At 38.8% G+C, this 144,179-nt stretch overlaps 4 protein-coding genes across 14 annotated transcripts in view; 3 read left to right on the top strand and 1 right to left on the bottom strand.

The window, feature by feature from the left end:
• Window positions 1-3,498, bottom strand: part of LOC140538222 (uncharacterized) — a 13,569-nt gene extending 10,071 nt beyond the window's left edge. For both annotated transcript variants that reach the window (XM_072660676.1, XM_072660675.1), the window contains exon 1: window positions 2,538-3,498. In XM_072660676.1, the coding sequence (XP_072516777.1) occupies window positions 2,538-3,334 (797 nt within the window). In that variant the 5' untranslated portion in view covers window positions 3,335-3,498. The remainder of the gene's footprint in view (window positions 1-2,537) is intronic.
• Window positions 3,499-17,676: 14,178 nt separating this feature from the next.
• Window positions 17,677-29,409, top strand: tmem208 (transmembrane protein 208). 6 transcript variants are annotated; one of them, XM_072660303.1, is made up of 6 exons: window positions 17,677-17,856; window positions 25,324-25,419; window positions 25,505-25,558; window positions 27,341-27,477; window positions 28,566-28,650; window positions 28,746-29,409. In XM_072660303.1, exons 1-6 carry the CDS (start codon window positions 17,851-17,853, stop codon window positions 28,881-28,883), a joined length of 516 nt encoding a protein of 171 aa, XP_072516404.1. In that variant the 5' UTR covers window positions 17,677-17,850; the 3' UTR covers window positions 28,884-29,409. The 6 variants fall into 6 exon arrangements, with proteins under 6 accessions (XP_072516404.1, XP_072516405.1, XP_072516409.1 ...); XM_072660304.1 differs by lacking the exon at window positions 25,505-25,558 and having other exon boundaries at window positions 17,678-17,856; XM_072660308.1 differs by lacking the exons at window positions 17,677-17,856; window positions 25,505-25,558 and adding an exon at window positions 18,798-18,835 and having other exon boundaries at window positions 27,366-27,477.
• Window positions 29,410-49,285: 19,876 nt separating this feature from the next.
• On the top strand, window positions 49,286-93,020 carry katnb1 (katanin p80 (WD repeat containing) subunit B 1). Of its 4 annotated transcripts, none has more exons than XM_072659991.1 (20): window positions 49,286-49,304; window positions 50,038-50,095; window positions 50,577-50,707; window positions 50,794-50,911; window positions 61,290-61,390; window positions 61,512-61,553; window positions 63,064-63,147; window positions 65,730-65,845; window positions 70,466-70,537; window positions 71,406-71,556; window positions 76,326-76,510; window positions 85,070-85,221; window positions 85,331-85,381; window positions 85,490-85,548; window positions 85,647-85,859; window positions 85,993-86,142; window positions 87,886-87,962; window positions 88,093-88,167; window positions 88,335-88,451; window positions 88,594-93,020. In XM_072659991.1, exons 2-20 carry the CDS (start codon window positions 50,056-50,058, stop codon window positions 88,727-88,729), a joined length of 2,070 nt encoding a protein of 689 aa, XP_072516092.1. In that variant the 5' UTR covers window positions 49,286-49,304; window positions 50,038-50,055; the 3' UTR covers window positions 88,730-93,020. The 4 variants fall into 4 exon arrangements, with proteins under 4 accessions (XP_072516092.1, XP_072516093.1, XP_072516090.1 ...); XM_072659992.1 differs by lacking the exon at window positions 49,286-49,304 and adding an exon at window positions 49,316-49,503 and having other exon boundaries at window positions 85,647-85,733; XM_072659989.1 differs by lacking the exon at window positions 49,286-49,304 and adding an exon at window positions 49,316-49,503.
• A 17,606-nt stretch (window positions 93,021-110,626) lies between these two features.
• egln1b (egl-9 family hypoxia-inducible factor 1b) lies at window positions 110,627-135,606 on the top strand. 2 transcript variants are annotated; one of them, XM_072659869.1, is made up of 6 exons: window positions 110,627-111,718; window positions 121,237-121,356; window positions 124,155-124,291; window positions 124,445-124,512; window positions 131,022-131,066; window positions 134,925-135,606. In XM_072659869.1, exons 1-6 carry the CDS (start codon window positions 110,927-110,929, stop codon window positions 134,981-134,983), a joined length of 1,221 nt encoding a protein of 406 aa, XP_072515970.1. In that variant the 5' UTR covers window positions 110,627-110,926; the 3' UTR covers window positions 134,984-135,606. The 2 variants fall into 2 exon arrangements, with proteins under 2 accessions (XP_072515970.1, XP_072515971.1); XM_072659870.1 differs by lacking the exon at window positions 131,022-131,066 and having other exon boundaries at window positions 110,628-111,718.
• Window positions 135,607-144,179: the final 8,573 nt, after the last annotated feature.

Below are 144,179 nucleotides of genomic sequence, written 5' to 3'. Positions count from 1 at the left end.
TAACAGTTTAAGGGCATGGGGCACGGGTAGTGTTTGGTAATCGCCTTTAGCGCACAATAGTCAATACAAGGATGTAGCCCCCTCCCTTCTTTTGAATAAAAAAGAACCCAGAGGTTCAATTCCTGGTCTGGGTGGCTATGCTGCGTTACACCAGTAAGAGTCCTTGGGCAAGACCTCTAACACTACATTGGCCCACCTCTGTAATGCGAGTAACCTTGTAAGTCGCTCTGGATAAGAGCTTCAGCTAAATGCCGTAAATGTAAATGTAAATAACCCTTAGCTAGGGCTTCTGTTATGTACTCCTCAATCGCCCGCTCCTCTTCCCCCATAAGGGGGTAGATCCGAGCCTTGTGTATACTTCACAATAATAGACAATTTGTTCTATATGAACAATTAGATTACATTCTGTTCAAAACCTTCAATTATCATTAAGTATACTGTCGTATTTTTTAGCTTTTGGAGTCAAAATGAAGAGAGGAGAACAGGTTGTGTGGAGCATTGTTTAGTTCTCCTTTACAAAACACATGTTTAAATATACTTCTTTTACCCCAGAATTTTACTGTAAACAAGGACAATTTAGGCAGTTCTCGCTGAAAATACAGGAAAGGTCTGCCGTAAAAGCACCACCGTAAACCTAGACGTACTCATCTGAATTACTTTTCATACATTTTTTCATATTAGGTCATTGCTGTCAGTCGCACAGTTCTGTTCTAAATTTTCTACAGGATTCTACTACAAAATACATCTATATATAGGGATGCTTGTAAGAACAGTTTAATCATCTTTACAAGGTTTACATTATGTGTAGAATAGTTCCCCTGGAGGGTAAATGTGTTTTCCAGAGACAATGATCCTGTCATTAAAGGAAGGTCACAGATCTCTTATCCTGACACACACACACATACAATCAAACCCTGCTACACCGCGATGTCATAAGTCAGCGACTGCGACCAAGGTGTTTGGGTTTTTTTCCGGTATAAAGCAGACAGATTCAGTCATTCAGAGTACAGCGGCCTGGAGACCCAGAAATCTTTCTATCTTCATCTTTCTACAGCAAGACGGATTTTGGTGAGAGAAATGTTTTTGTCATGTAGTAATATGAATTGATTACAATAGTAACTTTTAATCAAATAGTTGTTAAATCTTTGTGTTTCTTTATGTTTGAATAGGAAAAAGTCATCTTTCAGCTTTAATATTTACAAACATATTGTTTTATTTTATTTAAAGGATAAGAATCGAACAATGTTGAAAATGATATGGTTTTGATGGGAAACAGTGTGATACCAACTTTCATCATCCAGTTAGTGATTTAGGATATATAATATTATAGTTAAGGTAAAATTAAGGTAATGAATATAAATGTATTAGTAATTACATGTTTCACGTTCTAACTGAAATGTTTTCATTAAATAGGAAATGGATGCAGAATGAATGATCTGATCAACCTATCCATCCACACTGTCATGACTGGCTAGGTCTGACAATGAGGGTGAACACTCGCATGGGATGGCTCGATGCGAGAGTGTCTTATTAAACAAATAAAACAGGGGTAAACACAAGAAAAAGCAGCAATGTTACAGGGACAAAGGATAAACCGAAATACAACTGTGACAAAGAAACTGGGGCATAGAAAAGACGCACACCTGAGGCTAGCGAGTATCTGGGAGCTAGGCTAGCATGCCGGGAATGAGTAGGGAGAGAAACGCTAACCAATACCTACAAGCAAACCAAAGCTGCGCTAGTCTGGCACTAGGGAACCTACGGGAATTGAGAGCTGAGAGATCAACTGCAGAATCCAAAAGGCAAGGCAAAACCGACTCTCTGGAGCCTCTCTGACGACCTTGTGGACTATAGGTCTGTGAACTCGACTTTGACGCCCTGGGTTAGTTCAGCTTTGTCTATGCAAACCGCATCATGAATACATTCACCTTGACTATGTTCAGAACGTTCAATCATTGCCATGAATACCTTCAATTCTCAGCCCTGGGCAGCTTGTGCTAGCCCCTTAAATACCACAGCCTCAGGTGAAACATATTAACAGAACAATGAACATAGATAACAAACATGTGACAACAACCAAACCATGAAACATGACATAAACGTGAACTTCAACATAAGAGTCTGTGGAGCATGACATGAACGTGAATGTCAACATAACAACTCATGAGTCCTCATGAGAGCCTGTGGGCTGCGGCCAGCAACCTGTGGAGCATGAACAGCCACAGAGGAACCCCGCCGGCCGGGTATGCCGGGACGTGACCGTCGAAGACGCGAGGGCGCAGCACCAGTGGGGGGGCGGCCCTCCCGGGGGCGACCACGGGGACCGGCCTACTCGGGCTACGCCCGTGAAGTCCCCACCTCCGTGCGGGGCCAACACCATGATCAGCCGGTACCCAGGAGCGCACCCCGAGACCATACCCCTCCCGGACCATGAAGTTAACATGAACTTGACCATGAAAACACAACCAAACAAGGACGAAAACAACTTAGACAACCAAGAGTCTAGAAGTCCGCGGCTTGAGTCCACTGCAACCTACCTGGGGGCAAGTCGCCTTGGGGCAGTCGCAGGCACTAGTGCCTGACCAGACCTTGATACAGGGGCAGCGGGGCCGTCGGGACAGGAACAGAGGCAGGCGGGGCCGTCGTGACTGGAACAGAGGTGGGCGGGGCCGCCGTGACTGGAGCCCAGGTGCTGGGTGCCGCTGTGACTGGAGCCAGGGCCGCGGGCACCGCCGTGACTGGAGCTGAGGCATGGGGCGCAGCCACCGGGGTAGGGACCATGGGCGTAGACCAGGGGGCGTTGACCCTCATGCGTGGATGTTGATGTGAGGTGGCACACACCCACCTCCATCGGTTCGCTGTCCAGTGGTCCCATAACGGAGGTGGCTGCAGGCTGGATGAAATGGCTCTGAAACGTGGCATGGCTAGGATACGGGGCATGGCTTGGAAACATGGCATGGCTTGGAAACGTGACATGGCTAGGAGTTACAGCTCTGGTCGGCCCTTCTCCACCAGCTACAGGCCCCCCAGCACCCCGGGGCCTGGTGGGGGTAAGGCGACCTGAGAGCTGGTCGAGCCTGATGGCGAGCTCATCCAGCTCAAGCGACGCCAACTCTTGCTGCAAACAGGGGGTCAGCCCGTTGCGGAACCAGGCGACCAGTGCGGCGTGACTCCACCCACTATGCACGGCTAAGGTGCGGAACTCCAGCGCATAGTGAGCTGTTGACCTGCTGCCCTGCTCCAGCTGCAGCAGCAGGTCGCCCTTAGTGAGCGCCCCTCGGGGACGCTGAAACACCGCCTTGAAGTGCTTCAGGTACTCTGAAAAGGGCTTCATGCTAAGCTCCTCCAAAGTGGCAGTGGCCCAATCCAGAGCCTCGCCAGCGAGACGGGATACAAGAAAGGAGAAATTTACACGAAATTTTCACCTTGTCAGTGCCGGCTGCTTGACTACTTAAATAAACTGAGCACCTAAACAAGAACCCCTCGCAAAGCTCAGGATCGCCAGAATACGTATCCGGCGTGAAGCATGACATGAACGTGAATGTCAACATAAGAGTCCTCATGAGAGCCTGCGGGACCGCCTCTGGGGCGGGCGCGGCGGACGTGACACACGCACACACACACACACACGCATATAACAGTATTTATTCTAATTTTTGTTTGTTGTAATTATTTTTAGTTTCCCAAAAGGAATAAGAAATTGAAGAGTTTTCTAATACAGAAAACAACAATGAACCTGAATTAGTTTCTAATCAAGACATTGCAACAGAGAACCCAGAATTTGTTCTGGAAGTTAAACGAATGTTTACGAATGGTTAACCAACATACAAAATGCTTTATTAGAACACAACACATGCACAGCTCTAAACCCTTTTTTGTCAAAAATGATAAATGAGATTAATGAGGTGATAATAAAGGGTGATAGAACCTCAACCTTGTACCACCACTGTATCATCGCCTCAAAATGATTCGATTGAATCCTCTCAGGATTTCTTTCATCAGCTAAACCAGAGTCCTGTTAGGTTAAATTAAATTATTGCAAATTTAGGTCAGGGTTCACATATTTTACCAAATAGTCCTGTTCCCGATAACACTTCAAGAATGCCTTCTTCATCTAATGATGAAACGGAGGATAGTCCAAGTATCCATACACCTGACAGTTGTGATGTACAAATGGAAAACCTGCATATTACTAATGATGAACAGGAGGGGGAGCAAATAGGCTCTGGATGATTTTCCAGGAAATGTTGCAGAACCGGATATAGTTATAAATCGCATGGACAATTTCAATACCACAGAAATTAGATGACAGATGAACTCTTCCTCATTAGGAAATGTTGAATCTTTTAGGGAATTTTGTGCTGGAGGTTTTAAACCAAATGTTACAAGTTGCAAATGGCAAAATGGGTATGTGTTCATATCAAAATACATGACGAAACTTTCAATGTTTCATCGTGTGTTGAGATAATCAATGGTGAAATAGATTTGGATTTGATTTTGATTATGATAGAAAAATCTAAATAAATAAATTTGAAATACTTTCTAAAGAAACTATACAACTAGTGATTCGAATAGTACACACACCACACGGTGGTACAGGTAATAATCTGTCCAAGATCTTCAGTTCGGATGTTGTATGTAAAATGTAGACATCTTTACATTTTCATGAATCGTGTTTTGCTTTATGCGTGTCCAAATTGAAAAACTGCCCAACATATTGAGCAAATCGCAAATCAACTACAATCTGATGTAGAATTATCTGTAAATCATATGGTTAGCTTTGCAGACATTACACGGCTTGAACAACGGCTGAATTGCAAAACTGTAGTGTTTCGAAACACTAAAAACAAGAAAGGGTACTCTTTTTTTCAGAACATCAAAAATGCCCCACAACTGAACCTTGTTCTTGAAAATCATTATTACAGAGTGAAAAAAAAACCTCATAGCTGTATCAGGCACATCCTACACCTGCTCTTACTGCTCCGCAGGATTAAACAATATGAAACATCATAAATATGATTTCCATTGCAATGTGTGTCTTGACAGTGAATGCCCCTGACATCCTAAAAAATCTGTACAATGCAAAGGCTGTCTAAGGATTTGTAGATCACAATATTGTTATGAAATACATAAAGCTCAGAACAGTATGGATGATCCTTTGCACAAAACTAGGTTCTACTGTACCAGTTGTAACACCCTAAAGGATTGAGGTTGAAAACAAACGAGTGCCGTAAACCCCTCTGTAGACACTGTGGTGCTAAACTTGATTCTGACATTGGTCATCAATGTTTCATGAGTCCTTTAAAACGAGAACCGTCAGATGAAAGGTACATCTTTTATGATTTTAAGGCAAACGAAGAGACAGGGTACCATAAACTATGTATGTTGCATTGATTTTAAAGACAATGTGTGGTCTACAGAAGGTACAGATTGTGTTTCTGCATTTTTAAAACAGTTATGGAGGAACAAATACAAAGGATATACTTTCACAGCCCACAATGCTAGAGGGTACGATTCCTACATATTGTTGTACCGTTTAGTGCATCATGCTGGTGTGTCAAATATAACAACAAATATTTATAAATGCAACAAGTGTTTCCAGGATGCTACATCTAGACCTTATGGGTATTCATTTGTAGACTTCAAAGCATCAACGCCAGAAGAACTTTAATTCAGGTCAGGATTGTTTTCCTGGGAGAATCCTGCTGTTTATGCACCTAAGAAAAAAACTTTTGAAATAATGTCCACTCTTCTAAAAAGAAATTCCCGGGTGTTGCTATCACTACATCAGGCTTCGCCTTGTCATGAAAAATATTGTAATCATGCTGATTCATAATGTACTCATTTAATCTTGTATCCACTTAATATTTTGAATGCGTAAATCATGTTCTGTTCTGTATAAGCTGCTGCACAGTTGTATGGTACATTCTGATACTATGTCTGGCGCCACCCGAGGCCAGATAAAAACCATATGGATAAGCATTAGCTGAAACATAGCAGTTACTCATGTTGTTTCCCGACTCACCCTCACACTCAGGGTCACAATGTCTTAAATCTATCAACAATAGACCTCCTAAGAAGGAGTGTATGTGATTAATACTGGTGGTGTGTGACCTCTGGCACACTTTTCTGCCTATTGTTGATAGATTTAAGACATTGTGACCCTGAGTGTGAGGGTGAGTCGGGAAACAACATGAGTTGTCATGAGTCATGAGTTCAGGATGCATATGCAACATGTGAGGGTGGGAGGGGGATATTCCTATAAGTATGTATGTTGAATACCACTGAGGCAATCTGTATCGTGGTCACGAGCTGCGTGCAGATTCATTAAACTTGCAACTTAATGCATATTCCCTTGTCTGCTTCATCACTCCTTGACAAATTTCCACCACAGAATTTGGCGTCACGAACAGGATGAGCAACGGAGTGCAGCGGAGGGGATATATATATATACACAATATATAATATAATCAAAAGAAGCACCAGGCTCACTTGTTTTTTTCAAATGCGAAAAGATTATGAGGAGGATGTCACACAGTATGTGCCCTTCTGGATTAAATATTTTGTTTTTCCCTCATAATGTTAAATATCAGAAGAAATATTTGCAGAAACTCAAAACTAGACTGGGCAGTAAGCCAAATACAACAGATAAAAAAGCTTTAGAATATTGGTCAAATCACAGTGTGGGAATGCTGAGCTTGCTGAATTTCTGGCTGGGAGAAGCAGAGAAGCATCAAGGCCAGATACAGGCTAGGGAGGGAAAATTAACGGTGTCTCTCACAGCCGATCCCGACCTCGACGCCGCACCCCCAGTGCCCCGCCACCCCCCAGCAGCGATCCACCACCAGGACTGGTGCTAGCAATGCCAGCAATTCCACAGGGCTAATACTGACCTCCTCCACCTCCACCCCCACCAGCTGGACAGTTCCCTATGGTGAAGGTGGCTGGAGCAGAAGGAGTGATTATGGTACACAGACACTGGACTGAAGCTGATATTGCAGAGGCAGTCTCCCCCACCCAGCTACAGTGGGGGAACACTGTGTCAGCCAAGAGTTACAGAACTTTGTGAGATCCTGCCGACCCACCGCTATGGAGTTAAGACGACTGCTGTTGCGTAAGCTTGGATACCTGTACCAGCACCAGCTGACACTGGAAGAAGCGGGCAGCAACTGACGGGTGGCGGAGGGGCGGGACAGCGAGGACACAGACAGAAACACACCAGACAGGGAAGTACTAAATCCATATTACTCTTACTCTTTACCCCTGTCAACCTCATGGCACGAGAGTTGATGTGCAAATTGAATTGCACACTCCAGAGCACCCCAAAGGGGCTCTCCATTTCTTTCGGGGGAACCACAGATGGTTCAGTATGACTCAGGTATGCTTATGAGTGGCAGTGTCTGGACAGTGCAGGAGAAACAATGAAGCACTTCCTCAGAGAAGTGAGCAGCACAGTCCCGACCCATTTACTTTGGAAGAAAGTGGATGATTTACATTGTACGGCTCATGTGTCAAATGGGCCTGATTTTGATTATGAGGCTGAATTTTTTCAAGGTAGACAGAGAAATGTTTAGCACTTCCACACTCATATGGAGTGATCAGTGGGAGAAAGTGGGGCCATGGGCTGCATGGCTTAGCTGTCTGCGCAACTGGCAACCTACCAAAAACCCCAGAGTTTTCTTTAGCCCCACTGCTAATGCATGGAAAACACAGTATGCATACAGGCTGTTAGCGACCCGAACAGTGGAGCTGTTCACACAGAATGAGTCGTTCATGGGTGCTGCGCTCACCCCAACTGAGGAGGAGGAGCTATTAGCACTGCCTTCCACCCTCTGGGCTCAGGGAAAACATGTTGTGGGACTGATTCAGAATTGTGAACCAAATCGTATTGTGCCAAAATCAGACTACAGACCTAAACAGCATCAGTATCCATTGAGAAAGTAGCGTATGCTGTGGTCTCAGCAACAGAGGTGCTCCAAACACAGCCTTTACCCTCATCATACTCAGCACAAGCAGCAGAGCTTGTAACCTTAACAGAAGCATGCAAAATAGCTGAAGGCAAAACAGTAAATATCTGGACTGACTCCAGATACGCTTGGGGGTGTCACATGATTTTGGAAGCATATGGAAACACAGAAACTTCCACCAGGGGGAGGTCCCGAGTCACCCCAGCCAGTAATTGAGCCCAATTCACTACACCTGGGCAGTAGGCTGTATAGGCACACAGATCCATTGCCCCACTGCTGGATCTATTGACTCTGGTCATGTGTGTGTCTGTGTCAGTCAGTAGTCTTGAGTTGAAGGCTGAGTGAGTGTCACTCCCCTTATGTGTTTCTCCTGAGTCTGTTTCCCTGTGTCTGTGCAGTGTGTGTGTCTGTCTGTGTGTGCGTGTTAGCACACATACACTTGTGTAGCAGAGGAAGGCAGGAGTGTCTGCCTTCCCTGGTGTGTGTGCGTGTGTGTGAGTGTGTGCGTGCGCGCGCGCGTTTGCACACATACACTTGTTTTGCAGAGGAAGGCAGGAGTGTCTGCCTTCCCTGTAACTTCCCAGTTTTCTCATTTCTTTTGGGAGATCCTTTTTGCCATTAGTTACATTTCCCTCGAGTTTTAAAGAAGCAGCCAGCGTTCTCCCCTGGCGTCCTTTGTTTGTTTGTTTCCCGCCTTTATTTCGCGTTAAACGCGACATCATCTTTGTTTATTAAATTTATGTTTCTTTTGTTAGCTGCTTTTATAACTGCTGCTTTGGGGAAGCGGCAGAGCATCGGTTTTGCGATAATAAAATGCGCTGCTCATTCAGCAGCCCAGGATCCTGTCAGTAGAGGCCACATGAGCAAAGGGGGAATAGTCCACAGCATAACAGCAGCAATGCTGATGAAACTTAATGGATTGGCTTATGAACTTATGGTAACAGTAAATGACACTGCTGGGGCAATAGGGGCATTGAAGCAAGAACAGCAGGCCATACGAGCAGCAGTGTTACAGCACCGCATGGTGTTAGACCTCCTCACAGCACAACAAGGGGGTGTGTGTAAGATGGCAAATTCTTCGTGCTGCTTCCACCTGCCAGACTTCAGTGCCAACATCCCTGTTTACATGAATCACATGCGTAAAGCAGTCACTCCCACGGATACTATGTAAGGGGGATGGTGGGACTGGTTGTCAGCCTTATTAGGTCATGAAATGCTTTGATTATGGTCATTAATAGCTCCAATTGTAATGATACTGACTATTTTGATCCTAGTTCCATGTTTTTTCTCCTTACTGGGACGATGCGTCTCCAGAGCCATATAGGTGCAAGCTGCAGCCTTGTCAGGTTTCCCAGCCACACTAGGATCTGAAGATGATGGACAATTTGAGGGCCTTAGGGAAATGTTTATTAACCAAGTTTAAATGATTATTAAGAATCAAAGGGGGAAATGTCATGAAAAATATTGTAATCATGCTGTATTCATTTAATCTTGCATCCACTTAATATTTTGTATGCGTAAATCATGTTCTGTTCTATATAATCTACTGCACAGTTGTACGGTACATTCTGATACCATGTCTGGCGCCACCCGAGGCCAGATAAAAACCATATGGATAAGCATTAGCTGAAACAGAGCAGTTACCCACATTGTTCCCCGACTCACCCTCACACTCAGGGTCACAGTGTCTTAAATTGATCAACAATAGGCAGAAAAGTGTGCCAGAGGTCACACACCACCAGTATTAATCACATACACTCCTTCTTAGGAGGTGCCAGGTGTCGTGAGTCATGAGTTCAGGATGCATATGCAACATGTGAGGGTGGGAGGGGGATATTCCTATAAGTATGTATGTTGAATACCAGGTAAGGCAATCTGTATCGTGGTCACAAGCTGCGTGCAGATTCATTAAACTTGCTACTCAATGCATTGTCTGCTTCATCACTCCTTGACAAATTTCCACCACAGCCTCAAGAAAGGAAGCTTATATTGCGTAATGCTCCCTCAGACCTCATAGTAGCCATCTGTGAATTTGCTCTAAATTTACTGAGAGGACAAATTCCATTAATGACTCTGCAGTATCGTCAATTGAAAAGACAGAAAAAAATGAATAAACCTTTTGCTAATAAAAGAAACACAGTTCTAACAGCATCATAAAGTTCGCCGATGACACAACTGTGCTGGGTCTCATCAGCAAAGGCGACGAGTCAGCATACAGAGAGGAGGTGCAGCAGCTGACAGACTGGTGTGCAGTCAACAACCTTCACTGGAATGTAGAGAAAACCAAGGAAATGGTTGTTGACTTCAGGAAAACAAGACAAGACCACTCTCCGCTCAACATCAACAGCTCCTCTGTGGAGATTGTTAAGAGCACCAAGTTCCTTGGTGTCCACCTAGCATAGAACCTCACCTGGTCCCTGAACACCAGCTCTACAGCCAAGAAAGCCCAGCAGCGTCTCTACTTCCTCCGGAAGCTAAGAAAGGCCCGTCTCCCTCCACCCATCCTCACCCTCTTCTATAGGGGGACCATAGAGAGCATCCTAAGCAGCTGCATCACTGCCTGGTTTGGGACCTGCACAGCCTCTGACCGCAAGACCCTCCAACGCATTGTGAGGACAGCTGAGAGGATCATCGGAGTCTCTCTCCCCTCCGTTATGGACATTTACACTGCCCGCTGCATCCGCAAAGCAACCAGCATTGTGGATGACTCCACCCACCCTTCACACAGACTGTTCTCCCTCCTGCCATCAGGAAGAAGGTACCGCAGCATCCGGTCCAACACGACCAGACTCTGCAATAGCTTCTTCCCCCAAGCCATCAGACTTCTCAACTCAACTCAACTCAACTTCTGAACTGATGTCTTTTCTGCTACATGCACACTCTCTCTCTCTCTCTCTCCAACCATTTACCCCAGATAAAATGGGAAGCATTTTTGCACAAAGCATTTGCACTAATAACCTTACTACCTCACTGGACTCAATATTTATACACACTGCAGAATTTGCACACTACCGGCAATTATTTATTATTATCTGTCTGTACTGTCTTGTGTTGTCTGTCTGCACTTGTTTGTGTTGCACTTGTGTTTTGTATGCACTGTCTATGTTGCACCATGGTCCTGGAGGAACGTTGTTTCGTTTCACTGTGTACTCTGTATGTAGTTGAAATGACAATAAAACCCACTTGACTTGACTTGACTTGAACATCTGTAAAAGCTAAAAGAAAGTCTATTAACCAATCTGGGGGATTTCTTCTGCCTTTGCTAAGTGTCGCGGAAACTGTGTACCTTGGTACCTTAACATCAAATGGATAGACTTAAAACCATAAGAAGTGGTAAAGAAAACATTAGAAAGACTGCTTAAAATGAATTAAAGACAAGGAAATAAGGAAACTGCTCAGCTAACCTTGTCCCTACCCGTTGAAACTGAAAATAAACTGATGACGGATGCAGTTAAACCGGTGACCTTAGCATCGTTAGCTATGTTGGTACCATCAGCGTTTGTGATTTTATACCTCAGGTGTAAAAAAGTGTTGTTCAAGTCCAGGTAGTCTTCACCGTTACCAGCCACGTAAAACTCCAAAGGTCCATTGTCCATCACAGCTGAAAGAGGAGGGATTTCAACGTAAGTATACTTTTCAATGCTTGTTTAGATGTACGGCAGCATAAAAATATCCAATTCCGACTTTGTGCAATCTGTAGAAAGGTTATGCAGGAAATTCATTGCGTTAGAATATGTTGAGTTTTCTTTGCTTGACTGAGGAAGAGCGCTTGTTGTTGTCCCGTTTGGACTTTTTCAGTCTGACCTTTTTCTCATTGGTCTTGCGTTGTTTATTGTAATTACAATTACAATCCGCCTCCCTGGAGGTCGCCTAGTGTTTTTATAGGCAATTGGTGCTAGTCCTGACCCCTCCTGCTTTTGTGAACTACCTGCTTTGTGCTACAATGTTGCTAACATCACTTGCGATACCTTTTGCAGCTGCCTTTTTAATTTGCAGTATCGCCATTCTAAAAAGTGCTTTGAAGATTCCACTGAACCCTGACCCATACATGGTCGGAGATCCATAAAGAAATATGATGATTATGGTTGGATTTTACCTCAATAGCTAAGTACACTTATAAGACTCTTACTCACAGGTACGTAGCGTAGCTTGTCATAGGTTAATGTGATAATTTAATTGTTTTCCCGCTTATATGTATGCATTTCAAAAACGATACAAACTATCCCCAACCCTTTGATATTGAATAATATCTGTATACACAAACATGGTGTAAAATCCTGCATGAATGTCTGCCGGATAAGGAGTCTCAGGGTTTTTGCGTGTGAGTTTTTTGTTTTGTTTCATTTCCAGGAGCGGTCCCCAGTGAATAATGTTTTTTTGGTTTCCATACAGATTTTATTGGTCTGAGCATTATAAATCAAGTCTGTGTCAATGGTTAAACTTTTCAAAACTCTATTCATCTCCTGAACCAATGTTCTATGTTGCTGTAATGTTCTTGACTCATTTGACAGGTATAAAATTCTTTATTTTTTCCACCCTTGAAGCAAACAAAAAACAGGCTTTCCCAATCCTTCCCCCCAAATACCAGAAATAAGGATATTGCACCTCCCAGTCGCCAGTCAGTTTGATGAATTTAGCTAATTTTGTGGTGTAACGCGAAATCTTATTGGGATAAATGTCTGTGAAGGAGTTGCTAGGGAGAATCACAAAGCTTCCATGGTCGGGTGTTTATAATGATCAATTTGATACCATTGATTCAATTTATTATTTGACAATATCCACAACATCCTTAGCAGAGGATCCAAGAGGGATCCCAATTTTGCATATTTTCATGTAATATTTTTTCTATTGTAAAGGATTTGTCTTTTCCGAGTATAAGTTTTCAGCCTAGATTTAAAGATTGAGACTGTGACTCAGTCCCAAACATTATCTGGAAGGTTATTCCAGAGTTGGGGGGCTTTATAAGAAAAGGCTCTTCCCCCTGCTGAGGTTTTTTGAATTTTGGGAACTACTAAGAAGCCAGCACCCAAAACTATTTTAACCTAAAAGTATTGTTGATGGTTCATAATATGAAATAAGATCTCACAGGTACTCAGGAGCAAGGCCATGTAGCTCTGAATGTTAATAGAAGAATTTTGTAGTTAATACGGAATTTAACTGGGAGCCAATGAAGTGCTGATAGAACTAATAGACTGATCAAATTTTCTAGTTTTAGTAAGCATTTTGAACTAATTGAAGTTTATTAAGGTTCCTGCTGGAACAACCTGACAAAAGTGCATTACAGTAATCATGTCTTGAGGTAATAAAAGTGTGTACTAGCTTTTCTGCAACCTGTAGAGATAAGGAGTTTCTTAGTTTGGCAATGTTCCTAAGATGCATAAAGGTTGTCCTACTATTAGCTATACAATGCTCAAATGATAGATCTGAATAGAATATGACGCCAAGATTTTTAGCTGCTGGACCAGGAATAATGGAATCATCAGCCAAGTCTAACATTAAGTCTGATAGTTTATTTCTAGTGTCTTTTGGACCTAAAAGGAGAACCTTGGTTTTGTTACTGTTAATAAGAAGCAAGTTATGTGACATCCAGAGTTTTATATCCTTTACACAGTCCTCAATTTTCTTTAATCTAAATTTATCATCAGGTTTGGCTGATATATAGAGCTGTGTGTCATCTGCATAACAATGGAAATTAACGTCATGTCTGCTTATGACTGAGCCCAGTGGCAACATGTATAACGTAAATAATAGTGGTCCTAGAACAGAGCTCCGTATCTTACTTTACAATCTTTACAAACTAATAGCATTCAGTTAAATATGATTTGAACCACAATAGGGCTGTTCCTGTGATTCCAACCATTTTCTCCAATCTTTATAGTAGAATAGTATGATCTAGAGTATCAAAAGCTGCACTGAGGTCGAGTAGGGCTAATAAATATATGTAGCCTTGATCAGGGCAAGAAGGAGATCATTTGTAATCTTTACTAAGGCTGTCTCCGTGCTATGATTGAGACTGAATCCAGATTGGAATTTCTCATACATGTAATTTTTACTCAGGTATAAGCAGAATTATTGGGCCACAGCTTTTTCTAATATCTTGGATATGATTGTTAAGTTGGAGATGGGTCTGTAAATAGACAATACACTAGGATCAAGATTTGGTTTCTTGATTAAAGGTTTTATGACTGCTAAGTCAAGTATGTATGACTGCTAAGTTGTGATTGTACGCGTGAACCAAATTCTGAACTACATCTATATATTTTCTTGTATTAACGGCTGTGAAATATTTCCACATTTTATTCCTGAGTGTCTTGTTAAACCTTTAACAGACTGATGCTTTCTGACCAATACCGGTAGCAAAGTGAACAATGTTGTGTTTTTTCATTAAGCCTTGAAAGTTTTTGTTGAAAAATTATTTTCCTTGATCTGTTTGCACTTTTAAGGAACTCACTCTTCCTTTAGAATGGAACCAAAAGCTTTGGTCACCTCAGCACTGGTCTTGTTATGCAAAATATACATACCCATGCAAATTTCACAGAAATAGGCTTATGAAGAGTATACACATCCTGTGCAGCCAGCCGGTTTCTCACTTTGCTCTTGTACCTATTTTTTCAATTATGGCTCTTTGTAAGCTCTCAACCCCTCTGTAAGACCCTGGGTTTGAGGGTTTGTAGTATATCTTTTTCAGCAGCTGCTCAGTCATTCTGCTGTGTCTCCGCAATTATGAACATAAAATGAGTGTGTAATTAACATTTATTCTTACAAAGTCGTTGTAGACGTTGAAAATATTTAAATTTTTTCCCATTAAAAAAGATACCATACAGTCTATTGTTTTTCTAACATCTAAAAACACACACATATCGGTAACATAGGTAAAAATACAAAGTAAATGACTACAACTATAATCAGAACTATAAGGTGTATTTTAGCCATGGCTTAAACAGTTTGGTCAACAGTCTTTTAGCGTTGAAGTGTAGATAGTAATCTTCAGGGTTGTATAAACACATATGCTGTGTTTGACTGGGGTGATCTATTAAGCAGCCGTTGCAATGTTGTTTCATATCCTTTTCAATGATCTAGTCCAGCAGATTACAGGTCACAGCACAAATGATGGAAAGCACAGCCGTGCTTATACACCCGCCAATTTTATCTGATGTTTCCTGCTGAGTCGATCCTGTAGCAACGTCAACTGTGTTAGGAACATAGGAGTACGGGTTTAGGAGTTAATGAGCTTTTTTTTCAGGGATTGCTGATGCCACCGCAACGAGGAAAAAAAAATAAGCTTGTGACTCGTTAGCCACAGGCTTAAGGTAAGTATGTTTATACGTTGTGTGATGTTGTGCGGACCGTTGTGGGCAGGTCAAAACTCCTCCCTCAGCTTCTTTCACATACACAAGATCGATTTCCACATCTGCAACCTTGCCAGTAAAAGGATGGCTAATGTCAGAATTAAAATAATCATTAAACCTGGTTTTTAAACTCTCCAGACCTTTAATTCTTTTCTACTCATCAAACAATGATTCTTACACAATCATCATACATCTATTTCTAGTCCTGATATCTTACTTTCACATGGGAATTACTATGAAATCACGTTTCTACCATGGGAAAAAAATGTGGAAAAATATTTGCACACACCTACCTATGGGATGATATCACACAGGGAAAATTCCCGAGTGACGTCACATTCCCACTGACATTTCCCACGATTTTAAATCTTTTTGCATAAAATGGTACTTTACAGTTCACTGAAAACCTCCCAGACCTATCGATTTTAGCTTACACTCCGTCAGACCAAACGGAGCTAGATAGATTAACAAATGATCTAGAAAATACCCTTTGATTACCTTAGACAAAGTGGCACTGCTTAAATGTAAAATGACATGGCAAAAAAAGCTTGTTCCGTGGTACAGTGATCAAACCCGTACTTTAAAACAAACAGTGTGAAAACTAGAGTGGAAATGGCGGACAACCAAACTAGAGGTGTTTCACTCTGCAAATTATAAAATATAGCAAATATTAGGAGGACAACCTTTCTACATCTTAGAAACATTGCCTAACTAAGAAACTAAGAATGCAGATTTATTACCTGGAGGCTAGATTACTGTAATGTAATATTGCCAGGTTGCTCCAGCAGGAACTTTAATGATCTTCAACTAGTTTAAAATGCTGCAGCCAATTTGACCATATCAGTCCAGTTGTATCATCACTGCACTGGCTCCCAGTTAAATTCTGTATTGACTATAAAATTATTTTATTAACATACTAAGCCTAAATGGACTCGCTCCTGGGTATCTGCGAGATCTTATTACATATTATGAGCTATCAAAAATATTTAGATCTCAGGGTGCTAGCTTCTTAGTAGTTCCCAAAATTCAGAAAACCTCAGCAGGAGGAAGAGCCTTTTCTTATGAAGCCCAGGGTGCCGTTCTGCTCAACATTCTCTGCTCTCTATAAATCCATTCAGAACTAACTCTCTAACTACTAACTAACTAACACTAACTACTACCTTCTCAGAGTAAATAGTCACCCACTCATCCAGCCTGACCTGCTGGAAAACTACCTGCTGGGGTCCCCTCTACCTGTGTCAGACCAGCCCCACCTACCAGTCCAACCAGCAGGCCCGCCCCCCCACCACCACCCATGCCAGACCAGCGGCACACCCTCCTACCACTGCTACCTGCCTGGACTTAACTATCTGCCACAATTAATATTACCACTATTAACTATCATTACACTCATTACTCTTACCATAACTGCCATGACTAGATTAAGTTATACTACACCGTGATTATTATATTATGATTATGAATATGTTGCACACCTGAGCAGTACAACAGTATAGGTGGTTTGGTGACTTCTTGCCAAAAATTTATAAATAGTTCTGACCAGAGGAGGATGGGTCCCCCTTGTGAGTCTTGATTTCTCCCAAGATTTATTACTACAGCTCTGAGGGAGCTTTTCATTGCCACGTTTGCCATTGGCCTGCTCACTGGTGGTCTTAGATTCTTAATGTTTTTTCATGTTATTGATTTTTTTCTGTCTTTTACTAATTACTGATTGTGTAAAGCTGCTTTGTGACAACAACAGTTGTAAAATTATATACTATACAAAAACGCTATACATTTTGTTTTTAATTTGATTTGATTTGATTTAATGAATTTGCATTACAGCATCCATGATTTCCTGTGTGGTATGAGTGTTTATTTAAATTTAATTCCTTGTATGCACTTTCATTCCATTTATTTCCATTTCAGCTGGGATATCGTAGCATCTGTCTAGCAACCACATAGGATGCCAAAGCAACAACCAAACAACCATAGCAATATCATCTAGGACTAGGATATCAAAGCAATCCCCTGGCACGACCATGGCAACCCCAGTGCAAGCACAATTGTCACAAACGTTTGTTCATTAACTTTCCCTTTCTAGTGAAGATTTTTGCTTTTTTATTTATATATATTTTTTTAAAACTTTGCAAGCACTGGTATTTCTTTCAGACAATGCATATTTAGCAGTTTTAATATACTCTATTCTAACCATAGCCTGATTCTGCTCTCCTTAAAAAGAACCCGTAGAGCATTATTGTGATAATAAATAAATAAAGTACTTGTGTCGTGGTAATTTTACAGATACATTTTTTTATTTTACAGAATTTAATCTTTTATTTTGAAAAATAAATTACTTCCGGTGGTCATCAGGTTAGACTGCTACTGTTGCTTTCTTCACATACTGGCAAACGTGTTACTTTTGCTTGGCATGTCTCACCAAGACTTTTTTTTCAAGTCGCATATCGGTTTAAAACTATAGTTAAAAAAGTGAAGATAACTACGCGAAGCGAAAGGATTGCATCACGTGGAAAGAATAAGAGGAAGTGGGAACTATGGCGGTACGTACCCTGTAACTAAACAGTTACAACTCTTAAGATAACAAGCTAAGATACTGCCTTAAAAGCAGGTAGCTACGATATATGTATTCAGTGTGCTTCAGGATACGATATAGTCTTTTGTTGTAGCTCGGCAGGTTAGAACGGTGAAATTCAACCATTGTATTGAATAACTTAAACATAAAACAACTAGCTAGCTAGCTAGCTAATTAATTCAGTTGATGAACGTTTGCGGTTTAATTCGTTCTAACACTCCACAACTGATTACCACATTAAGCAAATAAATATAGGGCCGGTGTTTTTACCACTGCTGCAGTGCTTTTCTTACATATTTTGTTGATTCACTTGTGAATCTTACGGGTGAGTTAGCTTGTAGCTAGCTAGTAACTTAAGTCATGCCATATTTTTGTAACAACCGTTGCTATTCTCCATTTCTATTTAAGTTCAATTAGTGGGCCTGTTTATATAGTTCAATAAATGTATATAATTCAGTTATAGTTAGTTAAAAGATGTACTTTGGGGATACTCAGCTTGATAGAATGAGAGGTTTCCTACCCACAGTTTTACAAATTTTATACAGTTTTTAAAAATATTTAAGTTTTCTTTGCAGATCATATGCTGAATGATATTTAGGTTCACATTTTGTTAAGGAATACAACCATTTTACATGCAGAGACAGGGACTGAAATTCCATTTCAAATATTACTAGCTAAATAAAATATATTTGCTCTTAGATCATAGCATAATAAAACATTAAGTGATGTGATGAAAATTATGTAACATCAAATAAGTAATGGGAGCATGCACCTACTGATCCAAAACACCCATGGTTAGGCAGTGACGGACTAGCTAGGAAGCTCACTCTTCCTCAGTCCTTAGCTAATCTGTGTTCTTGTCTGTACTTGTGTTCTTATAGACTGACATTAAATGGCATTAGTTGCAGCCCAAGTACTGTTCCATTCCAAAATCTGCATCTATCCAGGTACAGTCCAAATGCTCGGTGTGTTCTTGCTCTGTCAGTGTTCTACAGGAGGCATTAGGATGTGACCGGATGCAGAAGGTTTGGACTTGGGATAGCCATATAGCCCAGAATGCATTTCCCACTTAGCTTATCTCATGAATGGCAGAAGGGAAAACTCACAGCTGTTAAGGTTTATGAAATACTACTGTTGTTGTATTTTGGAATAAAGTAAAAAATATTTATGTGAGAATATGAATTGTATACTTTGTATTCAGAACCGCCCTTAAGAAGGCCGCCATTGCCAGAATGTGTTTGATCAGTAAACTCTGTTGTGGCAGCAGTAGGAAACAACCTCAGTATTCAGATTCACTTGTCATTCAGAGCAGTATTATATTAATATAGTGGCAGGTATTTTTACTTTTTTCCATGGACAGCAGCAGGTAAGTGGTGCTCATTCCCCGACAAGATGTTTTATAAACTAATTGTTTATTAAACTTTTCAAAATATTCTGTAATGTACATTTTGCAATTTACTTCTGCATTATTGTTGTTATTGATGGACAGTAGATTGTACCCCAATATTGAAGTATACTTGATTTGCTTGGCTAGGAAATTCATGTGCAGTCAGAAGTGTAATACATTAAGATGAGACAATAATTTATAAAGAGTTATGACCAGAGGAGAATGGGTCCCCCTTGTGAGTCTACGTTCCTTTCAAGGTTTTTTCCTCTAGCTCTCAGGGAGTTTTTCCTTGCCACTGTCGCTGTTGGCTTGCTCACTAGGTGTCTTAGATCTTTCATGTCTTTGTGTTGTTGATTTCTTGTCTTTTACTAATTACTAATTGTGTAAAGCTTCTTTATGATAACAGCAGTTATAAAAAGCACTATACAAATTAATTTGATTTGAAATATCAATATTTTCAGCAGGTGCAAATTTTAAATTAAATAACGTCCTCATTACCACTACATAATTGCTTCATTAGGTTAGTCCTATATTGGCTTCTGGCTAAGATTTCATCCCCTTAATTACAAATGTCCAGTATAAACTGGGAAATGTGGTAAAAACACTATATCATGATATTTAAAGACATTTTTCCTCAATACACAATATTTATCATAAAACATGTACTGACTGACTAAATACATCAGTAGCAATCCTACACTGTACAGTAGTCTCCTGTACTGAGTACTGTGATTCTTTATTCAACATCTGCTGCACTTCATCTAATGAAACCAGTCTAATTACACTGTTCGTAATGAAACCTGCAGTTGATTAGTATTTATTAACCACAAACAATATCCTCAATATGCTTAAAAAAGCATTGTGCATCACGGTAACAAAATTGATCAAAATATTGTTATACTTCCCAGTCCTACCTTTAAGCACACCCCTCTCCCAGATAAGTGAACAATATTATTTTAGTTAATTTAATATTTTATATATATGTATTAATTATTTATTATAACTAAATTCTTTACCCAATTTTCCTCCCCAATTTTAGATGACCCAACCCACTCTTTAGTACTCCATTTCCCCATCACAAGTAATGCTCCCAAAAGGACTGACACGTGCATCTTTCAACACATGCGCAACCAGCCACCACCTCTTATCAAACTGCCACTGATGCAATGATACTGGACAACTTCCCCTAAGGATTCACATCAGCAATTATCTGGTCATAGTGCCAGCTGCACTTATTTAGCAATTATTTTATATATATTATTCTTTAAAGGTTATTTAAAGAATACCAAAACAGTGGCAGAGAACAACTCGAAGCTGGAGGAACTTGTGGAGTTGGTGGAGCTTGAGATTAACCAATGCATTTATGGAGAGGACCCATCCTCTGGTCAAGCTTATAATTTATTGCTAAAAAAATTATTTCTCAAGTTATTTAGAATGTTTTGTGATGTGTAACGCAGTGCCAATCAAGCTCATCTGGTCAAAGTAGCTTTAGTTTCAACTTCAAAGAAAGTTTGCTGTATTACATTCTCATACTGCAGTAGGATGAAACCAGTCTAATTACACTGTTCGTAATGAAACCTGCAGTTGATTAGTATTTATTAACCACAAACAATATCCTCAATATGCTTAAAAAAGCATTGTGCATCACGGTAACAAAATTGATCAAAATATTGTTATACTTCCCAGTCCTACCTTTAAGCACACCCCTCTCCCAGATAAGTGAACAATATTATTTTAGTTAATTTAATATTTTATATATATGTATTAATTATTTATTATAACTAAATTCTTTACCCAATTTTCCTCCCCAATTTTAGATGACCCAACCCACTCTTTAGTACTCCATTTTATATATATTATTCTTTAAAGGTTATTTAAAGAATACCAAAACAGTGGCAGAGAACAACTCGAAGCTGGAGGAACTTGTGGAGTTGGTGGAGCTTGAGATTAACCAATGCATTTATGGAGAGGACCCATCCTCTGGTCAAGCTTATAATTTATTGCTAAAAAAATTATTTCTCAAGTTATTTAGAATGTTTTGTGATGTGTAACGCAGTGCCAATCAAGCTCATCTGGTCAAAGTAGCTTTAGTTTCAACTTCAAAGAAAGTTTGCTGTATTACATTCTCATACTGCAGTAGGATGTCAGGGTTAAAGCTCAGTCTATAAGGTCCTCTCTGTCATCTGAACATTTAATCCAACCTAAAAGGTACTGGGGGGGGGAACAGGAACACTGTATATGTGATTGCACCTTGAAAATGCAGAAACAATTTGTTAGCAGCTTTACAATGTGTTTTGTATTTAAGCAGGGTTTGCTTAAGGAGGTATTTCAAAATCTAAATAAAATCCAAAACCTTATCAAAAGTATCCAGACTGTCATCAGGGCCTGTTATAGGGGACATTCTCTAGGGCACTGCGTCATTGAAATTCATTGAAAGGATACTTCATCTTTTTCAATTTTTTTAATCAGAAAGGCACCTGTTGGGAATGTTAAGTTTATCCTATAGTGAAAGCACCTATAGAGCACCACATCAAATTTTTCCACTGAGGGGCTTCAATTAGGAAAATTCCCCTCATTGTCACACATGTAAAGACACCCGTTACAGCACTGGATCACATTTTGTCCACTGCAGGGGCACTTCTCTGGCAACTAACTGGTAGGGCTGTCGCGGGGAAAGAATTAACTCCGCAGTGATTTAGGGTGGCTCAACATCGCGTTATGCGGTTTTACCGTCAGTCGTTGTATATATTTACTCAATATCCCAGACTGCTCTGCTAGCTCAGGTAACCACTTCGGCCAATCAGGACAAAGCCTGATCACCAGAGTTTTTGAATGCGCCCCTGAAGCTCATCAGCTCTGCTGCTTCAGCTCTCTCCACACAATGACACTCTACACCGTATTGCCGGCCTTCCCCTGTTTATCTCCTGTGTGTCCCGTTTTGCTTTTTTGGCTTGTCTTTTTATACCTGTCCTATGCTTGTCTCTTGTTTTTTGATTTTGCCTCAGCCCTTTTTGTTATGGTTACCACAGCTCTGGTCTTTTGACCCTCGCCTGTTTACTGGTTTGATTTTGGATCGCAACCTTTTCAATAAACATTCATAATTTGCACAGTACAGGTATATCACTAATCCTGATTACATTAATTACATTAAAAATCTATCCTATTATTCTATTGAAAATAAGCACAAAATGTATGGAAAGGAAACTAAACTCATACTTTCTTAAGAATTATCATTCTTAAGAAAGTATGAGTTTAGTTTCCTTTCCATACATTTTGTGCTTATTGTGTATATATTACTGAAAATTCTTAATTTCTACAGACAGAAAAGTCTGTATAGTAAGAGTGCAAAACTGTATTCCATGTGCAAGAAGAGTCCAATGTGCATACACTGAAAAGGGGGTTGATTGCCTTTTAATGTCAAACTAATGGAGCCGGGGGGGTGGGCGGGCTGTGAAATGTATCCCTTAAATTGGCTTGGAAAGCCAACTTGCTGTTCTTCACTTTCTTCTTCTTTTTATTAAATGCTCAAATTCCTTAATGCTGCTTCTACAGTTTTTGAGCGAGAAACACATTATATATCCTATACTTGATTAGCGTGCTTGTGTTTTTTGGAAAGAGCTGACTTAGGGATTCAGCAATCCACATCTGTCCACATACCTCATGGTACACCGCAAACTCAATCACTTGCTTAAAGTCACACTACTCATGGCAACCGATTTGTTTTTTTCTGTCTTTTCCCCACATCATAACAGGTCGACAAAGATGACAAGATGACACCTGGTTATGCCCAGGGACATGCAATTTTAATGCATTTGCAACTTTTGAAAGTTTTGGGATAAACGTTCCAACATTTTATATCAAGCAGATCTGAAACTTTCTCTACAGCTTCATATTATTTAGACTATCTTAAATGTTAGGATGGAAAAAGTTAACTAAGATTGGAGCAGGTGGTGCTAATGACATAAAACCTTTTAATTTCCTTGACTAGTTTTAATAAATGGATGTTCCCCATTCACATTAAAAGTGTATAAAGCAGTTGAAATACAATTTCAGTAAAAAAAAAAATAATAATTAAGTGGTGTGTGGGGTGTGAATTTATATGGCTAAGGTGCCCAATATTTAGCAAAACCTTGTTCATATTCCCTTTTAACATTTGATATTTCTATTTACATTTAAAGATTCATAAGTAGGACCAAGGTACAGTTGACAAGACTGCAGTAATAACCTTACTGACATTCTGAAAAAAATCCCTAGTGCAAGACCTAAAGTCACACAGCTGGATTTCACTTTCTGTACGGTTGCCCAGCTAAGCAACAGACTGTGTCTGTTTTTGTAATAGAGACATGGATTCTTTACAGTTTACAAGAATCACCGGACTTGCTTTACACAATCTTCTCTCAGTTTGCTGCAGTTCTGTCATACTATGAGTTTGCTTCATTGTATGAATATGTCGGGGACCATTTATGCACACACAAATCTTTTATCTCAGTTTAAGATTTTAAGTTGAAAGGTGTGATTGCATTAAGATAATTATGTATTGATTCTTCAATACATCAAAAGCATCATAGGTGTCCACAATCTTGTAATCAGTCAGTGGGCCTATATATTGGGCTACAGGTAGTCACTGTGCTGTTTGGTGACATGGTGTGTACCACACTCAACATAGACCAGAGGAAGTGAAGGAAAGAGTTGTCTCAGGGGATTAGAAAGACAATTATAAACAAGCATGTTAAAGGTAAAGACTATAAGACCATCTCCAAACAGCTTGATGTTCCTGTGACTACAGTTGCCCATATTATTCAGAAATTTAAGATCCATAGGACTGTAGCCAACCTCCCTTGACGTGGCCGCAGGAGGAAAATTGATGACAAATCAAAGAGACGGATAATATGAATGGTAACAAAAGAGCCCAGAAAAACTTCTAAAAAGATTAAAGGTGAACTTCAAGCTCAAGGAACATCAGTCTCAGATCGCACCATCTGTGTTGTTTGAACCAAAGTGGACTTCATAGAAGACGACCAAGACGACACCATTGTTGAAAACGAATCATAAAAAAGCCAGGCTGGATTTTGCCAAATTACAAGCCCCAAATCTTCTGGGAGAATGTCCTATGGACAGATGAGACAAAAATGGAACTTTTTGCCAAGGCACATCAGCGCTATGTTCACAGACGGAAAAATTAAGCATATCAAGAAAAGAACACTGTCCCTACTGTGAAACATGGAGGAGGATCTGTTATGTTCTGGGGCTGCTTTGCTGCACCTGGCATAGGGTGTCTTGAATCTGTGCAGGGTACAATGAAATCTCAAGACTCTCAAGGAATTCTAGAGAGAAATGTGCTGCCCAGTGTCAGAAAGCTTGGTCTCAGTCGCAGGTCATTGGTCTTGCAAGAGGATAATGACCCAAAACACACCGCTAAAAACACCCAAAAATGGCTAAGAGGAAAACATTGGACTATTTTGAAGTGGCCTTATATAAGCCCTGACCTAAGTTCTATTGAGCATCTTTGGATGAGCTGAAACATGCTGTCTGGAAAAGGCACCCTTCAAACCTGAGACAACTGGAGCAGTTTGCTCATGAGGAGTGGGCCAAAATACCTGCTGAGAGGTGCAGAAGTCTCATTGACAGTTACAGGAATCGTTTGATTACAGTGTTTTAATCAAAAGGTTGTGCAACAAAATATTACATTAAGGGGACCATCATTTTTGTCCAGACCTGTTTCACGAGTTTATTTTTTAAAAATAATTCTGTTGAACAAAAGTTTGTCCATGTGTGTATGTATATGTATGTATGTATGTATGCATGCGTGTGTGTGTGTGTGTGTGTGTGTATATACATGTGTATATGTGTGTGTATGTGTACTCGAGTAGCTTCTTCTGCTTGCTAGGCTGCCATTGTAAATATGAACTTGTTATTAATGACGTGCCTGGTTAAATTAACGGTTAAAATATACAGTGAAAATGGGCTTTCTTGGTTGTTAAAAAAAAAGAAACATCCTAACTTAATGCTTTAGCAACATCAGTTAATTTTGCAATTTTAAATTCTCAGCCTAAAGGGAAGATTGGAACCAAAGGAAAGAAGCAGATCCATGAAGAAAATGAAGCCACTCTCAAGTTCTACACAAGAGTCATTCTCGGAGCCAATGTAAGATGTTTTCTGATGTTCTTCTCACTTTGTTACTTGATATTTTTCTTCTCAGTTTGCTTTTGTTTAATTTCTCATATTACAGACTATATATGCAGCAGTAAATCTTCTTTTCTGTGATACTTCCTTTGGGACATGGGTAAGTACAGCATGGTTAAATTAAGAGCCTGTTTCTGTTAGTAATAGTATTATGAAAATTACATTTATTATTAGGCATGTAAGTACATTAACTTGCACTTATCTTGGCGCTCAAAGCTGCGGTGTGATTGACAATCCATACATCAATTCATATTGTGGATATTTTAGTAGTAGTAGTAGTAGTAGTAGTAGTGTAGTAGTAATAATAATAATAATAATAATAATAATAATAAGCTTTTTTGGGGCTTCAAGTGGTCCAGTGAAAAAAGGGCACTGCTACAATGACCTGAGGATCACTGGTTCAAATCCTGGGTTATGCTGCCTGCCATCAGCACCCAGAGTCTGAGAGCACAGTTGGCCTTGTTCTCTATGGGTGGATAGATGGATCTCTCTACCTACATCACCTCAGTGGATGCTGGCTGGCATGGGTGAGCGTCTGCTAGCCGATGAAACAAAGCTGGGTACCTGTTGTTTTTCACTGAGCCCATTGCTTGCCCAATGACTTCAGCGGCAGTTCGAAAAGAGGCTGCGGCTTGTCACACATGTCTGAGGAGGCATGTCTTTCCTCACCCTTCCAGTGTCGTGTGCATTACATGTGATAGGGGGAGAGCACTAATGAGTGAATTTTAGTGATTGTGAAAATTGGGCTACTTATATTTATATAGTAACTTTTTTTAAAACATATTTGACATTGTGCTTTACAGCATTAAACAGAGTTAAACCATATATACAGAACATTTGTAGAAGATAAATGAAAGAAAAAAAAAACTGAATAGAAAATTAATATAACATGGAACATTTTTGAAAACTAAATGCACCTGAAAAATCTGCAGGTATTGAGTCATATATGAAAACCTCAAAGTAATGTAGCATGAAGAAATGCTCATTAGTTCATTACTTGTTTTTATTTAGACAGATCAAGCAATTAATTGAACATTACCGTGGTTTGGTGGAGAAGGAGTTTTTTTATATAGTGGCAAGAAAACACTTCACTACACTTCCAATTATTGTGTCAGGAAAAAAAAACTTCCATGATGAAGGGTCAATGTTTTTTTCTGCCTATTGTATAAAGATTATTGTTTTTTGAAAAGCATCATTTTATTCTGACAGGAAATTATCTGCATATACAGTTAGGTCCATTAGCATTAGGGCAGTGCTTAATTTCAAATCCACTGACATGACGCACAGGTAAAACACAAACTGTTAGTTGTGTGATTGAACTAAAGACTTGCAGCTTTAATTCAAGGGGTTTAAATATTGCATTAACTGTTTAAGAATTGCAGACATTTATTCCATTTTCACAAGTTCAAATGTATTTGGAGAATTGTCTGCCGAGTAGTCAGGTGTGGCCTGGTTCCCTTTTTTCATGACAGATTAAGGACACACAAGATCTGGAGTTGATTCCAAGTGTTGAATTTAACTATGTAATTCCTAAAGCTTGCCTTTTAAATCTTGCCTTTCAAGAACAGACTACATTAGAAACTAGGTAGACACCATTCTAAAAAGCCTGCCCACTTCTGGAACAAGATTCTTTAAGCAGATGAAAGCAAGATGAATGTGCATGGAAAAGGAAAGTTAGGGTTCAAGGTCTAAAATAATATTGTCACCAACAGGATTGCTTGATTAAAAAAAAAAAGTGTCTGTGTGTGTGTGTGTGTGTGTGTGTGTGTGTGTGTGTGTGTGTGTGTGTGTGTGTGTGTGTATAAAATCTTAAATTGACTGACTCTTTGTATTCTGCAGTTCAACTCTGCCACCTGAACTTGCTGGTGTGTTTTTATTTCAGTTCCTCTTTTTGTTTGCACTGGTAGTCTACATTGGCAGCTACAGGTCCATGGCTGCCATGGCTAAACCAGCATTTGCTGGTGATGGTAGCTTATTAGATGGAGGAATAGACCTCAACATGGAGCAGGGTATGGCAGAGTAAGTACCATTATGATGTTCTTTTTTTCCAAGGTTATTTAAAGATCCAGTAAGTTTGATATGATATTCTGTACTAACTCGTACTAAAATGATCAGGATATTAAAATTATCAGATATTAAAAGCACTAACATTTCCTCTTTGAATTGGCTGGTACGGCGCAAAAATCTGGTTGTGTTTTAGTTTCCTATTGCCCATTCCCCAGTCCTATTCCCACACCCCGGGTTGCCCGGTACGAAACACAATAGCAAGGAAACACAGCTTGCTGCAGCCATGGAAGCGTCAGATGCTACACAACCCTAAAAAAAGCCTCGGCATTTGTCTAAAAAATTCATTGAGTAACAATAACTACATCAAATGGAGGATCTAGGTGAGCTTTCTAATAATTGGATACTGAAGAGTTTGAAGCCCTGATGATGTACCTGCGTCCAGAAGGTTTGTGTGGTAATAAACCGGTGGGGGCAGATGGCTACTGTTATCTGTTAAACTACGCAATATGTTGTTGAGATATTGTAAAGTATTAACTCCAGAGTGTATTTTAGGAGCAGTTGGCTTTTGTTTTCAGGATAACGAGCTTGGCTCTGGCTAACGCAGGCAGTGGTGCATCTTGCTAGGTAACAGTTGATAGAGATATATAAAATCCACACAAGATGTGCAAACAATAAAAAAAATTAAACATGTATTACAAAGTGTATACATTTTTCTAATCATCAGTATGACTCGTCGTTTGCCATTGTAAGTTATTGAACTCCTCTTGCACTTGTTCCTGCAGGTACAGTGTCCTCAAGCTGCAGGTCTGGGGAGGAGTACCCCATAAGCCTTATAAAAAAAATGCCCAGACTTGGTCACCTAACAATTTGGCTCTTTTCTTAGGTGATCAGGTCTTTAAAGCCTGCTCTTTTCTTTTACCTTCAACATGTTGATTACAAGAATTGTTTACTAACCATGTAATGTATCCCACACATTGATGTGCTGTTGTTTTGAGATAATGTTATTCACTTCATACGAGTAGTCATTTGTTTCAACTCATTGGTTTGTTTAACAAATAAATAATAATGTCTTTGTAATTATTTTTTTTTTTGGTATGCAGGCACCTCAAGGATGCCATCTTGCTAACAGCTATAGTTCAAGTTCTCAGCACCCTCTCACCCTACTTCTGGTACTTTTGGCTTTTGGTAAGACCCAAATATAGTGTTTTGTTTTCGGTAGAATTAGAATTATTCCTACTAGATTATTTTTTCATTATCATTGTCCCTTCTCTCTTGATCAGGCTCCTGCACGGGCTTTGCAGCTGTTGTGGATGAACTTCCTTGGGCCCTGGTTTTCTGCTGAATCATCAGTGTCTCAAGAGGAGATAAATGAAAAGAAGCAGAGACGACAAGAAAGACGGCAGATGAAGCGATTCTAGTTATTATTTTTTTTCCCCTTTTATTTTTATGTTCCCTATGTGTTTCACCCTTCTTTCACCTGTCTATTACTCAGGGGTCAACCCACATATGTGGAGTATTAGTAAAAATATTTCACTCGTTTTGTATTAGGACTTCTAGAACTCATGCATATGCTCACACAAACCCAACAATTGATTAGCTCATATTCCTATATCATATGGCCTGCTAGATAATATGGTATGGCATCATCAACAAAATAGTGTTCGTAAGGCTTCAGATACTTGCCATAAGCTCGAAATACCACCATCAGCAAGACTTGTGGAATGGCTTAAAATGTGGTGTTTTTAAGGGAAACATTAAAACATGAACATGCATACTGTCTTGGTACACAGTATGCAAGGCAAAATACTGTTATTACCAAATAAATATATTCTGCAAATACAGCATTATATTTGTCAGACATTTCACAGGTGTCAGTTTGGAAGAATATGTAAGGTACTTCATCTTCTGTTGACAATAAATTGGCATACAGTTTGCCCAATTACACCACTGTTTATTTCTTTACATTGCTTGAATGAAAGTGCAATTTGCAGTTGGCTGTGTGGTATTTTAGGGATACATTTTTTTCTGATTTAGACTAATCAGAAATTCTTTAGAACTCTGGTTAGATTAAACAATAATTAAGCTTGGAGAAAAATGGTTGATCAAGAGTAATTTAATCTCATTGACCAAAAAACAATCTTGGAAGACAACAACCCCAAACATACAGCTAAAATAACAAGTTGCTTGCATGACCTAGCAAATCGCCTTGAAAATTTTTAAATGTAAACAACAGCTTGCAACAACTTTTAACTTTATTGATCGATACTAGCTTTCCTGGGCATGGCATGGGCCTGGGCCTGGGCCTGAGCACCTTAGCTTGTGGCCCACCTCACCCTAACCCACATTGTGTCCTCCTCCAAAATGTTACAACATTTGCCCACATCCCTTGATTCATTTTATGATCATCTATTGCTACTCATCAGGTTCATCAATCTATTCTTACAATACCTTTAACTGAGTAAGTTGCTGATTAAGAAAACTTGCCTTTAAAATGAGTTTTTCTATATTTCCTTGAGCCAAATACAACAGTGGGATGATCTAATATTAGTTGGAGCCTGTTTTTTTTTTTTTTTTTTTTTTTTTTTTACAGAACATGGATTGATCTGATCTTTACATTGGTGAAAGTACATAATGGCATGAACAAAGGAGATTTTTGGGGACCTCAGAGGAATAGTTGTTGACGTTTTCCAGGCTACAAAAGGTTACAAAGCCATCTCTAAAGAGTCTGGACTACAGTCTGCAGATTTTGTGCAAATTGAGGGAATTTAAGACCATTATTACCCTCACCAGGAGTGGTTGTCCAAAAAAAGGTTCATGCAAGGAACAGTGAATGTAATAGTTCACAAGGTCACAAAGGAACCCAAGGTAACAAAAAAATGTAACGCATTTGAAAAATTGTACGCATGGCAGGGTTGCCAGGAGAAGGCTGCTGCTCTTCAAAAAGAACTGTCTGTCTGTAGTTTGCTGGTGTGCTCTGGTGAGGTGTCTTGGCTTGGTTATGAATAGCTGCCACAGGTACCGGGGCACTTACCTTCTTTGGTGAACTGCTGAATTCTGAGGTGCATATAGGTACATTTTATCTGCTGAAGTTCCAATATATGCCCCCAAACTCATTGGGTGGCGTGTCATCCTACAGCAAGATAATAATCAAATATGAACACCCAAATTTAATTTAATTGACCATATGTTTCATATGCTACAGAGAAAACAAGGCCCCAAAACAAGCAAGTCATTGCATGCAAGAGTTATGCTACAAAGTAGCTTTAATGTACTTATCATTGCTATGACCCAAACATTATGTTGGCCTGAAAGGGGGGGGGGGGCACTGTGGAAAAAAAGTATATGTAATACCCTTAAATTTAGGTCTGGAATGTGTACTGTCTGATTGGTTTGTCGTTGTGTCTTTGTTACACACATGGAGTGCATTGTATTTGGTTTGTGATAATTAGATTCTCTAATTAGTGATTGTGGCCTAAAGGTTTAAACCAGGCAGTTGTCCATTATATTACGTCACTTTCATTCAATTTTCCCTTTTTAAAAGGGAAAGTGACTATGTTGTGTTTGAACATTGGCATGCTGGGCACCAGCAAGAACAACTGATATGAAAACCAATGTAAGAAATTAGATTTTACAATGCAATCATAAAATAGGGGGTTATTTAGGTGTTGATACCCAGCCTCAGAATTCTCAAATAATTAAATAAACCAGTCTCACATATTCATATTAATTCATTAATATTAACACTAATTAGAGAAAATTATATTAATAACCTGGGGAAAATAAATAAAATGTATTAACCTTTATTAACACATTTATTAACAAAACTAGTATGGTAAAATATTTTATTACAATATTATAGTTGTATTTTTAGGCCATGGTGGTTTGTTTTACTGTTATTGAAATGCTGAATGCAGTTTTTTTATGTGTTCTTTTGGGTGGTTTTCATGCATTTTGAAACATGTTTTGGCTGGAAAACAATGTCGCAATCTGGCAACCCGCTATGCAACGCACTCTGCTGTTGCACAGCAATAAGATCACACACGATGACGTGTCCGTAATCGTTCACGTTGTCAAATTGTTGTTTTCTATAATAGTGATCTATATAGTGATATACTGCATACTGTTCCAAAGTAAAGGATCCTTTGTGTAAATTAAGCCTACTTTCGGAGCAATTCAGAGTATGCAACTGATGTATCCTTTTCGTTACCCGTAGTTCTTTGCGCACATACAGGAAACACGAGGGGAAAGGAAAAACGACATCATGCATGGGCGGAGAGAGAGAGAAACAAGACAACAACAACAACAGAACCAAAATAAAATAAACAAGAATATTTTTATATTTTTATATTTATATTTATATTTTTATATTTAAAATTTTATTTAAAACGGGGAAAAAAATAAATGATACAAAGGGATACAAATCTGTCTTATATTTTCGGTTTGTTTGTGTGCGCGTGTATGTGCGTATAGGAACATTAAGGTACAGGTGAGATAAGCAGAATGGTTGTAGATGTATGCTGGGTGTGTTAGTGATGTAGTGATTCTTCTCATGGGAAGAGTAAAAGATTATTTTGCCTCTTAGTACTGCTTTGCCAGTTTCTCACAGTAGAGTCAGGTGTGTTACTGTGGAATCATGCCGTAGTAAAGATTACAAACGATCTCCTTCTTGCCTCTGACCAAGGCTACGTATCTTTATTAGCCCTACTTACTCACGTTATTTTGTACTAGAAAGATTAGAGAACATGGTTGGAATCACAGGAACAGCCCTATCGTGGTTCAAATCATATTTAACTGAACACTATCAGTTCGTAAAGGTAAAAGATTAATCTTTAAATTACACAAAAGTGAGATATGGATTTCCGCTTTATTTTAGGACCGCTATTAGTTACATTATACATGTTACCACTGGGCACAGTTATAAGCAGACATGATGTTAATTTCCATTGTTATGCAGATGACACACAGCTCTATACATCAGCCAAACCTGACAATAAATCTAGATTAAATAAAATTGAGAACTGCGTAAAGGATACACAACTCTTCTTCTTAATAGTAACAATACTGAGGTTCTCCTTTTAGGTCCAAAAGACACTAGAAATAAACTTAATGTTAATGTTAGACTTGGCTGATTTTTCCATTATTCCTGGTCCAGCAGCTAAAAATCTTGGCGTCATATTCGATTCAGATCTACACAGCACATTTCTGGAGTTAGAAAATCTGGAGTTAGATTGTATAAGTTAATTCTCTAATTTAGACTACAACTTGAGTTCAGGGGAACGGTACTGAACTCTCTTGGAATTGTTTCACCTTTACTGCTTGGTGCCACGCCCAGTCACTCTTCACTTGAACTTCATTGTTAGCAGGAGAGAGAGACATTTTACTTTTGCACACTTCATGCATTCATTTAATACATTATCTGCATTACTTGTGTTTATTAACAAATATTTAGTTAGCTAGTGTCATATGGATTAAGCATTTGCACGTTTACGCAGGAAAAATGATTTGTGCATTGAATTAATGTCGATAAGGTAGCTTCTCATATAGTTTCCACCAGTCTGGGTTACAGCGACAGCCTACAGAGTCAGTAACGCGACTTGTCTCTCATGGTGGATAGAATTATTTTTCAAATACATGCTGGAGATACATCGTCTGAGTTGCTAAAGCTAATGTTACCTTAAGTAACAAGCAAACAGCTGAGTTGGATAATGTAGCTAGGCAGGCTAACACTTGACAATTTTATAAAAATGTTGAATAAAAATAGTAAAAAGCACTAATGGTAGTCATTTTTTTAAATGTTGTAGTCATTTTCTCCTAAATGTTCCAGTGTTTTGAAATATTAGTTTAATAAGTAAAACTTTTGCATTCATTTTTAACTCCTCCTGAACAGAGTAATTTGAGCAATATATAGCTAATATCAGTTAATATTACATCTTAGGACATCTTTCTACATCTTAGAAACATTGCCAAACTAAGAAATCTCTAAAGGATGCAGAAAAGCTAGTACACTTTTATTACCTTAAGGCTAGATTACTCTAATGCATTATTGTCAGGTTGTTCTAGCAACCTCAATAAACCCTAACTAGTTCAAAATGCTGCAGCCATGGTCCTTACTTAGCTAGAAAATGTGACAATATCAACACTGCACTGGCTCCCAGTTAAATTCCATATTGACTATAAATTTCTTCTATTAACATTCAAAGCCCTACATGGCCTCACTCCTCAGTACCTGTGAGATCTTATTACATATTATGAACCATCAAGAATACTCAGATCTCAGGGTGCTGGCTTATTAGTAGTTCCCAAAATTCAGAAAACCTCAGCAGGGGGAAGAGACTTTTCTTATAAAGCCCCTTACTCTGGAATAACCTTCCAGATAATGTTTGGGACTCAGACACAGTCTCAATCTTTAAATCTAGGTTAAAAACTCATCTGTTTAGTTTAGCTTTTTGTAATTAATGTTTCCCCTTAGATAAAGGTTGTAGGTCCAGGGGTTCACGGACACATGGTATTGTAATATACTGAGATGCTGGATCTGTTGTCTCGCTGCTTGCACGCAATCACTCAGGTTTGTGTACAGTGGAGAAGATGGACACTAGCGTTTCAAGGTGCTCCGTGTCTGTGTTACCATCTGGATCTCTCCTCCAATAACAAAAACAACCCCAGATCCCTTTTAATACTGTGACCAAACTCACAGTCACAAACAAAATAACTCCATTCCTGCCATTCACACACTGGCTTACTTTATAGCCAGTTCCTAACCACTGCAATTAAAGTTGATGCTTTAATGCACACTTGGAGTATTTCCATCCGGTAACTGAAAAGGACTTGGTTAGCATTATTAGCTCATCAAAGTCATCCTCATGTGTAATAGGTCATGTTCCAACACAGTGGTTTAAACAGTTTCTGCCTAGGGTAATGGAACCAGTACCGGCCATAGTTAACTATTCCCTCAGCATTGGCTACATACTGTACATCATAATCACTTAAATCAGCAATTATGCAGCTTATTTTCAAAATGTCTGTTTCCAATTCCACAGACATAAAGACATAAAGAACTGGATGACACAACTTTCTTATTGCCATCAATGCACTGTACTGCTATCTGCTGATGTAGCTTGAATGAATACTAACACGTTTGGATTGTACTGCTTTCTGTTCACAGGTTCCTTCACAGGCCATACATCAGTCTATGCACACTCCTAAGCACATCTTAAATTTTCTTCTTATTTTTCTCTCCCCTATGTGCCCCCTGCACCTGCTTGCTGCTGATACAAGTCCATTTGTGGTCGGCTGCCCTTTGCCTACCCATTGGATCCTGTCACACTATGTTACACATCCTTCCCCATAAAATTTTCATATGCTCCTCCTAACCCCTTGTGTTTCACCCTCATTTTTGTTCTCTTTCTGTCTCTTTCTTATGTATATCTCATGGAGATGCCTGGTTCCAACTGTTTCATCTTGGTTCTGCCTGACCTGGCTCTCCACTACCCTGCTGCCTGCTGTCCTGCTCTGGGGCCTCGCATTGATTCATCCTCAGCTCACTGAATGACTATGCTTCTGACTGATTGGACGTTATTATCTCACTCACGTTTTCATCTTGTATGGCTTAATGACAAATGTATTATTTTTTTCTTAATTCAGTTTTATTTATTGTTGTTTATATTTCTGTTTTGCTGTTTATTGTTATTAATCGGTGTCGACCAGAGGAGGATGGGTTCCCCTTTTAAATCTTAGTTCATCTTAAGGTTTCTTCTTCTTGACTCAAGGGAGTTGAATTGTTACTTTCCTATGGGTCTTATTGAATGGATTTTTACTATCCTCCCTGTAGTTTCTGTGTGTTCCTTGTTTCTACAGAGTTGGGAAAAAACATTATTTGCAATAATGTTGGCTTTAAAAAGGGACAGGGAATGGAGAAAGAGCTGGTGTACTTTGGTTTCAACATGGTGTTCTTGTATTCTTTAAAAGTCTGTTCCTGATTTATGTAGACACTAAGGTTGATGTAAAAGCTCTGACAGTGATAGACTGGGTTGTTGTGTAAAACTGGCAAGAAAGTCAACTGCTTTGTGTCTAGAAGCTCCTGTATCCAGCCCCAGTGAGGATTTATTTTGTTTAGTTTCTTTCTCATGGTTTTGTTAGATAGGGAGTTAGACTTATCTTTTTGTTCATTATTTCCTCCTTCTCTCCCTTGTTATTCATAATTGTATTCTTGTTCGTATCAGGCTGGCTAAGAAAAATAAAACTTGCTAATTTGTTGCAACTTTGGTCGTATGTGTGTTCCAGGATCCAGGAGGACAGAGAGATTTTTCCCCAAGGGTATTAAATCAAGAAGAAATTCAAAAGAATTCTGCTTTTGTTGGAGCAACTGTCCTACTGTCCAGGAAATGCTTTCCAGAGTTAAGGTGACCTATTATCTTTCAACATGCCGGAGAAGATAGAACCAGTGTTGGATGGTAAAAAGTTTTTTAACAATGCAGCTGCTGTTAATGGTTGTTCATTCTTTTAAATCTGTTATCTCTGTGCATCTGCTGACATTTTTCATGTCACTTTAACAATAAAGCAATAAGAACAATCATGAGATTATCTTTTTAGATAAGAGAGATGATGCAGATACAAATTAGTTTTTTAAGTTCATTAAAAGTTAATTAGTTCAACAAATCTGAGGGTTATTTATTCAGAAGCAAAGTTTCAGAATCACAAGAGAACGGCCTCTCACTCTGATTTTGAATAGAACTAACTATGTCTAGAAGTGTCATATTAAAAGGAGATCTAATTTAGAATATTGTTGTTGTTTTTTTTGGCTAAATAAAAGAAAAGTAGCATAACAACACCACTCATTGCAGTGCTTTGTTCAAATCAGCTGGGGAAATTAACCTTAACATAGCCACGAGAGGACAACATGTATAGTGCATTTATTTCCTTTTCTCTGTGTATTTTTGTGTGTGAAATACATTTTGGGATTAAAAGTATATGATTTTGATGCCCTTTTTTGTTCTTACAACTATGCTGGCTTACTGTATGATCATGCAGTATACTACAATACGGTAAAATGCACCCGCCAAGTAAAAGCTGGATCCTTTCAGTCTAATTACAATTCAAGTGCCATAAAAATAGGCTGCCATTTAGATTTTAGCACATTCTTCAAAAGCTGATAAATGATGTCAATCTACACTATGATTAGACACTACGATTTCATATTGAAGCTGCTCGTCTTTTTTTAGCTTGAATGCACTGACGCTGATGCAAAATTGAAATGGATAAAGAAGACTAGTAGTATCCATAATACACTACCTGTGAAATTATTGATGTATGTCCCCTAAATAACAAGTCATTGTGATTGACAGATCAGTTTAATTTATGACCCACCCATATACCCAAAGATTTATGTTTTATGATCACTCCACCTGTGACATGGCGATCAAAATGCCATGTCACAGGTGGAGTGATCATAAAACATAAATCTTTGGGTATACAGCTGTGCTTTTACAACAGTGTGTGTGGCTTGCATATATAGTGTTTCACTCTTCTCACTGGTGGTTTGACATGGCTATTGCACCAAAATGTCTACTGCAAGTGTAAATCAGACTCTACTTTGGTTACACCAGCTGGTAGTTCTAATGATACCAATTTGGGTCAAAAAAGAAATGATATGGCCATGCAATTGGTTGTAGGTCTCGAGAGCAGTTTAGGTAGGTTAAAATTAACCTCTTTGATTCTCTACCTTATGACGTTTGTGGGGATGGTCAAACAGAATCACTGCTGTTCCGCAATGTATGTTTTGAGTCCCCATTTACATCCAGGGTATTTAAGACAGTTCCCAGCAGGGGCAGAGCCAGACACTCTTCTGTGTAATAAAGTAAACCCTCAAGAACACACACACATTCACTGGGCACTAAATGTTATTAGTTACACTAGTTTCTAAATCTATTATCCATTTTCAGCTCCATTGGTCATATAGGACACTTTATGGAATAAAGTATGCAGAGAAACTACACTACTACTACAATTGGTAATTATGGAGCTACAAAGTTCACCTATATAAAATGATAAAATGCTGATCAGCAGATAAAATGAATGATGAGCTGATAAAATGGACAAGGAGGTGTACCCAGAGTTTGCTTACAAAAATATCTGACAAATGGTATATTCATATTAAAGTATATTTATGGCAGCCTTCCCAATTGTTTTTAAATACATATATAATGTAACATTCACATTTACACAAAAATTATATTTTCAGGGTTTTGCAGAGGTTCTACATTTAGTGTAATGTTTAACCAGGTTATTAGGACAGAATGATTATTGACACATCATGATTTTTGTCATTTTAATATTACATAAAGTTCAAATGATCAAATCAAATCATCATCAAAAAAGATCAAATGGTAATATCATGTTACGTTTGTTAAGTTTGCTTAAGTTTCAACATTGTAACTACAGTACTTCAACGTTAACCAGAGCTGTAGCCCAGGGGTTCTGAAGTTAGCCACTGCCCCAGTGAGCGGTCTAATTATGCTAAACAGGTCACTCACTGGAGTATTGCAAAAGTGTAAACTACAATTTAAATAAAAATACACAAAAATACAAAAAAAAATACACAAGGGTATTTAAATAAAAATTGAAATAAAAGTACACAAAAACACACAAAAAAAAAAAAACAATACACACAAAAAAATACTTATCCCCATCAGTGTATATTTATGGGTAAAGCCCCAGCAGTATAGGAAACTTATTTGTGTAGCGTGGTAAATTGCAGTTTTGAAACATTCGGTGATGGACTGAATGCCTGACAACACAACCCTCTCGACCAAGCTAGATGGCGATAATTCCCAAAATGTTATTTTGCCAGCCCATTTAGAGACAGGAGAAATTATGATGTAATTTGTAAAGTTAAAAAAAAACAAAAAAAAACTTTTGACCAATCATCCGGGGCTTGAACACCATAAACCACCTCTCGCTCCGCCACTGGTTCCCAGCACTTCTGATATGTTCTGCGCCGCTGATGTAGATATGTGTGTGAAATATATAATATTCGCTTTCACTAATGCATTGTGGCATTGTGTGCTGGATCCATGACCGGACGGTACACAGGAGCGCTCCCCGGGACCGTACCCCTCCCAGACCATGAGGTACTGCATCCGGCCCCCACGCCTCTGGGAATTCAGCACCCGCCTGTCCACGAGTGGGGGTCCCTTCAACCTCCACAGGTTCCGGTGGCGTGTCCGCTGGGGTGGCCTCATCCGGGGGCCAAGGCACCACAGGCTTACGCAGGAAGAAATGAAAACAACCATGAGTGGGATGGAACTTGACAACAATGACCTTGAAAATCAGAAACCAAAAAAGCACCAAGACAACTTAACTGTTCTGTAGTTCTGTAGTGCGAACAGATGCGGCGGGTACCGCTGGCCTTTTGCACTGGAACAAATGTGGCGGGCGCCCCTGGCATTGGCACTGGAACAGATGCGGCGGGCATTGCCATCACAGGAGCGGACGAAGTGGGCGTCGGCATCACAGGAACGGATGCAATGGGCATTGCCATCACAGTAATGGGCGCAGTGGGCATCCCATCACAGGAACCGGGGTGGCTGGCACTGCTCGCTTTGGGGCATTTGCAGGCACCACCTTCGAAAGAACAGGGGCAGCTGGCCCTGGAGGCACTGGAACACTGGAGCAGACACGGCGGGCCCCGCAGGCACTGGAGCAGACACGACGGGCACCACTGGCATTGGCACTGATACAGATGCGGCGGGCGTCACCATCACAGAAACAGACGCAGTGGGTGTCGCCATCACAGGAACGGACGCGGTGGACGACGCCATCACAGGAAACGGGGCGGCTGGCACTGCTTGCTTTGGGGCAGTCGTAGGCACCACCTTCGCAGGAACAGGTGCGGCAGGCACCGCCTTCACAGGAACAGGGGCAGCGGGCACTGCCTTCGCAGGAACAGGGGCAGCTGGCACTGCTTGCCTGGTAGTAGGCGCAGATGCCACTGCCAGGACACAAACAGAGCCGGGTGGGGGCGCCGAGACAGGAACAGAGGTGGGCAGGGCCGCCGAGACAGGAACAGAGGCGGGCGGGACTGCAGAGACAAGAAAATGGATCCAGAGTAGGAACCTTGGGCGAAGACACCGGAGCCGGGACCTTGGGTGCAGACCGGGTGGCGTGGACCTTGGGCATAATCGCTGGCGTGAGGTGACAAGCGCCTACTTTCATCAGTTCGCTGTCTGGTGGTACCATCGCGGCGGTGGCTGCATGTGACTGGGCTAGGATACGTGACTGGTCGATGGGGAATGTGAGCCCTTTGTGGGCCCTTTGTGAGCCCCTCTCGGGGATGCTGAAACACCGCTTTGAAGTGCTTCAGGTACTCCAAAAAGGGCTTCTCTATATGCTCCTTCCAAGTGGCAGTGTCCTAATCCAAAGCTGTACCCGCGTGACGGGAGACTAGGAAGGCAATCTGGTGCTGTTGGTCAGCCTGTTGCTAGTCAGGTGACCAACAGTCTCAGACACAGTGGTGCTGCTGCCATAAGACTTTCCTTGGGCGCAAACAGCCTGATCCAAGGCGATCCAGGTATTCGGCTGAGAATTCTGTCATGGCATGTATGGCCAGACCAAGAGGAATAAACACTTGCAGAGGTGGAGATCAAAGCAAGAGCGTTTATTAACCAAAACGAGCATAAACACAAGGGGTATGAAAACGTGAGGAGCAACAAGGGGTTAAACAATAAACAGAACCAGAACGTGACTAACAAAATGGCGAACATGACAAACCTGGGATTGGGGGGAGTTAAGTTGGGGGCTGAGCAGGTGTTAAGGGAATACTAAGGGGGAAAACCAAAAGGGAACCTGAACTTAAACCTACAGGCAGAGCCTGGGCAAAGGGGCGTTAATGTAAACAGAGGCTTAACAGAGGCTAATAAACAAAAGAGGGGAGCTAGGGTACCAGCCGCTAGACCAAACGGCAAGGCCGACCTAACCTGAATATGCACCGTGCAAGGGTTTGAAGCTCCTTAATTCCCCTCAGTCCCAGGTGTAACACATTAACAAAACCAATGAACACTGAATCGTGTCTGTGTAAAAAGGGAGGGTGTGGCCTAAAGAGATCAATCGAGGTGTGCACAATTATTAGGCAGCTTTTTTCTTTAGGCAAAATGGGCCAAAATCAGATATATTTGGGGCATTATTACAGAACCATCAAACATTTTGTTGCAAATAGTCAAAAGGGTCGCAAGAAACATGTTGAGAAAAAAAGATGCAAATTTACTGCCAAGAATTTGAAAAGAATCAAGCGTGAAGCTACCAGGAACCCATTATCTTCTAGTACTGTCATATTCCAGAACTACACCCTACCTGGAGTACCAAGAAGTACAAGATGTTCAGTGCTCAGAGACATGGCCAAGGTAAGGAAGGCTGAAACTCGACCACTACTGAAGAAGACACACAAGCTTAGGCGTCTAGACTGGTCCAGGAAATATCTGAAGACCGATTTTTCAATGGTTTTATGAACTGATGAAATTAGAGTGACTCTTGAAGGACCAGATGGATGGGCTTGTGGCTGGATCAGTAACAGGCACAGAGCTCCACCCTGAGTCAGACGCCAGCAAGGTAGAGGTTGGGTACTGGTATGGGTTGATATTATTAAAGATGAAGGTTGAAGATGGGCTCAAAATCAACTCCCAAGCCTACTGCCAGTTTTTAGAAGACACTTTCTTTAAGCAGTGGTACAGGAAGAAGTCTGCATCTTTCAAAAAGACAATGATTTTTATCAAGTACTCCTCTGCATGGCTAGCCAGTAAAGGCATTAAAGATGAAAAACTTAGGACAAGGCCCCCTTCCTCACCTGACTTAAACCCAATTGAGGACTTGTGGGCAATTCTTAAATGGGAGATTTACAGTGAAGGAAAACAGTACACCTCTTTGAACAGTATCTGGGAGGCTGTGGTTGATCAACTGATCAAGGAACTGACAGACTTCATTAATGGAAGGCTTATCACTGTTATTGAAAAGAAGGGTGGCTATATCGGTCACTGATTGTTTTTTTATATGTCAGAAATGTTTATTGGAAAGTTTTGAGTTGTTTGTTTATAATTCTCACTTGAACAGATGAAAATTAAAAAGTGAGATGGGAAAATGTGTTTTTCATTTAGATGTGTAAAGTTTCTGCACAATAAGTTGGCCAATACATGTGCACATATAGATATTCTCCTAAGAAAGCCAAAACCTCACTTTTACTTTCTTAAACATTCACGTTTGTAGTTTATTAACATTTTGGATTAACTGAGAGCACTATAGTTGGTGATTAATAAAAATAATCCTCAAAAATAAGACTTGTCTAATAATTGTGCACACAGTGTATAGACGCACACACTTAATATGTTTACACACTATTTAAAAAGTATTTTATGTTTTAGTGTACTCTGGCCATAATTACACCTGACACCTCATTACCTCATAAGCATGAATAGCTGTGCCAAGTCAACCTCTAGCATACACCAAGACTAGGTACACAATCAGCCATTTTCGTGAAAATTGTGAAGAGAAACTTTAAGGAGAAACTTGGATTTTGTTAACTGGTAGTATTTAATATTATAATTAACATATACTGTCATCAGTGGACTCGAAATAATACAATTGTACACGATTTATGGATGTAAATGTAAAAGAAATTATTAAAAAATGCTCTACATAGAGCCTGTTCTACATAGCTAAAGGTGGTGACATGCAGTTTTTCAATGGGAGGTCCTGAACTAGCTCTCTCAAGCTTACCTGTAGGACGAATAGAACATGTTAATAATGTAATGTTATTTTTTGTTAGTTTAGTCAAGAATAGACAAAATAATAACAAATTAAGTCCAGACAATCTCTGTTGATCTCTGAATATTTTAGCCCAGGGGCTTTCTAGCTTGTTTTGGGCTATGAGTCAATCAGTTGAACGTCAAGTGAGCCAAAGTGAAAGCATTAGTGTTGATCTTGTGAAAATAAGATCAATAAATGTAATCTCGCAGTGACGTCATCCCCCTATGTCCCAAGTGTTCCATCACACGTCTTCTGTTTCCTTGCTCCACTGTCTTCTCTGCCTCACTTCCATCTCGGCCCCTGCTCCATTCCATTCTACCCCTTACTCTATTAACCTCAGTTCACGTCAGCACTGCTCCATCTCTACCCTTACTCGAAATACTTATCTCTACTCATCTCTACATTGTTCACTCACTTCCTTTATACTCTGTTCTGGGGTGCTCCCATCCCATTTTCCACATTTTTACAGTTTTTCCATATTGTATAGACACAAAATGTGGAATTATGCACACAAATCCAAAAACTCATGTGTCAACATTGTGACTCCAAACTAATAAACTCTAAGCACAATTTCACATGTTCTCACTCAAATATTGTTCTAAATCACAGGTTTGCAAATTGATAAACACAAACAGCATAGCACACTTTGGTCACCTGGTTTTGTGTTAAGTGTGTGAAGTACAATGTGTATGGAGTGTGTGGTGGTGTGTAAAATGTGTTGAGTGTTTTGAGTCTGTGGTGTACAATATGGTATGTATAGTGTGTGTGGTGTTCTAAATGTGCAGTGTACAGTGTGGAGTGTTGGGTTTGTTGTGTACAGTGAGTGGTTTGAATAGTGTATGGTATGGTGCATACTGTGTAGGTTGAGTGCCTGTGTTGTGTGGAGTGTCAGTGGTGTATTGAGTGTGAGTACATTTGTATGTGTGCATTTGGTGTGCAAAGAGTGTGTGATTGCAAGGTGATTGCTATGGTGTTGATAGCAACATTGTGAACAAACTGTACATTGACTACAAATGTTGAAAGGTTACAATAGTTGAATAAAAATAGTGTGTGGAGTGTGTGAAGTTTAGAGTGTGGTGTGTAGAGGTTGTGGTATCTTCAGTGATTGTTGAGTGTAGTGTGTGGTGTGTAGTTTGTACAGTGTGCAAAGTGTCTGGAATGTGTGTGTGTGGTTTGTTGAGCCTGGGTTGTGTTTAGTGTGTTTACTATACGTATGTGAGTGGTATGTACAGTGTGTGCTGTGTTGATTATGTGGAATGTGTGGTGTACTGTATGTGTGGTTGGTTGAGTGTGTGTGGTACAGTGTGTGTAGTGTGTTGATTGTGTGGTGTACACTGCGGTATGTGTAGTGTACACCAACTCTGGACAGCTTGGACTTTGGCAACTACAGACCCATTTCTCTTCTCTCCTTCCTCTCAAAGATTCTCGAACGTTCTGTCTACAACCAACTGCCTCTCTTTCTCATTCTAAACAATCTACAGGACCCTAACCAGTCTGGCTTCAAAGCAGCACACTCTACTGAAACTGCTCTCACTGCAGTTACAGAGAAGCTCCATGCTCTTTCCCATCGTCTGACACACAGGTTTCTGCCCGCATCTCAGCATGCCTCGCTGACATCTCTTCTTGGATGGCGGCTCACCACCTCAAACTTGCTGCTGTACATCCTGGGAACTGCTGGACCTAAAAACGATCTTGCCATCTCCTTTGAGAACTCACTGGTCACTCCTTCTACAGAAGCTCAAAGCCTTGGTGTAGTCATGGGTGATCAGTTATCGTTCTCAAGTCACGACTCGGCTCAACCCGCCATCTCTCAAAATCCACAGAAGACAAGCGTCCAGGCTTTTTTTTTCGTCCTGGCACCAAAGTGGTGGAACAAGCTTCCACTGGGTGTCTGAACAGCAGAGTCGCTCGCTGTCTTCAAACGCAGACTGAAGACCCACCTCTTTAGAGAATACTTGGGCGAATAGCAGAAGGGTCTCCTTATTGACTTGTGTTTAGTAATGTCTAAACTTATGCTATGGGATCCTTATAGGTTGTCAAGGTGTTGCTAGGTGGTTGGTTGCTATGGTGCCCATGGTGGTTGCTGAAGTGTTGCTAGGTGGTTGTTATGGTATACTAGGTAGTGTGGGGTGTCCAGTGTGTGTAGTGTGGAATGTGCTGTGTGGAATGTGGTTGGTGTGTGTGTGTGGTGTGGAGTGTGTGCTGTGTAAAGTGTGCTGTGTATGGTGTTGGGTGTACACTCTGCATAGTGTGAAGTGGTGTGAAATTTTGGCCAAAATGTCTTATCCAGTACTTTTGGCTAGAAGAGCAGTGTCCACAAATCTTTGGCCGAAACGTTGGTTTATCCAAAAGCTATCCAGCACTAATCTTCCATCAAACTTGACTAAAATGTGGGGCGCATAAATGCACCTGTGGTGAGAAGTCTGCACTGCATGTGGTGTCCTATGGAGTATGCTGTGTGTGGGGGGTGTGCACTGTGCATTTTCAGAGATTTAACTTGCTCATCAGTTAAAAGTATTTTCTGGAGTACTTACTGATTAGAATTACAAATTTTTAAATGGTGTGTTTGTATATGCTAGCATCCAAAAAATAGTTACATTTTTTTTTTTTTAAACATTTTTTACATCTTTCCTTCCAGTTTTTTTCCTTCCAGAGTTGCACATCTATAATCACACAGACGCTTGAGAAGAGTCTCCTGAAAAGAAGTGAGAAATGGTGACTTCTTTAGTGTAGAGAGTTACAAATTTAATATTCATAATAATTGCTTTAGCTCTTTAATCTATTTAATTAATTGGACACTACAACTACCTAAAAATATTTAGACAAGTTGAGTATTTTTATTTAATTCATTACAACCTCAAGGAGAATCAAACCATCCTCCCCTGACTGCAACCCTATTGAATATCCTCAACCAAAAGATCTATGAGGGTTGACAACAAAACAGCAGCTCTGGGAGGCTATTCTGACATCCTGCAAAGAAATTCAAGAAGAAGCTATCCAAAAACTCACATATACTGTTAACATGTAACTTGGCCTGTTAAGATGTTTTTGATTGAAATTGCTTTTGATATCGGTAAATGTGACCTCTGAATGCTGATTCTACAAATGACCATTTTCAGTTCTTCACAACCTAAATAATGTTTTGGAACTCTGTTGTGCATAATTTGGAACAGTGCATTTCAAGTTTTTTGTAAATACTGTTACCAATGTAATAAAACAAACAATCAGAGAAACATATCATTTGCATAATAATTTGGAATACTGTGTATATTACCAGGTTACCTATACTATATTACCTTCACCTTCATTTCCAACGCTCTCCTCAATTAAGCCCTGTATTTACAGTTATCATACAATACCTAGTTTCACTAATCAATCTGTCAATAAACTAAATCAGGTGTCCAAAGTTTTCTGAAAAAGTTACTTACATGTTGATTAAAGGAATACACTCACATTTGCAACAGCCTTGTGTAAAGGATTAAGAACAGAAGAGTGCCAGTTTGAAGAGAAAAACCTAAGGCAAAGGCTCTACAGAGCTTTGGTACTGAAAAGGGAACCACTCTTTCCTTGCAAAAAAAAAAAGGCAAAGCCTGAGATGGGCACAGTGCAAGTTGAGGTTTACTGTGTCTGCAGAACCTCACACAATAATGAGCTGATGGTACAATGCATCAACTGCAACTCGTGATACCACCCAAACTGTGTACCTGTCCCCAGCAGTGCCTTGGACACCACAACAGAGGAGTGTCAGTGTCAAAACAGCAAAACTTTTTTATTATTATTAATTATTAATTAATAATATAATAATTATTACCTGCAAAAATATGAATAATTGCAAATTACATTGCAGACAAGCTTAAGATTGTGTTGAAAAAAATGTTCTGAAGAGTGCATTAAAGTGCTGATTGTAGTGGTGAAATCAAGTTGATTTTCATGTTGAGCATAAGCAAAATCTGAATATGTGTGTGTGTGTGTACATCAAACAGTACACAAATTTGCTGTACCATTACTCAAAATTCCTAAAGTAATAATGTCTGATCCATCAGGCTTCAAGGATTTATGGGTGTGAATTCATAACAGTTTGATTTTCTTGTTTTACAGGACTTCAAAGTCAACCCAATACCGAATTGACACTATGCATAAGTTTGCTATCCCATTTCTCAAAATTCCTACAGTAATTATGTCTGAATCTCATACATCACACACTGTTCTTCTTCATTTTGTGAAGTGATTTTATTTGTTCATTTTATTGAAATGTAAAATTATCCATTCATATAAGTTTGCTATTTAATTCCTAAGTGCACAAGTAAGTCTTATTATGAGTAGAAGGAAAGTGATGTTAAAAAGTGGATTTAACTGAAAGAAGATTATTTTATGTTTAATAACAGAAGAGGTCTGAATTTCCACCGTTCTGGAACATTTTATGCATTAGACGTCTGTATGCTATGTTTGTTAAGCTGTCTCTACTTTAAGTCTGAACTAAAAGCGCGATCCCCCCTGGCGAACCGTAAAACATGGTTTAGACGCGCAACAGAACTCGTAGTGCAGATAGCGCGACCGAGCATTGTTAAAGTCAGAATCTCTCACAAAAGCTCTCTTACTTATGAAAAGTAAATCCCCTCCGCATTGCCTGCACTTCATTTTGTAGTAAAAACCAATGAACGACATCATTCTGTGGTATTTTAAAATCAAACGTCGGCGCTGCAATCTGCGCAATTTTTTTTAAATGACCGTTCTAAAATGGCGACGCCGTTGCCGTACGTGGTTGCAGAAGGCTGGGCAATCTCTATTATGAGACGGCTCCACGCTTAGGCAGGACGTCACGTGCAACTATCCACTTGGCCACTGTCATTTTTATTTTGGAATGTATAATGATGTATTTTGTAAAAGAAGTAAATGCCCTAGCATTATTGCGACTGTGCACTGACGGGTGCGTTAGATGCTGGAGTTACAGCCAGAGCATATTTAAAATGTTTATAACTTAAGTTTAAAAGCTTTAAAATTATGTATGTAGTACCGAAACATTTGAAAATGTTCTGTGTTGAGAAACAAATACATTTCAGTATGAAAATGATAGAACTAACAACTATAATAGATTGTATATACTAATTGGCAGGGGGGGACAAATCACTATAACATCGTGTGTGTGTGCGTGTGTATATATATGTATATGTAAATGTAGCATGCTGTTCTGCCTTTAGACTAAATTAGGACACATTAGGAGGAAAACTGCAAGTGCATCTTCACAGGTTTTTTCTCACCCATTTTTATAACCATAAGCATTTTTTTCAGCAGTATATTATATAGGCCAGTATATTCACAAAACTGCTACCAACCAACCCCCCAATCAATATGATCAAGGTTCTTATGTCCATTTTAAGTTCATTAATTTATTACAATAATAAATACACTATATATATAAATAATATATATCAATCACAAGATTATAAGAGTGGGAGAGAGAGAACAACACAATCCATAAATTTGTAATGAGTGTGCTGGTGGCCTTTCATTTCAATCAGAAAACACAGCATTTACACGGAAGCCCTGTCTGTCAACACAGGCTTGCAAGAAACATCCCATGTCTTCTTGGTGTTCAAATACAAACAGGAATAGTTCCTTGGTCTCTAGGTCAACTCCCTTCAGGACCTCACTCAGGGAATTCTTGCAGTCTTCTTCAGTCTGATACAAGAACTACTGCTAACGTGGAGGTACGGGAACAGCAAACTCTTTTTAGTTTTTCCTTTTAGCATGCTCAGTGCAATTGTACATTCTCACCAAAAATGTACTGACTGCTACTTTAAACATTTTCATTTGTAATACACAATTAAAATTACCTGGAATTATTTCTATTGTTTGTTTTAAAGCATGGAAATAATAACTAGGGAGACTCATTGTTGAGATTCTGATTTAGATTACAGCACTAAATTAGGGCTGCAACTAAGTTATTTTGATAATCGATAAATCTGTCCATTACTTTTTTGATTAATCAGATAATATTAATAAACCAAAATACCATTTACCATAAACCAAAATAATATTTTATAAACCAAACTGTTTTTGCACAAAAGTTGTTTCCAGCAACTCACAAAAAAACTGCAAAAGTATATGTAATTGTACATAGAAAACAAAACCTACCATTTTGAAAAATACATGTTTACATGAAGTATGAACCCGACAGTTACATTAAAAAAAAATTAGAGATCTTGTTTAAAACGGCAGTTTATAACGCAACACTGACTCTGTTATGCAGCATTATTCACCAATGGGTTTTACTAGCATACAACATTTACACAGAACTGTTTATAACTAAATGCTGCAATAATAACATATACCAGCACTGCTTAAATATGAAATGCAAGTATTAACAGAAATTGGATATTTGGCCATATTTGGATCAGATGTTTACTTGGTACAGACCAAATAAAAAAGTAAAAAACAAAAACCCTGAATGTTCTTTGTTGTTTTTAGAATACATATTTCTTTATTAACAAGACCTGACTTTAATTAAGAAGGATTAGCGACAATGCTGGCTTACGGGTAACTGGCGATGCTAACTGCATTTCCTAGTTGAATTGATCACTGATTTTTGATACCTGATCAATCTTACTGTACCGGTTAAATTGGTGAGGTTTCATCTTTCAAATGATAGTAGCTAAGTAGATTATGACTATAGTTCACTTGAACACCGAAATGCAGCTAGCTATCACATCAATGCTAGCTAGCTAAGCTACCTAGCTAGTTAACAAACGGGTCTAAGTAGGCTTAATTTTTTTCTTTAGCCTTTATTTAGCTAGCTACTTACACTATAGTGTTCAATAAAATATACAATACTTAAATAAATAACGCATAACTTTGGGATAATCCCCTTCTTCATCCAAATTGGTAACATTTTATTTTATTTACGGTTCACGGTACTCCTGAAGACAAGAAGAAAAATTCGGGTTTTGTGATTTCCGCCCTTATACTGTAGCTCAGGCAACTTCCTGTTCAGCCGTCTGCAGCCAGACCCGTCTCACCCAACGCGGCAGGACCCAACTCACTCCAGTCCAGTAAGTGGCGCTAATGTACCAAGACATATCTGCCTACCGATATTTTGCTTTAACCTGAGATGCTAATCCTGAGCTCAAATGTAAAGTTGAAGAGCAGCCAAGCTAAGATTCTGTCGATATTGTTACCAAGAAATCCGAAACCCTGTTTCTTTACAAACAGTGTCTAGAGACGACACAAAATTGCTAAGGGTGACGTTAGGTAAACAACGTAGCTAGCACTAGCTAGCGTATTTGTTTCTAAGAGTAGTGCTATATAGCGCTGACTTACAGGTCCAAGTTATGTATCACTAGCTAGTCCTTTATAGACCTTCATGAAAATAAGCTCCACGCTCAGCACACCAGACGACCACAACATGCAAGTTTTACAACGGTGTATCTAAAAGCGTTGTAGCCAACATAATGGACTAAACCTGACCTGTAACCATTATAATGACCTTCGGTATTAGCTAGCTAAGTAAGAAGCTCCGTCAAGTCTAAGAAATCCGAAATGGTGCAACAATTGTGATTGCCCAAATCTACGGATTTAATATGTCTTTTTAAAAGATATTCAGTTAATCTATGGCTAGCTAGCTATCTCACATTCACTGTTTCTGTCTTGTTTTGTGAGTTATTACAGATTTTCTATAGCTAATACTTTATTACAAAACGCTAGTTGATGGATTCTGGCCAATAAAAAGTCGATCCGTCAAAACATTAAATATTGTTCTGATGACATCCTTTACCGCACTTTCAGGTTAACATAATCGATACTATGGCTGTTTCAGATGTCACGAAAATGTCGTGGAAACTCCGTAAGTACTTTTTGTACTTTCATTTAACTCATAACCATAACTAAAAATTTAAATATGGAAAAGAACAGCTAGAGGAACATTATGTTTAAGAGGTATTCTGTTTACACTGGTGTTCTAGGCCCAGTTACTTGAAAACACCTCGGTGTTAATATTATCCTAACTGGTAGAGAGAGTTTTTAGTGTGATGCCTGTTAGAATCATTCATGCGCTAAGATGATTTTGAGAAACCCAACCTTGGACAGTTAACTGGCACAGACTGGCTTGAGTTGTCACCAGCTTGTTTTTTTTGTGTAATTCAGGTTGTTTGTGTGGTGTTTTTTAACTTTACTTGTTGAAAAAAAAAATATATATATTAATGTTAAACAAGAATGCATTTGAATTATTAATGCACTAATTCTTATGGCTGCACAACTGTGCACTACTTTGTATAAAATGTACTGGCACTTCTGGATATACTTATGGATGTTTTTGTTGTGCTCAGAGGATATGGTGGCCCACTCCGGAAATGTGTCTTCACTGGTGTTAGGTAAATCATCAAGTCGTTTGCTGGCTACTGGGGGAGAGGACTGCAGAGTCAACATCTGGGCTGTCAACAAACCTAACTGTATTATGGTAACTGACCACTTAACCAGTGTGGTATGTAACATGTATGTTAAGTGATTACAAAACTGATGAGAGCTTTTTTTCTGTGCTTTTAGAGCTTGACAGGCCACACTAGCCCTGTGGAGTGTGTCCAGTTCAGTAGCTCAGAGGAACATGTGGTGGCTGGCTCTGAATCAGGTTCTTTGCGAGTGTGGGACCTGGAAGCTGCCAAAAGTGAGTATAGTGTGTTACTTACCATTTGCTGTTTTTATTTCCAGTGCACTTGAACTCTTAGTGACTCAAAATACATACGCTTAATACATACAACCTGTATAAACCCAAAATGCATTTTTAAAATGATTCATTTAGTGATTTGGAAAAAAGATAGCCAATACCAACTTTTTTTGGATTGGGCATGTTGGTTAAAGTGATGACAAAAAAAAACATATTGACTTGGAGTACAGACATTTTTCTTAACCTGCTTAATGAGCACACAAGACAGGTAGGTAAACATGCTTCGTTAGGAATGTTTTTCCCATTTATTCAGTTTTGTCTTGGAATGCCAAGAGGGTAAACTGATCAATTATGAAAGGACAAGAAAACATTATAAAAATGTCATTTTCCCCAGTTACTAAACAATTACACTTTATCACACTTTATATCAATTAAACTTTATTACACTACTACTACTACTACAAAATCTAAAACACTGAAACTAATTCTGCAGAGATAGTGTCAACACAATTAAAGTGTAAACGGTACAGTCTTGCTCATACTTCACACAGTTGCAAGATGACTCTGCTCTTACAGCCTACGTTTCTAATGGGCTGAAATTTGCATTATGGATTGACCAATGCAAAGGTGACTTAATGAATAATTAGAAGGTCCCTATTTTAAGGGCCTTTTATGCACCCAAATTGACCAGAGTAAACAATGCCATGTACATAGTTAAGTAAGATCTAGATCCAAAAGGTGTAGTGTTACCATTGTATGGTAACTGTTTTCGCTTATAAGCAGTTCTCAGCTGTTCCAATTCATAACATCTCTAGAGAATCCTGTAAATCATTAGCAGTCCACTGGATTGCCCTGTTGGCATGTCATGGCTCAGAGCGGAGTAGGAGCCCTAACTTTTCATTCTTGCCCCATTGTGGCATAGGCAAGAAATTAATTGGCATTAGAATGTTGCTGTGTCGCGATTACAAATCTTGACAAACTTGTTGACCATGTTTGCCCATCACTACATACATGCTCTCCCAACCGTTAGTATATTTGTTTTGGCCTCTTTCTCCTTTATTCTCTCGCAGAACTTTGTCTACCAGCTTAGATGAACAACCATTACAAATGCAGTTGTACTTTTTAGTTGGCTAATTCTGTTGTCTGCATTATTAACAAAATTTCGGTCAGAGAACTATTGCTCCATGTCCTGATGATTTACCACACCAGACTGGACAAAACGTACACCTTCTGTACCTAGGTCAGTAAAGTGAGTTTGCAACTAGGAAAAGTAATCTATTGTTAGAACCTTAAGATTCCACTATAAATAAACAAACTTTGAACTCTTACATGGTAAAAAAGTCATATTTACTATAATAAAGTATTGTGTACATAAAGTCCATACAATAATATCTGTATGAAATCACTATTGTAATCATATGTAATCAAATGTAATATATAGTGTAAAGCTTCATTGTTAAATACACCTTAATTATGTTGAATTGAATTGGAATTTTATTTAATTGGAATTCTCTAATTTAATTCTTGAGTTTTGGTTAACTCTGCATGGAAGATGAAATTTAACTGATGAATTGACAAGGTCGTCATCTTTGGGTATGTATCTCCAAGTAATCCATTTGGGGAAAAACACAAAAATATGTTGTTTTTTAAAAGGCATATTTTATTCTGCCATTATCTCACTTTTTTTGCTCAATACACACAAACCACTGTGTTAACTTTGAGCTGGGACTCATTTTGTGTCTCTGCTTTAGTGCTGGCTGTAGTGGTTTTGGTCTGCTGTTTTTTGTGTCCTTCAGTCTTCTATATTGTAATACCCTTATGCAACACAATAAAGTGCATAACAATAAAACACCACAAACACTTAGCATGCTCACCTATAGACCCCAGAAAATTTTGCTTCCACCTGATTTAAAGTAAACCCACGTGCTACTGCTGGATAGCGGGGTGCCAAACACTTCATGATGACACTACACTAATGTTGAAAATGTAAATTCTTTCTGTGGTAAAACTGCACTTAAGCACGCTAACTATCTTCTTTGCTATGACCCCTAGAATAGGTAGGAGGTTGTAGGGATGGATTTGGTAGGTAGAGAACGGTTTTATCTTTTGTGATGACAATGTTGAAATTGAGAAGTTTAGTGGCAAGAAAATGCATGGGAACCCTTTGTATTGACAAATATAATGTGCCTAAAATAGTAAAAAAAAAAAAGTGGAAAAAGTGAACCCTTGAAATTAATAGTAATAATAATTTTATGTAACAATTTTACCTTAAAATGGAGAGGGCCACAGTCATTTTGATGGTAGTGGGGAGAATAATGGTTGCCATTTCCACTTCATGCTTGGCACGCCAGCTACTGTACTATGTCATATTTGTCATATTTGTGTAAAATCCTGTAATTAATTACCTCTGTGTAGTCTACATGCTTCTTTCACTTCAATCTGGCTCTCTCAGCTTGTAAACAATCGTACACTCGTACACTGTCTACAAGAGGGAATTCTTAGAATGATTTGTAATTAACACCAGTAGGGAGAAAGTAAATTGGAGCCCATAAACAAAAATCAGAATCAGAATCAGAATCTCTTTATTTCACCAAGTATGTTACCCATACAAGGAATTTGTCTTGGTGAGAGCAACACGCATGACAAGTAACAAAGAAACACAGGACACAGTCTTAAACTAAAGGAAAATGACACTAAACAATAAATAGGGTAGGGGATAAATTAAAAAAAAAGTAGAAAGTACTAAAGGTAATAAAGGTAATAAAGAGCTGAAAAATATATTTACAGAAAAGAAAAGGACATCTGTACAGGTGTGCAAATAGTCATAGTGCAAAATAGGCAGAGTGCAAATAACTGTTCAGTCCGGTTTGGTACAGTTCAGTTGTAAGTTTAGAGGTTTACAGTGGGAGGTGACCACTGTGATTGAGGAGCGCTACAGCTCTGGGGAAGAAGCTGTTAGCATGACGTGTTGTGCTGGTTTTGATGGACCGCAGTCTTCTACCCGAGGGGAGTGTCTGGAAGAGGAGGTGTCCAGGATGTGAGGGGTCAGATGTAATCTTGCCAGCCCGCTTCCTCATCCTGCTGGAGTAGATCTGCTGAAGTGATGGCAGGTTACAGCCTATGATCCTCTCTGCTGTCCTGATGATGCGCTGGAGTTTGGTTCTTTCTTGTGAGGTGGAGGAACCAAACCAGATAGTTATGGAGGCTGTGATAATGGACTCGATGATCGCTGTGTAGAACTGGATCATCAGGGTCTGTGGCAGGTTGAATTTCTTGAGCTGTCTCAAGAAGTACATTCTTTGTTGAGCTTTCTTGATGATGGAGATGGTGTTTTTCTCCCATTTCAAGTCTCTGGAAATGGTGGTGCCCAGGAACTTGAGTGACTCCACCATTGATACTGCAGTGTTGTTGATGTGGAGGGGGGGGAGGGTGGGTGGATTGCGTCGGAAGTCCACCACCATCTCTACAGTCTTTTCTGTGTTTAGCAGCAGGTGGTTGTTGCTGCACCAGGACACCAGCTGCTCAATTTCCTTTCTGTAAGCAGACTCATCACCGTTGGCTATGAGGCCCACCAGAGTGGAGTCATCTGCAAATTTCAGGATCTTTACAGCTGGATCTTTGGAGACACAGTCATTAGTGTAGAGGCTGAAGAGAAGGGGTGAAAGAACACAACCCTGAGGGACTCCAGTACTGAGTGTCCGGAGGTCTGAAGTGTGCTTCCCCAGCCGCACCTGCTGTCTCCTGTCTGTCAGAAAATCCACGATCCACCGACACATGGAGTCTGGCACTGACAGCTGGGAGAGCTTGGCCTGAAGAAGCTGCGGCACAACAGTGTTAAAGGCCGAGCTAAAGTCCACAAACAAAACCCTAGCATAGTTTCCATGGCTGTCGAGATGTTGCAGGATAAAGTGCAGGGTCAGGTTGACCACATCATCGACAGACCTGTTTGCTCGGTACGCAAACTGCAGGGGGTCCAGCAGGGGATCTGTGGTGGACTTCAGGTGGGCTAGGATCAGGCGTTCAAAGACCTTCATGACTACAGAGGTCAGGGCGACAGGCCTGTAATCATTCAGTCCGGTGATGGTGGATTTCTTGGGAACTGGAATGATGGTGGAGGTTTTGAAGCAGGCTGGAACAGAGCAGAGTTCCAGTGATCTGTTAAAAATGTCTGTAAACACTGGAGCTAGTTGGTCACAGCAGTGTTTTAGGGTGGATGGAGAGACTGAGTCGGGCCCGGGGGCTTTCCTCACCTTCTGTCTGCTGAAGAGCCTGTGAACATCCTGCCGGTTGATGCAGAGATGAGCAGGAGGCAGAGGTGAGAGGGCCAGTGTGGGGGTGGAGGTGGAGGGGGGTGATGGGTGGTAGACGGTCTGATTGTCTTTTGTGAGTTCAAATCTGCAGTAGAACTCATTCAGGTCGTTGGTGAGGTGTCGGTCGTTCGGGAGGAGGGGGGTCTTTCTCACCTTGTGACCAGTGAGAAGCTGTAGGCCTTTCCAGGCTGAAGATGGGTCGTTAGCAGTGATGTGTCTGTTCAGCTGCTCTGAGTACTTGCTCTTCGCAGCTCTAATCCCTTTCTCCAGTCTGTATTTGGCCTCCTTAAAGACAGTTCTATCTCCACTCCTGAACGCTTCCTCCTTTTCCCTCCGAAGCTGTTTGAGTTCAGCAGTAAACCAGGGTTTGTTGTTACTGTATCTCACCTGTGATTTAGTTGAGATACAGCTGTCTTCACAGAAACTGATGTATGACGTCACAGTGTCTGTATATTCGTCCAGTCCGTCTGTCGCCTCCTCAAACACAGCCCAGTCTGTGGATTCGAAGCAGCCCTGCAGCTTCTCAATGTCTCCACTGGTCCACCTCTTCACTGTTGTGATGACCGGCTTGTTGGTTTTGAGTTTCTGCCGGTAGGTTGAAATGAGGTGAACGAGGCTGTGATCGGAGAGCCCGACAGCTGCGCGCGTGACCGCGCGATAGGCATTCTTGATACAGGTGTAGCACTTGTCCAGTGTGTTGCCTTCTCGTGTTGGACACGCGATGTGTTGTCTGTATTTGGGCATCTCCTTCGTGAGGTTCGCACTGTTAAAATCCCCCAGAATGATGAGGAGTGAGTCCGGGAACTCCCGCTCCACCTTCGTGACCTGTTCCGCCAGCTGTTTCAGCGCGTCGCTCGTGCACGCGCTCGGCGCAATGTAGGTGCCGGCTAGAATGAACGAGCTGAACTCTCTGGGCGAGTAGAACGGCCTACAGGTTATGAACAGAGACTCCAGATGAGGGGAGCAGGATTTTAACAGTACCGTAGTGTCTCTACACCAGCGCTCGTTGATGTAGAAGCAGATTCCTCCTCCTCTGCTCTTGCCGCTGCGCTCCGCGTCTCTGTCCGCTCTGTGCAGCTGGAATCCCGGGAGGTGCAGCGCGCTGTCCGGGGTCAGCTCGGTCAGACAGGTCTCCGTGAAGCAGAGCGCAGAAGCAGAGGAGAAGTCCTTGTTGGTTAGGTTGAGCAGAAGTAGTTCCTCAGTTTTGTTGCTGAGAGATCGGAGGTTGGAGAGGAATAATGAAGGTAGAGGTGTGCGAGCCCCGCGCCGCCTCAGACGCACGAGCGCGCCGGCTCGTCTGCCCCTGCGCCGGCTTCTCCACAGTCTCCTGGCGAGGCCGAGCGCGGTCAGCGCGGCTGTGGTGAGGATCTCCGCACAAACTGAAGTTTCTTGTACAAATTCCGGGATGTTTTCAGGGGAATCTCGTCACCGTGGCTGCCATCCTCGGCGCCATCTTGGATATCCGATTCTCAAATGTTTCTTTAACAAGCCACTGTCCAACAGCCCCCGATTCTCAACTAGCACTAATACAATTTAATAAGATGTCACTTTGTGCCATTCTCAAGAAGTGTTCAAAACATTACTCTTGACATGTTTTAAAAACATTTTCCCCATAGTAAGTGTAGACTGATTCAGTGTCATTAGTGGAGGTGTTGCTGGCTTGCCTTGCATTGTCCTCTTCCAACACAAGACCTTCTGGTTTTCCTGAACTCTCATAGTCTTATTTGTTTTGGATTGTGATCAGGTGAATATCTAAAGCAGCTAAATAAAAAAAAGTAAAAAACGTAAAAGTTTGTGACACGTGACATAAACTGAACTGCAACGTAAAAGTCCTTGAAGCCTGCGGACCGCGGCTCGGGACCGCCCCTGGGGCGGGCACGGTGACGCGGACATGACACAAATGAGACAAAATTACACTTTGAATAAAAAATTAAAAAACATTAATACCTTGAATAATAGTGTAATAACTAACAAAATAGCACATATCCAGCCATTACAATAGAGCAGCACAGCTTAAAAAAAACACTTCAAATTAACATCTTAAATACAGATAACTGCGTATATATTTTTACAAAATACCACGTCTCATATTTTAATACATTTTATATAATAGCACATTTTGCGGCGTAGCAGAGTAGCACCCTTGTAAAAAAAATAAATAAACAGAGGGTGACCCACACCTTCTTCATGTTAGCAAAAAAACATGTTTGTTCACAGTTTCTGGTAAAATTTAGCTTTGTGTCTTGTGAACTATGTAGCTAGCTTTCAAAATAAATGTGCATTGATGAGGTTGATGTGGCTTGTGCACATAGCCAGTATTTAGCTGCAAAAGCTAAATATAAAAAGCTAAAAATACCTTTTATATTGTATGAAAGACAAAACAAATATTAAAAACATTATTCATGTTGCATTAAAGTCTGTTCCAATTTCAAGTTTTTATTTCTTTTAATATTGATGGTTTTAACTAACAACTAATGAAAACCTCAAATTCAGTATCTCAGCAAATTAGAATATTGTGAAAAGGTTCAATATTGAAGACACCTGGTGCCACACTCTAATCAGCTAATTAACTTAAAACACCTGCAAAGGCCTTTAAATGGTATCTCAGTCTAGTTCTGTTGCCTACACAATCATGGGGAAGACTTGACAGTTGTCCAAAAGAAAACCATTGACGCCTTGCACAAGGAGGGCAAGACACAAAAGGTCATTGCTAAAGAGGCTGGCTGTTCACGGAGCTCTGTGTCCAAGCACATTAATAGTGGGGCAGAGAGGCAAAGGGAAGGAAAAGATGTGGTAGAAAAAAGTGTACAAGAAATAGGAATAACCGCACCCTAGAGAGAATTGTGAAACTAAACCCATTCAAAAATGTGGGGGTGATTCACAAAGAGTGGACTGCAGCTGGAGTCAGTGCTTCAAGAACCCCCACGCACAGACGTATGCAAGACATGGGTTTCAGCTGTCGCATTCCTTGGAACTGCACTGCTGCTGAGTGATCCTAAGTTATGTTCTCTGATGAAAGTAAATCAAGGTCCCAGAGTCTGGAGGAAGAGAGGAGATGCACAGAATTCACGTTGCTTGAGGTCCAGTGTACAGTTTTCACAGTCAGTGATGGTTTGGGGTGCCATGTCATCTGCTGGTGTTGGTCCACTGTTTTTTTGGACCCAACAATGCAGAAGAGCTGAGGGCCACTGTTAGAGCAACCTGGGCTCTCATAACACCTCATAACAGCAGTGCCACAAACTGATCGACTCCATGCCACGCCACATTGCTGCAGTAATCCAGGCTAAAGGAGCCCCAACTAAGTATTGAGTGCTGTACATGCTCATACTTTTCATGTTCATACTTTTCATTTGGCCAGCATTTATAAAAATCCTTTTTTTGTATTGATCTTAAGTAATATTCTAATAAACACTTGTATAATAACACATGTAATATATCAGTATGTGTGTGTAATGAATTAATATAATATACAAGTTTCACTTTTTGAATGAAATTACTGAAATAAATAAACTTTTTCATGATATTCAAATTTTACGAACAGCACCTGTATATCATGGAAAACCATTGTGGTCGCACCGCATTAAATTTTCAAGTTCAGTCAAAATTTACTTGCACAGAATTGGCATCTAAACAAAATAAGGTAAATTTATAATCAATATATATTTAAAACTGGTTTATATTTAAAAATTGGTATTCATTATTTTGTGAGGTTAAACCACTTGATATCCAAATGTAGCAACTATGTACCAGCTGTTTAAAGAGGCCCCAGTTTGAAAGAGAATGACAAACATTCTTCTGTCCTTGGCAAATAGATACATGATTCAACCTCCTTTCTTTCATTTGTTTTTTTTTTGCACCACATGATATTTCATAAAATCAGACATACACTGCTCAAAAAAATAAAGGGAACACTTAAACAACACAATATAACTCCAAGTAAATCAAACTTCTGTGAAATCAAACTGTCCACTTAGGAAGCAACACTGATTGACAATCAATTTCACATGCTGTTGTGCAAATGGAATAGACAACAGGTGGAAATTATTGCAATTAGCAAGACACACTCAATAAAGGAGTGGTTCTGCAGGTGGGGACCACAGACCACTTCTCAGTACCTATGCTTTCTGCCTGATGTTTTGATCACTTTTGAATGTTGGTGGTGCTTTCACACTCGTGGTAGCATGAGACGGACTCTACAACCCACACAAGTGGCTCAGGTAGTGCAGCTCATCCAGGATGGCACATTAATGCGAAAGGCTGAAGGCGCTACCAGGAGACAGGCCAGTACACCAGGAGATGTGGCGGACCCAACAACCCAGCAGCAGGACCGCTACCTCCGTCTTTGTGCAAGGAGGAACAGGAGGAGCACTGCCAGAGCCCTGCAAAATGACCTCCAGCAGGCCACAAATGTTTAATACATTTGATTTCCATTGATGATTTTTGTGTGATTTTGTTGTCAGCACATTCAACTTTGTACAGAACAAAGTATTCAGTGAGAATATTTCATTCATTCAGATCTAGGATATTATTTGAGTGTTCCCTTTATTTTTTTTGAGCAGTGTAGTTTGTATGTTATGATGAAAATAGCTTTACAATTTTGTACAGGCCTACAAAACATGCAAAATAGAGCAGAAAGTAAAGAAGAGTTTTTGATTTAGTAACTTTAAACAGTTTTGAATAAACATAATGGCCAGTTCCATACAACAATTAGTTCAAGAGGGCATACCTCAAAATCGTGAAGACAACATTGGTCAGTAATGTTTAAATTAACCCCTAAGATTATACATTACTTCGCCCACCAACTCTGAGTTAGGACAGAACTCATCCAACTAAAATATGGAGCGTCTATCGGAGTCATCCCTATTTCAGATTTTTGAATGCATTTATGGCCGTAGTACTTAGACCACCATTTATTTTTCCATACCAGAACCAACAGTGAGACATACTTGCTGCTTGACTTTGAAATGAACTCTTTTTTTCTTTTTTTTCCCCCCTCCTTTTCATTCTGTATTTTTCTTAACTTTTGGTAGTGGGCTGGAGAAAGCTGCTGGTAGGAAAGCTAAGCTAAGCAGTAGCTAAGCAGTGCTAAAAAAACACTGAGAAGCAGTAGGACATTGGCAGTAGCACAGGCTTATCCTCAATGTCCATAATCTAAGTTCTCCTATATGGTAAACAGAGCTGATAATATGTACAAGGAGGTTTTTTTTTGTTTGTTTTGTTTTTTTACAAAAATACTTGACAAATGGTATATTCATGTTCAAGTATATTCATTGCAGGCATCACAATTCTATTTTTAAATACATATATAATGAGATTCACATTTACACAAAAAATATTTTCAGTGTACTAGCAAGGTTTGAGCAGCGTAGTATATCGCAGTTCACACTTTTAAAACACTTTAGTAACACTCTGAGGTGACCGACTGAATGCCTGACAACAACTCTCTCGACCGGCCACTAGTGGCGCAACTTTTCCCGCTCCGCCACTGCTTAAACGTATGGGGAATGAGGTAGTATAACACATTTCATCTTGAACACTTGGTTGTTGAGTGTTGTATTAAATATCTAGTATTGTAATTCCACCAAAGGTTTAACATTTATCTGTGAGACCCCTTTTGTACATGCCTGTGACTTTTTGTATCAATCAACCAAAGTGTTTGCCCCTTAGTTAGGTCATAAATTGCACCATCAATCCTATACTTTGGCTTACTGTTAAGTGGTTTATTATTTTTAGGTTTCACTAAATCTTCAAAAAAAACTTCTCTGAAGGCCTCTGATAAACCGTAACATTTGGTGACCTTCTAAAGAACGTTGACTCCTAATCACGTAGGCCTTGTAGGCTCTTTCTTTAACCCTGCAATCGCTGGTTGCAGTTACCTTTTTCTTTCAGTAAATGTCATTTAAATGTTTACTATTCTTATTTTCTTCTGTATGAGGTTTTGAAACTATTTAGTGTGACAGACATGCAATTCGGTACACAAGTTAGTAAAATATAAGAGAAATAAGATTATACATATGGTAATAATTACTAACATGCTCACGTTTTCTATTATGGTGTCTTGTATTTAGTACTTCGTACGTTAATGGGACACAAGGCAAATGTCTGCAGTCTAGACTTTCACCCTTTTGGAGAATACATCGCCTCTGGGTCTGTGGATACGAACATAAAGGTAATGTGCCTCATGCCTTATTTTTTATATTTTTGCATTGTGTTCCTTTCTTATCTGGACATTTTTATTTTATGTGTATGTTTTTAATAATTCATTTATGTATTTAATTATTGTGTTTTAGCTGTGGGATGTAAGGAGGAAAGGATGTGTTTTCAGGTACAAGGTAAGCTATGTTATCATCTGGAGATTATTGAAGAACTCTGATTTGGGAATTGGCAGATTTTCTAAATTAGTTTCAAATTTGTCTTGCTTTATGGTTAGTATGATATACACTCAGTAGGCACTTGATATATGCTCAGTATGAACAACATATTGATACTAGATATTGGTTTTAAAACCCTCAATTTTCTGAAGCATGGATACTACAGGATGTTTCTCTATGTTGACATGATGCATACAATTCCTGCAGACAGGCTGCATATGTCCTGTACTAGCACAGGCTGAACATTGAACTAATTGTCATATTATAACTTGTTTTAGACCACTTTTACTTTGTGACCAGTAGCCATTAGCAGCTAGGTAAACTGTGACCATCAAGGAATGCACTTTATCAGCAACAGTACTCAGAATTGGCTGCTATAGCAGTTCAAATGATGGTTGATATTAATGGGCCCAGAACTGTTGCTGGGTCCACGGATTCATGTTGATGGCACCAATTGTTAAACCTGTTTGAATCATCGATCACGAGGTTGTGGGTTTAATACTAGTGCTGGGCAATATGACCTCAAATATAATGATTCATTGATTTTACCTCAACATGTTGAGCTGGGTGCTATGACAAAAAACTTATCGTATCATAATCTTAAAGATTTTGGTGGTTTCCCAGTAATTTAAATTCCCAGAATTTTTTTTATATTTTATGATGTAAATGTTTCATCATGCACTCAGCAATATATACAAGTATAAATGACAGTAAAGACATTATTGTTGTAGTCTGCCTCAAGGTTTGACGTTGTGCATTCTGAGATATTTTTCTACTCCAGTTTATTTGGTTATTTGATTTAGGCATGATTCGACATAGCACTAGACCATTTTAGTAAAACATTCTTGATAACTGATGAGCATCCTTTTAAGTCTAGTCTCTAGTTGGATAATTTTCCAAGTATAATTTTGTTTGTCTTATTTATTTAATTTGTTCTACTTATGTGCTTTTAAGACTTGTGTGAAAATCTGATTCAGTTTTTTATTTATCCAGAAATATAGAAAATGTATTAATAAAGGTTATTATTTTCAATCCCTTTTGTGTAATTCTCAGCCACACTGTAAATGAGGGTCACTCTTAATGTGTTCTGAATTTAAATAATGGTTGATTGATTACCCAGATGTGCTGACATGTATCCGCATTGTGCCACACAATTGCAGATAATAGATAATTGCATGCATGAATAAAGTGCTCCTCTGTGTATTTTGCATAGATATAGCATGGTGTTCAGAAAATACTATACTTACAAAAGTTTTCCCAGACTGAACAACAGGCAAGGAGGTGGCTAGTACTTGTTTGTTAAAAACAACAAAATAGTCAAAATTATGCAGTACTAACTGGTCATATATTAGGCTGATTTCATTGTTTAATTAAATTCAGAGTATGTCTGTCTTTCTTTTTGATATGAAAGTTTTTTGTCAGTATGAACAGAAAAAAATGCATATTTGTGTTTGTATTTTACTATCTGCAGGGTCATACTCAAGCAGTATGTTGTCTAGCCTTTAGTCCAGATGGAAAATGGCTTGCCTCAGCCAGCGACGACAGCACAATTAAGGCAAGAAATGTCTAATGTACATGCAGAATGTTGTAAAAATGTATTTGCCCTCTTGGATTTGGGACATTTGTCACATTGCAGTAGTATTTCAGATCCTTATATTAAATGCAATACAAGATGAACATGTCGAAATTCAAAACAATTTTTAATTAAGTACTTACTTAGTGTTTTTGATTTTTTTTAGATGCACCGAACATCTTTAATATAAATACATGCAGTTTAAATAAATTTTCTTTTGCTTTTTTAAATTAAATTGCAAAATAACTGATCAAAACATATCTTTGTAAACATAAAACATACGAAAAAAAACCTAAGGCTGGAAAAAAAAACACAGACCTACTTTTCTTTACAAAAGTCCACAAATATTAGCCCTCCAGAAATGCACCACTTCTCCCAGAATTAGTTAGTTACAACTGCTATGGCATTTGCATGTTTGTTCCTTTTATTTGCATTGGAACACCACAAAAAAGCAAAAAAACTAAACAACCAAATTCTCATCTTATTCCACACAGAAGCCTAGAAATGGACTGAACACAGATATTAGCATCTTTTCAAAATTGTACAAGATAATTGGATTTAAATAGTTTGATTCTTCTTTAATATGTATTTTTGACAAGTAACAGATACTGGCAATATAGAAATCACACATTCAACAAATAGAGTACCTCACTATTACTATGTACTTTATACTTCATGGAGATAAGAAAGAAATTATTCAGGCATGTGAACTAATTATGGATTATGGAACAGTATGAACAATCTTAAGGCTACAAGTCCGCCTTCAGATAGCTTAAACTTTAAGACCTTTACATCCCATGGCGCAGCAGCTACAGTGGAGGAAATAAGTATTTGACTCCCCACTGACTTTAAAAGTTTAAATACAAAAAGTAAATGAAACGTCTCATAATTTTATGCCAGCTTTATTTTATCAGTGACACATAGAATATCAAAAGAAAAACTGAAAAAACTACGTAAAATCAGAAATAAAAATTGACTTGAATTTCATTGACCCTCTAGTAATACATCATTTAATACTTGGTGGCAAAACCCTTTTTGGCAAGCACAGCAGTCAGACGTTTCTTGTAGTTTTTTATAAGGTTTGCACACACTTCAGGAGTAATTTTGGCCCATTCCTCTCTGCAGATCATCTCCAAATCCTTAAGGTTTTTAGGCGTGCATTTGGAAACGCGAAGCTTTAGCTCTGGGATTGAGGTCAGGAGACTGGCTAGGTTGTCACTCGGGATTTTGCGATACATGGCCCTGTTCATCTTCCCATCAGTGCGGTGAAGTTGGCCTGTTCCCTTAAAAGAAAAACACCCCCAAAACATAATACTTCCACCACCATGCTTGATGGTGGGGATGGTGTTTTTAGGGTCATATTCTGTATTTTTCTTCCTCCAAACACGTCGAGTTGAGTTGAGGCCAAAGAGCTCAATTTTGGTCTCATCTGACCACAGCACCTTCTCCCAGTCTCTTTTGGAGTCATTAATATGTTCATTGACGAACATGAGGCGGGCCTGGACATGAGCCTTCTTGAGCAGAGGAACCTTGCGTGCACTGCAGGATTTTAAACCATTACATCTCAGTGTATTACCAATGTTTTTTTTGGAGACTGTGGTCCCAGCTGCCTTGAGATCATTAACCAGCCCTTCCCGTGTAGTTCTTGGCTGATTTTTAACCTTTCTCATGATCAATGATAATTCCACAAGGTGATTTCTTGCATGGAGCTCCTGTTCTAAGTCGATTGACAGTAATGTTGTACTTCTTCCACTTCCTAATAATTGCACCAACCTCTCTCATGCAGGCAACGACTTCACTGAGATTAGGGTGTGTCAGTGGTCTGTGGGAGCCAACATTAGTCATGGTTTTTAGGGCATCAAATACTTACCTCAATTAAATGCAAATTATTTTTTATTTAAATATTATTTTATTTTCTAGATTTTCTTTTTGATATTCCATCATCTTACTGTTAAAATTAAGCTACCATAAAAATCATAGACTGTTTAATTATTTGTCAGTGTACAAACTTTCAAAATCAGTGGGGGATCAAATACTTATTTCCTCCACTGTAACCTCCCTGGACATGGAGAAGCAAAAGTGATGGAAGACTGCAGAAATTAAGGGTTGTTAAAAAAGGATTGGTTGAAGAACCTCAGTCAATTTCCAAACAACTTTACGCTGACCTGCGTACACAGGGCAAAACAGCTCGCACTATCCATTGCCATTTTCACACTATAACTATATTGGTTGCTAATGTGATGCTATGATATAGGTCTTGGTAGATAAGGCATTGCTAAGTGCTAAGGCATTGCTAGATGGTTACTAAAATGTGCACAGTGTGTGCCAAAACCTTTGCCCAAAAGGTACTTGTTCAGAAAGCTAATCCAATACAAGTTGACCCCCCCCCAACCCCACTGCACTAAAGTTGTACTGAACCGTGGACCATTATACCTTTTTGGTACTTTTTTCTTGAGCAGTGTATATTGTCAGGTGTGTGTTGTTTTTTTGTTGTTGTTTGTTTTTGTTTTGTTTTGTTTTTTTCATAAAAGCTTTGTCCATATTCACCTTTGTCTTTACTGTAGTTATGGGACTTGACAGCTGGAAAGATGATCACAGAATTTACAGCACATACATCAGCTGTCCGTGTTGTCCAGTTCCACCCTAATGAGTATCTTCTGGCCTCAGGAAGTGCTGACAGGTATGTTAATAAATGCATGCGGCATTAAGATATGTGCTCTGTTACTACAGTGTTACAGCAAAGAATGTTTTAGGGTTTCTGCCTTTAAAAAAATCGTAGGTCTAGTAGTAGTAGTATTCGTAGTATTTCAAAATGGTTTTTATTTTATTTTTTTTATTTTTTTTTATAACACCTTTCTTGTAGCTAGATATTGCATTAGATATGCACTCTTCACTCTAGTCACTCTTTCATTGAAGTGTAAATTGTGTCAGGTGCAAGTAAATACACTAGAATGTAAACTGTAATAGTATTTAAATGTGTGATTCACTCTTTCTATACTTAAATTAGTTTGTGCACAAATCTAATGCTTGCTAGTTTTAAAGTGATGATGTTGATTACATTTCTGTAGACATTTGTGTGACCGTACATATTACCTAAAACTTTTTCCTGCTTTTTCTTAGCCAAAATTACAAAGCATTTTTTTTGCCCTGTTTTTTTTTTTTTTTTTTTTTGCTAATTTGGATTTTCTCCCGATCCTCGTGAAACTGGACATACCAATCTAAATGTCTCTCTAAATGTATCATAAAAAGCCACTTTAAGACCGTCTTTAGCATTTAGTAGAGCAGCCTTTTTCCATTTTGACCTGCTGCAAATTTCTGCTTCTGGCAGCATTCCTGAGAAATCTTGGTTCATTCCTCATGGGCAGTGGTTTTGCATTCACTAATATTCTTGGGTTTGCGTGCTGCAACTACTGCCTTCAGATCCCTCCTAGATTGACTATGACGACCACGCCAGAACCCTTCAGGACTGGGGTAACTTAACCAAGCAGTCCACATGCTTTTTGGGGTAACTTAGAGATGCTTTTTTCACTTTGTGTATCTGTCAACTTGTCTAGAAATGCATGGCTAAAGCGCTTCCTGTAGGGGTATCTCAAAGCGCAAATGTAGGTGGAGCCCAGGAGCAGGAAATGCCAATTTTCAGATAATACTGCTTTAAAGCAGCATTATGTAACATTTGTACTTTAAATAATTAGTCATTGTGGTGCTCCACTGGCATATAATATGGAGAATTGCATCTCTGTTGTTGCTACACCACGCACACTAATTACTATGCAGAATGTAAAGGAACTTTTAATAAAGAAAGCTTGGATATATGCTGCTCTCCGTACACTGAAACCAAATGAAGAGATTGTAGCTTCTGAAGGTGAGCTCAGTTCAGTTATAGATTAGGTTTATAGATTATGGTGTGAGGTGTCCACTGTGGTTTAGGAGCGCTACAGCCCTGGGGAAAAAAGCGTGTTAGTGTGTCGTCTTGTGCTGGTTTTGATGGTTCTGAGTCTTCCTTCAGTGGGGAGTGTCTCGATGAGGTGATGTCCAGAATGAGAAGGGTTCAACTGTAATTTTGCCAGCGCACTGCTGGTGTAGATCTCCTGAAGGGTTGACCGATTGCATCCAATGATCCTCTCTGCTGTCCTGATTATGCACTGTAGTTTGGCTTGCTCTTGGGAGGTGGAGGAACCAAACCAGATGGTTATGGAGGATGTGAGGATGGACTCGATGATTGCTGTGTAGAACTGGATCATCAAGGTCTGCGGCAAGCTCAGTTTCTTGAGCTTTCTTTTTTTCTTAGAGATGGAGACTCCTCTCCCATTTTAGGTCTGTGGCCCAGGAACTTGAGTGACTCCGCAGTGGAAACTGCAGAGCCATTGATGCAAAGGGGGGCTTGGGAGGGTGGGTTGCGTTGAAAATCCACCACCATCTGTACAGTCTTTTCTGGTGTTTAGCAGCAGGTGGCTGAATTTGGGGATTTTCTGCCATTCTCTGCAGATCCCTTCAATGTTGGATAGGCACAGTCGGTGGCCCGGGGTTGTCTGGTCCCTCCAGAGATGTTTGATTGAAATTAAGTCAGGGCTCTGGCTGGGTTACTCAAGGACATTCACAGAGTTGTCCCTAAGCCACTTATGTGTGCTGAAGGTCATTGTCTTGTTGAAAGGTAAACCCATGGCCCAGTCTGAGGTCCAGAGTGCTCTGGATCAGGTTTCATACTTTCATATGTCATTACTGACGAGAGGCTTCTGTTTGATCACTCTGTCATAAAGTCTAGATTGGTGCTGCAGTGATGGTTTATTTTCTACCATCTGCACAAAGGATCTTTGCAAGGCCAGCTCTTGGACAAGTTGTGGTTGTTCCAAATCTATTCCTTTTAAGAATTATGTAGTCCGCTGTGCTCTTGGGAACTTTCTGTAACCTTCTCCTACCTGTGTCTCCACACCATCCTTTCTCTGAGCTCTACATGCAGTTCTTTCCACCTCATGGCTTGGGTTTTGTCCCAGAAGAAAATCTCTGAAATCGGCATGACGTAACTCGGTTGTAGATTTCTCCTGTACAACATCCGGAGAATTCGACCCTTCCTCTCTAGAGAGGCCGCCCAGGTGCATGTTCAGTCTCTCGTCACTTCAAGACTTGACTGCTGCAACTCTCTTCTGGCTGGTCTCCCTCTGCGCACCATCAGGCCCCTGCAACTTATCCAAAATGCAGCGGCACAAGACCAGCCCCTCCGTACTTGATGGCAGTGGTCAAAAGCCGATCTGCACCAAGAGCCCTTCAAGCTTCAAGTATGGCTCGGCTTGACCCGCCATCCCTCAAAATCCACGGAAGACAAGCGTCCAGACTTTTATCTGTCCTGGCACCAAAGTGGTGGAACGAGCTTCCCCTGGGTGTCCGAACGGCAGAGTCACTCACTGTCTTCAAACGCAGATTGAAGACCCACAAACTTCAACGTTCATTCAAGTTCAAGCTCAATCAAATTATTTTTTGTCATTTATTATTAGAGAAAAATGGCTTCAACAGCTTCAACTCCTTGTGATGGTGTGTTTTCTGTCATGAACTGCTTGCTTGGGTTTCTTCCACAACATTTCTATTCGATTAAGGTTAATGTTTAATGTTTGGTCAAAGGCCATTCTAAAACTAGTGTAACTTTAACCATTCTTCAGTTGAATGATTTGTGTCCTAAATGCAGCAAAACAATTATTTAATTCACATTGTACACTCTCTCAAACTCCACAAAGGAGATCAAGAAAGTTTCTGTAAAGGGTGGCATTATTGTAACACATCACACACCTCAGATGAACTTTCTTAGGCAAGTACTGTAATAATTGGAGCAGTGCAAGAAGAGGATTGCGTATTGTCAACAAAGGAAGTCTTGAAAATTAGTAGGCTGAAAAAGCTGAATCCTGTTTTTGATCAGGGGGGCTATTGAGAGTAGGTCACCCATGCTCCCCTAGAGAATTATTAAAACCATCCTATTATCATTGCAGGGAAAAGTCACATTGCCATTTAACTTTTGAGATGTTTCCATGAGCAAGTTAAACACCAAGGTTGCCTGTTTACTAAAGGTGCTATAAGGAGCGCAGGATTGTTGGGGTCAACAATTCTTCTAAATTTCCCTGCAGACACAACGGTACCATCTGTATAAGCTATTAATGGGCTAGCACATATGCCGGTTATCTGTATTTTGTCATTTGTTAGGGTAAACAGAATGTCTACATAAGCAGGTAGTTCCTATACCAACAAGAACTTTACACAACTGGCATCCATGGTTGGCTCTAACTTTGATATGGTTATCGGATAATACTGCTTCAAATAGAGAAGGCATGCACCCCTATTGAAAACTGTTAACAACCTGCTGTTAACCTGTTGTGATCCAAGATCATTTAAAGTTGCCAGAATGAAGCTAAAATTAGCAATAAAGTAAGACTTATGTTCTTAGTCTCAAGTGTCCAGCTTTCTGGTTAAAACCATAATGTCGTCATTTTTAACTAAAAAAAAAAGTCTAAAAGTCTAAAAGCAAATAATAGAAAAAAACGTTGATGCTCCTGCAAAACAAATTCTATTTCACATTAATGATCAATTGATTTGGCATCTGTTACAAGAATTTAATTAATAATAAAATTTAACAAGGATAACTTTCAGCTACCTTCAGCTACTCTGAATGATTCCTCTGCAAGCTAAGGATAGCTTTTATTGTAGCACTTGCTAGCTTCCTCTCTAAAATATTTTTAAACCCAGGGAATAAAAGTGTCATGGGCATTTTGTCTGTCTGTACAAATAGTCTTTTAGAAACTTTAACGTTTTACATTTATTTCCCTCAAGATAATCAGCACTGCTCCAGTTTAAATTAAATTAATTTTTTAATTAATTAACTTAATCTCTGCTTAAACCCCTTAACTTGTTTTTTTTTTATTCTTTTCCGGGGTACTGCTTGTTGGAGACCTAAATGTTCATATTAATTCCACTTATTGCTATATGACTATGCATTGCTTTTCCCCACTCACACACAGTCACACTTGATATTGTCTACACAACTGACATGGATATTAAACAGCCTTCTGGTGTGTTATTCATGACCTCTCTCAAATTATATTATACCAGAACCAGCCATGTTCACCTGATATTTGTCCACCTTTGTGAATAGAGTGAAAGATGGAGGTCTGGTATGTCGATACTTTATGGCTTCTTGCATAGCAAATTATGCCAACCTTAATATGGAATTTTGCCCCACATACCTTTGACTTTGTGATGCCACTTCTTTATTCAAAGTTGCAGAGGTTTTGTAACTTGTTTTTACTTTTTTGTTTGGTAGAACGGTAAAGCTGTGGGATCTGGAGAAATTTAAGATTATTGGCTCGTCGGAAGGAGAAACAGGACCGGTAAGGTAGGCATGTGTAATGGTATGCAGTATTACATTGCTTGTATATTCGTACTTATATAAGCATTTATAGAAGAAAAGTTTTTTTATTAACAGATTGTTAGAGTTAGGAGCAGCATCTTAGTTTTAATTGATTTTCATGGCGCCCTACTTGTTTGTGCACTTATAAAATAATTTTTTCAGTGCATCTTGATTTTTTGTTTCTGTAGCCTACTTTTTCCTTTCTTTCTTTCATCTGCCTAGTTAAATGTGAACATGCTACAGTCTACATGCTGCACGTTTGTTAGGCTTAAATGATAAAAAAGAAAATGTGTTTTATCATTATGTCTTATGGAAATGATCATTATCAGCCAAGCTTGTTAGCATAGACGAGTATTTCTTAACCCTGGTCCTGGAGGCCTACTGCCCTGCACTGACAGTCATGGCTCACGGTTACAGTGCTAGGTTTGTCTGTATCCTATTGTTTTTGTAATCAGTTATTATTAGGATGTATGAAATATCTTATCATAGCTATATCATTTTAACCCATGTTCATGCTTTGAGTTAAAACATGTTCTGTGCATGGAAGGCTGGGCCATGGACTGGGGCATATTTAGCCAGCATTGACCAAATAAAAGAACAATTAAAAACAATTACAAAATAGATTTAAATTAAAAATGGTCAACTATGCTTTGTATGTGGAATGCTATGACAAGGCTTTATATTGCTTAGAAAGCTTTTTTTTTCTACAACAGAAGACTGATTTTCTTAAATTAAAATTGTTACTTGAATGACTTTCAATACTGTTACTGAAGGCCCGGTTAGTACTCCAAATCTCCTATTATTTTTCTTGCTTTTGAAAGTTAGTTACTTCTCCTTCTCTTTTTTCTTCTAGGTGTGTGTTGTTTAGTCCAGATGGTAGCTGTTTGTACAGTGGCGCAGAGGACACTTTGCGAGTTTATGGCTGGGAACCAGACCGCTGCTTTGATGTGGTACATGTAGGCTGGGGCAAAGTGGCTGACTTTGCAATCTGCAACAGTCAAATGGTCAGTGTTCTCTTTACATGCATTTAATTTTTAATACATGATTTGAAATACATGAAAAAACTGTAATGTATATAGAGAACAGTTGACTTAAAGGCCTTGATTTTTCACACTTGAACTATAATGCATCAGAAGCCCTTTGTCATCATGCACATGGAACTGACGTGGCCAACAGTACCTGTATTAAAGCAGGATTATCCTTAGATTGGTTTCCTTCTACATAAACATGGTAGAAAATGGCATAATGGGATTCATGATCACCAAATTAAAATCCACCTCAAACTACTAACATCATAACCTTTCACCATGTGCATTGTATAGGAGTTTAAAAACCCCCAATGCTGCTTGATTTTTCTACATTACTGACTGTCTGTCCGGAACAGTCCTTCCGTTCATCTGTCCAATTAATAGGATCTCCAGAATTTTATTGCCAAAATTAAGCCACCGTATTACATGAAAATACGTTGCACACTCTCTCACTACCCATATGAAACACTAAAGCAATACCCTGCATTTCTGTTTATGTATATTTTTCATTGTGCTATTTAACTAAACAAAAACATTCTTCTATTATAATTACAGACCCAAATTTACTATCATAATATTTCATAAATAAACTTTCAGAAAAATCAGAAAGATATTGTCTCTGTGGTGGCCACTCATATGAACAAGTGGAAGGAACAACAAAACAACAAAATATTATATACATTGCATGCTTCCTGTAGAGATTTAAGATCAGAAAGTTATGTAATATTAACTGCAGTTTGTTGTAATCAAGATCCAAACAGCTGTCAAGTCAATAAGTGTTGATCATTTTAATGAAATAAACACTTCTTCGTGACCAACCATAAAAGCACCAAAGGCACAGTGTCTGGGAGTGCCAGCTGACAGACCAAACACAACACTGTGATACATCTTCTGTTCCCTAGCATGCTCTTCCCTTAGTGAATTGGAAGGGTGTGGTGTGAGAAACCTCACTCCTGTTTCAGAGAGGTTATTCAAAAAACTCCACATTCTCTTTCAACATTTGTTCGGTATCTCACTATGGCAAAGATGTAGCCAACTCTTGTATGCTTTCTGAACTGGCTGGCAAGAAAGATGTAGTGGAGAAACAGACATGGCAGTGAAAGAATTACAGTCCTGTCCAGTGTGCCCACTTTGTGCCTCTGCATAAAATAGAAAGAATGCGTTGTCCGGACAGGAATGCTGTTGTAGGCAGTTGGAGCTCAATGGCAGAATTGACATAACACTCTATGGTTATAATCTATCTTATTAAAATTTCACAGAAAAACAAATAACAATACTAACAAAACCTGCTTCTCAGTAGGTGTGTTACACTTGTGAGGAGGATATTGTTAAGGGCATATAAAGGACAGCTATGAGATTGGAACATCACTTAATGATCACTTTTGACCCTAAATATCAGCTTTAAAAAGGGCCCCCTTTCACTGCCAAGAGGAAGTAATTTTTCCACAACACTCACATTCCAGCACACAAGGCTAATAGAGGGGCTTTAAAATTCAAAGTCATTTTTAATTGTTGTTTTGTTACTTTGTTACTAGTTAATGATTGATTGTACTACTGTTCCTCGTTGCACCAGAGGTCTGATGTAACCACTACAGATGCAAACAAAATGTGAACTACTAATTAGAGAGACTCCTAGAGAGGGAGTCCTAATTTGTGGGAGATATTTTAATGTTAGACTTAACCTGACCTTGGATACATCAAAACCTTACTGCACAGGAGGACCGAAAATGATAAATATAAAATTAATGATGAGGGAGGAAGAACTTTTAGATACATGGAGTGAACAATGGTGACTATACCTTTTTTCACATCCACATATTCTTTTCATGGCTTGACTATTTTTTCATGGTTAAAAAATATTTATCCAGAGTCAGTTTTTATTGATTTAATTCTAGGTTGTAGGAGAACATCTACTATCTGGAGGCTAAATACAGGTATTCTAAATCAAATGAGGCAGCAATTATGGACGAATATAAAAGATTACATTGCCACATATGATAATGGGGAAGTATCTTTGCCGGTTCTTTGGGATGCTTAAAAAAATGGTTCTTAGGGGTAAAATGAATTTTAAAAACATACACAAATTGGAATGATTAGAGTAAAAAAAAAAATTAGACCATTCATAAAAAATCAGAAAATCACATTGTCGGATTTTTAAAGAATTTACTTGCAAATAATGGTGGAAAATAAGTATTTGGTCAGTAACAAAAGTTCATCTCAATACAAGGTTGGCACACACCGTTGCTGGTATGTTGGCCCATTCCTCCATGCAGATCTCCTCTAGAGCAGTGATGTTTTGGGGCTGTCGGCGGGCAACATGGACTTTCAACTCTCTCTAAAGGTTTTCTATGGGGTTGAGATCTCGAGACTGGCCAGTGTGATTCCACAATGTGATTCCAAATAAAGAAAGGGGGGGGTGGGAACTGTAACTACACAACACTGAGGTCACTCAGGGCCTAAAAGGCTTTAGCTTTATGATCCAAACAAATTGTTTTCACTGTTCATTGGGAAAAGCAGTGGGATGAAACAGGCAACCCTCTGTGATGGGCAGCCAACACATAATGAGCTGATGTACAGTTTTTTTTTTTTTTTTTTTTTTTAAAGCTCTTGGTTTGCTTTGTGTAAATGCGTCCTCCTCTTATCATCTGAGGAAAATGGGCAACTGACCTTTGGCACAAACGCAGCATTGGTGAGCAACTCTAAACAGCACTCTAAACAGTTTGGTTTGCATCAAAGTTTGAAAGGCAGCAAACACATCATGCATATACAGCTCTAATTCAGTCTTTAATGCTTTGACTGATCTGTTCTAAAACATCACAGGAATGTACCCTAGGGTGGGTTGTAGACGTAGAGTAGTTTGGTGAAACTGCATTGCGCTGTAACTAGCAAAAAACTGTTACGCAACCGAAGGTTGTCTCATTGACATGAAAATTTGCATGGTGCTACTATGTGCTGTCCTGGGTCAGTATCTGAGTCATATTTAAAAAAAAAAAAAAAAAAACATGGCCGCTGATGCACACCTGGTTTCTGCCACCAAAACACTGCCTAGTTTTTACTGAACATATTTTTATATGAATCAGTCCTTGCAAATTTATAATTGCTGTAACTCATCAGCAGTTAGTCTGATCATCTCAAAATTTTAAACACTTGACACACTAATGAGGTGTTCAAATTTTGGTCCAGATCGGCTTTCAGTTGGTGCTACAGCACTCACACTTACAATTGTTCAAATGTCTTTTTTAATCCTTTTAAGTTTTTATGTTACGGTCATCAAAGTATTTGTAAACTCTATGTATGTTGTAAAATAAGATTTGATGTTTTAAATTATTCAGTAAGAATTATGGCAATAAAATCAAGCGTGAATGTGTTTTAGCTAAGTTCTTTCTTCATACCCACCCTTACCGTGACCCAAAACTCCTCAATGTTCCATTGCACAATGTTTTCATATAATTCAATATACTGTAAATAATAGGTTTTATTTGTCCTTATACCTGTATATGTACTTACAGAGATAGTATAGTAAGTTGAACTACTTCACTGCTGTGCTTAAGTACTAAAATTCCTCCTTCCACTTTTACTTCACTACATAGTTTGGATGAGTTTAATACTTTTACTTTTTTTGGGCTGCATTGTTACTCGTTACAATTATAAAAATGGTACAAATAATTTCAAACCCACATTATCCCCACCGGAGCGGTAAATGGCACTGTCACCGGGTTTGATAAAGCCGCCCTTATATTGAGCTGAACAAGCGATCAAGCTGTGACTGTGCGTTCTGACGTTCTTCCTTTCACTCTGCTGCTGCATTGAGAACACTAATGCTAGAGCTTTGTTGGTTTATTCCGAGATGGAAGAACCACAAGTAGAAACACAATCTTCACCACCTTTAAATACTTGTATTTGGCCCAATAGCCTGAGATCTTTTAGTTATAGTTTTGTTTACAAAGAGTTAAACTCTTTGTAAAGTGTTTTAAGTGCTCTCCTCACTTGCCTCACATCTCACATATGAAACAGTTGTATGTGGTATGTTGCTGTCAATTCTGTTTAGCAAGTTTGTTTAGAGAGTTAATTAAAGACTCCTTGTACATGTACTGTCTTATACATTCCTGTCCTTGCACTACAGTCAAAGGACTTGTGACAGTATAAGCATTTGAAATAATATCAACAATGATATTCAGTTTGGCTACTTTCTGTAATAACTACATAACGCAATACTAATGTAGTACTTTTACTTAAGTAGTACATTTTAGAATAAACTACTTGCAATACTTAAGTACAAAAAATGTGGAATGCTTTAGTACTTCTGCTTAAGGATTGTACTTAAAAAACAGTTCTACTCAGTTTTTTGATAGAGCACTTGTACTTTTACTCAAGTCTAGGTCTCTAGTACTTTATACATGTCTGTGTACATATTTACATTCTTTTTTTAGCTAGTTTTTGTATGCTTCTGTGCAGTAATTTCCTGTTCCTATTTTTGATCTTACCCTTAGTTTGAATACTTATGAACAGTCTGTGTTAATGTCTAGTCTGTTTACTATGCTATTTGTCATACAAATGTGCACAATTTTCTTGTGTAACATATTTGACAAATAAAATGATTAAGTTAAGAAATATTGCTTTCTCAGTCACCTTAACTTTACCCTGACACCTGTATAACTGATATATAATTTACATGTTTTGAAAATATCAAACCTGTTTGAATAATATGCAAACAAAAGAGAATGATCTTCATTTATTTTGATTAGATTGGTGTGTCATGCAGCCAGAAGAATGTCAGCTCATATGTTGTGGATCTCAGCCGAGTGAAGACATCAGGATCTGTGATGCAAGGGCTGATTCAGGATGATGAGCTGCTTGCAGCACCGATCTCCAAAGGACCAACACTACGGCGTAATTATGAGAGACCCACCACTTCCTGCAGTAGACAGACGTACGTATCAGAATGGGCACAAATGCATACCCAACAGTAAATAGTCATGCAAGACACATGCATTATTAAGTAATAGCTATTTATAAAATGGCGGCATCTTTCCTGAGAAAAATGCATCCTTTTCAAAGTAAGAAAATATGTCTTGGAATTTTGTGAACTTTATGAAGTTAGCCATGTATCCATTTATTGACATTAAGCATATTAATATTTAGAATAAATAGCATGTGCATATATAACATACAGTACTTTATAAAATCAGAAATTATATTTAAGGAAAATTGTCTAGACAGTAAGCCTTTTCTGCCAAAGCACTGTTAACAAAAGCACATATAAACAAAAACAAATAAAGAAAAATGTGCATTAAGCGGTGAGCTACAGGGTGCCCTGGGGTACATGCCTTGACATGCAATGATTTTTTGTGAAAATGATCATAAGAATTTGAAGTGGCAGCCCCCATACTAAAATGTCTTCAGGTTGGACCAGTAGTGGAGAGTTCATCCCTGAACATACAGGGTGGGCCATTTATATGGATACGCCTAAATAAAATGGGAATGGTTGGTGATTTTAACTTCCTGTTTGAGGCACATTAGTATATGGGAGGGGGAAAACTTTTCAAGACCCTCTTCCCATTGAAAAAACTAAAGTTGGATCCAAAATGGACAACTTCAAAATGGCCGCCATGGTCACCACCCATCTTGAGAAGTTTAAGTTTAAGTTTAAGAAGTATAAGTCATGGTGAACAGTGAACAGGTAAATGTTAGCTAAAGCAGTGAATAGCCCAAAGGAATTGCTGCCATGTTGATTGTAGTACACCAGTATAAGTTGTCATTTCTGACCAAACCAGTGCAGTAGTAGAATACAGTGCTACAATTCTCCAACCTTAGACAGACAACTGACAAGCCATACAGACTGTAGTTATTGTTGAATTCAATTATATGCAAAGCTATTCAATTACAGACCATTTTGTAGACTGTCTGTAGAGAATAAGTTGCATTATGGCTAAAGCATCTTAATGATATATAGCATTAACAAACACATTTCTTTGGATGCACAAGATGAAGTTATTTTATGTTTTAACTCTCAAACAAAGTTGTAGAAAGCACTAAACAATCATTTTATTCAAGCTCACATTTGAGCTCACAAACATTTCTATTCGTTTGATATGGATGTTGGCTGTTGAAGAGCCAAAACAATTAAGGAGATTAATTTAATGTTGTAGTTCTAGAGCTTGAGAACTGAAACAAGAGTTAACTAGTGATGCACCAATATGATGCCTGAAACCAATACAGGACACATTTAGGCAAAAATTTAATAAAAAATGTTCTCATAACAATAAATTAGTAATGGAAGTCATGGAAACTAAACTCATTTTGCAAATATGTCAAATAACATTGTGCATACTTTCAGAAAATATCCTTAAACAAACAAAAAATCCTAACCTGAGAAGTACAGGACATTATGTTGTAGACACTGCTCAGTGCCCAATAAACATTTCCTTTCTGAAATGTGTGTTTGAACCGATGTTTGTAAAACTAAATATTTGAGGAACAGCACTTTTGATTTTTTTTTAAGTAATTTTTAAGTCAGCTGCCAAGTCAGCTGCCAAGTCAGCTGCCAAACATTGCTATATGTTTGGTAACATTTACTATATTGACTGCAAGGCTTCATGCCTACACTTTGCACTGCACTAATTTAGAATTTGATGGATGGTTAAAAAAAACGCTAAGAAAAAGGAAAAATATATGGGTTATATAGGAATTGGGCATTAACTCTATTAAAACCCAAACCCCCTTAACCTCACTGCTCCAGCCTAGTTTTTTAGGTTCAAATTAGTGTACCACTGAATGCCAACCCATGTAACTTACAGAAATTGGTCTCATTTCTTAAGTCTTTTTATTTAACGGCAATATATTATAGCAGTTTGTTTGTTTTCTGTCGGGTCGGAAACTTGTAGGTTGGCTTGCAAAGCACCTTTTGGCAGAATTGGTTAAGTTGATTTCTCAGCGCAGTCCCCATTTTTGAGGTTCAGATTTTGGCCATTCCAAAAGCTTAATGGAAATCTGCTTTGTCCATTTTTTACCAACACTTTTTAATGTGTTTTGGGGTCATTGTCCTGGTTAAAAACATAGTTGTGTGTAAGGTTTTGATGCTTGGTTTGAGGTTATCCTAAAGAATTGTGCAGTGTGGCAGTTCCTATACAGGGCATGGCAGCATTGTGTGACTCCAAGTACTGTTTTATGAACATTGTAAAATGGCTGCGTAGTGTAAACGATGTGCACATATTTGCACAGAAATCTCTGATCAAAACTGCTTAGAAATGATTGATAAGTCACTATACCTCCACAAAGGGCTCTTTTTGTTTCTCAGGTGTGCTGATATATCAGAATATATTATAACTTATTAAAAAATAAAAGTAATGGTGGTAATAATAATAGCAATAATGGTTGCAAATAGTCCATGTAAACTTCAACATAGTGGCTAGGCAGATAACAGTAGCAAGAGGGTGGGCAGCTGGTCTGATTGATATTGCTTGCTGAGTTTGACATGCAAATTGGAGGGAGAGTGATTCTATAACAAATAACAAATCAAGAATGATTTATTTATTATTAAATTGCCGAATTATTATTTGTATTAATATATTACTAAATTATTGCTGGTTCAATTAGTTATGACCAAAATAAATGGGGCACCGCCTGGCATTGGAGTCTTCCTTAGGCGGGATGTCACAATTTAATGTAGGCTTGCTCAAAAGTTCATTTGGCTGGTTCTAACAAATTTAACTAAATCTCTATGGAGCTAATGTGGTAACTAAAAAAAAAGAAAAAAAGAAAACTAGACCAACAAAAAGAAAAGAAAATGGAATACTTATTTCTCAAGTAAAGTTTCGGTGGTTGGAGATAACTGGTTCCTTTTCTCAGCTGAGGCTTCCCTTCTCCTCCTGGAGCTCTGTTCTTAAGCCAACTCGAACTTTAACTCTGACCTCTCAGTCTTTTCCTGTTGTTTTAGACAATGGAACAAGTGTCTTCATTTGGTCAAACATACACAAGCTAGAAATTACATAAAAAGGAAAAGAAACAATGTAATGCTAAACACTTGAGGACAAGTACCATTTACAGTCTATGTTTCAGTATGTGTGTGTGTCTGTGTGTGTGTGTGGTTACACACAAATAAGAGGAATACATTGATTATGGTGGTGGAACCACTAAAAAACTAAGAAAAATAATCTAGAATTGGAAATTTAGCAACTAGAGGTTATTTTACATGAAGGCTAAACTCTATTACCCCATAGGTATGAGGCACATATGTATAGGTGTAAATATAGGTGCACTGGGGCTTCTGGGAAATGGGATTTTAAAAGCTGCTCTTATCAATTTTCCATGAACTGCAACCAGTTCCTCTACTTGTGGCCAGTACGTAAATATAGAATTTTACATAATAAACTAAACAGATCAAATCTCCCATCGACACTCAACGACAAATTACGACTCCCCAACCTAAATGATTTTATTTTTAGAAAGCTGATGTAAAAATTGTATTTGTATGCTAAATATGTATTTGTATGTAGAATTATGAGGTTGTGGCATACTTTATTTACTCTCGATTGTATGGTTTATTGTTGATTATTCAACACCATGCTTCAAAATTAAACAAAAATGTATGTTTTATGTACTTTTAGACTTTTACTTGAGTAAAAAATGTAAACCAAACTTAAGTATTTTTAACCAGTAAGTTTACGAGTGTGGGACTTCTGTCATTCGATATACTGCTAATCAATAACTACTAATACACCTTAAATTAGTGCATTGGGCTGTGGAACAGTAGAGTAGAATTAATCATCCCACATCAATAATTCTCCTGTGGTTGAGATCAATCAGGTCCTTACCACAGTTTTCTAAAAATCTAAATATAAAGAAAAAAAGCTAATACTGCAGCAAAGAGGGGGAACAAACTTCTTATTCAGAAGAAGACTGAAGAACCAATTGTTAACAAACCTCTGGACATATAGTGTATTGTAATGCCAAATAGTGTGCTTTTTCTTTTTCCTTTTTTAGATTTTGGAATATTTGTTAGATTTTGTTAAATGTGTAACAATACATTACCAATGTAGTGTGATAAATGCAGTCAGGTGTAGCAATTAGTATACCCCATGAAAATCTATCATACATTATTTAAGCATATGGACATTAGATCTGCATTGGAACAGTATTGATTAGTATTGAGGTAATATAACTGAAAAAATAGAACAGGAGAAATGTAAGGACACCCCCACAATTATTACTACTTAAATGATTAGAACATTGTCGCGGGGGTTGAGAGGATTTAGGAAGAGCCTGTCTTATTTGAACCTCAGACATTTAGTTTGGTTTGCTCCTGGCATCACTTAGGGTCTTCAGTGGCACTTCAGGACTGTTTCAACAATACAGATTGGAATGTGTTCAAAGAAGCTGCTACCAACAACACCACAGATCTCCAAGAGTACTCATACTATCTGTTCATACATCACCAAGTGATATTGATGATATACAGTGGAGAAAAAAAGTATTTAGTCAGTCACCAATTGTGCAAGTTCTCCCACTTAAAAAGATGAGAGAGGCCTGTAATTAACATCATAGGTAGACCTCAACTATGAGAGACAAAATGAGAAACAAAATTCTGAAAATCGTATTGTCTGATTTTTAAAGAATTTATTTGCAAATAATGGTGGAAAATAAGTATTTGGTCACCTACAAACAAGCAAGATTTCTGGCTGTCACAGACCTGTAACAACTTCTTTAAGAGGCTTCTCTGTCCTCCACTCATTACCTGTATTAATGGCACCTGTTTGAACTCGTTAACAGTATAAAAGACAGCTGCACACAACCTCAAACAGTCACACTCCAAACTCTTCACTATGGTGAAGACAAAAGAGCTGTCGAAGGACACCAGAAACAAAATTGTACACCTGCACCAGGCTGGGAAGACTGAATCTGCAGTAGGCAAGCAGCTTGGTGTGAAGAAATATACTGTGGGGGAAATAATCAGAAAATGGGAGACCTACCAGACCACTACTAATCTCCCTCGATCAGGGGCTCCACGCAAGATCTCAGCCTGTGGGGTCAAAATGATCACAAGAACGATGAGCAAAAATCCCAGAACCACACGGGGGGACCTAGTGAATGACCTGCAGAAAGCTGGGACCAACGTTACAAAGGCTACCGTATACTGACACTGTGCCGCCAGGGACACTTGCAGTGCCAGATGTGTTCCCCTGCTTAAGCCAGTACATATCCGGATGCGTCTGAAGTTTGCTAGAGAGCATTTGGATGTTCCGGAAGAGTATTGGGAGAATGTCTTATGGTCAGATGAAACCAAAGTAGAACTGTTTGGTAAAAACACAACTTGTTGTGTTTGGAGGAGAGTGAATGCTTAGTTGCATCCAAAGAACATCATGCCAACTGTGAAGCATGGGGGTGGCAACATCATGCTTTGGGGCTGTTTCTCTGCAAAGAGACTAGGACAACTGGTCTGTGTACATGAAAGAATGAATGGGGCCATGTATTGTGAGATTTTGAGTGCAAACCTTCTTCCATCAGCAAGGGCATTGAAGATGAAACGTGGCTGGGTCTTTCAGCATGACAATGATCCCAAGCACACTGCCAGGGCAACAAAGGAGTGGCTTCGTAAGAAGCATTTCAAGGTCCTGGAGTGGCCTAGCCTAGTCTCCAGATCTCAACCCCATAGAAAACCTTTGGAGGGAGTTGAAAGTCTGTGTTGTCTGCCAACAGCCCCAAAACATCACTGCTCTAGAGGAGATCTGCATGGAGGAATGGGCCAACATACCAGCAACGGTGTGTGCCAACCTTGTGAAGACTTACAGAAAACGTTTGACCTCTGTCATTGCCAACAAAGGATATATAACAAAGTATTGAGATGAACTTTTGTTACTGACCAAATACTTATTTTCCACCATTATTTGCAAATAAATTCTTTAAAAATCAGACAATGTGATTTTCAGATTTTTCTCATTTTGTCTCTCATAGTTGAGGTCTACCTATGATGTCAATTACAGGCCTCTCTCATCTTTTTAAGTGGGAGAACTTGCACAATTGGTGACTGACTAAATACTTTTTTCCCCACTGTAACTAAGACCATCACTGTTTGGGCCACGTGTCCAGTCTTCTGAAAGCCAGAAACACTGCCTTCACAGCAGGAGATCAGATGGGCCTAAGGACAGCTAGAAACAACCTGTCCTGGGGCATCAGGAAGACTAAGAAGCAGTATTCTAGGATGGTAGCTCATCACTTCAGCAACAGCAAAGATGCACAGAGCTTGTGGTAAAGAATATAGACAATTTCAGACTCCCCAGCAAACCTGTAGAAGCACCAGCTATATGTTAAACGAGCTGAACAATTTTTTTTTTTATCGTTTTGAAGCATACAACAGCACACCTGCACCCCCTCCTGGCAACCAGGTGCTGACACTGTCCGTGGTCAGTGTGAGGCGATCATTCAGCAAGATCAACGCCCGGAAAGCCCCTGGTCCTGACCGCATACCTGGTCTGGTGCTAAAGGACTGCACAGAGAAACTTGCTGTCTTTATGGACATCTTTTAACATGTCGCTGAGTCAGGCTGTTGCCCCCACCTGCTTCAAAGCCACCACCATTATCCCTATCCCAAAGAAGGCATCGCCCTTCAGTCTCAATGACTACCATCTGGTGGACTCACCCCCATTCTTATGAAGTGCTTTGTACACTTTGAAGTCATGCAACACATCAAGTCTGTTCAGCTAGGCATTCAACACAGTCATCCCACAACAGCTCATTCTCAAACAGACTGGGTCTGAACACTTCATTGTACAACTGGCTGTTAGACTTCCTGACCGGGAGACTAAAGGCAGTACGGGTCGTCAGTAAAACATCCAGCACCACTGAGCGCAGGGGCCCCTCCAAGGATGTGTACGGAGCCCTTATCTATTCACTTTGCTGACACACGACTGCATCCTGTCGCACAATTCCAACATCTTCATCAAGTTTGCAGATGAGACAATTGCAGTAGGTCAGTAGGTTAGCAACAATGATGAGACAAACTACTGGGACAAGGTGAACAAACTGGCCCTGTGGTGCAGACAACAATCTCTCTCTGAACGTGGAGAAGACAAAGGAGGTTGTTGTGGACTTTAGTAAAGTGTACTCCTAGCATGCTCCTCTGTCAACGATATTGGAGAGAGTGAGCAGCACCAAGTTCCTGGGAGTGCATGTCTCAGGGGACCTGTCCTGGAGCAACAACTTAGCATCACTGGTCAGGAAAGTTCACCAGCGAAGAGCCAGAGCCCCATCCCCAATCATGTGCACCTTCTACCTTCTCGAGCTGCCATCGACACCATCCTGACCAGCTGAATCACTGTGTGGTATAGCACCTCCTGCTGCATCCAGTGCATTGTGAGAGCAGCTGAAGATTGTCTGCACCTCTTTCCCCTCCCTTTATGATATACAGTACTCACCTTACTCGGAAACCCCCTGCATGGCGGGGGATCCTCCCCACCTGCTACACAGCTTGCTGTAGCACCTGCTGGTTGGTGTGGTGCAACAGATAACACCACCACCTACCATTGCGTTACAACAACACCATGTGGGAGACCAGGGTTCGATTCCCGGTCTGGGTGACTATGCTGCGCTACACCAATAAGAGTCCCTGGGCAAGACTCCTAACACTACATTGGCCCACCTCTGTAATACGAGTAACCTTGTAAGTCGCTCTGGATAAGAGCGTCTGCTAAATGCCATAAATGTAAATGTAAATGTAAATGCTACAGACTGCGGAGTCTCCAGGCTAGAACCTGCACACTGAGGGACAGTCCAGACCAGGCAGTCAGGATGCTCAACTCTCTTCTTGCCTTGAACATACATACTTTGGATCCTGCACACAAACATACAACTCAGTACTGAACTCTGCATTATTAAGGACTGGTTATGCACATTGTTTAAGCTCCATCTTGCACTACTGTGTGTATATATATATATATATATATATATATATATATATATATATATATATATATATATATATATATATACCATACCCAGATTTTTAATCTGCTGCATATGTCACTTTTTATGTAATTTCAGGGACGTCTATATGTATATTTTATTCATACACTTTATAATTACATTGCTGCAGATGCCACTTGATGCCAATGTCAGGGACCTCTACTTATCTATGCACGAAAACTGTAAATACTGTAAAATGTAAAATACCATTTCTATGCTTGTTCATTTAATGCTATTTAGTGTTATTTAATGTTTCATGTTTATTTAAAAGTTTGATGTTTATTGTTGCACAATGAGTCTGAGAGTAACACAATCCCGTGTATGTTCTGTACATATTGCAGTTTTGACAATAAAGATGGCTTTGACTTTGATATTCCTTTAAAGGTTGGTGTTGGAAGTGTAATTAAGCTTAATAGTTTGCACCTTGTGAACTTTAATTTATTTATGCTTTTATTTAATTTAATAGCACTTTCAGTCATATGCTTTTCTTGGATGATATGTTTTTTTTAATTGTTTGCATGTGTGTATGTAGAATGAAACAGCATTTAGAAGCAGAGAGGCGCAGTCCAGAGGGGGAGAGGCGTAGCCCAAGCAGTGATGATGAGCATGACGACAAGGAGAGTAATGCAGAAATTACAAACCCAGATGATTATAAAGAGATCTTTCAGCCTCACAGTGCCATATGTGAGACATACACATTACACACATACATTTACATTACCACTGTAGACATGTATGTCTATTTTCAACACACTCACTCCCAGTGTCTCTTTATCTCTTTTGCTCTTTCCAGTACGCACACCTCCCAAAAGAAGTGAACCCTTTCCTGCACCATTTGATGAAGGTGCGTGTATCTTTTTTTATATTAATGCATGGTTAAAGAGAATGAGTTAATTCAGTGTACTTCTGTTTCATGAAAGTAATTATAGAGAAGTTCCTAAATCTCTTTTAGAGTGCTATCCTGTGAAGCCCTGTCCAGCTGCAGAGATAATTACTCCAGCACCTGACAAAGTATGTGGCTCAAGAATATAGATTTCGAGTGCAAGATTACTTTTTTTCTTGATTTATCATTTTGGTTTGTGTTTTCTTGTTTGTATTTGTATGTGTAGCTGAAGGCTCCAAAAGCCTCCTCCACTCCTGTTCTCAGAGTGGAGCCCACAGTAGTGGCATCATCTCCAGGACGTCCTATTTCTGTGGTAACTGCATCTCTTGCTTTGCCCTCAAGACATATTGTACCTACATCTAAAGTCAAACCAAGTCCGGTTGTTATTCCTTCCACATGCAATAAGCTTGTCGGCCTTAATGTGGGGGATTTCTTACCAGTGAGTGAAATGTTCAGTTTAATGTATAGAATTTTTTTTACATTCTGTATTCTGAAACTGACATTCTGTGGTGTTATATATTGGTCTTCTTGTGTGAGTAGACAAGCTCAATGAGTGTGTTTGTGTTCAATAGCCTACACAAAGTGTTAAGACCAGCATCAAAGCAGATGAGGAGGCACTGGCTCAGATCAGAAAAGGACATGAAACTATGTGCGTGATGCTGACCAGCCGACACAAAAACCTTGACACAGTCCGGACTGTCTGGGTTAGTGGTGACATCAAGGTAACAGTTCAAAACTATTTAAAGCCAAGGCTAATAAACTTTTCTTGTTCAAATACAGATTTTGTTGATTTTCCTCTACTGGAAACAAACTTACCTGGAAAGGGAAAGTTTGTGAACAAACTAGGTTGGCTTGTTAAAAATGTTTTTTTTTGTTTCTTTCCCCCCCCCCCAGCATACCTTTCGTGTATACCTTAGAAACTCTTTCACTATGCCCATGGGCTGGCTGACAGCTGTGATGCTCATGATGCCACCCCCTGTATATAATACGGTGACACAGCATCATCTGCTCATGCAAAATCTTCACTCCAGAAGCTTTTCTATCACTCTGTTCTACAGGGCACCTAGGCTAAACTTATTTAATAGGGAATTAATTAATACGTCGTTCATGTTGAGAAGGGGATTTATTTGGGTGGTCACCATAGCCTGGGTTTTCCACATTTAGGTAAGCCAACAGGCCCTGCTAAGCTAACCACCACATTAGTTAACTGCATACGGCTAGTTGATAAACTGGCCACCACACCATCTTTTGCTGAACAAGCACTGCTAAGGCACAATTTAGCACACCAGCTAAATGGCTGTAGCAATGCAGACAGTGAGGAGTGGGGATGGAGAGCCATGCGTTTGTGTTCAGCCGTCTTGCTACTTGCTTAGATGACTTGCTTATGGCAGTGCAGTTGGAATCGGAGGCAAGGGAACAAACAAGACAGCTCATAGAGCACCTTGTGAAACTGGGGTTTCAACTTAACATAGAGTGTATTGATTCTGACTTAGCACATATTGTACCTGGGTCTGTCACTGGATTTCATGTCTTTTAGGGCAAACCTGTCTGTGGAGAGAGTTGCAAAGCGTTTTGGAGGGACAGCACAATCCCATTCCGGGAGTGTCTCAGACTTTTGGGAATGATTGCCATAGCTATAGACGTTATTCCACTGGGGCGTCTATTCAGCGCTGGGTGGCCTGATTAAGGCTGGACCCGTTGCGTCACACGTGTCATTAGCATCCTTCTTTTCTCATAAATTTACATATTATCTCCCTTATTTAAAATTATTATGTTATTATTATGAACTATTATGTTCTTGTGGACGGACAATACGGCAGTAGTGGCCTATGTCAACCGACAAGGGGGACGGAGGTCCTGCCTGTTACACACACTGGCGTGCAGACTGCATTTGTGGGGCACTTTTTACCCCTGAGGGCACTAAACATGTATGACAGAGTATAATGGCAGGGCGAAAGTGGATCTTTTGCATTGAGAGAAAATGTGCAGTGCTCTGTTTTACTGTATGTTTGAACCCCACATTTATTCCCCAAAGTATTCAGCCTTGTATCCCTCTGGAGCTTCAGGCATTTTATATTTCATAGATTTTATATACTGCATATGGCAGCACCCTGTGTAGAACACATAAAAAAAATAAATTAAAAAAAGTAAGCTGGATTGATTCAAAAAGCATATAGCATCAAACCATGCTGCTGGTTCTATGGCTTGGAGGTTCTTGCTCAGAAAAATGTGACCTATGTTAAAATTTTAGCTATTTATTTACTATGGCAAAAATGCACTTTCGAATCAGGATTGTTTGGAATCAAAACAGTGGGGTTCTCCACACTGCATGCTTGAAATCTAATAAGAAGAAACCGAAGAAGACAAAAAAGAAGACATAAAACATATTTTGAAAATTTGCCTTATGTTACTTTTGCATGTAAGTTTTTAACTGTAAACCTCATGCACTTCTTCAAACAATGCAGACATCACTCGACTCGGCTGTTTCCATCAATGATCTCTCTATTGTGGTGGACATCCTCAACATTGTCAACCTCAAACCGTAAGTAAACACATCCACATCCTCAGATACACATTGATGAAATGTTATTCTGTGCGTGCTAATGCAGATATTCAAGCATCTACAAAATGCAAAATATTAATGTGAATAAAAACTACATGGATACTTTTAGATCACTTTGGAAACTGGACACCTGTAACACCATCTTGCCTCAAATTGAAGAATTGCTGCAGAGTAAATATGAGAGGTGAGTGAAGGGAGATGCAAATGACCATAGTAGCAACCACTTAGACTGTCCATAATTGGGTAGCATATCTCAGTAATGTCATACTTGTGGTTGTTAAAAAATACTTGGACTGTATTGTAGATATCCCTCAACCCCCACTCTCTCTTTCCATCTTTCTATCCCTATAGTTATGTGCAAACTGGATATATGTCTTTGAAAATTATTTTGAAGCGCTTTTGGCCATTGATCTCAGAGACGCTGACTGCTCTTCCATCTGTTGGAGTAGACATTACACGGGAGGAAAGGTAAACATACCATTCTAACTTCTCACTTCGACTGTCCTTTTTTGTGTTTAATATTGCTGGGTGTTCATAAGGTTACAGTTGTATTCGTCCTTGTGTTGTGTGTGTGCATATTTATGTGTGCAAAATTATTCTCTAATTACAGGCATCAGAAGTGTAAGGCATGCTATAAGCAGCTGAAAAACCTCAGTAATGTAGTGAAGAACCGGGCAGAGCAAGTCGGTCGCCATGGCAGCACTTTTAAAGAACTTCAGCTACTTATGGCTCCGTTGGACTACTAACACACACACACACACAATTTGGCCTGAGGAGCAAGTCCTTACTGGGCAAAATCGTACAGGGTGTAACCAGTCATTAAGAACTATAGAACTGCATACTCATAATGTGTCTCTAAGCCGTGGGCAACAGTCCTAAAGTAAAAACAAGAAAAAAAAATCTTATTAGTTGATTAGAGGTTATGTTATATAGTTGCACTGTTTTTTTTCCTTAAATAAAATGCATCTTATATTTTTCTATTCATTCATGATTGGTTAACATATGTAATAGTATGATTTGACTTGATATGGGAAAAAAATAATCAAATCATGAATCAAAGATTCATAATGCATTACAAGATCTGTTTAAATGTAAACTATACACGATGTAACATACTGTACAAGGTTAATACCTATTCTCTATATTGCAGTAGACCCATGTTTATATCCAGGTGAACTTGAGTGTGATCTGAAAAAAATAATAAACAGCCATGTTTTAGGGTTCATGCATTCCCTAACGGTATGCAGCTTTTTGGGTTACTTTCAAAATTAGCTATGGGTACCTAAAAAAGTATTTCAGACAGTACAAAAATCTCAAATCTCAGTGTACATTAATCTTTATACTGAATAGCTGGCAACCTAAGAACAGAGTCAGATAAAGAACACTACAGTTAACAGAAGAAGAAGAACAAGAAAACATGGGTACATGTGATGTCACATCATTGGAAGTTACTTTGCTTCCATGCCCTGACAAACTTAAGATATGAATTTGATTACTATTAGTTAAAATGTTTTTGGGTAGAATAATGATATTCACAGGTGTTAGAGTGAGATCCAGTGCAAGAAGAAAAAGTGATACAGTGCAATACAATTTATGCACCGATGGTCTAATGGCATTACATGGAAATACTGTTCCCCGTTTCCCCTTTTATTGATTTTATGCAAGGAATCATGATCAGAACAATTAGGATTTTCTGACAAGAAAGAAAAAAAAAGTAATATCAAAGTAAATGTCAAATAAATAAAACGAATGTTAAATAAATAAAAGATATAATGTAAAAGCAATTGCATAAATATTTACTCCCTATAAGACAGTATTTACTACATGCACCTGTGGCCACAATCAGCACTGAGTGCGGATAGGTTTCAGTCAGACATGCACGCCTGAAAATTGCAATATAGCTTAATTCCTTTTTGCAAAATCGCTCAAGCTCTGTCAGGTTGCATTGGGATCGGGCATAACCAGTTCTTTTTTGTACCACTGCTTAAAGAAAGTGTCTTCTAAAAACTGGCTGTAGGCTTGGGAGTTGATCTTGAGCCCATCTTCAACCCGAAAAGGTCCAACCAGCTCATCTTAAATAATACCAGCCCATACCAGTACCCCATCTCCACCTTCCAAATCTGTCTTCAGATATTTCCTTGACCAGTCTAAACACTTCAGCAAATGTGTCTTGTTCAGTGGTCGTCGGGTTTCAGTCTTCCTTACCTTCAGTTAAATCTCTTTTTTGGCCCATTTTGCCTAAAGACAAAAGCTGCCGAATACTTATGCACTACACTTTGTGAGTGGTACAGTGATAAGCTCATACTACTTGAATAATGTTATTAGACCTAGTCACTGCGCCTCTGCATGAACAATAACAGACCTAATTTCATCTTCATGGACGACAATGCTCCTGCTCATCGAGGTCGCATCATTAGAGAACGGCTCCTGGAGACTGTGGTACCTCAAATGGGGTGAGCATCGCTTTCTCCAGACCTGAATTCCATAGGGTTTTTTTATGGAATTTAGGTCCGGAGAAAAAGCCGGTCACCCCATTTGAGGGGTTATTTTACATCTGTGAGCACCTGGTCAGGTCATTACACAATAAAGACAAGCCACATGTTGAGCTCCTCCCTTCATGGCTCATGTGACATTCGTGACACAAACATCTGCCTGCACAAAGTAGGAAGCTTTTAAAGCTTTTCTAATGAGACATATAATAAGCTATACAATCTAAAAAAAAAAAAAAAAAAAAGACTGTATTTGTAAGGTAAAATTAGAGCTGCTCAAGATTTTTTTTTTTCAGAAAAATAATCCACAAACAGAAATAGAAGTATTGGCCTTGAGAGCTGATTATGAAAAACTCTCTGCTTCTAGAGCAGCCGCAAGTCTCTTAAAACTCAGTCATTTTATGATCAAGGTGGTAAACCAGGCAAACTACTGGCATAGCAGATTAAACAATTAGAAACTAGAAATTCAATTACTTCCATTATAAATAACAAAGTAGCTATTGTAGAACCAGTGAAAATTAATAATACCATTTTATGAAAAACGATTCAGAAGTGATCCAAAATATTTGAGTACTTTTATGGAAAGATTGGTAATACCATCCATCTCAGATGAATCCAAAGGGTTTCTGGAGTCTGAAAGTACCATAGAAGAACTTAAAAGCATAATAGATGGTATGGAAACAGGTAAAAGGACAGGGCCAGGTGGCTTGCCAATAGATTTATATAAAATATTTAAGAGAAAATTATTAAAACCACTAACTGAAATGTTTTTAGACACCTTTCATAATGGGAATCTTCCCCCTTCTATGAACAGTGCTCTGATTATATTACTTCCAAAACCAGGAAAACCATCTAATAAATGTGAAAGTATACCAATAGACCAATAAGCCTGTTAAATTCAGATCTTAAAATGATATGTAAAATTTTAGTAAAGCATATTTAAAATTCAAAGCCAGAAATATTTTTTAGAGATCAGAATAGATTTATAACTGGAAGGCTGGGATTTCATAATGTTAGAAGAGTACTGAATATGCTGCTGTTCTTGGATGGAGAGAAGGCCTTCGATTGGGTTGAATGGCCCTATCTATTCAGTGTACTGGAAAAAATTAGGTTTGGGGAAAACTTCAGAAAGTGGGTATATCTAATATACAATAAAACTACAGTAGAAATCAACCAATGATGTCGCCAAAGATGTCCCCTGTCTCCTCTGTTGTATACATTAGCAATTGTACCAAAGCAGCAGCTTTACGGTTACATCCATAAGTTTATGGAATCACAATAGGACAGAGTAAACAGTAAGGACAGGTCCACAGGTTGTGATCAGTCACATAATAGATGCCGACCTGTTTTATAATTTTACATCTGATTTATTTTAATTTTATCTTTAATTAAATTTAAAGAATAAGGTCTGTTAGATATATGGAGGGAATACATATTGAGGGTAAGGCTTATTTATGCTGCTCTAGTACATACAATAAATATTCTCGCATTGCTAATTTCTTGGTTTCGAATGGGTTATCATGCACCATGTTGTCTAATATATGAGGATAATAAGCTAGTAAAAGACCCTTTAAGATGGCACTTCCAGCATAAATGGTTACAGGATGAGGATTTTATAAAGCGTGTGGGGAAACAGTAGATCTGATATCTTTTTATTCTGAAGATGTTATTTTGCTTATCACAAAATTAAGCAAATAAATCCCAGCTAAATCAGAGCTAATTAAAACATTTGGGGATATTTCAGGATATGCAGTAAATAAATACAAATCACCAATACTACTACCCACCTTCTGAAGTGGCTTAATATAGTAGATCAATTTACATACTTAGATTTCACATTTGTTTTCAACAACAACAAAAAAAAAACAACAGATTTCTTAAATTGTACCAAAAATAGAAAATGTAATTAGTGTTAATAATTGGTGGCAGTGGTGGCTCAGCGGTTAGAGCACCGGGCTATTGATAACAGGGTTCGATTCCCGGGCTCAGCAAGCTGCCACTGTTGGGCCCTTGAGCAAGGCCCTTTACCCTCTCTGCTCACCGGGCGCTGGAGTTGGTTGCCCACTGCTCTGGGTGTGTGTGTACTCACTGCCCCTAGTTCACTAGTGTGTGTGTGTGTGTGTGTTCACTACCACAGATGGGTTAAATGCGGAGGACACATTTCACTGTACGGTGTACACTGTACAGTGACAAATACGTGCACCTTTACCTTTAATGAACCTGTGATGAAAAAAATTACTTCCATTGATAGATGCCAAAATCACCTATAGATTTGTTCCGGAAATATATAAATATTTGGGAGTTTCATATGGAATAATAAGAGAGCAAGGCTTCATCGCTCTTTGTTGTATATACAATTTGACCATTTGGGAGGTTAAAATGTCCAAATTTACTATGGTACTATCAGGCTACACAACTAAGGTCCATTATGTTTTATTTCTAAACAAGGGACAAGTCAAGACAAGCATATATACCATTTGTGACGGACACCGATGGAATTTGGCTTCTGCTTTTATCTCACCCATGCAGAGAACACACACATACACATCAGTGAAACACACAGAGTGGACAGTGAGCACACGTGCCCAGAGCAGTGGGCAGCCATTGCAACTCTGAAAAAAAAATTGCACTGGTACTATCAGGCTACACAACTAAGGTCCATTATGTTTTATTTCTCAACAAAGGACAAGTCAAGACAAGCATATATACCATTTGTGACGGACACCGATGGAATTTGGCTTCTGCTTTTATCCCACCCGTGCAGAGAACACACACATACACATCAGTGAAACACACAGAGTGGACAGTGAGCACATGTGCCCAGAGCAGTGGGCAGCCATTGCAACTCTGAAAAAAAAATTGCATGTGCAAATTTAGTCAAACACATGATTAAAATATGGTATAATGTGAAGGTTTTTTTTTTTTTAAAGAACCATCCACTGTCTCAGTATAGTCCAATATAGGGTAATCAGTTTTTTGTTGCATTTTTATGTTTTCCAATGTTTTGTTTTATCTCGTTCTCCAGAGAGTTCACTGCATAAGCTTAACGCTTGAAACAAAGACTAAAAATTAGCTTGTGATGAACTTCACACTCAGACCATAAATACAAGCCTCAGATTAACACTGATGCAAACTTGTATAACCCCTGTAAAATTGAATTTGTATAATAATAATAATATACCAGATATTTGCACTAAATCCATAGAGAAAAGATGAACCCTGTTTCACTGTGTCTGGCAGTGTACAAAATCAAATCAAATCAATAAATTTTGGGAAGAGATAAGAGAGACGTGAGCAGATTGTTTAAAACAAAATCCATTAAATCCCAAGTTGTTTTTATTAGGTGTATACCCAGCATGTCACATAATAATATATATGATAAATATGAAATTATACTGATGGACCTCATTTTTCTAAATGCAAAAAAAAATAATAGTGTCATTAATAGGGTCAATAGGCAACACCTTGACAACCTCTAAGGATTCCATAGCAGCCACGTTGTAATACCATAGCAACAACTTACCACATGGGATACCATATCACCCACCTAGAAACCGATTAGCAACACTATACACTCTGCATAGGATAGCATAGCAACCCCTTAGCAACACCATACCTACAACATGGGATACCATAGCAACAACCTAGTAACCAATTAGTGACACTACAGCATCCACATGGGTAACCTTAACAACCAGATAGCAATACCCGTTTGCAGCGAGAGTTGGCGTGCCGAGGCGAGTCCCTTGGGCTAGATGAGCTCATAGCACTCGCCATTCGGCTTGACCGGCTCTTAGGTCGCCCTACCTCCACCAGGCCCCGGGGTACTGGGGGGCCGGTAGCTAGCGGAGTGGGGGCGGCCTATCCCATAGTTCCTAGCCAAGTCACGTACCCTAGCCTTGTCATGCAGCCTGCAGCCACCTCCGTGATGGTACCGCCAGACAGCGAACACTGCTGACATGTGGACATCTGTAAACATGAATGTTTATCTTGGAGTTGCCTGCCATTATATTACTCGACAGTTAAATTATTAAAATGAAATGAAATCAAATTTATTTGTATAGCGTTTTTTAAACAGCAGAAACATCAAGGAATCTATTACTAATCTCATCTTTAACTGAGGGCTTACAGGCCTAGTCACTTGTTGCTTGTTGTTACTGACAATGCATCAGATATTACCACAAGCACATGTTAATATTTAACATTATAGTTTTATGTGTGGTAATAAAACATTATAATTAAAAGTGCCCAGAAGAGAGATGCATTTCAAGGCAAGAACAATGGTTTAAAGTAGTTTAAAAGAAAAACTAAATATGACATAATGTGTAGAGAGTGTAGAAGCTTGTGCGTCATTCCACTGAATGGATGCCATTGCTTGTCTTGAAATGTATAGTTTTGTTTCTTCATGTAATTTATTAAACAAATTGCTAAATGATGGACCAAACATAATTTGAAAAAAAAGGTTTATCTTTATTTAATTTTTTAATAATCAGGTAACAGGAATGAACATTTTTTTGGCTTGTTTCTTCAACAGAATCTGTAATTCTTTAATTTGCTTCTGAAGATTCTTTAGTTTTTTTTTTTGTTTTTTTCGTCTTCTCTGCCCTTGATTATGTTGCCTAAAACACACATGTGCATCACATTAAATAACACATTAAAGTTGTTATAATGTACTTTGTAACTTGGTAAGAAGATTTTCGTGCAATAATACTGCAATGCAATCATGTCTTGCATATTGCATTTAACATATTTCTATTAGCTTTCTAAATACATTCTATCATTTGGTTGTTGTACAACTAAGGTTGCAAAATTCGGTTGGGAACCTTCCATTAAAATTAATTGTAGTTTCATTCCTCCCCTGCACTGGTCATTCCTCCATCACATGCACAGATCATTTCTATAATCAGCCACAATACTGCATTCTGAGCCCACACACTACATCCAGTCAAGTTTGGATCAGAATACTGGGCTCAATATATATAAAACCTAGGGACATAACTAAAATGTGTATTTTAACTTCCTAGTTAAATATTATAGATTTTTATGAAAAAAATATTTTCAAGCATAGATGGGATTTGAGTCACACAACAATGCAAAAAAAAAACTTAATAAATAATTATATTTCATGGTAAAATGTATAGTTAGAGAGTGGGGACAGGTAACAAATGCAATTTTTAGGTGTTCTAGGTAGTTTTTATTGATGTTTTTATTTATATACAGTGGGGGGTGGAAGTATATAGTCAGTCACCAATTGTGCAAGTTCTCCCACTTAAAAAATGAGAGAGGCCTGTAATTGACATCATAGGTAGACCTCAACTATGAGAGACAAAATGAAAAAAATTCTAAAAATCACATTGTCTGATTTTTAAAGAATTTATTTGCAAATATGGAGGTGGAAAATAAGTATTTGGTCACCTACAAACAAGCAAGATTTCTGGCTGTCACAGACCTGTAACTTCTCTGTCCTCCACTCATTACCTGTATTAATGGCACCTGTTTGAACTCGTTAACAGTATAAAAGACACCTGCCCACAACCTCAAACAGTCACACTCCAAACTCTTCACTATGGTGAAGACAAAAAAGCTGTCGAAGGACACCAGAAAAAAATTGTAGACCTGCACCAGGCTGGGAAGACTGAATCTGCAATAGCCAAGCAGCTTGGTGTGAAGAAATCTACTGTGGGAGCAATAATCAGAAAATGGAAGACCTACAAGACCACTGCTAATCTCCCTCGATCAGGGGCTCCACGCAAGATCTCACCCCGTGGGGTCAAAATGATCACAAGAGCGGTGAGCAAAAATCCCAGAACCACACGGGGGGACCTAGTGAATGACCTGCAGAAAGCTGGGACCAACGTTACAAGCGCTACCGTCAGTAATGACAATGATCTTTCAGCATGACAATGATCCCAAGCACACTGCCAGGGCAACAAAGGAGTGGCTTCGTAAGAAGCATTTCAAGGTCCTGGAGTGGCCTAGCCAGTCTCCAGATCTCAACCCCATAGAAAACCTTCGGAGGGAGTTGAAAGTCTGTGTTGCCCGCCGACAGCCCCAAAACATCATTGCTCTAGAGGAGATCTGCATGAAGGAAATGGGCCAACATACCAGCAACAGTGTGTGCCAACCTTGTGAAGACTTACAGAAAACATTTACCTCTGTCATTGCCAACAAGGGATATATAACAAAGTATTGAGATGAACTTTTGTTATTGACCAAATACTTATTTTCCACCATTTTTTGCAAATAAATTCTTTAAAAATCAGACAATGTGATTTTTTTTTCTAATTTTGTCTCTCATAGTTGAGGTCTACCTATGATGTCAATTACAATGGGAATGGCGGAATATATCTTGTACAGGAGCAGGGGTTTGCCTTCATTGTGCAAAAACATAGGGCTCAGTCTAGGAAGAAATTTAAAACTGGCATTCACCCCAGGGAATATTTGTGTATATATATTTTTTGTACCTCCTGTTTATACTGAAGTAGGAAGTTGAATGCGTACGTTCATGTGTAGAGCTGTTGTTCAGTAGCCATCCTGTTCATGTGCCAGCGGAGGCATTGCTTGTAAGTGGAAATTATGTTGTTTGATATGTCATCTAGTTATATGTAATTTTCAGGAGAAAAAATTAAAATTTTCAGGAGAAAGGGAAAACAATGTTAGGTTTGAGCCTCAATTTTATGCTAGCTGTGATAGCTTTTCACATGCGGCTGCTTGGATAAACAGCCGCAGGTTAGTGATCAGTGATTTTTTCTTTAATGCATATGTCTGAAAAAATCTTTTACTTTGTTTTTTTAGTTTCATTCTTCTGATACATCTTCACACAGTGAGTCTGTAATAAATTAAGGAGCTAAATGCTATTCCCTAAATCCAGTGTCATGTGTACAGAGTTTGGCTGGCTCCAAAAAGACATGAATGAGCGAGTTTGATGTAGAAGAACTTGACTGGCCTGCACAGTTCTGACCTCAACCCAATAGAACACCTTTGGGATCAATTAGAGCGGAGACTGCAAGCCAGGCCTTCTCAGCCAACATCAGTGTCTGACCTCACAAATGTGCTTCAAAAATTCCTATAAACACACTCCTAAACCTTCCCAGAAGAGTTGAAGCTGTTATAATATTTGAATACTTTTGACAATATAGTGTACACACGTGGACAAAATTGTTGGTACCCCTCAGTTAATGAAAGAAAAACCCACAGTGGTCACAGAAATAACTTGAATCTGACAAAAGTAATAATAAAAAGAAATTCTATGAAAATGAACAAATGAAAATCCAACATTGATTTTGAACCATGCTTTAACAGAATTATTTTAAAAAAGAAACTCATGAAACAGACCTGGACAAAAATGATGGTACCCTTAACTTAATATTTTGTTGCACAACCTTTTGAGGTAATCACTGCAATCAAATGATTCCTGTAACTGTCAATGAGACTTCTGCACCTCTCAGCAGGTATTTTGGCCCACTCATCAGCAAACTGCTCCAGTTGTCTCAGGTTTTAAGGGTGCCTTTTCCAGATGGCATGTTTCAGCTCCTTCCAAAGATGCTCAATAGGATTTAGGTCAGGGCTCATAGAAGGCCACTTCAGAATAGGCCAATGTTTTCCTCTTAGCCATTCATGAGTTTTTAGCTGTGTTTTGGGTCATTATCCTGTTGCAAGACCCATGACCTGCGACTGAGTTCAAGCTTTCTGACATTGGGCAGCACATTTCTCTCTAGAATCTTGAGAGTCTTGAGATTTCATTGTACCCTGCACAGATTCAAGACACCCTGTGCCAGATGCAGCAAAGCAGCCCCAGAACATAACAGAGCCTCCCCCATATTTCATAGTAGGGACAGTGTTCTTTTCTTGATATGCTTCATTTTTCCATCTGTGAACTAAGCGCTGATGTGCCTTGGCAAAGTTTCATCTGTCCATAGGACATTCTCCCAGAAGCTCTGGGGCTTGTCAACATGTAGTTTGGCAAATTCCAGTCTGGCTTTTTAATGATTTGTTTTAACAATGGTGCCCTCCTTGGTCGTCTCCCATGAAGTCCACTTTGGCTCAAACAATGACGGATGGTGCGATCTGACACTGATGTTTCTTGAGCTGAAGTTCCTTGAGCTTGTTACTTGAGCTTAAAGACAGCTGGATCCCCTTAACATCCCTGTCAAATACAATGGAAAGTATATCCAATCTAAACAATCTCCTATATTTGTTTAGTCTATGTACAGTTTACCAAATTAGGCCTGGGAATGGATCTAGCTCTCCTTTCCTAAGTCTAACCCATGGGCCTCACTATATTATTCCTAAACTCCATACCATTCCTTCAGGTCTAAGAACATCTGCATAGCTAATGAAGATACTACAGTAGTTCCCACATAGATTCCATGGTGTAGGGAAAAAGCTTAGCCTGAAGTATGCTTAGTAACATAATCCCTGAGTTGTTGGTATCTAATAACATTAGAGCTATGTAAACCGTATCTAATGTGCAACTGTTGAAAACAAGCTAGGGATATCTGTTGTAATAAGCTGTCAAATACCCTGGTACGCCCATGCCTTAAATGTTTTGTACAGGATTGATGAGACAAATGATGGATTGTTTGCAATAGGCGTAGCAAAAGATTAAAAAAAAAATGTTCAATTTGTCTCCAAATACGAATCGTACAGTGTAGGACCGGGTTGATGTTATAATAGCATTTATATAAAGAGGTAAGGGACAACAATATTGCCCTAATATGAAATGGATTACAACCACCTCTCTCCATTTCTAACCAATTATCTATCCCCATTGATAAGGACCTTATCAATGAGTGAAATCCAAGTTAATCTCAAATAGAGAGGAATGGTCCCTCATCTACCTTGGTACCCAATTAAATAAAATCTATATGAACTCATTTAAATGACATGGGCTGTATAATACCCACCCCCTTAATTAACATTATTTTATAAAATTACTTACTTAGCACATTTATGTTTAGCATATCTGAGAGAAATTTTAAAATTGTACAAGGCAGTTTTATTTGTGGTGTCTTTCGTATTATAACCTTAAATACTGGGATATGATCTAATAGTTTTAGCAAGAGGTTCAATAGCCAGTGCCAACAAAGATGGACTTAGGGAACATCTTTGCCTAGTACAGCTAAATAAACAATCCCTGGAAAGCATTTTATTTGGCATTATTTTAGCGGCGGGATTAGTATAGAGCAGTTTAATCCAAAATAAAGTTTTCCCCCAACTAGAATTGATTAAAAACCAAACATAAATAAGGCCATTCTATACGGCCAACTGCTTTGTCAGCATCGAGAGATAAAACCGGTATCTTCAGTAAATTATATGAATAAATGATATTGAAAATATATTGTCTGAATTGAGAGTAATAAATCCATTGAGAGTAATAAATCCAGACAGGTCTGGGAGAATCAGATTACCAATCACAGCACTTCAAAATGGCTAAGGATATGGATACAATTTTCTGATCTGTATGTAAATGGGAGATACTATAGGAATAAACCTCACGTTTTATACTCATACATTTTACACAAAAAAGGCACCAATAAATTACTGAATTCCTTGTAAAGACCCACTACCAAACCCATTAAGTCCTGAGGATTTACCATCTTTAAGGTATGAAATTGTAGTCTTAAATTCTCCTAATCTAAGCATTTAGATATTTTGCTCATCCAGAGTTATTGTCCGAAGAGTACAATTTGCCAGGAACTCAATCATAACCTCTAGTGCCACATGTGACACACAAATAGAGCATTTCATAATAATCTACACATATTTGGTTTATATCATCATGTGGCAAAAAGAGGTCCCCCTGACTCTGATCTACTTGTAAGGATCAAACAATCATTTTGTAACTTCATAAAGTCATAGCTGATAAGTGAATAATTTGTGCGCTTTATGCCAAAATTCAAATAGTCTTTTACAAGTATAAGAGCCTTTCTCATATTAGATGATATTATTCATGTTTGTTAAGTGCTAACAATTCTTTTGTTTTTCAGGTGTGGGGTTCAGTGAGTTCTCTTTATCCAGGGTAAGAAGCTAATGTTTTTATTTTTGATGTTTATTGTTTTGTTCGGCCATGTCACACTTTTTCTTATGGGCCTAGTATGATATGACACAATCTCTCAGATATGCCTTAAGTGCTTCTTTTAGAATCACAAGGAAAGTCATTCTTTTCTAAGTTTATATTCTTAATGAAATATTTTAACACATTACTAGCAGCATAATTGGGCCTCAATTAAGATTTGTCCATATCTTGATATCCATCACAAAATTAAAATCCCACTATTATGAGATGTGTGGTAAGATGGATGCTGTGTGGAAAGCAGAGAACCTTCCTGATAAAATGGGGATCATCATTATCATGATTCAGGCCATAGGTGTTCAAAAAAGTAAAAGACATGGGCTGTGGCTCACCTGTCACCAATACAAATCTACCTTCAGTGGAACAATGCCTGAAAGGGACTCCATTTTCCATTGTCTCATAATCACGGTACCCGTAGTTTTAACAGCGTATCCTATAAAAATATGTTCTCGGCCCAAAGACTCTTTAAATGCACGAGGACCTCTTTTCGCTGGGTCATAAATCACTTTCCATGAAATTAATTTAGGATTCTCAACAATATTGGTGTTATTACTATTAGTAGTAATGGTCAACTAGCGGTTTAGAAAAAGAAATCAAAGCTTCACACATCAGGTGGCTGCATGAGCCCCACAAACCCCAAAACAACTAACTATATAAACAATAAACCCCCACAAAAGAAAACGTCTTGTTGACAGTCTAAGTAGGCTACAGTGCATCTAACAACACTCCGATATTAGAGTACAAAGAGAGAAACACTAATCTAACTAGTCAAAGAAGCATATGGTTTCAGCAGTCATAAGAAAAAACTCAACTGCACAAATAGCAGGTCAATGCAATATCAAGAAATTGGAAAAAGTAAACATTCTAGCTCATTTATGCAGGGCCAAAGTGGTTTTCTGAAGAGCCTTCTGAAGATCAGTAAAAAATGCCACCCAGAGCTTAGGGGTAGGGGAGAGTGGTGACAGTCAATCAAAAATATTTTTATTACATTTCAATAATTGCCCCTTTTAGGAGCACAGTTGCAACATTTCACTCTCTTCATTAAAATGTAATTTACTATAATATTATAGTTATTAATATTATAGTTATAGTTCATTATATGTATTAATACCATGTAATATATATTATAATTACACCTGTATGGATGGATGGTATGACAGATGTGGGTTTAATGTACACTGCTCAAAAAAATAAAGGGAACACTTAAACAACACAGTATAACTCCAAGTAACTTCTGTGAAATCAAACTGTCCACTTAGGAAGCAACACTGATTGACAATCAATTTCACATGCTGTTGTGCAAATGGAATAGACAACAGGTGGAAATTATTGGCAATTAGCAAGACACACTCAATAAAGGAGTGGTTCTGCAGGTGGGGACCACAGACCACTTCTCAGTACCTATGCTTTCTGGCTGATGTTTTGATCACTTTTGAATGTTGGTGGTGCTTTCACACTCGTGGTAGCATGAGACGGGACTCTACAACCCAATCAAGTGGCTCAGGTAGTGCAGCTCATCCAGGATGGCACATCAATGTGAGCTGTGGCAAGAAGGTTTGCTGTGTCTGTCAGCGTAGTGTCCAGAGGCTGGAGGCGCTACCAGGAGACAGGCCAGTACACCAGGAGATGTGGAGGAGCCATAGGAGGGCAACAACCCAGCAGCAGGACTGCTACCTCCGCCTTTGTGCAAGGAGGAACAGGAAGGGGGACTGCCAGGGCCCTGCAAAATTACCTCCAGCAGGCCACAAATGTGCATGTGTCTGCACAAACGGTTAGAAACCGACTCCATGAGGATGGTATGAGGGCCCGACGTCCACAGATGGGGGTTGTGCTCACAGAGAACACCAGGATTGGCAAATTTGCCACTGGCGCCCTGTGCTCCTCACATGAGGTCTAGCATTGTCCTGCATTAGGAGGAATCCAGGGCCAGCCGCACCAGCATATGGTCTCACAAGGGGTCTGAGGATCTGGCGAGCACATGGAGGGCTGTGCGGCCCTCCAAAGAAATGCCACCCCACACCAGCAGGTTCACACTGAGCACATGTGACAGATTCAGGAATACAGAGATACAGAGTCTGGAGACGCCGTAGAGAGCGATCTGCAATATCCTTCAGCATGACCAGTTTGGCAGTGGGTTCGGAGGGCTGCACATGTGCTCGCCAGATCCTCAGACCCCTTGTGAGACCATATGCTGGTGCGGTTGGCCCTGGGTTCCTCCTAATGCAGGACAATGCTAGACCTCTTGTGGCTGGAGTGTGTCAGCAGTTCCTGCAAGATGAAGGCATTGAAGCTACGGACTGGCCCGCCCGTTCCCCAGACCTGAATCCGATTGAGCACATCTGGGACATCATGTCTCGCTCCATCCACCAACGTCACGTTGCACCACAGACTGTCCAGGAGTTGGCGGATGCTTTAGTCCAGGTCTGGGAGGAGATCCCTCAGGAGACCATCCACCACCTGATCAGGAGCATGCCCAGACATTGTAGGGAGGTCATACAGGCACGTGGAAGCTACACACAATACTGAGCCTCATTTTGACTTGTTTTAAGGACATTACATCAAAGTTGGATCAGCCTGTAGTGTGTTTTTCCACTTTCCACTAATTTTGTGTGTGACTCCAAATCCAGGCCTCCATTGGTTAATAAATTTGATTTCCATTGATGATTTTTGTGTGGTTTTGTTGTCAGCACATTCAACTTTGTACAGAACAAAGTATTCAATGAGAATATTTCATTCATTCATGTGTTATTTGAGTGTTCTCTTTATTTTTTTGAGCAGTATATATATATATATATATATATATATATATATATATATATATATATATATATATATATATATAATTTATAGGGGCGGACGAGGCGGAGCGCAGCTGCGCATGCACGGGTGAGATTCTCAGCAGGCTTGCCTTTTTTCTTTAGTACCGGTAATAAGCAAACGCACATGGTATAATAACCTTTTTTATTACCGTGGTATACGGTGAAACCTGTTACCGCTGCAACCCTACCCTTAGCTAGTTTGAATAGACTAGAATAGACTAGAATTCAAAGATACCTCTAAGCTCTCGCTCCTGAGTACCTGCGGGATCTTATTACATATTACGAACCATCAAGATTACTTAGATCTCAGGGTGCTGGCTTCTTAGTAGTTCCCAAATTTCAGAAAAGGGGGCTTCGTCCCCACATAGCGATAAAGCCCCGCTTTCTGATGAATCTCTTCCATAGCTGGAACCCCAAGAAGGTTAATCTCCTAATCTCTTATGGCAGGCTGTATTCCAACCATATTCTCTCCCAACTTCAAAATCCAAGGATCCTCAAGAGTAGGCAACTTCTAAAGTAAATCTGACACATTTGTATGCTGTATGCTTCTCTTACTGTATCTGCCAGTCCTTTAATTAATTCTCCACTGCTTTTCTGCATTCTGGTGTGGTAGATTTATCCAAGCACAAAAGAGAATGATCTATACTTCTTTCTTTTATCTTTCTTAAAGCCTCCCATTTGTCCTCTTCTATTATTCAGTTCTTTATGCCTCTGTCACACTTTTACAGCTTTTATCAGTTCCTGTCCCCCCTGTTAAACAACTGGAGAACACCAAGCTGTACCTGTCTCTTTCTTATGTCTCTCTCCCTTCTTTCTATTCTTTTGATCCGCCTTATACGTGGACACAAGCACCTGCATTGTTTTAATAACATCTGGGTTAAGGGTCCCCTCCATTGGCCATAATTGATCAATGTCAGGCCAGGACTTATGCCATTTTTCAGATATCTTTGCAATGTCTTTAATTAAAGGGTTATTCAAAAACCACATGCACCCTGAGGGACCATCCAAATGTATTCCTATTCGCAGCAAGACAACCGCCTATTTATCACCTAATTCTTACATCCATGCACCTCAAATCATCAAACAGTCTAAAATCAGAATAAACTGAACAGACAAGAAAAGAAAGATCTGCAACTCTCAACAGTGTTTAGATGTGTTTAAATGACTACAGCATCTAGTATACACATAAACAAATAAATGAACTTCATTAAAAATCAATCAATCAAAAAATATTTTATATAATATATTATATTAGTGCATAAATGAAAGCAGACTAAATGAGTATCAACAATAAGAACTGTATATGTAGAATGCAGTTATCTGGTAAAAGAGTTTGTGGATAAAATCGCACTGGCCTGACCAAAAGTGGAGTCAGGAGCAGCCCCCACTGACATTGGTCTCAATCTGTGTGATGCACTGGGCAGCTGCCTTCTCTGTAGCCCATTCTTTCTCCTCTTCAACTCTCACACACCCAAGGTGGATAAGAAAGAAACAAACTTTAATAATTAATATCACATAAACCCACTAGGTCCTTTTAACAGCACAAAAAAAGCATATGCACGATATCTGTCAACATGTAGGTTGTTTTACTCAGTTGTTTTTCTCCTTTAAACAAGTTATAATTATATCACCTGTAGAATGTCAGATCATACATGTATCATCAATATAAAGTTTTCAGTTCATTTTACTGTATTGACATCTTAAATCTTCTAATAAAAAAGTTTTTTTAACACCATGTTTGTGCACACAAAATGTTTTCAGTGTTCACTTTTCTTCAGAATTCTAAAAGTCCTTTTTTGGGGGATCATATATTTTAGCCAATTTAGTCCAAGTCCCTTGAAAAGAGGCTCATAGTTTATATTAAAGGCCCTTCTGCTTTTTTTGGAATTTATAAAGTCCTCCTTTGTTGTAATGATTTCAGAAACATCCCGCAAAAAAGGCTTATAAGATTTAACAGGAAAAGACAAAATATATTTCCTTATAAATTTCTAAATCTCATCTCTCAACCCAACCTAAATCTTATTCTATATGAAAGCTAGCACAATCACAGAAACCTTCACATACAATTCACACACCCTGTAATTCACATGCATCTGTAATTTATCATGGAGTGTATGGCAAGACAGAGACAGGGTGAACACTTGCAGAGATGGTTCTAAGCAAAATTTATTCAAACACAAAGGGAGTACAAAACAAGATACGTAACAAACAAGGTGCAGCAATCTAAGGGACAAAACTGGAACTCAAACAGAACGTGACAAACCAAACGGTGAACACAACAGACCTGGGACTGGGAGGAGCAGGGAGCGAAAGTGGATGAGCCGTGATCTTTACCTAGTGATTGTCCAGGATTTTAGGCTAGTCTAAAACCACCTCTCAGATGGCTTTGTCCAAGTCTGTGGTTTTCTTTCTCTTAAACTCTTCTTTCTTTTTTTCCCTTTGTATTCCTATATCTCTGTTTCTCACTTCTTATATTCTCATTTCTCTTTTATTTCCCTTCTTTATTCCTCTTTCTATTTTATGAGACTGTCTAATGTTTTCAGTTTCCCTGGCCAGGGATGTTACTTTTCTCTTTTTTCTTTTTAACCTAATCCAACTATTTCTTAAAGCCAACTTTCACGCAGTGACTAATAAATACGTCTTACTGTTAAGAAGATAAGGACCCAAATTCTTGTAGTATTTCTTTCGTGATGTTGTGTAGATGATTGAAGAGAGATGCTCAGCATCTTGATTAGACTCCATGGTAGCCTGAGAGAGGATTCGAGCCAAATACACTACAATTCTCCAAAATTCTCTCACACTTGGTCATACTCTACCTCAGAGTTTTTCTTCTTCTAGATCTTAATTAAACACAAATTTCACATATTTGCACATACACATTTTTATTAGATATCATCTGTTTTCTTCTTCCTGTCTCGTGACATACTGAAAAAAAACTGAGCACATAAATTGCACTATTCTGTCTGAATTTTTAAAAGAGCAAGTTATTGATATACAGGAGAAAGTTTCTGAGTATCTGAATATATGTATTCATTGTCCAGCCAATAAAACTGCATTTTATTTCAATTTTATCTCATTTTCATAAAAGGATGAATCTGTGTCCCCACTCTCCGCTATGTGTCATCCTTTGCATCCTCTCTTGTATTTCCTCTGGTAACTGAAATTTTGAGACGTGAAAGTGAGCTTTTCGAAGGTACGGCTGATACAATTATGCAGTTACCCAAGCAAATATATAGCTGATAGATCCTTTCAATTCTATTCGTCATTGGCGCCCTGTGCTCTTCACAGATGAGAGCAGGTTCACTATGCTCACTATGTGCTAGAGTTCTGCACCCTAGCTGTGCGTAGTGGGTGGAGCCAAGCCGCCCTGGTGGCCCTGTTCCGCAACGGATTGAGCCCCCGTTTGCAGCGAGAGTTGGTGTATCGAGACGAGCTGGATGAGCTCATAGCACTTGCCATTCGGCTCGACCAGCTCTTAGGTCGCCCTACCTTCACCAGGCACCGGGGGACTGGGGGCCAGTAGCTAGCGGAGAGGGGCCGGCCTATCCCATAGCCCATAGCCTAGTCACGTATCCTAGCCTTGTCATGCAGCCTGCAGCCACCTTCTCGATGGTACCGCCAGACAGCGAATCGATGGGGTGGGCACTTATCACCTCACACCCGTGTCTCACCCAAGGTCCAAGGCCCCCAGACCCTGTGGTCGCCCACAAGAAATTTGCCCCTCCACTCGTGCTGCGCCCTCGCATCGTTGGCGGTCGCATTTTGGCACTCCTGGCTGGCTGGGTTCCCCAGTGGCTGTTCATGCTCTGCAAATTGTTGGCCGGCGACCAGGGTGTCCCCGCCCGGCCGCCTCCTTGGGGGGGGGGGACTGTCAGGCCCTTGTCATCGTGCCCTCTCCCGGGGCGATCCCGAGACGCCGCCCACAGGCCCAAATAAGGACTTCCTCCTCGTTTTCTGGTTGTTTGAGTTGATTCATGTTCATTTGTGTTCATGTGTGTTTGTTTCACGTTCGTTTGTGTTGATTCATTGTTCATGTGTTGCTCCTGGGACTGGGAGTACTGAACCCCATTTATTCACTGCCATGAATTGACTCAGTTGGAATCTCTAGAACACCCTGAGGTTCCTCACGCGTTACTGGCATGTTCAGGAGCAGTTCTCCAGTCAACTCTTGTGGCAAGTGAGGTAGGTTCGCTTCCTGCTCAGGTTCCAAGGCGACCCACGTTCAAGGCAGCACGCTGCACAGCCAGTTCAGGTCGGCTCTAGTTCACGACTCACGTTCAGGAGTAGGTCTCCAGTCAACTCTCGTGGCAAGCGAGGTACGTTCGCTTCCTGCTCAGGTTCCAAGGCGACCTACGTTTAAGGTAGCACGCTGCACATCCAGGTTAGGTCGGCCTTGCTATTTTGTCTAGTGGCTGGTTATCCTGCTACCCCTCTTTAGTTAATAGAGCACGGCTTGCTTTAATTCCCCAAAGCCCAGGGCTCGGCCTGTGGGTTTTCATTCTAGTTCCCTACTTGCTTTTCCCCATTGTATCTCTTTAACTCTAGCTCAGCTCCCGGCTCCTCCCAGTCCCAGGTTTGTTGTGTTCGCCATTTTGGTTGTCACATTCTGGTTCTGTTTCTTGTTTAACCCCTAGTTGCTGCTCACGTTTTTCATACCCCTTGTGTTTTTGTTCGTTTTGTTTAATAAACCCGCTTGCTTTGTATCCATCTCTGCGAGTGTTCATCCCTCTTGGTCGGGCCGTACACGCCATGACAATTATATTGGTTTCTAAGTGCAAATAAGTTAATGTCCTCTACAACAAAGGTGAATAAAATATTTGGCATGTACTACATATTTTAGATAACATGTAGTTTTACTTTATGTAGCATTACATTGGATTTTTTCTTTTGTTTTGCAATATGCTAAATTAATCTACTAAACATTAATAATGCTATGAGTGTGCAGACGTGTGTTCTCAGTAGATGATGTCTACTAAGGCAAAACATACTTGTTTCTCTCTCTTGCTTTCTCAATAACATGTTTTTTCTATTTTGTAATTTCATGGTTTTTTTTAATTAAACATGAATTAAATTCAGATTTTTTTTAAATAAAAGGATAAAATGATATTTTATTAAAAAAAACATAAGTCTCCAGAAACATCCTTAGGTGGTTAAAAGGCAGAGAACACAACACTGAAATTAGACTTTCCCTTTATGCCTGTCTTTCATTCCCAGTCATAAACACCAAGGACGTTTCTGAAAACTCTTTTTCACAATGATGTATCATGTAATCATGGTACCCAAGTACTCCACAGGCTTTTTTGCTGTACCAGTGGTGTTTGGCTAGAGCAGGCATCCAACTCCCTTGTCGGGATGGGCATGATGGTGCATTTTACCCTAATATGTGGTGCAGCCCACTACAACCTTTAGTTTATTGACAGTGAGATTGTAAGCCTATTAATACTTTAAGCTAAAACAATTTGCTGCTGTGAGAATATCTGATTGATCAAATGAAACATATTTATTAATATTATTCCTTTGTTTTTTGCCAGGCGGATCCCTCACCTAGAATCAGCGTCCCCTGTTTTTTATGTGCAGGACAACCTACTCCAATAAGTATTTTGTGAATAATGAACAGGAATGAGTTTTCAGAAAGCAATCAATCTTAGTGAACAACAAAACAACTAACAAGGATGTAGGAAAAGAATGAGTCAAGTGTTTGCCATTGAGCTTTGTAAACTGAAACATAATGAATGAGCTTGAAGATTTTCTTTGTTGACTCCTCCCCCAAAAACATGTGACCAGTCAAACCTCAAACATTGATTCTATTGATTTTTTATTATCAATACATTTTACTGTTAAAAACAATAGCATTATACTGATTCTGGATCTACCTGACTGAAGAAAGTTGTTGTAAAATATTGAAATACACACATATAAAAAACATTATTCAAATTAAATATAGATTAATGCCACAATTTACATTTCCACAACCATATTTGATACTATGGCAACAGCCTAGCAACACCATATCAACCACAAAGTATGTCTGGAATGACAATAGCCATTTTTTAAAATGTAATCTCTGGTCAAATTATATACACTGGTGTCAAGTGGAAATCAGTGAATAAATCTGTTACAGGGAACAAACTTAAATATTAATGTTTCTGCATATTTCTATGTATTTACTGAATTTAACAATAAATATACCATTTAATGTGACCACTTATGTATTCATTTTTAATTAATAATATATATGTTTTATTATGTTTTATAAGTTAAATGTAGCACATAAATAGTAATTATACTTTAGAACTGCAGAAATATGTCAAATGCACATGTAATTTAATCAAGGGTGCTCAAACTTTTGCTTTTTAGTACTTTTAGTTTGTTGCATTATAATACTAATATTATTACTACTACTAGAAATAACAACGACAACTGTTATTTATGAGACATACATCTTAAATGTTTAATAATACTTATAACGAGAAAGTTGGGTTAGACGTTCATTTGCGAACGAGTTCACGTTGTATGTTAGTCGCTGAGACTTTCCATTTAGAGCTAAAACTAAAGTACCAGCATCCCTTTTAAAAATCTTGCCTCTTAGTGTAACATACATATTCGTTGTGTCGGTTGTTTCTACATCTTAAACTGTACATTTCCACACTTTACTCATTACCACTGAGAAATCTACTGTTAATGGTGGTGGACACTATTTAGTGTGCTTGTGTTCGGTTTGGGACGCAGCCTTCAGTGTTTTCTGTAAGAGCGAACACTGTCACGTGGCAACTACATTTATGCGTAAATTTATGACGCCCTCTTTTTTCCCTGAAAAATGTTTTCAAGCAGGGTTTCCCAACATTTTTGTTTTCGACGAACATGTATCCGCTAAAGTTAAATCATCATTCATCGGATGTTACTGACAATTCCCATACCGTATATCTGCAAACCTTTTAAACCATTAATACGTTTTTTTTTTTTCATGAAAATTGTTTGGTCGAGAAAACAGCTCAGGCTTAAAAGCATACAATGATTATTATAATAGTTCCCAATTTTAATGTGTTAATAGTATGTTGCTGATACGCTTATTAAAATTTGCATATTTGTTTATATCGAAACATATCAATAAGTTAAACATCCCCACACACAGGATTTTACGCAAAATGTCAAAACGTGAAAAATGTTTGTTTCGAATTCCTATCTAAATGCCATCGGTTAAAACTATTGAACAAAGCTCCGCATGGTACAGCAAATGGTCGTCCTGCCCTCAGCATGCTTACGTCAAAGGGCTGGGTTTAGGCGGACGTGTGAGAAGTTACGAAAGGAGAGGAACGGTCGGCGCCATGTGTAGCCATAGCACAGGTAGTGGACTATTGGATCTTTTGCACTTTAGTATTTAAACAAATTGAGTAGATAGGCTTTTAAAGGTCATTAAAGCCGACTGAGATGAAACCGCACTGCGTTCGTGAAGGTAGAGCATTAGCATTTCGCTTACTTTCAATCTTGGAAGATAGCTAGCTTTTCGAAGGGAAAAGGTGGATCTAAAGGTATCGTAGCTACCCGCTGGTGTGCAGAGTCATGGATGGAAGCTCAAAGGAAAGCGCCGGGAATGACTTAGACCGAGACCGGCAGTTTTGTGAGCTTTGTGGAAAAATGGAGAATCTCATGAAGTGTGGCCGATGTCGCAGCTCTTTCTATTGCAGTAAGGAGCACCAGAGACAAGACTGGAAGAAACACAAGCAGGTTTGCAAAGAGGTCGAAAAAAAACAACGACCACCACTACCGACAGAGCCCTCGCAGCCTCGCCGAGATAGCATTGAAACGGAAATTGATGCTCCACGGACACCGCAAACGAACGATCAAATAGCAAGCTACACGGTTTCACCTACATGTGCTCAACCACGGTCTTATAAAGAAAAGTCGGGCCCTGAAACAACGAAAGATTTTATCCGGTCTGTCACCGGAACTGAACATGTGGGTGACCATAAACAAGCGGGGGACGGTCTTTGCAACAACACAAAACCTAACGGACAAACAACCTCCCCCCCGCAAAAACTGGCCACGGAATATATAGTTCCATGTATGAACAAGCACGGTATTTGTGTAGTTGACAGCTTTCTTGGAGAGGATCTCGGCCTCTGTGTTTTGGAAGAGGTTCGTGCCCTATATTTAACTGGGGACTTCACTGATGGACAATTGGTCAGCCAAAGGAGTGACTCAACTAAAGACATAAGAGGCGATAAAATCACTTGGATCGAGGGAAAAGAGCCTGGATGCGAAAAGATAGCTTTTCTAATGAGTCGCATGGACGATCTTGTCCGACACTGTAATGGCAAACTGGGGAACTACAGGATAAATGGACGGACAAAAGTAAGTAAAGCAGAGAAGTAAGTTTAACATTTAAAGTAAAATTGTAACTGACCGTGTACACTTCTAATTGGTATTAGAAAACGTCTAGACATTTCTTTTGTCAGAATTCTGTCGTAATTGTTTCGGGGATATGAAGCTAGCTATGTTATTTAACCAGTAGTTTAAAAAAGGACCTAATATAGTTTGAATGTTAAGCGAATTTACATTTTTGCTCCTGAGAAAGGAACGTCCTAACACAGGGCATTTGTGATTATTTTATGTGTATCTGTACTACATTGAATGCATAGTTTTAAACAATAATATTTTATTGTGTGTAAAACATGGCAGAGAGATACTTATGCATTACCTTTTTCCCTATTGAAATGTTTGAATTTACTGAACGTTTATCATAAATGACAATGAAGTAAGACAGATATACAGTAATATTATTGAATTACAGTGCAATGAAAACAAAATGTCTTGTAGTACTATAGGTCATTTTTGTAAAGGTTGTTAAAAATGTAAATAACTTTGTGGCAGGGTCACCTGTTGTACAGGACAATGTATAGCAACATTTGCCAAAAAATAAGGAATACAACATTATGTATATAAATGTATATAATGAGCCACACCGTCAAAAAAGTGAAATGAAGTAAAAAGGCAGACCTATTCAAAATTTGAACGCTCAAGTATTTATCTTGTTTCTTTTTTAAGCCACAAAATACTGTAGCCTAAAGTACAGAATATTGTATTAACAAAGCAGCGGTAATATATTTGAAAATGAATAAATTAGGGAAGTCGTGGCCTAAAGATTAGAGAAATGAGCTTGAGACCGGAAGGTCACTGGTTTGAACTGGGGGTGGGAAAAGTGAAGGCTGTCCCCTCCCTCAGTGCACGACTGAAGTGCCCTTGAGCAAGTCACCTAACCCCCAACTGCTCCCCGGGCCCCGAAGTTGGTGCGTACGTGTGTGTGCATTTAATACCACAAATAGGACAAATGCGGAGGACCCATTTCGCTGTGCATTGTACAGCAACAAATATTTGCACCTTTACCGTTCTCTCCACTGGCTTCCTGTAGCATCAGTTTTAAAAGCCTGACGCTGTCCTACAAAGCCAAGAACGGACCAGCCCCTCCATACCTGATGGCAATGGTCAAAAGCCGATCCACACCAAGAGCCCTTCGAGCTTCAAGTACGGCTCTGCTCGACCCGCCATCCCTCAAAATCCGCGGAAGACAAGCGCCCAGGCTCTTTTCTGTCCTGGCACCAAAGTGGTGGAACGAGCTGCCCCTGGGTGTCCGAACAGCTGAGTCGCTCGCTGTCTTCAAACGCAAACTGAAGACCCACCTCTTCAGAGAGTACTTGGACGAATAGTTCTATGGTCGCCTTATTGTATTGTGTTTAGCAATGTCTAAGCTTAGAGGTATCTTTTGAATTATTAGTCTATTCTAACTAGCTAAGGCTTTTCTTGGGTATATAGCAAAGCACTTTGTAAGTCGCTCTGGATAAGAGCGTCTGCTAAATGCCGTAAATGTAAATGTAAATGTACATAATAGGGGTAATTTAATTTAATAATATTTAATAATAGGGAATTTCTAGGCACCTCACAATTTGATTTGATGTGCAATTTAAGCTCCTGCTGAGAGGATGTAGTCATAGCATTTCACATATAGGAATTTACAAGTTCAGCAGTAACAGCCATGTTGAATGCATGATCAGTTAATAAAACACATTTTAGTGATCTGCCATTTCTATGCTACATTCTTTAACAGTTCAGCCAAAGCTGCACCTGTGTGGCTCTCATTCACCCCTCTCATTTTGGAGCACATGTACAGTTAGTGACCACAATCTATGCCACTGTATGTCCATTTGACATTGTGAGTATCCTGTATGACAAAAAATGCAGCCCTCTGAATTGTAATCAAATATTATACAGTGCCTAGAGATCCCCCACCCTTAGCCCAAATGGTCCAATGTTTGGTTCTTCTGTGTTTGTTTCAGTTTTAAAACTGATAATGGAAGACAAAGTACGGTTTGCTTACATGGTTGCCAACTGAGTAAAAACTGTGTTTTATTTTTCTAGGTTGCATTATACAATCTTATTGTTTGCTTGAGTGTAACTAAAGTGTACATGGCAAACCAAAAAAGTGTGTGTGTGTGTGTGTGTGTGTGTGTGTGTGTGTGTGTGTGTGTGTATATATATATATATATATATATATATATATATATATATATATATATAAAATGTATGTATATGTATGTATGTATGTATATAAAAATGTTATTATTTTCTTTAATTATTATTTATGTATTCATTAATTTTTTTACTTCACTTTATCTTTACCCTGCTTCAAAAAACAGCCAGTTGCTCAGAGTAAAAATATGTGTAACACGCAGCAAAATCCAACATGTAACATCTAGCGACTGGTGCTATAGTAATAGAAAATCTGAATGTGCCAAGTTATCTTGTGCTTGGACTCCTAGCTCGCTAGCTAGGCTTGGATAAATAACCACCACACTTCAGACTGCTACTGAGGCTCAAAAAGCACATGTTTAGAGGGCAAAGCTATAAATTTAAAATCAAGTTGAGTGACTGGACTTAAAAGTAGCTTAACAGCCAATAACATGTTCTTATCGTTGCTTATCAGTGGCACATAAGTGTCCTTAACCAGCGTGCTCCATCCATGCGAACCACGTAGGGATAGCTTCCCCCTAAGTGCTTCATTTTATAGAAGTTGAAGATAGAGATACTTGTTGGATCAGGTTATTGGTTCACTATACTTATACTTACTCGTGTATACTGCCCACTCCTATACAATTTTATCACTATTGAATAAAATAGAATATGAATAGATTGTAGATAGAAGTCATTGAATATATCAGTACTTCTGATAACATTAAACGTAAATAGACTCACAACTTTTACAACAAGATTTCATATATTTTAAATGTGGTTATTCTGTCTGAAATGATCAAATATTCTATATTGTGACAATTTCTTTCAAATAGGTAAAAATAGAATTAACAGGGGTTTAAAGGCCTAACTGGTAGTACCACTGGACTGAGTTTTGGTCCTGTGAATCTTTGTAACAATGCTTTGGGCAATACACCATTCGAAAGCCTGTTAATTTCTCTTTTAAATAGTGCTACATTTGTCATGAACATTCATTTGTGGAATGAGCAGCAGAGCGGGTTTTGTGGGTTACGACCATGAAAAATTTGCCAAATGCCAAATAGCTTATTCTGCCATTGACTAGTTTTGCATTTGGTGGACTGGATGATTGAAGAAACAAGACCTATTGGCAATTTAACAATTTATTTATTTAAGAAACAGGAGTCTCAGTAGCGTGTGGAAGAACTATACACAGCCACAACAGCCTGGCACCTCCTCCTCATGCTAATGACCGGCCTGGTCACGCACTGTTGTGGGATGGTATCCCATTCTTCAACCAACATTTGTCGCCAACATGGTTGTATTGGTCACTCTGGCATGAAACATTATGCCCAAGCTGATCCCACAAGTGTTCAATGGGGTTGAGGTCAGGACTGCTGGCAGGCCATCCCATCTTCTCCACTCCCAAATTTTGGAGGTAGTTTCTGCCCCCCACTCTGCGGGGGCGAGCGTTGTCATTTTGGAGGATAGAGTTCAGTCCCAGGCTATGGAGATATGGGATTACGACTGGTTGCAGAATTTCATCTCGATATTTCTCTGCATTGAGATTGCCTCCAAGGATGACAAGCCTTGTTTTTCCGGCGAGGGAGATGCAGCCCCACACCATCACACTGCCTTCACCAAAAGATGTTGCTCTTTCTATGCAGCAATTATCATAGCGTTCTTACACCCTAGCCACAGAACATGCTGCACCTGTATTTTATATCTTTAAGTAACCGATGTGTTGCTCAAGTAATACTATAAAGCTGCTGTGGGGGAAAACATACATTTGATTTTAGAAAGAATTAGCTGAGTCAAGATGGGTGGTGCACTTCTCCAAGCCATAGTCAAAATTAGTTTGGCTACATGTAGTTTGGCATGCTTTTGATTTGTTGATGTGAGTGGTATCAACACAGCGATATCCAGTGAGCTTTCTGAAAGCCTTCAGAAAGAATGTTGTAGAAGAGAAACAAATAAAATGCATAGAAATCTTGAAATTGAAATAAAAGCTCTTGCCAACATGACCAGGTCAGGCCAGGTCCTACAAAGTTATCCCCCAAAACAAAGAAATGTCCGTAAAGAAGTCTCCAGAAATCCTAAAAGGGCATTGTGGGACCTACAGGTAGCGCTTGCCACAATAAATGTCAGAGAACATTTGCAATCAAGTATGTCTTCTATCAAACTTTTAAAAAGGATTGTTTAAGACTTTTGTGTATCACTGCTGTCTGTTCTTGAGCTGAACTTGCTAGGACTGACTGACCTGGCCATGTTGCCAGTAATTTTATTTGTAAATAATTTTTCGGACAGTGGAATAGCTGATTTTTAATCGTTCTGGAGTTTATCCAAAATAGTCATGTTAGGATTATAAAGCATTTTTGCAAGTGAGCTATGGCCATGACCAAATAGACTTGATTACAAAAAGTGGGTTAAGCACATAGGCAAGTGGAAAGAAAGTGTGGTGTTGTGAGCTTAGGGGTGCAGTTCCAAGTGCCAAGTGTTGTGTCTCAGTACTTAGCAACTGTGCCTCCGTGCGGCTGTATTCTTTGTATTCTTTAAACAGAAGATCAGTCTTGATGACTTTTACAATCAGGGACTCTGTATGTCCTCCTTGCAAGCTCTCCTGAACGTTGGCTGGCTGCTTCTCTGTGGATTTAATATCTCTGGCTATTGAATCTCAAATTTCCCTCCATTTTGCTCTGTTAGCAAACTGTTAATTTCTCAGTGAGTAACATTAAGAGCTTTAAGAAGAGTAGATGAAGTGGTTAAATTGTTTTTCCAGCTCCCTATTTTATCCTCTAGCTCTCCTTGTTAGCATCCTTTATTCCTTTTCTTAGCAAATGTAAAGGAAATTATGCGACCTCTGAGTTATGCTTTAGCACAGTCTCATAACAAAAGTGGAGATGAGTCTGGTAAGCTATTAGTAGCTAAAAAAACAATTATAATAAAAGTTAGTCTTTATCATTAAGGACAGAGGTTTTGTCTTCACTGTTTCAGTGCGTATACATTTATGAGCGATACTTTAATGCCATCAATCAGCCTATTTATTAAAATATATTGTCTCTTTATCTCTTTTATGTATCAGTTTGTAAAATGAACTTGTCTATGAATTAGAATAGCTTCTCCCTTTTTGTTCTCCAATATTAATGTGAAGAGTAATATACTTTGTCTGCCCAGGACTTTTTAAGATTATCATGCTCATCAGAAAGATAAGGGGGAAAATGCTTTAAAAATGCTATCTGACAAGTTCCCTGCTTCAATTGGTTTAGTATTTTCTCCATCTTTTAACATTTTAGCTTATAATTTTAAGCGAGTTCATTACTATGATCTATAATAATTCGTTGATGGAGCTGTGTAACTGCTGATTTATTTTGTGGCACAAGAAAGGATAATATATAAAATGATAATTTCCTTTTTATATAAGTAAACAAAGGACTGGGTTGCACAAAGTGTATTCCATAAGCAGGCTATTAGTTCTCACCTTCAAGAATACCCAAATAATAGTATGTAAAAATGAGTGATCTTGTCCTTACTCTTAATGCAGGATCCTGGGGGAACATTAAGCCAATCAAAACCAATAACGGCAGTTCAAACTTAGATTCCTTGTTATGGTCAATAAAGTAGTGGGGCTTTGCCCAGGCTGCAAATTAACAAGCAGCAGAGGATGCAGTCTAGATAGTATTGACTGCATGTATGTGTGCTAAGATACAAGACTATCCCTGCAGAACCTCCTACATTCAACATGTAAACAAAGTGGCTTGTAAATAGTAAGACTGCTCACAGGATGTTGTTCTGACAATACTTTGTACAATTAAGCGACCAATGATTGGTTGATGAGGATGAGGTTAGGAAAAAAAGACGTTTTGATTTCTCAACCCTTAGGGTGGAACCACCAAAGTTTGTACAACTTGGTGTACAGAGTGTAGAGATCGCATCCACAGTGGAATCATCAGCTTTACAATTGGGGACATTGTACACTATTGTTTATGTGCATTAGTGCTTACTGTTTCTTCTCAGCAAGGGGTATTCCATTAGTCCTCAGTCCCAGAAAATATTGTATAGTAGAACTTTAGGAAGTTTGGAGACAGCCGTTGGCGAGCTTGCTTGTTCATCCACGCCAACTATCTGAACTTTGGCCACCTGGTATGGGAACTGTACCGCTTTTGAGCGGAAAGCTCTGCAGAGGGTGGTGCGCACAGCCCAGCACATCAGGCTTCAGCAGTCGCTGAAAAACTGCTTCTGTCCCCAAGGAAAGTCTCATCACACAAGATCTCATCACTCCTCCACCCAATAAAAACACGCTTCTCTCCACTCACACTACACTTGAATTTACACCTAATTTTAATGTAAACTTTTTATGTAAACAGATTATATATTAACCAGTACATTTTAAGCAGTGTAATCATGTGTAGTGTAGGGTAGTATAATATGAATTTCTTCTTTTGTATATATTTGTGTTTTTACTACCATGGGGAACTATGCAGTTTTGTTGTTTTTTTTACTCACATTTACACCTCTTTTCATCTGATCCTATAATGTGATTTCCTGGATTTTCTCCCCTCATTTTTGTCTCTCATAGTTGAAGTATACATATGATGAAAATTACAGACCTCTCTCATCTTTCCAAGTAGGAGAACTTGCACAATCAGTGGCTGACTAAATACTTTTTGGCCCCACTTTGTTTTTTGTCTGTATTGATATGACTCAAATTTTCTGATTTCTGTCAATTTAAGTAAAAATGCAAATGGCTTGCAATGCAGCGAGAATACTTGAACTGGTTTTGACTTTATGCAAATTACACACAGCTGCTGCACCACGCAGGCAAAAGCAACAGTCCATCTTCTGTGCACAACCAGTACAGTTCCGTCTGTACGACATGGACGTGAACCCAGAAAGCACAAGGATGTTTCCAGCACATATTGAGCATGACTGCTGCCACAACTCTCTTCTTTCATGGTGTAGCTAATTTAGAGTGTTTAATCTCTATATTAATAGCTGTGTACAGTTTAAAAAAAAAAACAGCAGATTTGAGCGGGAATGTTTGTCATTTGATGCCGTTGTAAATAGTCAGAATAAACAAATTTCAACTACTGTCAGACTTAATACTTTACTTAAAATATTTAAAGTAAAAAGGCCTTTTAGAAGTTTGAGAGTCATGTACCTGTACATGTACCTGTACCTCATTTGAAATCTATTTGCAGTTAATGACTTCATGATTGACACGTTCCTTCCTGTAGGTGGCAAGGTGCTGTTGAAGGGAGAGCACAGAGAATTTTGCTTGCAGTGGGAATGTATTGTTAGTCTGTCCATTAGACTCTACATGCCAAATTTCAGCTTAATCGGATGTTTCCCTACTTGAAAACGTGCAGCGTTGCTTACAAAGCATCTATAGCACCCCCTATTGATTATACATTTAGAGTTTTACCCATTGTTTTACCTTTTTGACCCTTTGTGCAATAAGCTGTAGGTAATTGTATACTGCAGAGCCTCTCAATGCCTGATTTGGCTCAAACTCTGTCAGTACATTTGTGTGTGAATTTGTGTTGATGTGAGTTAGGTTTCCAGACTTCTGTTTCCAGACTTCTGGGGCAGTGGTGGCTCAGCGGTTAGAGCGCCGGGATATCCATAACAGGGTTGTGGGTTCGATTCCCGGGCTTGGCAAGCTGCCACTGTTGGGCCCTTGAGCAAGGCCCTTTACCCTCTTTGCTCCCCGGGCGCTGGAGTTGGCTGCCCACCGCTCTGGGTGTGTGTGTGTACTCACTGCCCCTAACACGTGTGTGTGTGTGTGAGTGTGTGTTCACTACCAGATGGGTTAAATGCGGAGGACACATTTCGCTGTACAGTCCACACTGTACAGTGACGAATACGTGCACCTTTATCCTTTATCCTTTATCCTTTAATTTTGGTTTGAATGCATCAGGCCTGTAAATATAAATAGAAAAAAGTTAATTAGGCCCCCCGATAGCCCAACTGCGCAGTTGTCCTCAGAATGTGTTTTACAAATCAGTCTTCTCAATTTGTTCAAAATGAGACAAACCATGGGTTTTAATAATCTCAGAAAAGCCATTCCTATACCATCTGATCTTTGTGTTAGTGCCAACAATGGTTATTAAGTCGCCTTTTACTTGATCAGATGAAATTATTAGGATTAGTTTGAAGTTGCAAAGGCCAGTGCACTGCATAAAAAGTATCATGTTTAATATGACCAAGTCAAATGTGTAATTGATTTTCTTTTAAAGCGCCTATTAGAGGCCAATCTTTTCGACCCTTCAATGGTTTATGGAATATGCCTAGATAGACATACCCTTCAAGTTTCATTGTGATTGGTAAATGTTTAGCCTGTTGAATGCCTGCTGAATACAAATTGGCTAATGGTGACCAAAATCAGTGACTCAAGTTGCCCTTGGATAGGCCAGAGATACAGCCTGCAACATTGCAGCTTGATTGGATTTATGGCGTCCCTGGGGCAAACAACAAAACAAGCATTAAAAAAAGTATGTCCACTTCCTGTTTTAGTACGGTGTCTCAAGTAAATCTGTTGAAGTTTATTCCTATAAAAATTTCAAGAAGAAGAATCTGATGAATTATGTTTAAAAAAAAAAAAAAAGATCCAAAATCCAAAATGGATGACATCCTATTGGACGGAGCTAATACAATCCAGTGATATTGTGTTTGACATCTTAAATATGTTGATACTGAAATTCGTGAACACTGGCGAAAGTTTAAGGCAACCACAGCAAAAACTAATTAGAAATTGTAGGGAGTCATTTGTCATACATATGGAAAATGTCAAAACATTTTCTAAAATATCAAGAGATATTTAAATGTTTTCCAGTACCAAATTTGGTGCATATTCAAAAAGGCTTCATCCTGACCATTGTCTGTATTTAATGGTGCTATGGAGCTCCTGAACCACACCAAGCTCATGTTTCATGTAACGTTTAGATTTTTCATGAGCTTGAGGCCTGTGGCAAATTTCATGAGTTTTTGAGCATCGGAAATGCAGACAGGTGAACGTCGTAAAAAGAAAATTGATGATAATAATAAACACACTGAAAACAATAGGACATTGCACCTCCAGTTGTTGGGCCCTAATAATGAATATACTGAATTGCAAAATCAGATCTAAATATGTCCCAGGTCCAGTGGATCTGTAAGTTTTTATATGTAAGAGTTTTCAAACAATTTTCAAAACTTCAAAAGTTTAAAAGTTGCACATGGCCGACTTCCTGTTGGGCAGGTTCCCTGTTCTCTTCTCTTTTCAGGGCTTTAAGGTCTAGGAACATCTTTTTTTGCACAAAGAAATTTGTCATCGGCTAATACTTCTGAGCAGTACCCACATAGTCAGCATTTTGATTCTATTAAAACATAACTTTTCTCTTTCCTTCCAGGCAATGGTGGCCTGTTACCCTGGCAACGGCACTGGATATGTACGGCACGTGGACAACCCTAATGGTGATGGGAGATGTGTCACATGCATTTATTATTTAAATAAATGTTGGGATGTCAAGGTATGGAAAAATTATTAAACCCTGTTTCCCATGTAATGTTATTTAAATAATGCAGTAAAAGGTTTTATATAAAAGCTTGGTAAATTACTACATTCTTTAAATTACATTACAGATGTTTAAATAAATTATAAAATGTTTAATACTGCTCGGTTGACTGAAGCTAATATTTGGTCAATGTGAACCCTAGCATGTGACCCTTAATGCCACAAACATAAACTGTATTTCATAGAGAGGAAGTGGTAGCAGTTTAGGTAATTTGCAGTCTGTCTTTGTGCTTGGTATTGTGCCCAAGATGACACAATACACAGTGGGGAACCAGTTGAGACAATTTGGGGAGGGGGGGGGTCTCTCCCTAGGTGTCTGATGAGATTTTTCATCTGAACTCATGACACCGTTGCCTACAATACGGAGTTGATCAGCGGGGACATGGCCGGTAAAAGGCTGCATGCTACGAAGTAAGAAGGGTGGTCAGACAAAAGAGCTATAGGAGTCATGGTTCCAGCAGAGTGAGTCTAGATCCCTGTGACCGGGACTGTGGACAATAACTGATTATAAATGGACACCCTCCAAATTGGTGACTGCCTCATTGACAATGACCCTGTAGCCCTCCCGTCAGTCGTGATGAAGTGCTTTGTAAAGCTGGTTAGAGAATTCATCGCCTTTGCACTGACTCTACACACTACAGTTTGCTTACTGCCCCAACTGCTCTACATAAGATGTCGTCACTCACCTGCTTCACACTACACTGGACACTAGAAGGGGTAACTATGTTAATATGGTTTAATGACTACAGTTGATGGGTTGCCTCCCATGAATTGCTTGATTCTGGACCCGCAACATTTCTATTATATTAAGGTCGGGACTTTGACCTTACTACTTTGAAAAAAATTTTTTTTTTCATCTTTAACCATTACTTGGTAAAAACGACTTGTGTGCTGAGGGTTATTGTCTTACTGCGTGACTCCACCTTAAGAATTTGCTCTTAAAATTCCAGATGCAGCATAATGGGTCCAAACCATGGGACCACCACCATGGTGTTTCACAGATAGAATACATTTTATGCTGGAATGCAGTTATTTTCTTTTAGCCATGATTTGGACTTTCTAGAGGTGTGCAACTTTTTTGGGTGAAGTAGATAGAATATTCATAAAGAAATTATGAATATAATAAAGACTCTGTACTGTAATAAAGGCTTTTTACTTTTTGACTTTTTACTTGTGTAGGTATTTCAGCAGACTTGTAAAATTGTCATTTGGAATACATTATAATCGCCAAGTTAAGCTGTCAGTTTGATGTAAATGACTGATCTGTAGTGAAGCCTACATAACAATTTATACCATAGAGGAACATAGTCATGTAAAAACATTAGCATACCCCAAAAATTACTTATTTATAGAAACTCAAAGAATCACTTTAATCTGAAAACAGAACTTTGGAGCACCAGTCTAGTTCTTTTTCGTTATAGCCCAGGAAAGACGGTTATGACATCTCTGGTTCAGGAGTGTCTTGATATTAGAAATGCGGCAGTTGCAGCTTCTTTCCTGGAGACGTGGTGGCTTTTGATGTACCGAGTTCTTGAATTGAGTGCTGCATTCATTCCTGTTGCTTGTGCATCTTTTCCTACCTTGTGCATTTTCCCCTTCCAGACAACATTCCTTTAATGTGCTTTAATACAACACTCTGCAAACAGCTGATATTTGGTCAATGTGAACCCTAGCAAGTGGCCCTTAATGCCACAGACATAAACTGTATTTCATAGAGAGGAAGTGGTTGCAGTTTAGGTGATTTGCAGTCTGTCTTTGTGCTTGGTATTGTGCCCAAGATGACTGGCTGCACAATACACAGTGGAGAACCAGCCGAGACCATTTGGGGGGGGGCTCTCCTTAGGTGTTGTAGCTTCTTTAATATACAGCACTCTGCAAACAGCCAGCCTATTCAGCAATGAGGTTCTGTGGCTTAGTCTCATTGTGGAACGGGTCACTAATCGCCTACTGGACAACTGAAGTTGGCAGTCTTCCCCATGATAGTTGTGTGCTGAACTAGACCGAAAGATAAATTAATTCTAAATAAATATAAAATACTCAATGCTTAAATAAAACCAAAAGCAATTAATAAGATTTCTAAATGAAAGGAAGTGGACAAGCTAAAAATTAAATTATTCTAAAAAGTGGTATAATAATAATTATAAGTAACTAAAGTAAGTAACAGTTATAAGCTATCTGAAGGTGGTTAGAAATGATTTTATGGACTTTTGTATTAAGTTCCAGCTCACTGGTACACTGTAGCTAAAAGCAAATTTTCCCAGTTCAGTAAAAACCTGACCGCTCATCCAGTCACTAGAGCGGATCTGATATTTACTACTGTTTATAGAAGTCATGGATGAGATATAAGCTAACATATGGCTGGAGAGTGAATTTAGAAATAAAATAAATCCGTGCCTTTCCTGTCATGCTGCTAGTGACTGCCAACGTTTTTATTCAGTCTGCAGTGCGGAGTGGTTCAAGAGTCGCCAGTAATGAATCAGCCTAGTCCAGGACTGATAGTATGGTTGCTTCTATGACTGGCATATATGGGGAGACTAGATTTATTTTGACAAGTGATTCAAAGCCTTTGTCTGCACTTACTGACTAGTTTAATATGATATTTAAAAAAAGAGTTTGTGATCCAGCCAAATGCAAAGATACTTATACTCTGTGACCCGCTTAATGCTAGATCCTTTCAGGGTATAATAAATACTATTAAAATCAACGTTTGCTGATGCTGAAATTCATTTTGTTTCTTTCCATATTTCCCCACAGGAACAAGGTGGTCTTTTACGGATCTTTCCAGAAGGCAAATCTCAGTTTGCTGACATTGAGCCCCTCTTTGACAGATTGCTGTTCTTTTGGTCAGACAGACGGAATCCGCATGAGGTCCAGCCCGCCTATGCCACTCGGTCAGTTACAGCTATGTTTACTACTATTTTGGCAGTTGCACTGTATACATATAGTCCTGTACTTTTCCTACTGCTTGTTTGCATGCTAATATAATAAACATATTATGCTACTTGAAATTATTGACCCTGGTGGTGTTTCCTGTGTCTGTGCAGGTATGCTATTACTGTGTGGTATTTTGATGCTGATGAGCGAGCACGGGCTAAAGAGAAGTACTTGACTGGTGAGAATCAATATAGTAATACTTAAACCATGTGAATATGACCATGAGTTAATTGATCATATGCTTAGGTATAATGTTCAGGTATATAAGTGCTTAGAGGTGAAAAATAAAGCAGCATTATAGAGAAATGGTATTTGTTGCTCCTCCCCCTATAGATTGAAATTCACTTTTACTTACCTACTGTGAAGACGCATGCTTTTACAAGCTGAAAGATACAAAACCAGCATCTAAAAGTGAAAGAAGGTTATGCAGCATTACACGGTTTTCACGAGCAGGGTCGTTCGTGGTGACACAGGTCACAAAATTCACAGTTCGGATTGGATCACAGATTCAGATCAGAAAAAAAGGGAAAAAAGTTAGACAAATGTGAGTTTTGTTTTAGCTTTCAGTTTGAGAGTATGTCTTGCTTTTTTGTATTTGTGGCTTTTGACACAATCTGTCTGTTTGTATGTTACTTTTATTTTGACACTTTTTATCTTGATTTTTAGCTGTTAAGTCTGTATGTTTTCAGTGCAGCACTGCATCATGAGTTAAGGGGATTAATATGCAGTTCAGGTGCTTTCTAAACCATGAAGAACAGTCCCACATATGTTATGCAGTGCAGTAGCCAGTAGGGGTGGGAATCTCTAAAAGTTGTGAGGTGCCTAAAGTAACATTTGTAATAATATATAATGAATTTACTCTTATTAATGAAACAATTGGAAGCAATGTGGAAAGTCAGCAGAAAGGTTTTGCAGTGGGGCTGTGGTGGAAAAACATACCAATACATCTTACCCTTCCTAGTAGCCTTGGGCAACTTGAACGCTGGCTGAGAGGCCAAGTTTAATGTGTGGGCATAGCATTTCACATGCAGGAATTTACCCAGTTCAGCCACTTCAACCATGATGGATGTGTTGTCAGTAACTAAACCTAAATCTTGTACTGATCGGTCATTGCTCCATTCTTTAACAGCTTAGCCATATTTGCACTCTTGTGGATTTCTGTACTGAGTGGAAACATGTAAGGATTTTGAATGTTTGCTGTGTTTGCAAAATATTTTAAATTACGTGGCTTTTGTCTGGGTCTTTTGGCTTTTATTAAGTTCAAGAGAAATTTTCCTTACACTAACCTTATGCAGAGGTTGCTGGTCGAATTTCTTGCTCATCCATCATGTGTTTTATGTGCATGCCAAAGACTGTCTGGGCGTTGCACTTATGCATTTTTGTAGTCTGCCTTTTATTACATTATATAATATTAATATATACATAATATAAATTTAAAAAACAAATTTTACACTTGGCATAATATAGTCAGACAAGTACCATTCTTTAGGCAACCACCAAACCCAGACCACCAGATGGAGAAGCACGATTTGTCACTCAAGAGAATGCATTAAGCATTCAGGTGTATCCAGCTTGGAGTTAGAAAATATGCCTAAAAATGATATGGTCAAAATACTCACTTGCCTAATAATTGTGCACACAGTGTATGTGCTTTAGCCCTAATAATTTTCTTCAAACAGTACAGGTATTCAATTTCAGTAATATTTGAGTAAAGTACAAATATTCTAAAATAATGTTTTAAGTGTGCTTTGTTAATTGTGTTTTATGTGGCATGCCAGGGCTCAGCATGCCAGGGCTCAGCATGCCAGGGCTCAGCATGCCAGGGCTCAGCATGCCAGGGCTCAGCATGCCAGGGCTCAGCATGCCAGCTACCAGGGGTGGGGGTAAAATCGATTCTAAGATCCATACTGATCTGAATCGGTTCACAACGTGTTAAAAACTGATTTTCGAAATATGCTTTTTTTTATTTTATGTAATAAAAGGCAGACGACAAAAAGCATAAATGCAACGCCCAGACAGTCTTTGGCATGCACATAAAACACATGATGGATGAGCAAGAAATCCGACCAGCAACCTCTGCATTAAAGGTTAGTGTTAGTTGGACCTTTTTGGGTTGAAGATGGGCTCCAACTCCCAAGCTCCTGGGAGCTCCAAGCCCAATGCCAGTTTTTAGAAGACACTTTCTTTAAGCAGTGGTACAGGAAGACGTCTGTATCTTTCAAAAAGACCATGACATGCATCCAAGACCATGACATGCATCCATCACATGCATCCAAGTACTCCTCTGCATGGCTAGCCAGTAAATGCATTAAAGATGAAAAACTTAGGACCACACTCTCACCTTTCTCACCTGCCCTGAACACAATTGAGAACTTCAGTTCTTAAATGGGAGCTTACAGTGAAGGAAAACGGTGCATCTCTCTGGGCAGTGTCTAGGAGGTTGTGGATGCTGCTGCACAAAAAGTTGATTGTCAACAGATCAAGAAACTGACCGGGTCCATTAACGGCTTATTACTGTTATTGTGTTCATAAGTCTAACTTGGATAGATGAGAACATTTGAGATGGAAAAATGTGTTTTTCATTTAGCTGCATAATAATTCTGCACAATAATAGTTGCCCAATAATTGTGCACATATAGATATTATCCTAAGAAAGCCAAAACGTACTTTTTTAAACATTCATGTTTGAGGTTTATTAACATTTTGGATTAACTGAGAGCACTGTAGTAGGTAAATAGTAAAAATAATCCTCAAAAATAAGACTTAAAATAAGCCTAATAATTGTGCACACAATGTAGTGTGTAGAACCTATTTGGTTTTGTTGAGCTGCTGCTTCTTCTGCTTCTTTTTCGAGGCCTGAGGAGCCCTATTGTTTTTCCTATGATTTTTGAGATTTTGTTTCTTATTATTCTTTTCTCCTGAAAGAAACAAACAAAAAAAAATGCATTGAGCAAAAGAGACCGTAATCTGACAGACCTCAAACTTGGAGGGTAAATTGGTGCCCCAGGCAACAAAAATGACATGGGTTGGCCAATAAAGGCCCCTAAAACATGTGTTCTGCCTTTTAACTCCTAAATGAAAATTTTTGTAGAAAGAATTTAGAGAAATTTAATTCTTTTACAGGATTCCTTAGTACTTGGCCAATTGACGTTCAGTGGGAATTTGTGTGTCTTACCATAGACCAGTCATCATAAAACTTCGATGTCTAGGGGTGTACTTTCTAACAACCATTACAAGTGTATGTATTATGTATCATTATTTTACAGTTGTTAACTCTTTTAAAACAACTCTTCAAAGTAATCTCAGAATTTTGATCCAATATTTCTCTGTGGCCTTTTTTTGTCAGCTATTGTGGCCTTTTTGTGTACGTTGGTATAACGTGTCTGCAGTTGGTCTGAGGATCTCAAAATTAAATTGTAATTTTATTACAACAGAATTATGTATGAGATTATGATTGACCTGAATATCTTGCAAGGTCAAAAGTGAATATAAACCCTTTGTGAAGTAGAGACAAAAATCTTGGTCATTTTGTATAAAGACTATTGATAAATTATCAGTAAATGTGGACACGAATTCTAACACACTTTTGTAGACCATTGGTCTGAACTGTGTATGGTTGGTTGGGAATAACAGCAACGCAACCATGAAGTGGTAGGCCACATTAAATAACAGAGTAAGGTCAGCGGATGCTGAGACGCATTGTGCACAGAGGTCGCCAGCTTTCTGCAGAGTCAGTCGCTATAGACCTTCAAACTTCAGATTTCAGATTAGCCTTCAGATTAGCTCAAGAACATTGCGTAGAGAGCTTTGTGGAATGGGTTTCCATGGCCTCGCAGCTGCATCTAAGCACAATGCAAAGCATTGGTGATGTAAAGCGATGTGGTGGTGTAAGGCATGCTGCCACTGGGCTCTAGAGCAATGGAGACATTCTCTTGAGTGACAAATCGTGCTTCTCCATCTGGTGGTCTGGGTTTGGTGGTTGCCTAAAGAATGGTACTTGTCTGACTATATTGTGCCAAGTGTAAAGTTTGATGGAGGGGGATTATGGTGTGGGGTTGTTTTTCAGGAGTTTGGTTCAGCCCCTTACTTTCAGTGAGGCCCCTTAATGTTCCAACATGACTGTGCACCAGTGCACAAAAGTAAAGACATGGATGAAAGAGTTTGATGTAGAAGAACATGACTGGCCTGCACAGAGTCCTCACCTCAACCCAATAGAACACCTTTGGGATGAATTAGAGCGGAGACTGGGAGCCAGGCCTTCTTGTCCAACATTAGTGTCTGACCTCACAAATGTGCTTCTGGAAGAATGGTCAAGAATTCCCATAAATGCAATCCTAAACCTTCTGGAAAGTCTTCCCAGAAGAGTTGAATCAGTTAGCTGCGAGGGGTGGCCTGATAGCATATTAAACCCTATGGATTAAGAATGGGATGTCAAGTTCATATGTGTGCAAAGGCAGGCAAGCGAATACTTTTGGCAATATAGTGTTTTTATATATGTAACATATTGTACATAAGCCCATAACATCTGTTTTTGCAAGGTCAAAAGTCTTGTCTTTTAAATGATTTAACCAATCACAGATTAGAGCTTCACCAGGGAAAAATAATGTAAAAACAGTCCCAGGTGTGTATTAAAAGAACCCCAGCACTTTCATGTGAAGTGCTACCTGACCTGACAACATGCCAAAGATTCAACCACAAATCAAAGTGCTGACCATCAAGACCTTGAAGACCAAGTCTGCTGCTGAGGTGGCAGACGTCTTTAATGTATCCAAACGTGGAGAGGATAAGAAAAAGATTAAGAAACTGGTGATGTTCATGGCAAGCCCAAGTCAGGCAAACCGTTGCTAATACAGTCCAGGACTACCCATTTTTCAACTGTAGCACAGCTACATGAGAACTGGTCACCAGAAAACGCTGTATTATTATTATTTTACGCAGTGGTCTCCATGCCCGAATTAGTGCTCAGAAACCAGCATTAAACAGATGGCAACAAAAGAATTGTGTTGCATTTGCCAAGGCCCACAGTTTTGCTGAAAGGATGGACAATGGAATTGATTTTTTTTCCCCATCCATTGAACTGCATCCCAGTCACTGCAGAAAACCTGTTGGAACCCGCTTGCACCCAAGATTCACCCAGAAACAGTCGAGTGGTGGAGGAAAGATCATGGTTTGGGGTTACAGAATTGTTTGCAACATTAAGAGCCTGAAGTATCTAGACCTTCTTGCTGTCCATTACATTCCAAACCACAATAGAGGGCAAATTCTGCAGTAGGATGGCGTTCCTTCTCATACTTCAGCCTTCACATCAAAGTTCCTGAAAGCAAAGATGATGAAGGTGCTCCAGGATTGGCCAGCTCAGTTATCTGACATTTTTCATTGTGCATGTCTGGTATAAGATGAAGGAGGAGCCTTGGTGAAAGATGAAAACACAACAATCTTGATGACTCTAGGAGTTTTGCAATACTGCTTTCTTTGCCATTCCAGGTGACTTCATCAATAAGTTGAGTCATTACCAGGATGTATGAATGCAGTCCTCCAAGCTTATGGAAATCATACACAATATTAATTATTTTTTCCAAGGCACCATGACTTTATTTCCTAATGATATTGTAGCATGTTTGTCTATTTAAAAACAAAAAAAGTATAATTTCAACATTATTTTTGTATATGACAAGACTTAAGTTCAAGCAAAATCTGACCTTTCTGTCCTGTCTTCTTTTGGCATAGTAAGCATAATCCAAAGGGCTTTGTCTTGCATATAAGCCATTTCTGATTTCAATTGATCAACTACAAGTTATTTGTTCTTCCTACAACTTGGATAAGTAACAAATTGTTTACTTGTTTGCCTTTAGGGAGCAAAAGCACTTTCCTGACCACAACAAAGAGAACACTCCATTGTTTGGGTGGCTGAGGTCCTCTAAGACCTTCCTGGCCTTGGTCCAGCACTTGTAGCACTGTCTTGCTTGGTCCTGTTTTAGAACCAGGCTGTGGCGTTCCCCTTCAGGATGCTTTGGATGATAGTTTCCTCAACACCTTGAAGGGCAATCCGAAGTCCCTTTGACATCTGAGATGGTAGAGACACTGACAAGCTTTATTTGCCAGGTAGTTTGTAACCGGACCCTAACTGTTCCTGTGAGATGTGAACTCCAAGGTACTTAAAACTGTCAAAAAAAAAAAAAAAAAAACCTCAATAAGCACAGCATGTGGTGGTGCATTTGAAACTATGTGAGTGCTTCATTAAGCTAACACAAAGCGGTGTCCATGTTCGCCTGAGACAGGATATAGACTGTGCAGATAATGGTTGATGTAAGCACTCGAGGAAGGTAGATAAGTTAAAACTTAATGGCCGAACAGTTGTAGTCTGGGCACCCCAGTTGTTGTTCCTCACCCACTCCACCTTCCTTTGACTTTCCTAACACGTTTGTTCAGTCCTTGCGTTAAACCAAGAAGTTGGTCCAGTGTAGTTCGGAAGCATGGTCCGGTACTGTTGGGCTTAAGCCATGACTTGGAGAAGCAGAGGATGTTGCAGTCTCCAATGTCCCTCTGGAATTTGATACTGCCCTGTAGATCATAAAGCTTGTTATCCAGAGACTGGACGTTGGCTAACAGGATGCTAGGCAAGGGTGCTTGGTGTACTTGAGCCCTCAGCCTGTTCCTGACGCCGTGTCGTCCTTTGTTCTTCTTCAGGATCTTACTTGGCCAGCTTGGATCCGGAGTTAAAAACGACGACAGGTGAGTGAGTTGTAGCTTAACAGAAACTAGAGTGTTTCAATCAAAACTAATGCAAGCCATGGTGAAGAGAAATAGTCAAGTAAGAAAAATTGTGAAAAATAAAAAAGGCAAAGTGTTACTGGAACTATTGTGACCGCAGCCTACTGTCTAATGCACCATGGTAAGCCCATCATCTTTGTTAAACAATGCATGGATATAGAAACATAATTAGTTAATGACTTGCATTTGTGGACACATTTTGAACTAGTTCTCCAATTTATAATCAATCATCTCAAAACTGGTCTTGAAACATGTGGAGTATAAAAGGAAATTATTATTATTATTGTTATCATCCTTAATGTTGATGCATGAGTCAACAACATTATATTTAATTGCACCAATACATTGAAAATGCAATTAATATAAGAGACACTATATGTGCAAAAGTATTGGGACATCTGCTCATTCATTGTTTCTTCGGAAAGCAAGGGTATTAAAGAGTGTAACTTGCTTTTGTTGGTGTAATTGTCTCTACACTCCAGGGAAGGCTTTCTACGATTTGAAGCATTGCTGTGAGAATTTGATTGCATTCAATGATTAGCATTAGTGATGAGGTCAGCGTTAGTGAGGTAAACTCATCCTAAATATATTGGATAAAGCACCAGCTTTCCAGAGAAAAGCACTGTTCCACTGCTTTGCAGATCAACGCGGCGGGGGGGGCACGTTCCAATAGGTTTGTTTTTGTGCTCCAGAGTTCCTAGTTCTCACTGCAATACTTGTAAGGATTATTATTATTATTATTATTAGGGTCCAAGCATGTAGTTCGGGGCCCCTATTGTTTTTATTAGGATTTTTTAGGGGTTCAAGCAAAGTTTGAATAGATAATAAATTAAGCAGTATGAACTCACCATATTTTTACATTTAAGTACTGAACCCATTTCAGAATAAATACATGGGACATCTATTTCTCAAAAATTTGCACGTAATCTCATTTTTATTTATGCAATGAATATCAGCATTGCTAAGAGTCCCAGCATAGTCCGCTATATGACCCCAAACACACAAGAAGTAACAGACACTTGCAAATAACACAGTAATTCACACACATCTCAACATAATCTATAACCAATGTCATAGTGTAGTTCTGTGCCATCTTCTGTTGTTCATCCCCAAGCTTTACATTCCTGCAGCCCTGAAGGTCCTCTATTGAGCAGCTACCCCTCCTCCCCCATGATACTTCATAACTGGTAGTACTCCCATTACTCGAGTGCAAGAAATCAAAAGGTCGATAGAACTTTGCAATTCCACTTACTTATATTTTTGCATTTGCATAATATTAACATATTACTTATATTAACATATACTTTTGCAAACTAGTCATAGGATTTTGCTAGAAATATCTAAGAATTGTTTAGAAGACCATGAAAATTAAAAAGCTTTGAATTTATTAAAAACATTCTCAAAGAAATGTAATGTTTAGAAGACTGTGAAAGTAAATAATTTTTAAATATATGGCTAAAACTTTTGTGGTTTATGTAAAAAAAAAAAAATGTTACTTTATTTGAGAGACAGATTAGGAATGACATTTTGAGGCAAACTGCTTTGAGCTAGGTATTTAAACATAATTGAACAGAAGCTAGGAAACTTGAGTCACATCAACACGGAAATAAACACATACTTTTGATGACAGTTTGGTGTTGACTGCCAAATTGGAAAGCTCTACAGCGCACAATTAACTACTTTTCTGACAGTCCCAGGATTCACATTTTCAAACTTAAATGGACAGAAGTCAGAAAACTTGGGTCATATAGACACAGAAATTTGATGTTCTGAGTATGATGTTGATTTCAAAGTTTGAACCCAGAGTGGAGGAGGATCTACAGCACCATATTGTCTACTTTATATGTAATTCAGGCCTTGCTTTTCAGACCTAAATAAACAGTCAGGAAACTGAGTCATATAGACACAGGAATGTATGAGTAAATGCAGTAATAGTATGATGACTGTCATGTTTGAGCTAGATTGGCCATTGATAGGCTTTACAGCGCAAACGTAGCAATGTTTAATTCAGTCACAGACCTTGCAGGCATTTTCAAACTTACTAAATGGACAGAAGTCAGAAAGCTTGGGTCATATTAACACAGTAATTTACAAAGACATATGTAATTATACACTGCTCAAAAAATAAAGGGAACACTCAAATAACACATCCTAGATCTGAATGAATGAAATATTCTCATAGAATACTTTTTTGTTGTCAGCACATTCAACTTTGTACAGAACAATCACACAAAAATCATCAATGGAAATCAAATTTATTAACCAATGGAGGCCTGGATTTGGAGCCACATACAAAATTAAAGTGGAAAAACACTACAGGCTGATCCAACTTTGTAATGTCCTTAAAACAAGTCAAAATGAGGCTCAGTATTGTGTGTGGCCCCCACGTGCCTGTATGACATCCCTACAATGTCTGGGCATGCTCCTGATGAGGATCTCCTCCCAGACCTGGACTAAAGCATCCGCCAACTCCTGGACAGAGCCACCAACATCAGCCAGAAAGCATAGGTACTGAGAAGTGGTCTGTGGTCCCCACCTGCAGAACCACTCCTTTATTGAGTGTGTCTTGCTAATTGCCAATAATTTTGTCTGTTGTCTATTCCATTTGCACAACAGCATGTGAAATTGATTGTCAATCAGTGTTGCTTCCTAAGAGGACAGTTTGATTTCACAGAAGTTTGATTTACTTGGAGTTATATTGTGTTGTTTAAGTGTTCCCTTTATTTTTTTGAGCAGTGTAGTATGATGTGTACTGCCAAGTTTAACGCAGATTGGTCATCGTGGAATCTACAGCACACAATTCTCTACTTGTCTTTCAATCAAGGGCCTCACGTTTTTAAACCTACGGAATGGACTGAATGTTAGAAAACTTGGGCATAGGCATATGTTTATTACTTATACTATATACTATTTACTATATACTACTTTATACCGAGTTGCCTCCACCTATGGAATTTAGTATCCTTGTTTCACGCACAACAAATAATATTCCATTTTAGGTTTGAATTCTTGGATTCTTCTATTCTTTTTTTTTTTTTTTTTTTTTTTTTTTTTTTTTTTTTTTTTGCAGTTTTTATTCTGCAGTTTTATGCTTTTGGGGCTATTTTGTTGCCTCTGGTCCAGGACAGCTTGCCATATTTGATGGACTTCCATTTTAAATTGTACCGGTAAATTCTACAGGAGGGATATAACTGTACTTGTTTAATAATTATATAGTTTAATTATAAATTGGTCATGCAACAAGACAACTCTTGTGGGGACAAAAAGGAAAACTTTTGGAATGGCAAAAAAAGCAGTTCATGCAGGGACATTCATGAGCAGCACTGGAGCAGTTTTGTAGGGCAGGATCCACCAATATAGTTATTGCTGCTCAGGGAAGTCACACCAGTTACTGAAATTAAGGATTCACATACCTTTTTCCAACATTTAACGTTGTATAGTTGCTGTTTTAATAAATGTCACAGTAATATTTTGTGTTTAGTTCATTTTGGGTTTTTTGGATCTTAATCTTGTCTCAAAACTAGACACATTTCAAGACATTTCAAAAAGTTATTTAAATCCAATTAAAGTCTATAATGTAATGATTATTTATGTTGCTGAAACTAGAGCTCCTTAGTCATGGTAAAGTAATGAAACCTGTTAAATGAAAATTGTAACAAGCACAAGGCTAACAGCAAAAAAAAAAAAAAAAAAAGCTATTTTGAACATTGCTTAGATACTGTATGAAAATCTAATCTATTAGAAATTACATTACCAGACCTCCTCTGGTTGAAATGAATCCTGCTTAAATAGTTTAATAGGTTTGAATTTCTCTCACAGGAGCTGGAGAAAAGGGAGTGAAAGTGGAGCTTAACAGACCATCTGAACCAAGCTATTGAATGATGAACGAACAGAGACAGCTATTGGAAGTGGGAGGAGACGAGATATGGAGGAGTTGTGGCCCTCCATCACCTGCTGCTAAATGACGGATGTATTCTCAATATATTTACAGAGGCTCCTCTTTGTGACATTGAATGTACTAGTGCTGCAGTGGCAGACATGCATTAACCTAGCTTTGCATTTTCCTTTACAAAGAACGATTTCCTCCAATTACTCATATGTGAAGAAATAGATAAAGCTTAATTTGAGTGGATGTCTGATGCGGGGGAAAAAAACGTCTTCTATGAAAAGGTACAGTCTGCTTAGCATTTCACAAAGTACACACCTGCTGCTTCAAGTTGTAAGGTTGTTTGGAATGTTCTTTGTTTTACTCTTGTAGCTTGCATTAATGTATATTTTGCAAGTTCTTTAGAAAACATGCTCTAAACCTCTGCTTGTCCAATGCCAGCTTGTGTGAGTGTTGGTATTGCTTTTGTGTCTTGCACCTGTTGCTGGAATGTCTGTGCCAGTAATGAGCAACCTGTCTGTTGTTGCAGACATTGACTTGTGTTTGTCAAGAACCAAAACTGCCCCTTCTTTGTCTTGCAACTCTGAATTTTAAATAAAAAAGCTGATTTTATAAGTGACACCACCTTGTGGTTATTAATGTGTATAACAAGGACGATCCTGAACTTCTTAATTATGAAGTTGAAGATGAATTAAACATGGCCATTAGTTTGTTTTGAAATGTTTTGGGGACAATAGAATAAACTGGTCAGCAAAAAACATATTCACAAAAAAATGGACATGCACATGCATTTCACATTCATATTATAGTACAATAGTATAGAACGTTTATAACTATGACATTGCATTTAATTGATGATTACAGTATCTATTACAATATTTTTTATACAAAAAGGCATTTATTTTTGCTTTGTTATGTTTTGTTTTTAATTCTGCTCTTGTGAATTAAATATACAGTGCTTTGCAAAGTTATAAGATTTTCTAATTAAGCTTAGGTTGACCTATTATTCATCAGATTCTTATAATAGTTTTCTGTCCTACCTTTACTAATGCCCATCCATACTTTCTAAGATGTCATTTCATCACAGCCTGTTGGATTCTCTCTTTCTTTCTCTCTCACACACACACTTGCACACGCTCTCGTTCTCTCCCTGACTCATTCTTTCTCGCACTCTTTTGCTCTCACTTTTTTTCTGCATAACTTGAAATGTGACCATATCTTCATCTAATCTTTGCAACTATATAGCGAAGCCAATTAAACAATTAAAAAACAATATAAAATGACTGGACATTATATAAGAAAAAAGTATGCAAACCTTTCAATAAATAAACATTTATTTATATTGTACCTTTCCAAACTAAGCTACAAGGTGCTTTACAGTAACATATATATTAATTAAAGAATAAGAATATGACAAAATACAGGACCATAAAAAGGCACAACAATAGCATAAACAACGAGCCTAGGTTAACAAGGCCAGTGACCTAGTCTCAAAGGCTAATGCCAGGTTCACTGGCATCTGTTGTCTTATAATCTGTCATTTTTGGTTGTTATGGTTTGCATGGGGCTGCAACTAACGATTGTTTTAATAATCAATTAATATATAGACTATTTTTCGATTAATCGATGAATCAGAATAAAAATACATTTCCATGTCCTTATGTAAAAATAGAACATTGGATAACAGAGCAAATAAGTGTGTACAATAGTTCAATAATAATAGAATACATTAGTAAATTAAATGTAACTAAATCAAATTTATTCATAAATTAAATTAAAAATAAAATAAATAATACAAATAATAAGCGCATTGCTGATGCAAACACTGCACTGTATTGGAGTGAGGAGTAAGACAGGATGAATAGCCTTTAGTTTGTATGTAGTGTCTTCACTCATACTTAAAGCTTAATCATTAATTACCACCATTGTGTACAAGTTACATGTTTTTATAAATCACATTTATATACTGCTTAAGCGAATTAAACTGATAATTCAAGTAATACACACGCATACTATCACTGTCATTGTCCAGTTAACAAGCAAAAAACAGCATATGCCGTGCTGTGCCGGTTCGCATAGTGTGAGTGCGCCGTCACGTTTCCTCGCTTCAAAACGAAACAAACTCGGGATATTGTAGTATCTGTGCTCCCACACGTTTAAGGATTTAAGCCGAACCTTCTTTTTTGCGTCGGTTAGGTTTCATTTTTGGAAAGTATTTACTTCTTAGTGTTGAGCATATTTTGAAGATTACGCCTCCGCTCCGGCTCGCTTCGTTCAACTCGCTCTCATTTATTTATTTTTTCCGGCGTAGACGAAGCGCCGCAGGTGATGTAAGTGGATATGAAAAGGTGAGTAACACATACAATGTGCAACACAACGAATTGATAGTGAAATTGGTTGCCAACACTTTTAATACTCGATTATTATCGATCCGTTGTTGCAGCCCTAGTTTGCACACAACACGACTGATCAGCAGCACAGGGTCACAAATCACATCATTACTTAATGATATATAATACAGTACATGTTCAGATCAGATTTTTTAAATGTACTGAAAGCATTTTGCTTGACAGAAATATCTGAGTATTATAAAACAAACAAAAATAGACAATTCTTGTAAGATTAAAAGATGAATAATCATGGGAAAGTCTAGCCAAACCAAACAGTTTGCAGATACAAAATCTCACTAAATGAACATCGCCAGCATTCCTCCCAGCTGCCGGCACACAACTTGCGTATGAAGAGATAAATAGACTGATAATAATCGCATAATAATTCGTCGTCGTACTTGGATGATGTGGAAGATAACAGAACGAAGGGTAGAGTAGCAAAGGCCAACCTAACCTAGCAGTGAACTACCTAGAACCGGGGTCATCTTGTGAACTGAGCAGGAAGCGAACGTACCTCACTTGCCTCTAGGTAAACACAGTAACTAGCTCCTGACTCTGAACTAGAACCTCGCTTAACTCTAGCGTGCCTGAGAATCACTCTTGAACATGAACAGTATCTGCCTCATATTATGACAGATTAAATGGAATTGGACCTCTATGGAAAAGACTGAAACTATTATTGGACCTCTATGGAAAAGACTTGTGTTGGCAGCTGGAAGGTGCTTCGGCTGCACAAAAAGATCCAACCCTCTCTCCTGGACTCGCTGTGTGGACCGCAGCCACAGTTGCGATTACATGAAAAAAATTCAGTATTACTATGAATTACTATTATAAGTATTACATAAATTTGATTTATGACCAAACGATATAACAGTCGCTGAGAACTAACGCTGATTACAAAGCGAATTTATTTCTTCTTCTTTTCATTTGATCTGTAGATCCTGTAATGACATTTTAGGATAGTTTGCACATCTTGCAGTCTGCTTTTGGGCTGAATTGAACTGGCCATGTTTGCGTTTGTTTCATGTAAACTATTTAACACCTAAACTCGATCTGATTGTATTCAGTCAAGAGAGCATTAGGGAAATAAATAAATAAAAATAAAAATAAATAGGATCTTAGTTGTATCCCTTACAAACACATTGAATAATATTACAAACATGGTTTTACAAATGATGAAATCCTGACCTTACTGGCTGAACTTCACGGGACTGTTATAAGCACTGTTGAAAGGACTTGGTGTGAATAATCTTGACCAAACTATGTATTTGTAACAGTGAATCTGTATTTATCTGTATTTTAAAGAACAAATTCAATCCACAAATTGCACTTATTTTTGTCATTAAATCCTAACAGCCTTCAGTTAAAAAAAAATAAAGTTGATATTTTTCTTTACAGAAATGATAAAATACACAATAATGCTGTGTTCAGTTAATTTAGCAGAACAAAATGAAAATACCTTTTATTTACATTCAAAATAGAATCAGCAGTATGCTTTGGAGTAACATTCAATTTTAGCATCAAATTTTACTTTGAAAGCAATGTTTGAACATAGAGGAATGTTTCAAATGTAGTTTTACCAATTATTGAACTTTGTCCTTGTAACTAAGTGCAGCTCACTTATGGAGAAATGGTGCATCATACTGGTAACTGAACACATCCAGTTTGGAACTGACCTTCAAACCAATAGGTTGACTATTATTTGTTCTGCGAAGTTCACACATAAAATGTATTTGCGTTTTTGTGTAACTGTTGCAACACTGTTCTGGCTGTGTATCTTTTGTCAATATTTTTTGTTTGACTTATACATTTCATACTTATACATTTTATAAAGATAACCTGTTCATGTGAACAACATGTTCTAAATTTCTCTTGTTCTAAATTACCTGTTATTTTACTCAATTTTATCCTTACTGGCTACTGGAAACTATTATTTTGAATACCTGTCCAGTCTTTTCCACAGTTTTTCCCCCTAATTCAATATGAAACTGATTTATAAGCACATTAAATGTAAAATGCAACATCAACAAACATGTAATTGGTTACAGGTCTGAGGATATACATATTTCAAACCATGTTATTCAGTTCCTGAATAAAACTGTTGAAATATTACGTTCTACAGTTTTATTCAAACTCAAAAGCACAAAAAAGCTCACAAAAACGTCCTGACATCCTGGTATAACAGTCCAATAACGTTAAAAACAGATTGAGACTGCACTTTATTTGTGAAGTAAACATTATTTGTCTGGTAAACTATAGTTTATCACATAAAGGCAGCTGTTTTGGATGTCTTAAGTTTAAACCTATGATGCAATAAATATTTAAAGCTAAATACATGGACATACAAAGCCTATGTTACACATCATTTTGATCAAATACATTTTTAAAATGGATAGTGCATAGTGGAGATTTGATATTTTTTACATTTTGTAATATTACTTACCACAATAATACTGGTTACCACTGCCTGTGTATCTGGCAAAAATGTATCTGCAATGTAACGTTAAAATTTTCTGGTTTATTCTGAAGGGGTTAGTAATGTCTTTTTACCTACACCTACACAAAATCTGTGCTGGTACATGGTTTAAACATCTCATCACCCACAAAGAGCATGTGTGACAATGGTAGCAGTGTATTTTTATACAGTAATTTTATACACTCAGAGTTGATGATAAGACTCTTAGTCTTAGAACTGAGAAGTGGAGAATAGTTGTAGCTGTGTCATGCCAGGTCAGGCATGGAAGTGAACACAAGGAAACACTTCCCCTTGAACAGAACATGGAATGTAGTGGTACAGAGGTCGCAACAGAGCTAATTCACCGCAAAGTGCGAGTGTGGTGTGTGAGCTTAAGAAGCCATAGTCCCAAGTGTTGTGAATGAGTCTAACAAGGGAGTGCAGTGCACATCTGGAATCCCAGCTCCTTATATAGGTCCTTGGGTGGAGTCCTGGGATTGCCCTGGGGAAGAGTGAGATAACGAGGGCCTGACAAGCTTTAAGAGACATTCATCCACTATCTAGAATCATCCACTATTTAAAGTGCACAGGTTTTCAGTTCTTCATTTTACATATTTGTTGAAACAATGGAGAAGACACCTCAGCTTGTAAAATATTGTTATTAGACATTGTGTTCTGTTGTCCCAGCCTCTGAGAGGTTTAACTTATTTTTGGGTTGAATGAGTACATTCACTTTACCTGACATAAATATCTTTCCCCTTTTATCTTATCTTTCATTAAGATAAGAAACTTCTATTTCATTAAAGTTTTATCTTGTTGACTATACAGGTTACATTTTACTTTAACTTTTATGATCTTGCATATAACAAATCAAACATCTACCACTTTTTAAAAATAATATTTGATGCTCATTTCAGTCATTTTTATCTACCTTATTTTGCCAAAGACACTTTTAGGATGTGTCCATTTTGTATCAAATTGTTTGTGGTTGTATCATATTCGAAGTGAATGCAGTCTGAAGTAGACTACTGCCGTGGACACTGATCATAAAGTGGCTTGCTGTAGCACAACATGCCAAAAGGCTATTTAACGCTATTTAAGAGCATAGCTAACTAACTCTCAAACACATTAAAAAAAGATTTAAGTTTTATGGTGTACCATATCCAAAAAAAGAGAAGAAGTGGTTGAAGAACTTTACAAAACATTAAAGTGTGTTTGATAAACATTAGCCTAAGAGCTAACTTGATGTTATGAGCCCACGAGCACCTGACGCATCTGATTCACTGGAGCTTTATAACCATACCATTTCTTGGGTTAAAATGTTCTAAAATGTTTCCCCTGCACAAAATGGTTAGAGCAACCTGATGGATGGTGGATGTTTAAAATTTAGCACCTTTAAGCAGAGATTCAGGCCCTCTTCTTTGGAAGATGTTGGATATATGTTATGGTGCCTCACAACATTCACAAAATGTAACATGTAACACAAAAAAAAGAAATCAAGAAATCACGTTTAACATCAAGTCTTATTGCGGCTTTTAGACCTAAAAAAGGAAGTTATGTGACATACAGTATTTTACATCCTTTACACAATCCTCAATTTTCTTTAATCTAGATTTATCATCAGGTTTGGCTGGTATATAAAGCTGCGTGTCATCTGGATAACAATGGAAGTTAACACCATCTCTACTTATAACTGAGCCCAGTGGTAACATGTATATTGTGAATAATAGTGGTCCTAAAATAGATCATTACAGAACTCCATATCGCACTTTTGTGTAATTTGAAGATAAATCTTTTACCTTTACAAACTGATAGTGTTCAGTTAGATATGATTTGAACCACGATAAGGCTGTTCCTGTGATTCCAACCATATATCATAATATTTTGGATATAAATGTTAAGTTAGAAATGAGTCTATAATTAGACAGTACACTAGGATCAAGATTTGGTTTCTTGATCAAAGATTTTATGACTGCCAATTTAAAGGATACATTTACTATTGTTAAAACGGGTCTGATTATAATTGAGAGCATTTCTTGTAGTATTTGTGAGGGAATTGTACAGGTTGCATAGGAAATAATGTTCTCTAGTTCTGGCTGTGGAAGTGGGTAGAAGACCTCCAGCCTTTGTTCTACAACTAGGTTTTGCTCTAAATCAGCTACACCAGGTGGCAGACATGTTCGGTTTTTTTAAGGAGGGTTGGATTTGTTATATTTCTTTTTTTTGTTATTCTCGATCAGCAAAGCCTGGAGGCCTACACATATTGATTAGAGTGAATGCATTCTTATTTGTGACCAGATTGATATAATAATGGAGATAATCTCAAAAGAAGTGAAGGTGTTTACAGATAAACTTAATGTTAACGTGAAATCAAGGTAAAAACACTTCATATTAGGAATAAGTGACCATACATTGTGATTTCACTTAATAGGAGTTAGAAGTATGGTAACACTACTGTAGAGGGGCATTCCCAAAGGCGATGCATTAAGGTAAGACACAGGTGATGAGTGGTAGATGTGTGAGAGAAAAAGCAAACAGTTTTTGACTGTGTCAGAGTGGCAGCGTTTCAGGCAGCATTTGTACAAGAAGAAACAATCAGAAGAAAAATTCTATCATGAAGATTTATAGACTGAACAACAATAACAACAATAACCATATCCTTCTACTTTCTCTCTCCTCTCACCTTCCAAAATGCTACATTTCCTTTTCATTTCTGTAAGATTCAAAAGTAACCTTAGCTACAATGTTTTCCGTGAAAGACTATGAGTTAGTAGTATGAGTCATATTAATCAGGTCTAATCCAATTTCTGATCACTTATAATTTAATTTACTGTAATTAAAACATTGTATGTCATTATTACAACTTATGTCATTATTACATATCTTATAATTTTCCTTGGTGTAGGACTTATCTTAGTGACTTAGTGACTTATCTAATTAATATAGCGTAGTATCTCAATTATGGCTTTTCATTATGGGTAGATAGATAGATAGATAGATACTTCACTGAAAGGAAATTTAGCAACATTATTGTCATTAATTATTATTTATTACAACTAAGTATCTCATAATTATTACTTAGTATCTCAGCTATGACTGTGTGAAGAGGTGATCTTTGTCAGCCCATCACCGTTTTACCTCCACTGACTATTTAATAGAAACGACTATTTATGTGCAATTATGAACAGTTTAGAGGAACGGTGGGGGTTCTACAATGTGGTGAAACAATAGATGGTTCTTGCATTACTGTATTATTAGAAAATGCGACTGGTAAAAACAAAAAGGAGAGGTACGAGTGCGCGCACGCAAACACAGAGAGAGAGAAAGAGAGAGAGCTTCACAGTTGTGGTCGACTGTATTGAAGGCTGCAGAGAGGTCAAAGAGAATCAGGACTGATGACATTTGGGCTGGGTCTTGCTGGAGTCTCTGGAGAGTACGCAGCTTTAAAGGCAGATCAGGTCATGTAGTAATTTTAACCAGCTTCAGCTTTACCCATCCAGAAAAGTTAAACTTCTGTCCCAAAATACATTCCTTTATGAACACTGTAATACTTCACTCATCATTAACTCTGTGCTTGTTTCAATTATTTTATTAAATTGTTATATTATTCAGTGATGACTTTGTATTTCTAAAAAGAGCTGACTAGACCTCAAAACATTTAACCATTGTTTCTCCAAAACTATAAGCACCAGTCCCAAAATACATTAGTTATTAATTGTATTACATTCATAAATGTAATGTAATGTATTATATTATTTTTGAACATTGTTTAAATTAGGAAACAACATTAGGATGAAAAGTACCAACCAAATAAAATATTTAATACAAATAATGTAAGGCTATTTTATTATAATGTCACAGCGGTCAAATTTCTGATGCTTGGCACTTTTAGCGTTAAAGCACAATGTTGGCTGTTTTTTTTGCTGGGGGCCAGCATCCCAGCATACAAAACACTGGTTAATGCTGGAGAACAACTATGCTGGTTTGTGCTGCATATTTATTATGGTGATTTTTCTTTCAGAAATGAAAGCTGTTATTGCAGTGATTATCTACCAGTTGATCCTAGTCTGTAATTCTTGATAAAAGTGCAGTTTAACAAGCCTAAAATATGTAAAAAATTAAACCTGCATAAATACTGTTGGTCACAAGTAGGGAAGCCAGCTGTGTTTTGGAAACAAGTGCTATATGCTAAATCAGTTAAAAATAGATATAGTATATTTGGAAAAGACTGCACAATGTACTTGTCAGCACAGAGCCCTGACCTCAACCCCATCAACCATCTTTGGAATTAACCAGAATGGAGAAATCCAGATCAAGGCCCTTAATGAATTTAGAAAGGAATG

The sequence above is a fragment of the Salminus brasiliensis genome, chromosome 17 (genome assembly GCF_030463535.1).
Source record: "Salminus brasiliensis chromosome 17, fSalBra1.hap2, whole genome shotgun sequence".
NCBI classification, from domain to species: Eukaryota; Metazoa; Chordata; class Actinopteri; order Characiformes; family Bryconidae; genus Salminus; species Salminus brasiliensis.
The sequence above is the reverse complement of the archived record's forward strand: the minus strand, read 5'-3'. Positions and strand labels throughout refer to the sequence as shown.

What these genes read in the sequence shown, in the direction of transcription:
- tmem208 (XM_072660303.1), top strand. An exon ending in ATACTTCCTTTGGGACATGG is followed by an intron (nt 25,559 to 27,340) that starts GTAAGTACAGCA and finishes TTTTTATTTCAG; the next exon opens with TTCCTCTTTTTGTTTGCACT. An exon ending in TCTGGTACTTTTGGCTTTTG is followed by an intron (nt 28,651 to 28,745) that starts GTAAGACCCAAA and finishes TCTCTTGATCAG; the next exon opens with GCTCCTGCACGGGCTTTGCA.
- katnb1 (XM_072659991.1), top strand. Translation starts at nt 50,056, where the DNA reads ATGGCTGTTTCAGATGTCACGAAAATGTCGTGGAAACTCC. An exon ending in TCCTGCACCATTTGATGAAG is followed by an intron (nt 85,382 to 85,489) that starts GTGCGTGTATCT and finishes AATCTCTTTTAG; the next exon opens with AGTGCTATCCTGTGAAGCCC. An exon ending in TTACTCCAGCACCTGACAAA is followed by an intron (nt 85,549 to 85,646) that starts GTATGTGGCTCA and finishes TTGTATGTGTAG; the next exon opens with CTGAAGGCTCCAAAAGCCTC.
- egln1b (XM_072659869.1), top strand. Translation starts at nt 110,927, where the DNA reads ATGGATGGAAGCTCAAAGGAAAGCGCCGGGAATGACTTAGACCGAGAC. An exon ending in GGATAAATGGACGGACAAAA is followed by an intron (nt 111,719 to 121,236) that starts GTAAGTAAAGCA and finishes CTTTCCTTCCAG; the next exon opens with GCAATGGTGGCCTGTTACCC. An exon ending in GGAGTTAAAAACGACGACAG is followed by an intron (nt 131,067 to 134,924) that starts GTGAGTGAGTTG and finishes TTTCTCTCACAG; the next exon opens with GAGCTGGAGAAAAGGGAGTG.